This window comes from Canis lupus, chromosome 21 (genome assembly GCF_011100685.1).
Source record: "Canis lupus familiaris isolate Mischka breed German Shepherd chromosome 21, alternate assembly UU_Cfam_GSD_1.0, whole genome shotgun sequence".
Taxonomy (NCBI): domain Eukaryota; kingdom Metazoa; phylum Chordata; class Mammalia; order Carnivora; family Canidae; genus Canis; species Canis lupus.
The window spans coordinates 16,637,138-16,781,316 of NC_049242.1; the positions used below are offsets into that span (position 1 = coordinate 16,637,138).

The 144,179-nt window shown below is 38.0% G+C and overlaps 1 long non-coding RNA gene and 1 pseudogene across 1 annotated transcript; both read left to right on the forward strand.

The window, feature by feature from the left end:
- The first annotated feature begins 10,534 nt into the window (after positions 1-10,534).
- Positions 10,535-115,030, forward strand: LOC111091603. Its single transcript, XR_005375356.1, has 3 exons — positions 10,535-10,616; positions 48,216-48,347; positions 114,909-115,030. It is a non-coding gene; the product is annotated as an uncharacterized LOC111091603 (long non-coding RNA).
- Positions 115,031-132,855: 17,825 nt separating this feature from the next.
- On the forward strand, positions 132,856-135,247 carry LOC100685849 (annotated as a pseudogene).
- The last annotated feature ends 8,932 nt before the right edge of the window (positions 135,248-144,179 follow it).

Here is a 144,179-nt window from a genome sequence, read left to right on the forward strand (position 1 = left end):
TTAGGAATACTAGGACCTACTTGGTAGCAAAGAGTACTCTCCTTCCTCTGTTATTAAGACAGCATCCTAGGAAGGAGCCACAGTCCATGAGGGTTAGCTCTTTCTCATATATCAAAGTCTTTTAACAAACCCTGACAAAAATCCCAGAAAGCCTCAATTCAGAAATATTAAACTAGCAGTGCAGATCCGTGGAGTGAGTGTTCATTTATTTTTCTTTAAAAAATTGTGATCCCAATACAAGCATTTCTTTCTTGAAAAACCTTTCCATTTTAATCAGAGAACTTGCCCCTAAATGTTATATCCAATTTGTGATGCAGATAGAATGAAAACAAATGGGGAAGAAAAGAACTGCCACACTGACGATGGATTTGTTCTTCAGATAGTTGCTCAGTTCCTCTTGAATCACTGAAGAGAAAACATTTTAGCTGTCATCTTGATTTAGGAAATCATGCTGTGATTCTGAAACCCCTTTAACTCTAGTCACAGTCTGAAATAGGAAGTTTTCTTTTCAGTATCTCTTATAGACTTTGGAAAATATCAGAATTTCATTTTTTTATTAATTAAAAACATGTATTTCTTGAATAAAACTTGCTCAGACTTATCAGAGTCAGTAAATGGTGCATGCTGCTAAAAGCAAATCAAAACAAAACAAAATACATTTTTCATCTCAGGCCACATTAATTTTGATAATGTTCAAAGTAGAGGTGGTTATGGCGCTTTTCAATTCATTTTAAACTGACCACAACTTGGACAATTGCATTCATATCTGGGGGCTATGATTTTTTAAAGGTTTTATTTATTTATTCATGAGAGACACAGAGAGAGGCAGAGACATAGAGAGAGAAGCAGGTTTCCTGTGGGGAGCCTAATGTGGGTCTCGATCCCAGGACTCCAGGATCATGACCTGAGCCAAAGGCTGGTGCTCAACCACTGAGCCACCAGGTGCTCCTGGGAGCTATGATTTTAAGAAGGATATAGCCTGTTCTTGAGGCAGCATATTCAGATGTAGATCAGAATGGGGGAGGGCTCAGAAGTGGCCATCTGGAAGCATTGGAAGAATCTAGACTCATACAGTAGTGCCTCCTTGTCTGCAGCTTATCTTTCAGTGGTTTCAGTTCCCTGTGGTCAACCCTGGTCTGAAAGAAGATGATTCTCCTTCCAATGTATCATCAGAAGGTAATTAGTAGCCTAATGCTATATCACAATGCCTATCATTCACTTCACTTCACCTCATCATGTAGGCATTTTATCATTTCACATCATCACAAGAAAGGTGAGTTACAGTAATAAGATTTTTTTTTAAATAAATCTTTTTTTTAATGTTTATTTATTTATGATAGTCACACACACACACACACAGAGAGAGAGAGAGAGAGAGGCAGAGACATAGGCAGAGGGAGAAGCAGGCTCCATGCACCAGGAGCCCGATGTGGGATTCGATCCCAGGTCTCCAGGATCGCGCCCTGGGCCAAAGGCAGGCGCTAAACCACTGCGCCATCCAGGGATCCCCAGTAAATAAGATATTTTGAGGGAGAGAGAGAAACCACATTCACATAACTTTTATTATAGTATATTGTTAAAATTGTACTATTTTGTATTATTTTTAAAAATCTCTTAATTTATAAATTAAACTATATACTATATATATATATATATATATATATACACACACTGTGTTTTTCCCTATTGTAAAAACACTATGTTTACAGTATGTGTGTGTGTATATATATATATATATATATATAGGGTTTGGTACTATCTTCTATTTCAGGCATTTCCTGGGGGGTGCTGGAACATATCTCCCCTGTGAATAAGGGGTGACTTATACTAAAAAAGGCACAAAGGGGTGCCTTTGAAAGAGGTTTTCTGGAAGCATCAATTGACTAATGTTCCAAAGGTAACTTGGAGATGGGTGGGTTTCATTCGTATCCATCCAGTCCTTTATGACTCCATCCCTTCCTTATCCCAAAGATCTCCAAATCTTGCTGAAATCAACAACCTCTCTAGCAAGACAGCTTTGCTGTACTCCTTTTGCATCCACCTCACTCCTTCAACACCACTCAGATCAGCAAATGTTCCTGGAACACCTTCTACAAGAACCTTTTTGTGTAGGCATGTCCAGATAGTCTGGGAGGTGGCACAAGGGATGCAAGGCACAGAGTACATAGAACTTTAGATTCTAGTTCTGCTACTTGTTTGCTGTGTGATCCTGGAGATTATTTAATTTCTTTGAGTCTGTTTCCTTATAATACATCCTTATGGGGTTGTGGTTAGGTTTAAATACATGTGATAATGTGGTTGGTTTGATAAATGTTTAGTTTCCTTTGTTAGTTGGGGTATCTGCTTTCTAACAATATCTATTGGATCAGTCAAGAAAACTTAAATTTATACCTACTTATTATCTTAAAAATATCTTTTAGAATAAAAAAACCTTTCAGAAAGAATAAAAGCATCATGACTCTGCTTCTCTATAACATAACTTTTCTATTACAGGGTTATTTGTCATAGTTGTTTGTAAACTAGTCTTATCTACTAAGGCTAATAGCTAACATTTATTGGGATTTACCTACTTGTTACTCATTCGTATAGCAATTGTAGTATATATTACTTTGACTGTTTTAAAGGGGATGAAGTGGGGGCTTGGAAGTTTGAATCATTTGCCTTACATGCACCACTGCAAGGCAGAGCCAAGATTCGAAGCCAGGTCAGTGTGGCTGCTAAAAACACGTTCTTTCTGCAGCAAGATAGATTTCTGAGTCCTAGGGGAGAGAAACTTTACCTTAAGTTGCCTTGTAATCCTATTACCTAGTGGAGTGCCCTGCATGAAGTAGTTAGTGTTCAGTAACAGTTTATTTAATTGGATTGAATCGAACCAAATGATTAATTTATCAAAATCCTTTGCTTTGCTGTTTATACTTCTAGTTGTATATGTTTTGACTTCATTAATAACTACGAAGGCTCATTTCCTAGGACTTATCTGAAATCAAGTCATCTATCTGTTAAAGATATTTTCTACTTTTCCAAAGTGATTACAAGAATTTTACAAAAACTTTCTTTTTTAAAAAAAGATTTTATTTATTTATTCATGTCAGACACACACACACATACAGAGAGAGAGAGAGAGACAGAGACAGAGACAGAGACACAGGCAGAGGGAGAAGCAGGCTCCATGCAGGGAGCCTGACGTGGGACTCGATCCTGGGACTCCAGGATCACACCCTGGGCTGAAGGAGGCACTAAACCGCTGGGCCACCCGGGCTGTCCCCAAAACTTTCAATGAAATTCATGAACTGTGTTAAATGGGACTTTCAAGTTTTAAAGTTTAAAAGTAATTGAGGTAATACCATTTCTCATGCTGAGAAAATATTAATCAAGGTATATATTACAATGATGATGGTGCTCTTTTCAAGTATCAAGAGGTTTGGAAATCATTTTTGGAATTTAGAGAATCCTGTTTATTTTCAGAGAAATTGATTTTTTTTCAAGATTTTATTTATTTATTCATGAGAGACACAGAGAGAGGCAGAGACACAGGCAGAGGGAGAAGCAGGCTCCATGCAGGGAGCCTGATGTGGGACTCGATCCTGGGACCGCAGGATCACACCCTGAGCCAAAGGCAGATGCTCAACCACTGAGCCACGTAGGCATCCCTCAAAGAGATTGATATTATGGAAGACACATATCAAAAAAGGAATTTTAACATTTTCTTTCTATACTGACATGCCTCCCATCACTCAATGTATATCACTATACTTGCTTTCCTTATGTTCCCAAATTTGGAGGTCATCTTTGTGAGGGAGATTGGTCCAGAGGAAAAATCATTGACTTTTACATCAAATAGGCCTGAAGTTTTAATTCTCACTCTACTTTTTGTAAACCTCTTTGCTAGACTTCATACATTAGTCTCTACCTGTTTAGTCTCTTCATATATTGTCATGAGACTGATTCTTCTAAACTTCAAATATAATTTCCCTTCTGGTTGTAAATTTTTTTTGTATATTTTTTTATTGGAGTTCAATTTGCTGACACATAGTATAACACCCAGTGCTCATCCCATCAAGTGTCCCCCCTCAGTACCCATCACCCAGTCACCCCAACCCCTCGTCCACCTCCCTTTCCACCACCCCTTGTTCGTTTCCCAGAGTTAGGAGTCTCTCATGTTCTGTCTCCCTCACTGATATTTCCCACTCATTTTCTCTCCTTCCCCCTTTAATCCCTTTCACTATTTTTTATATTCGCCAAATGAATAAAACCATATAATGATTGTCCTTCTCCGATTGACTTACTTCACTCAGCATAACACCCTCCAGTTCTATCGATGTCGAAGCAAATGGTGGATATTTGTCGTTTCTAATGGATGAATAATATTCCATTGTATATATAGACCACATCTTCTTTATCCAAATTCATCTTTTGATGGACATCGAGGCTCCTTCCACAGTTTGTAAATTTTTTTCTTTCTTACTATTTCTATCAAGTGAAACTTGGAGTCCATATTTTGATAGTCAATATCTTTCTCAATTGGATTTTAACCTTAAGTTTGGTATAGTGGCTAAAAAGATAACTTTGGCATCAGATATAGGATGGAGCCCAGGCTACTGACTTTGGGCAACTAAGCCTCATGAAGCTTCAATTTACTCATATGTAAAATAGGAATAGTAATTGTGTCTATCTCATAAACCTATTATAAAGAATAGATGAGATATTGCAGGTATTCTGGGGTCATGATTGCATTCTCACTATTACTCAGAGAATATATGATTTTATTTTTTATAACTGATTTAATCCTCAAAAGCCCTATGTTGTTGGGAAGTTGTAAAGAAGGGTGAGTGGTAGGGAGGGGGACTCAAAATTACTGATATATCTCTTAGTCCTTTCCAGTTTTAAACCATGGCTTTTGAATGATTAGGCCCTTTGGATAATGATCTTCTTTTAAATCCAGCTTCCTCCTTGCTTTTCACAAAGATGTTCATGAAGTGTGAGATTGGGGCTCATGCTGCTATTGCAGCAGCTGGAAGGGACGTGCAGGCCCTTTTATTGCTCTCTGGCCCTTTTATTGCTCTCTGGCCCTTTTATTGCTCTCTGGCTCTTATCTCCATGGCAGTGTTTTGGGGTTTTTGCCTGGCCATTGGCATAGAGGACAAAATTTGTGACTGGTAAACTTGTGGTCTATTCTCTGGCCTCCAGTAGGGTCTGGTGGTTCTTCTGACCCTTTGCTAACTCCACCCCTTTTCACTGGTACTGAGTATGCTCCTGGTTAACTCCTGCTTGGAGCAGCCCTTTCTGTAGCTATCATTTACAGTGTTGCCCTGCTCCAGCCACAGCATATTCTATGGTCCAAGGGGGAAACTTTTGGATTCCTCCGACACTGGAGTTGAGGGAAATTTGGAAATGCTAATTCAGGCTCTCTTGCACCTAGTTGTGTGACTTTTTACCCCATGTTGCTAAGGGACTATCTTGTGTGTTGCTCCTCACTGCTGTCTTTAAGTTCCGAGTGGAGAACAGAGTACAATCCTTATTTTCTGCTCCCAAGATGTTGGCTTTTTGCCTTGCTATCGCCCTTTCTTTTAAATAGAAATCCCTACTCTCTCTCTTTCTATACTAGGAGAAGCAGGTTTTTTTTTTTTTTTTTTTTTTTTTTTTTTTCTGTGGGTTTAAGGAAGCTACCCTGAAGTTCAGGCTTCCTCTTTCCCCAACTGTTATAAGAAGGGATAGTTTCTCTATATAATGGGAAAACGTCTGTGATTTGAGTTGATTCAGTTTGGTTCTAGATTTGGGGATATGGGGCAACTAAGAACTAGGAATTATCTGGGTTTGTCATGCAATTCAAGGTAACATGAATCAGAAACTATGTTTTTAAAGCTTTTCACCATTATTACTTTCAATGTACTTCCCTCTCCTCCTTTGTACACTAAATACAGTATTTTCTACATGAGTATGGATTCAATTTTATTTAAACTTTTGATAAAGATAGTTTATTAAATAGACTACAGAAAGAATTTAATCTTTGTACTCTATCAAGTATATGAAACAAACTTAAAACCAGAAAAAATTTTCTAGACAATGATAATATTAAAAATATCCAACTTTTAAAAAGAATTTATATGTTGCAGAAGCTTCAACTTATCTCATTTAATCCTTGCAAGAGCCCTCTGAGGCAGGTATTACTACCATTTCAATTTTGTATGTCCTTACATTAATTTATGTAACAAGGTCACAGGAGTAGGAAATAATAGAGCCAGAATTGGAACCCAGATACTCTGATGGCAAAGTTCATGCTCATGACTGTTATGTTTTATCAGTTCCTATGTGTCCCGACCTTGTTTGGAGTATATGCTCACTCTGTAATCCATGCACTGTCCTGAGCTTCTCCCACCTTGTGTACCCTGAGCTCTAGGCATAGATCACTACTATTTGTTCTTGAAAGCTCCTTGTATTCCTTCATAAATGTGGCTTTGTTTAATTTGTAACTCTGTTTGTGATGCCATCCTCCTTGTCCTCACCACTATCTTACATCTAGCTCAATCCTCCTTTCCTTCAGACTCCGTCTTCCTCAAGAGTTGCAATTAGACATCCACATGCAGAAGAATGAAACTAGACCACTCTCTTTCACCATACACAAAGATAAACTCAAAATGGATGAAAGATCTAAATGTGAGACAAGATTCCATCAAAATCCTAGAGAAGAACACAGGCAACACCCTTTTTGAACTCGGCCATAGTAACTTCTTGCAAGATACATCCACGAAGGCAAAAGAAACAAAAGCAAAAATGAACTATTGGGACTTCATCAAGATAAGAAGCTTTTGCACAGCAAAGGATACAGTCAACAAAACTCAAAGACAACCTACAGAATGGGAGAAGATATTTGCAAATGACCTATCAGATAAAGGGCTAGTTTCCAAGATCTATAAAGAACTTCTTAAACTCAACACCAAAGAAACAAACAATCCAATCATGAAATGGGCAAAAGACATGAAGAGAAATCTCACAGAGGAAGACATAGACATGGCCAACATGCACATGAGAAAATGCTCTGCATCACTTGCCATCAGGGAAATACAAATCAAAACCACAATGAGATACCACCTCACACCAGTGAGAATGGGGCAAATTAACAAGGCAGGAAACAACAAATGTTGGAGAGGATGTGGAGAAAAGGGAACCCTCTTACACTGTTGGTGGGAATGTGAACTGGTGCAGCCACTCTGGAAAACTGTGTGGAGGTTCCTCAAACAGTTAAAAATATACCTGCCCTACGACCCAGCAATTGCACTGTTGGGGATTTACCCCAAAGATACAAATGCAATGAAACGCCGGGACACTTGCACCCCGATGTTTATAGCAGCAATGGCCACGATAGCCAAACTGTGGAAGGAGCCTCGGTGTCCAACGAAAGACGAATGGATAAAGAAGATGTGGTTTATGTATACAATGGAATATTACTCAGCTATTAGAAATGACAAATACCCACCATTTGCTTCAACGTGGATGGAACTGGAGGGTATTATGCTGAGTGAAGTAAGCCAGTCGGAGAAGGACAAACATTATATGTTCTCATTCATTTGGGGAATATAAATAATAGTGAAAGGGAATATAAGGGAAGGGAGAAGAAATGTGTGGGAAATATCAGAAAGGGAGACAGAACGTAAAGACTGCTAACTCTGGGAAACGAACCAGGGGTGGTGGAAGGGGAGGAGGGCGGGGGGTGGGAGTGAATGGGTGACGGGCACTGGGGGTTATTCTGTATGTTAGTAAATTGAACACCAATAAAAAATAAATTAAAAAAAAGAGTTGCAATTAATATTTGCAATTATACTCTAATTATGGTTTTTTAAAAAATCTCTGTCAGACTTTCAGTCTGCCTTCCATAAGGGGTATCTAGGTATGTCTATCTCTCTAAATTGAATTCTAGAATTCAAGGGTAGCTTCTTCCTTCATTGTTAAAATGAATGGAATCAAAGTTATGCCTCTTCTTAATGTGAATTACATTAACCTCCGAGAGAAAAGAGAGATACTGAGCCCCTGATGATTGTAGACACAACTGGCCAAACCAGCAAATTGCTTATGTCATTGTGGATGGAATCAGTTTGAAAACTAGCAGTATGGAAGAAAGTATCTGCTACTTGGAGGCTGTCAGAAGCTAGTAGGTGAAGATATTTATTTGTGATTTTATTGTATGCCAGCTATAGTTCTAGATACTGAGTAATAGAGTAATGAAACAACAGTTCTAGATACTGAGTAATAGAGTAATGAAACAACAACCAAGTTCCCTGCTTTCATTGAACTTGCATCTCCTGGGAGAAAATAGACTATATACAAGAACAGTATTTGATAATAACAAGTGCTGTTCATAGAGATGGGGAAGACTTGGGAGAACAGATTTTGGGGAGAAGATAGAATCAGAATTTCTATTTTAACCACATTAAATTTAAGATGTTTATTTATTTATTTTTATTTTTATTTTTTTATTGGAGTTCAATTTGCCAACATATGTTTATTTAGACATCTGGTTGGAAGTATAAGGGAGGAAACAGGAGATATCAAGTTTTCAGCTGAGTATACAAGCATGGAGTCTAGGAATAAGTCAGAGGAAGACATGAATTTTGAGTTACTGGTGTATAATTTACCTGAAAGCCATGGGGGGAAGACAATGGGGAGAGATGAGTGAAGAATAGGAGGTTCATAACAGAGTATGACATTCATGACAGAGTATGAGCTTTTGAGCTAGATGGTCATATTTTGTTTCACCATGTAAATACTCATTTTTCTTTTATTATGGTAAAATTTTAGTTAAATGCTGCTGAAGTATCTTCCATTCCCAGTTAGGCCAGAACATTAAATGGGAAATGGTACCTGTTGACAGTTGCCATTAGGGAGAAATTGAGAAGGTCAGAGTGATTTGGCCAATTAAGATAGGAAAAGGAGAAAGACAAATAAAATGTGATTTCACTCATGTAGAATCTAATAAAACCCCAAATGGAGAATCAAAAAATAAGTTTCAGACCTGTAAATACAGAGAACAAATAGATGGTTGCCAGAGGGGAGTGTGTGGGTGGATGGGCAAAATGGGTGAAGGAGAGTGGGAGATACAGGTTTCCAGTTATGGAATGAATAAGTCACAGAAATATAAAAGGCACAGCAGAGAGAATATAGTCAGTGGTAGTGTAACAGCACTGTATGATGACAGATGGTAGCTATACTTGTGGTAAATATAACATAATGTACAAACTTGTTGAATCACTATGTTTTGTACCTGAGACTAATATAACATTGTATTACATTACATTAACATTTGTAAATGTTACATTTGGGTCAACTACGTCTAACTAAGAAAAATCAAAGAGCATTTCACAACTTGACCTATACTTTTAAAAGTCCTATCTCTTAAAACTTTCAGGACCTAGATACTATATTAAAGGAGACCTGGGATTTCTTTTTAGCTACTCTCAAAATGTAGCATGTCCCTTTCCTGATTAATATCTGTCAATAGTTTTCCCCATTGCCCTTATGTTAAAACCCAAATTCCTTAACTTGATTTATAAGCCTTTTAATTTATTTTTATTTTTAAAATATTTTATTTATTTATTCATGAGAGGCACAGAGAGAGAGGCAGAGACATAGGCAGATTCCCTACAGGGGGCCTGATGTGGGACTCGATGCTGGGACACCGGGATCACAGCCTGAGCCAAAGGCAGTTGGTCAACTGCTGAGCCACCTAGGCATCCTGGTTTATGAGCCTTTTAAGATCTCATTCCTGTCACCCTTTTCAGCCTCATATACTTTATGCTCCAGCCATATTGGACTGTTTTTCATTTCCTGAGATGTCTGTACTATGCTACTCATCTCTTGACTCAGGTTTTTACATGCTATTCCATGCACTCCAATTCTCCTTCCATTCCCCTCTTGGTTGATTTCACTCATGCATCAGGTTTCAGCTTAAACATAGGGAAAGAGGGGAAGACCACTTCTGCTTAATCAAGGAGACCTTATCTGATTCCCTGAAAGAGGTCAGGTCTACCTGTGAATAGTTCAAGATACCCTATAAATTCCCAATGAAAACACATCACACATTTTAATGTTAAATGTTTGTTAAATCCTTGTCTTCCCATTAGGTTTTTTCTTATGTTTTATTTTTTAAAAAATTATAATTCTAGTATAATTAACATACCATATTATATTAGTTTCAGGTATATAACAGTGATTCAAAATTCTATACATTACTCAGCTCTGACTATAATAAGTATAGTCTTAATCCCTATCATCTATTTCATCTATCCCCTCACTTACCTCCATTCTGGTAACCATCTGATTGTTCTCTATTGTTTCTTTTTTTCTTTCTTCATTTATTTTGTTTCTAAATTCCACATGAGTAAAACCATACACTATTTATCTTTCTCTGACTGACTTATTTCACTTAGTTGAAATGCCTCCCCTCTCTTTTCAGACCCTGCTTCTTGGTATCCTCACAGCATCCTTTTCTTGCCTTCAAATCACACCATGCTTACCAAATGGCATTGTATTTGTCACTTTCAGGTTTTTCCCTCACCAATTGAGCAGTTGGCTAAATGAAGATACATCTTGACCTTAAGGATTCAGTCAGTTCAAGGCTCTTTGTAAGTATGACATACTAATAATTAATTTAGTGCAATGTGATAAATGATATAATAGAAATGTACTAGTAGTTTAGCGCCTGCCTTTGGCCCAGGGCTCAATCCTGGAGACCCGGGATCGAATCCCACGTCGGGCTCCCGGTGCATGGAGCCTGCTTCTCCCTCTGCCTATGTCTCTGCCTCTCTCTCTCTCTCTGTGTGACTATCATAAATAAAAAAAATTGAAAAAAAAAGAAATGTACTAGTAGTGCACTGTGGTATATTGGGTATTAAGCACATGAGTTCTGGAGTCTGATTGTCCAGGATTCCAATTTTACTTTTACTACTAATTACCTCTATGATTTCAAGAAGTTAAATAATATTACTAAATTTTATTTTCTCCATTTGTAGAAGAGAAATAAAAATGATATATGCTTTATAGTGTTAGAGAAGATAAAATGAGATTAGCCTATGTAAGGCATTTGGTGTTCTGGCCAGAGCACTGTAAGCATTCTATATATGTTAGCTATGGTGATTATATAAGTGGAAAGTTGAACTCCAAAAGGCTAGAGAGGAGAAATGATGTTTCCAGGAAAAGCTTCATAGGGAGGATGCTGCCTTCACTTCATTCTCTGAATAGTCTGAAAATTTCCAGATAAAGGAGGTATGGTTGAGAAGGGTATGAGGAGTTCCACGCACAAAAAACATCAAGTATGTTGGCAGGAATAAACTGGAGCAGCTACTCTGGAAAACAGTATGGAGTTTCCTCAAAAAGTTAAAAATAGAACTACCCTATGACTCAGCAATTACACTACTAGGTATTTACCCAAAGCAAACAAAAATACTCATTCAAAGAGGCACATGCACCCTGATGTTTACAGAAGCATTATCAATAATAACCAATTATGGAAAGAGCCCAAATATCCATCAACTGATGAATGGCTAAAGAAGCAGTAGTATATACATACAATGGAATATTACTCAGCCATCAAAAGAATGAAATCTTGCCATTTTCAACAATGTGGATGGAGCTAGAGTGTATTATGCTATATAAAATAAGTCAGTCAAAGAAAAACAAATACCATATGATTTCACTCATATGTGGAATTTAAGAAACAAAACAGATGAACATAGGGGAAGAGGGGGAAAAAGAGAGCGAGGAAAACTAAAAGAGATTCTTAACTATAGTGAACAAACAGAATTGATAGAGGGGAGGTAGATGGGAGGATGGGCTAAATGGGTGATGGGTATTAAGGACGGCACTTATTGTGATGAGCAGTGGGTGTTATATGCAAGTGGTGGAATCCCTAAATTCTACTCCTGAAACCAATATTACACTATATGTTAACTAACTAGAATTTAAATAAAAATTAGAAGAAAGAAGGAAGCATCAAGTGCAAGGGCATAGAGATATGAAAGAGCAAAGTTTGGGAAGTTTGAAGTAATATTTTGACATGGCTAGACCATAAGGTGCATGTGGGGTAGAAAAAAGAAAAAGGTGGAGAGATAAAGGTGAGTGCAAACTCAGGAAGAGTCTTGTTAATATACTAAAAGATTAATCCTTGATTTTATAAAGAGTAGGGAGTTATTCAAGAGTTTTTAGCTGGGGAATATCATGGTCAGATACTTTTTTAGAAACAAATCATCTTGTGTTGGGGCTGTGAGGTGATGAAGGACTGAATTCAGGTATTGGCAGTGCTAATGGGATAGGACGGATGAGGTGGAATTGGCAAGGCTGACAGTTTGATGAGATAAGGGGTTGAGGGAAAGACAATGATACCCAGGTTACAGATCTCAGTAACCTGGGATTTCAAAGAAGCAGAGTCTAACAGAACTCATGAATTTTGCAGTACCCTAAAAAGCCACTAGACATGCTGTCAGGAGCATTTGCATTCGAGGATGAAATAGTATATGTAGAATTGTGTTTTGTATTGAACAGTCCAGACAGCTTTAACTCTAAGTCTGTCATAGTCCATTATTGTTTTTCTGCTATGATGCTTGGTGGGGAAATCACCCAGGAATCATCACTGCAAACCAACAAACACCTCAAAGTACTTACTCCATCAAAGCTAGAGTGACAAGAGGGCGTAATCATTGAAATGCTACTTCATTCTGTATTTACACCCATACAACTGTCATCTGTGTAGACACACATCTACACTTTAGCAAAGGGTGAGTAGTCCATCAGGGTCTATAGCTGCAGTAATGAATCCTTTGCTTCTAAACAGTATTTTTTAGTTTATGTAGCACCTTCACATCTTTTCCCTAATAATTTTCACAACTAGTGTGTGAGAGAGGCAGGCACATGTTCTATTTTGCAGATGAGGAGATGGGCCCTCTGAGATGTTGAAAGATTTGGTCATTGTGGCTGAGCTGGTAAGTGATTGAGTTGGCTTTTGCATCAAGTTTTCTGTTATGGAGCTGCAGTTGGAATCCCATCTTTGGAGGCCACTTACTATTGTGCTGTGTCAGTATAATTTCTCAGTATGTTATTTACCATGTAGCTCAAAGAAATGATTCTTTTAAAACATTTCTTTATACTTACTGGAATCTATTGTTATATTGATATTATATCCATAGATAAATATATAGACACATCTGAAAGTTATATAGTATAGCATTTGCAAAAAAGTCTTTTGGTTAGAAGTGACAGGAAGAGAATGTGTTGCTTCACATAACTAGGTAGTCTGAGGTGGCCAGTGCTCCCTTCAGCAGTGGCTAGATCCAGGCTATTGCAATAATTCTACCTCCTGCACCCTCTCTCTTCTCCTGTCTTCTGCCATCCTTTCATCCCTCCCTCCTTCTATCTCTCACTCCTTGATCTCTGTTTTCTTTTGTGTTGGCTTCTTTCCAGGCAAAGTCTCTCTTTCTCTGCTTGGAAAGGTAATTTTGGAAGCTAGAAATTTAGGTAGCTTTTAGTGTTTATGATCTTGGCAATAAGGAAACCCTTTCTTTTAGCATCTATGTCAATATTTTCCAAAACATTGATTGATCTTTCTTGGGTCACATAAGGGTCGTGCCCTTATGTGAGAAAACCTGGTTTGGATAAAGTACCCCAATTTGGCAACTGGGATCAGGAGCCCAATGTTGTGGTGGTATGGTGTGGTCTCACCATGGCTGGAGAGTGTTGTTCCTCAAAGAGAAATTAGATTAAGAAGTAGGAGATAAAGATAGGAAAAGAGATGTTGATCACCCTGTACTCCGGGATTTCATAGGTAAGACAATCTTCAAGAAGGGTAAGACAATGCAGGGCTTCCCCTCCTAGCTCTTCTAGTCTTTACTGTGTAACTTTGAGAAGTTATCCTTTTTCAGACTTGGTTTTCTCAATTGTAAAATGAGGAAAAAGTTCTTCACTCAACTACTACTGTGGCTTCTGTGAAGATCTCAGGGAACCCCCAAGAGCTTTGCATATGTACAATGTCCTCTGAGGGGCTTGAGTCCTGCTAGGGTATGTCTAATTCCTGCTTTAACCTTCCTTGGCACAAAGTGTGTATTCAGGAAATGTCTGTGGTGCTGGACACAGCATTTCAATACAGGACCTGTGGAGAAGCAGTACTTACCCAAAAGAATGTACTCCTAATTGTGGATTTATAAACATTTAAAGGAGGAAATATTTGGTGGCAAGGATGCCTTCAAGTACCCCTATGTGATGCCATTCCTCTGTTTTGCTCCAGAAAACAGCCCAATGTGGAGAAAAGAGAAGGCAATGTGGAGTCAGCCACCTATCAGCTGTATGACCTTGGGTGGCTACTTAATCTGAGAGTCATTTTTCTTGTTAAATAATGACAGTAGTAAATGCTATCCTTTTCCTGAAAGTGGCTGTCAAGAACAAATGAAGACAGACCTGGGTTGAGCTCTCCATTATCCATTTATGAGGTGTCCTGTTAGGGCCCTGTCCAGGCCCTCTTTGAATGGATTCTTTCTGTCATTTCCATGCTCTTTCCTTGCTTTGGTCGGCTTCTGCTGCTAATGGCCTGTAGTGGGTTGCCACTTTACTAAGTGCTGGTAATGTCCTTAACTAACCTTCGGAGGCCCTTAATCAATGACTGGTATGTCAGCCCAGCTCCCTTGCTCTGGTTGGTGTGACTCTGAGACAAAAATCAACCCTGTAGTACTCCCGTCTTGGATCAGGACTTGGTCTTAAAATCCTATCCTTGCTTGTCTCCTTCCTTTTTCCTCTCCTGTTTCTCCCACTCAGCTACTGGTTTCTCTTGGGAGCTCCTCCTTCATAAATTACTTGCACATAATGTTCACCTCAAGATGAGAGAAATTCATCTAGGATAATTTAGTAATTTCTAACCTTGGGCAAAGTAACTTATTAAAGGAACCTTATTTTCTTCATCTGGAAAAGGAATATGGTAATATCTACCACACATAGGTTATTGAATCATAGTAGTTATTCAGTAAATGGTAACAGTTATTTCTAAGCACATTGTGAGAATTTCTGCAAGTAGCAAGTTGTGAGGGTAACTTTTCATTTTATGATTGATATATTAGGGTAGCCCAGACTGATCAGTTCAAACTGGTGCTGGTGTCCAGCTCTCTGTGTAGCTGAATTTCTTTACTTTAAAATTCCAGGATCCATTTTTTCTTGTTTGTTACATAGTTCCACCACCTGCCTTTGTCCTGCCCCTGGGCTTGTGCCTCTGGGCTCTCTCTGCAGGTCCCTTGAGGAAGGCCCTTTTTGAGCCATTTGTGGAAATAGCCTTTGCTTCAGTGAGCAGGGATCTCCCTTCCCTCATTTCCAGATTAAGTGCCTGCTGCAGCTTTGCAAGTGAGCATTGACCAGGCACATTTATTGCTGTAGATGAACTGTGGCAGGCCAGCTGGGGATTGCCAGGCAGTGAAGGCTCCCACGTGCACAAAGCACTCAGACCCTTTGGCTCCAATTTGCTTCTGGCTCATGGGGAAATTGTAACGAGAATGTGAGTGACTGGTTGAACACAGAGGGAGTTCCAGGCGGAAGGGCTGGAAAAAGCTTTGTCTGATCAAAGAGTGTGCGTTGCCACCCTGTTCAAGGCAGGAAGGTTAGACAATTTGCCCTGTTCACTCAGCTCTGCACCTTGGCTGCCAAACACCCATGCTTGCTTGGGGCTATGACAAGCCCTTTCTGTAGCTCTGTGTAGGAAGTGACAGCTGCCTGAGAAATATCAGGGGAAAGAGCGGAGGATTTCTCTCAAGGAAGTGAGCAGGGTTTGAAAGCAGTGTGCTTGGTATGATTAAAAAAAGAAAGAAACCAAAAGAATAGAGCACATTAAGGCAGAAAGGAGTCTAAGATCGTGCAATCTGATTACACACTTTACAGACAAAGAAACTGGTGCCCATAGAGGAAAAGGTTTTGTCCCAAAGTCACACAGCTAGTTAGTGTCAGAAAAAGGTTTAGAACCCAAATCTAGATAAATGAGCAAATAATTTTTCCTTCACACCCTTCTACTTGATTATTTCTTTCACCTTAGTTCTCCTTCTGATGGGCAGTTATTTAAGTCATACTTTACTATTCAGTATATACAATTTAAGTCACCGCTATGTGCCAGCAGGTCAGAGACAATCTTCTGTAATTTTTATAGTGATTTTATGAGCAGACATTGTTACCCTTGGTGATATTGTGAGAGGTGACAAAGCTTGCCGAGGTCACACAACTAAGCCCAACCTCTTCCTCTTTAATTAGACAATACCCCACAGTTTCCAAGCTTATAGTATTACCATGTGGTACTACTCTTAGGATTGCCTCCTGGGGTCTACCAGAACTATGGATAAAGATTTGGGAGAGAGGGGAGGGATTAAATGGGGCTAGACAGGAGAAGGCTAGCTTAAAGCAGTTGAGAAAATGTTGGCTGTAGGTAGCCTTTGAATTCCCCTTTAGCCGGAACAAATATGTCAATGGGATTCTTAAGGATGATGCCATGAAAGTATGATCCTTTGTTTCAGGTTTAAAATAGACTCATAAAACTTAAAATCTTGCCTTTGGCTTCTGCAAGAGAAAGGACAGGCCGAGTGGTACATGGGAAACATTTAATACATCGACTTGTATTCTTACAGATCATGAGGCCATGAGAGTTTTGAGCTTTGGAATGAGGAAAGGAAACCAATTTAGCCTCTTCTAACAAAAAAGCTTGTCTCATTCAAAGGAAAGTTGGCAAATCTTACTTTCAGAATGTAATTTTATTTCCAGAATGTATTAAGTATGACAGCAGACAAAATGCTTTTCTCCATGTGATCACTATTCAAAGCCAGTATGCATAAACAGTGCCTGCATCTCATGCAGTCCCCTGATGAGATATAAAACAGGCATTGTAGAAGTGAAATAGTTCTTAGAAAACATGGATCCTTGATATACCAAATTGCCCTGAAAACGAGGAAGAAAATGAATACAGGTAGTCAGAATAAAGATGAAAGTGTTTTCAACACATTTTTAATAGTTATAATGAGAAGACTCTTATTTATATTAGGTTATATTTTTCATTTTAAAATATTAGAACTAAAATCTTAAAAAGAAGAAAAAACACCCATAATGCTTGCACATTATATCACATTTAGAATTTTGGTTTGTGTGTTTTCAATCTTTTCTTATATGCTTGTTTTCTTATATAATTGTAATCTTATGTACAATTTCATTCACTAGTTTGTCCAATGCATAATTTCCTATGTTATTATATAGTTTCCAAAAAGATGTCATTAATGGTTCCCTAACTTATTGAGTGGATGGAGCATAATTTAACCTCTTCCCTAACATAGAACATTAGGTTGTTAGTGTGAATGCTATTAAATTTCATTAAAACTTTAGCATCCCTTGCATTGGCATATCTCTTAATCAGATAATATATTAATTACATTAATAAATGTCTAAATTTAAAAACTATCCTTGCATTCCTGATGTAGATTCTACTTTGTTATGATGTATTCTGAATTCCATTTGCCACAGTTTTATTTAGAATTTTTATATCCATTTTCATAAATATGATTGATTTAAGCAGAAACACCAAGTCAGCCTGTTCTCTTTGAAATCTCATGGTTCCCTTGTCAGAAAGATCTGGTTTTGGCTCATACTTTGTAATTTTATAAACTTTAACAAATTACTTAGCCTTTTAAAAATCTGTTATCTGGGTATTTTAAGTAAATAGTGAATCACTAACTTCAACTTCTGAAACCAATATTACACTATGTGTTAACTAGCTAGAATTTAAATAAAAACTTGAAACAAGACAAAAGAAAAAATAAATAAATAATTGGTAGAATTCTACAAAAACATCTGTTATTGTGTTTTTATTTGGTTGTATTTTTTAAAAATAGGACTCAAGGGATATGATACTTAGCAGTGATTAAGTACTCGGCTCTGAAAGGTAATTTTTTTTATTGGTGTTCAATTTGCCAACATATAGAATAACACCCAGTGCTCATCCCATCAAGTGCCCCCCTCAGTGCCTGACTAAGTGACCACCCCCCCCCCCCCCCGCCCACCTCCCTTTCCACCACCCTTTGTTCATTTCCCAGAGTTAGGAGTCTCTCATGTTCTGTCTCCCTTTCTGATATTTCCCACTCATTTTTTTCTCCTTTCCCCTTTATTCCCTTTCACTAATTTTTATATTCCCCAAATGAATGAGACCATATAATGTTTGTCCTTCTCCGATTGACTTACTTCACTCAGCATAATACCCTCCAGTTCCATCCACGTCGAAGCAAATGGTGGGTATTTGTCCTTTCTGATGGCTAATATTCCCTTGTATACATAGACCACATCTTCTTTATCCATTCATCTTTCGATGGACACCGAGGCTCCTTCCACAGTTTGGCTATTGTGGACATTGCTGCTAGAAACATCGGGGTGCAGGTGTCCTGGCATTTCTGAAAGGTAATTTGAATGTTACAAGCACTGGATAGGTTAGGGTCATTGTAAATCCAGATAGATCCACACCACATTTAAAATTGTGACATTTTTCTTTATTACCCTATGTTTTAAATAAGCAACCTTTCAAGATTGGCAGAATGAATCATGTGGATTAGTGCAAATGTGTGAGAAGGTATAAGCAAACTACTGTATAGGTACAATCTGGTGGATCCGACAGCTGGATCTGATGTTTGCTGGCTGAATAGGAAGGATTCTCAGGCCTGCCCACCTGGACAAGACCCACAACCACAGGTGATTCTCATGTGCATCTCAGACAAACACAGTTGTAGGGGAAAGAGAATCTGACATTTTGGTCACACTGGGTTTCCTACTATTGGTCTCAGGAAAACTCCCTAAACCTTTCTGGACCTCAGTTTTATCATCTCTAGTAAAGGTTTAATACTTCTATTATAGGGTTACAAGTCTTTCATGTAGGTAGTGCTCAATAAATAAATAAATAGTGCCACACTATTATGTTATTCCCTTGACAGTGAGGTACTTCTCCTTACATGTTAATGTTTCTGTGGTTGAGATGCATCTCGAAACTCAGACAAACAGTGGTCAGTTGCCGGGCAGAAGAGTTTGTTACTGGATTTTTACATTGCCTTAGATGTGTGAACTTTTCCATACATGGAGGTTATTTAAACACATGATTGGGGATCCCTGGGTGGCGCAGCGGTTTAGCGCCTGCCTTTGGCCCAGGGCGCAATCCTGGAGACCTGGGATCAAATCCCACGTCGGGCTCCAGTGCATGGAGCCTGCTTCTCCCTCTGCCTATGTCTCTGCCTCTCTTTCTCTCTCTCTGTGACTATCATAAATAAATAAAAATTAAAAAAAAAAAAAACTTTAAAAAAAAAAAAAAACACATGATTGTTAACTCAGTTGAATTATTTGTATCACTGTTGTAACTTGGGGGCTTGGTAGCTTAACTTCCGGATCTCTGACTATTGATTTAAATGCATTAAAAAATACCCCATTGTAATGCAGCATTAAAATGAAAAAATTTTATTGTTTCCACAAGAATGACTGACATATGCCAGGCAATGCAATGAAAAGAAATAGAAACTGCCAAATATCTTAGAATAGATCATAAAAATGCTAACGTGGGAAGTTGGGGTAACCAATTTATGTGTCTGAACTACTGTCATTTAGGTGCCAAACAGCCTCTCTCTCAAAAGCAGTTGGCTGACTTTCAAGAGAGGCTGGCTAACTTTCAGGACATTCCTTCAGTTAAGAAAAAGGATAGAGCTCCAAGGGCATGCCAATGAAACGCCAATATTCTTCTCGATGCCTGAAAATAGCACTGTTAATCCTAGAGGTATGAAAAGGCCACTATCATGAGCATAGTTTATGCAAATCTGAAACTTAAGCTCCAAACTTGATTAGGACACTGAAGAAAAAGTATGGACAAATATAGATTATTGTTAAATCTATAAAGGTGAATATTTATGTGGTTCTTTCCCCTACTCCAAAGCTGTAATAAAATGGTGTGATTTACAGTGAATAACATTAGAACTCAGTATAATGTGACAGTGTGTGATGCTGTAATTTATAAAATATATATATATTATTTATAAAATAAATAATATATATATATATATTTGAACTTCCTCTCCTTTCTGTCACAGGTCTTCTAAAACCCCTGACATTTTTTGAGTGATGAGAATGCTAAAGGTGTTTTTGTGATGTTGATCAGGTGACTTTCAAAATGCCTGCTCATCACCTGAGGATGGCTGGTCACCAGAGGAACCAGTATTGTGATTAAAAGTTTGGAACTTTCATTCCTATTCCTATTTCTCTCTCCTCAAGGGAAGGGGGAGGAGCTAAAAGTTGAACCACTGGCCAGTGAGTTAATGAGTCAAGCCTGTGTAATGAAGCCTCCATAAAACCCCCAAAAAACAGTGGTTGGAGGACCTCTGTGTTGATGAACACATGAAGATTTAGGGGGAGTAGCCCATATGAAAGTGTATGCCCTTCCCCCATATTTTGCCCTATTCTTGAGTTACAGCCTTTTAAAATAAACAGGTGATCTAGTGTATAAACAGGCTTTTTGAGTTCTGTGAGCTGCTCAAGCAAGTTAATTGAACCCAAGGAGGGGATTGTGGGAATCACTGGGCTTGCAATGGGCATTCTGAGTTGTTGGAACCTCCATTTGTTGGTCAGAAGTACAGGTAACAACCTGAGTTTGTGACTGGCATCTGACGTGGAGAGAGGGCAGTTCTGTGGAACTGAGATTTCACCTTGTGGAATCTGATGCTATCTCCAGCCAGATAGTTCCAGAATGGAGTTGATTATAGGACACCCAGCTGGTGTGCTGACCATTGCTTGTTTCTGTGGGCACCCTCCCTCTCCACTCGCCACACATACTGGAATTGGTGATCAGAGTATCTATTTACAGGGTAAGTGGCTGATTACCTTAGCATCTGTACCTGGACCTCTCTAGCAGGCTAGACCAATTCTGCTGTGTAGCACAGTTTGCTGTTTTGTGTTTTCTTATAAATCTGGGCTTTGTCCACCTAGGAAGGCTTGGTATTTTTTTGCTGCTTTAAAGAGATAACAGAAGTAGGGAGTTATTCATCCTAGTAAGCACTACAAATTCAAGTGGGCTTTTTGATCTGAGTTTTAGTACAATTGCAGAGATGTAAGTGACGTTAACATGAAGCTTAAATAGTAATAAATGTTCACATTGTTTGATGCCTTCCTCTTCTGAAATGCTAGTCACACATTCAGTCCCTTGTGTAATCCTATTTAGAAACCACAAGCACTTTGTGATGGTAGGAGAGCCCTTAAAATTGAGTTAGGTTTTTTATCCCCCCATATGCCATCTTCACGTCGGTTCTACATTTCCAACTTATGTATATTAGTGATGTATTTGCCAGTACCAGGCAACTGTGATATACTTACATCTTAGGCAGTGATACCAGTAGTAAAGGATGTTTTGTCTCACTGACAATCATGGCTGAATGGGGCAAAGAGTACAAAATGTATCAGAGGTGTAATCAATCCTGTATTTTAATCTCCGCTTCTTTCATATATTCCATGTGGGATACTGGAAAAATACCCAATCTTCAAAAACCTTAGTTTCCTTATTCGTGAAATGGCATTAATAATACATACTTTTTGAATTTGCTGTGACTATAAATTTATTTAAAAGCACATTGCCTGGCACATAGTACATGGCACAAATAAATGCTAGCTTCCCACCCATTACATCATTTTTTTCTTCTTAGTCAATAATAGATCAAAGTTCATTCTCCAGAGCAAGAGTTCTCAAAGTGGTCCCCAGACCAGCAGCATCAGCATTAGCTGGGGGTTGTTAGAAATTCAGATTCTTGGGCCCCATCACAGATGTCTGAATCAGAAATTCTGCAGATGGAACTAAGAAATCTGTGAACTCCTCCAGGTGATTCTGGTACATAGTAAAGTTTGAGAACTACTGCCCTAAAGTTTAGGCTTCCTGTTTAAACTAGAGTCCAGCATTTTGTTTACACTGTTCTTGTTACTCCTGAACAAATCTGAATGTTGCACAAGTTACAAGAGCCCAGTTCCCTAGTCTAATGCCCAGTAATGTCCTTGTGTTCTTGTGTGCTTGCTCTTATCCTGGAGGGAGATGGGATTTCAAAAGCAAGGAGTAATAGTAGTGATTCATTCCAAGATGGAGAATCAGCGCTCAGTGAAAATTCTCTTTGTTCTATTTTTTCAGCCTAAACCATGCTGGCTTTCTTGGCATTGTCAATCTTTAAAATTTCTGCCAATATAATGCATGTGAGATTGCTTATATTTTTGGGTTTAACTCATGTTTTACTGATTCTAATGCTTATTATCTGTTCAATTGTTGGTCAGTTGTTTGCACTTTTATGAAATGCTGGCTATGTCTGTTAGTCATTTTTCTATAAGAGTGCTTACTTAGCTTTTTCTTTTTTTTTCCTTTTTATTGGGATATAATTGACATGGCATTGTTTAAGGTGTACAATATGTTGATTTGAGTACTTATATATTGCAAAATGATTACCACCAGAGTATTCTCTGACATCTTCATCACATCATGTAATTGCCATTTCCTTTTTTCAGGGAGAACATTTAAGATCTGTTCTCTGAGCAACTTTCAAATATATACACTATTTAAAAATTTTTTTTGTTTACTTATTTATTTTAGAGAAGGAGAGAGCACAAGCAGAGGGAGGAGAAGAGTGGGAGGGAGAAAGAATCTCAAGCAGACTGAATGGTGGTTGCAGAGCCTGACATGGGGCTTGATATTATGACCCTGAGATTATGACCTGAGCTTAACCAACTGAGCTACTCAGGCATCCCTCAGTATATAATACAGTATTATTGACTATAGTCACCATCCTTTACATTAGATGCTCAGAACTTTTTCATCTTTTAATAAAGTTTGTTTCTTTTGACCAGTATTTTCTCATTTCCCTCATCCTCCAATTCCTGATAACCACCACTATTCTCCTAGTTTCTATGAGTTTGGCTTTTTTAGATTCCACGTATAAGTCATACTACTTGTCTTTCTCTGATTTATCTCACTTAGCTTAATACCCTCAGGGTTCATCTATGTTGGCATGAATTGCAGAATTTCCTTCTTTCTAATGGCTGAATAATATTCTATTGTGTGTGTGTGTGCATATACCACATACATGCCTTATTTCAATGAATTGTCTTTCTGTGTATTCTTGTAGCTCACTGAGTTTTCCTAAAGCAGCTGTTTTGAAAATTTTATTAGGTAAATTGTAGGTTTCCTTGTCTTTGGGTTTGGCTACTGGAATATTTTTATGGTCCTTTAGATGTTTTCTTGATTTTTCATATTCCTTTGAGTTTCACATTGCTGTCTTTACATTGGAAGTAGCAGTCACCTCGTCCAGTTTTTAGTGACTTCTTGGAAGAAATATCCTCCATTTGCCCTGCTAGAGATTTTTGTTTTTAAGGATTTTATTTATTTATTCATGAGAGACGAAAGAGAGAGAGAGAGAGAGAGAGAGAGAGATAGGCAGAGACACAGGCAGAGCAAGAAGCAGGCTCCATGCAGGGAGTCCGATGTGGGATTCAATCCCGGGACTCCAGGATCATGCCCTGGGCTGAAGGCAGGCACCAAACCTCTGAGCCACCCAGGGACCGCCCCCCCCCCCTCCCCCCCCTTGCTAGAGATTTTGAGGCTTTTTTGGTCCTCCTGTGGTTACACCTGCTCCAGGCTTCTTGCTCCCTCTTGTGGCAGAAATTTTAAAGCTTGATGCCTCTGGATCCTGAAACAATCCATGTAAAGCCAGACAGCCTCTCATTTGTTTTCCCAAAGATGGTGCTATGTTCAAGTGTATGTTCTCTCCCTGGACCACAGGTTAGGGCCTGCATTCCCATGCGCTCACTTGCCATCTTCCAAAGCTCACCTTCGCTGTAACCTACAGGAGGGTGAATAGGTAGACAGCCACAGAGGTGTGTGTGGTTGAGGCACTGGAAGTGCTGGGGATGTCCGGTCTTTTGGAGAATCCATGGATGGGATTCTTCCAGCAGCTCATGGGTAGGCTTCTAGACAGAGCCTACCATACAGTTATTCCCTTTAATGCTGAGAGTCCTTGGTACTTTCCCTAGTACATGTCTACCCCTCTAGTCATGGAGTTCTTGATTCAGTACTGGATGGAGCAGGAGAAAAATGAACCCCTTCGGTGAGACCACTTGGGGAAGCCAGGTGCTCACTCACCTTCTCTCCCTTTCTCCCAGGGGGTGGGGTAATCTCTCTGGGCCCTAAGCTGCCCACCTTGGGGGAGAGGTGACATGGGTAAAGTCAGACTGTTCTCTTACTCCAGTATATTGGATTTTTTTTTTTTTTTTTTTTTTTACTTCGAGTGCTGGATCTTCTTTGGAAACCTGGACTTTGACAAAAGCTCTTTCATGTGTTGGTAATTGTAGGAGTCTATGTTCTGTAGGGATGCCTGGACCTCAGTGGTGGAGAGGTGCTAGAGCTGGTTTATAGGTCATGTTAGGGTCAATAGCCCTACCGAGGGCTCTTTGCCCGTTACCTAGGCACAGGTGGGTGAGACTGCTCCCAGATCCTTTGGTGCTAAATTCTACACCTCCCAAAAAGGTACTTTTAAAATCTTTTTTTTTTTAAATTTTTTATTTATTTATGATAGTCACAGAGAGAGAGAGAGAGAGAGAGAGAGGCAGAGACATAGGCAGAGGGAGAAGCAGGCTCCATGCACCGGGAGCCCGATGTGGGATTCAATCCTGGGTCTCCAGGATCGCGCCCTGGGCCAAAGGCAGGCGCTAAACTGCTGCGCCACCCAGGGATCCCCCAAAAAGGTACTTTTATTTGTAGTTGGATGGGGAATATCAAGGGAGGCAAAAATGAGGGAGACCTTATGCTGCCATGATGCTCATGTCATTTCCTGCTTAGTTTTTAAAAAAGTGATTCATAAGAATTTTTTACATTAAATTCAACCAAATGAGTTGTCAATATTTACTCTTTTGCCACTAAAAATAATGGTTTTGTATTGTTCAACTTCATCTACTTTGGATAAATAATTCTGTTTTGTTTTATAAATATTTTCCTCCAGCTTATGGTTTATCTTTTCATTTTCTTCATGGCTTCGTTTGATACAAAGATGTTTTAAATTATGATGTAGTCAAATTTATTAATACTATTCCATAAGATTTTGTAGTTATGTCTTAAAGAATTCCCCCCTGTACTTTCCTCACTGATCTGTAATGTTAACTTTATTATATATGTTTCCACATAGTGTACTTGGATAATTATTCTTAGTTTTTGTTCTTCCAAATATATTTTAGAATTGGCTTGTCAAATTAGGTGAAAAGCCTGTTGAGATTTGATTAGAATTTGTCATTTTAATTTTGGAGAAAATTGACTTTACGATATTGAATCTAATTAAAAGTTTAGCTAAGTTCTGTTTTTCTAGAATTAGTAGATCTTTATTCTGCTAATTGGTCTGAAGGTTCTTTTGGGTTTTCTAAGTAGATATTCATATTGACTACCAAGTATGATAGTTTCTTTTCTTTCATTTCAATGCAGTACTCATCTTTTTTTTCTCCTTGTGTCATTATTTTAGGTAGTAGCTTAAGTGCAATGTTAAAGAGAAACAACAATGGGCATCATTGTTATGTCCTTGATTTTGAAGGAGAGTTCATTTAACATTTTCCCTTTGAGTATGTTTGCTGCAGTTTTTGTTTTTGTAAATATCAATTTAAGACAATTTTGTTAATTTCTTAATTTGCTGAGAGTTTTAATCAAAAAAGAATATTGAGTTTAATTTAAATTGTGTTCTGTATATATTTAGATGAGCATATTTATTTTTCCTTCTGGAGTATTGTATTTGGTGAATTACATTAAGAGATTTTCGCATTCCTAGAACAAAGACAACTTAGTCATGCTGTTATTTTTAGACCATTTAGTAAATTGATGCATTAGGCTTGTTAATATTTTGATTTTTTTGGTTTCCTTTTCCATGTTCCCTAATGTTCTCTTTTTTAAAAAATGAGGTATAATTGACATATAACATTAGTTTCAGGTGTACATCACAATGCTTTAACATTTGTGTATATCATAAAATGGTCACCACAATAAGCATAGTTAACACCCATCAACAAACAGTTACAAATTTTTTTCTTGTGATGAGAACTTTTAAGATTCACTCTTTTAGCAACTTTCAAATAAATATGCAATACAGTAGCATTAACCATAGTCACAATGATGTACATTATTTCACTAGGACTCATTTATTTAATAACTGGAAGTTTGTGGTTTTTTAATCCCTTCACCCATCTTTCTCACCACTAACTCTCCACCTCTGACAACCACCAATCTGTTCTCTGTATTTATGGGCTTTTTTTTGTTTGTTTGTTTTTTTAAATATTTAGCACGTAAGTAGGATCTTTGTATTTCTCTATCTCACTTATTTCACTTAGCATAATACCCTCAAGATGCATCCATCCATTTTGTCACAAATGGCAAGATATCATTCTTTTTATGGTTGAATAATATTCTTTTGTATGGATATGTATACATATGTACATACACATACACATACCACATTTCCTTTATTAATGGACACAGGCTATTTCTCTTTTTTGACTACTGTAAATGCTGCAGTTAACATCGGGGTGCATATATCTTTTTGAATTAGTGTTTTCATTTTCTTTGTATAAATAATGAGAAGTGGAATTGCTATATTATATAGTAGTTCTAATTTTAATTTTTTGAGGAACTTCCATACTGGTTTCCATAGTGGCTGTTATAAATTTACATTCCCCCCCGCCCAATAATGCACAAGCATTCCCTTTTCTCTACATCCTCTCTTGTCTTTTTTTTTGATTTTTAAATTTTTTAATTTTTCTCTCTTGTCTTTTTATTAAAGTTTATTTATTTGAGGGCAGGGGGGAGAGGGGCAGAAGGAGAGAGAATCTTAAGCAGACTCCTGGCTGAATGTGGAGTCTGACATGGGCTCGATCCCACAATCCTGAAATCATGACTTGAGCTAAAATCAAGAGTCGGATGTTTACCTGACTGAGTCACCCAGGTGCCTCTTGTCTTTTTTTTTTTTTTTTAATTTATTTTTTATTGGTGTTCAATTTACTAACATACAGAACCATACCACCCTGAACGCGCCCGATCTCGTCTGATCTCGGAAGCTAAGCAGGGTCGGGCCTGGTTAGTACTTGGATGGGAGGCCTCTTGTCTTTTTGATAGTAACCATTCTAACAGATGTGAGGTGACATCTCATTGGTTTTGATTTGCAGCGGTTTTCTTTTTCTTAGTTTCAGTACATTGCTTTATATTTTAAACACAATAGATATGTTTCTCTAGATGTTTATCTGATGACTCCACTATCTAGAATTGATTCTGAGATTTCTGTTGGACTCAGGTTTGTCTGACAGCCCAGTCCCAGCTCCTAATTCCAGTGGTGGCTGTCACTTAGTGGTCTTCTCTAGTCCACCATCAATAAAAATCTTCTTCAATCATAATAATCCATGTCAAATTTTTCTCCTTTGTTAGGCCTTCCAGATTCTTATGACTAGAAGTAATTACTATTTTTTTTAAATGCTTCTACTACATCTTATTGGTATTGCAATTTGGGCCTTAATTATTTTTTCTTTGTTTACCTGTCACCTTCTACATATCTTGTGAGGCTCTTGAGAGCAGGGATGACATTTTCCTCACTTTTGTACTTCCAATACCAATCTGGTTCTTGTCCTAGAGAGACAGAATTGAGTAATGGGGAAAGGAAAAAAAAAAACTAGCTAGCCAGTGTTTGAAACTAGTCTTTACCAACTGTGTGACCTTGGCCTAATTACTTAATATCCTTGATCTTGGACTTCATCTGATGTTTAAAACAGGCATTAAAATGAACCTTTTTCTCATGAACATTAAGACAGGATTAAATGAAGTAGTGTGTATAAAATGGCTGGCACATAGTAGGTATTTACTACATGTTTGATGAATACACATGAATTGACCTAGTAGAGGAATCTGTTTTTAGAGATAATTCTGCTAGATCATTTAGAAATCATGCTAAAAGTTACAGAGTTTTTTAGAGCCACAAATAAAGGAAGCTGATCTCAGCCTACACTTGTCAAAGAAACATCTTCAGATTATTTGAGAAGGATTCTTTGCCAAGTAGTGTCTAGGTGATGCTGGAGCTAATAATTCTGCTACTTGTCTCTGGATGATAATCTTCTTATCGCATTAGTTTTGCTGCAGGAGATACAGGAAGCCTGGCTGGTGATTCTATAAAGAGTTCCACTGTGGGATTTGGAACATCAAGAACTTATCATAAGGTGTCAATTACCTCTAGGCACACCCTTAGGTTCTCAGAGAAGGTCAGGGAATTAGCACTTGTTCTAACAGTTTTGGACCATGATTTTGACCAGGAATCTTAACATCATTGACTATTAGATATGGAAAAGGTATGTTCAAACATTTACAGAAGACATGATTAATTTGATCAACACTTATGTCAGAAACAAATAGTTTAAAATTAGGAAGTGTAGCTTAGGGAAAACACTAAGCCAACACCTCTTTTCTTTTTTTTTATAATAAATTTATTTTTTATTGGTGTTCAATTTGCCAACATACAGAATAACACCCAGTGCTCATCCCGTCAAGTGCCCCCCTCAGTGCCCACCACCCAGTCACCCACACCCCCCTGCCCTCCTCCCCTTCCACCACCCCTAGTTCGTTTCCCAGAGTTAGGAGTCTTTATGTTCTGTCTCCCTTTCTGATGTTTCCCACACATTTCTTCTCCCTTCCCTTATATTCCCTTTCACTATTATTTATATTCCCCAAATGAATGAGAACATATAATGTTTGTCCTTCACCGACTGACTTACTTCACTCAGCATAATACCCTCCAGTTCCATCCACGTTGAAGCAAATGGAGGGTATTTGTCGTTTCTAATGGCTGAGGAATATTCCATTGTATACATAAACCACATCTTCTTTATCCATTCATCTTTCTTTTTTTAATAATAAATTTATTTTTTATTGGTGTTCAATTTGCCAACATACAGAATAACACCCAGTGCTCATCCCGTCAAGTGCCCCCCTCAGTGCCCATCATCCATTCACCCCCATCCCCCGCCCCCCTCCCCTTCCACCACCCCTAGTTCGTTTCCCAGAGTTAGGAGTCTTTATGTTCTGTCTCCCTTTCTGATATTTCCCACACATTTCTTCTCCCTTCCCTTATATTCCCTTTCACTATTATTTATATTCCCCAAATGAATGAGAACATACAATGTTTGTCCTTCTCTGATTGACTTACTTCACTCAGCATAATACCCTCCAGTTTCATCCACGTTGAAGCAAATGGAGGGTATTTGTCGTTTCTAATGGCTGAGTAATATTCCATTGTATACTAAACCACATCTTCTTTATCCATTCATCTTTCGATGGACACTGAGGCGCCTTCCACAGTTTGGCTATTGTGGACATTGCTGCTATAAACATCGGGCAACACCTCTTTTCTTAGAACTTTTCACTATCTCCCAATGGCTAACAAATAAAGTTGAAATTTAAATTACTACATGACTCATCATACCCTACTCACTAAACTCTTCCTTCACTATTTCTTCTTGTATAATACATATACTTCTCCATATATTTTGCTGCTTTCCCCCTCACACCCCCACAAATTGCCATCATTTTGCTGTCTTTGAATATTTATTCAAACAGAATCCCTACTTGGAATGTTCCAGTTCAATCCATTATCTTATACCCAGATCAAATATAACCTTTTCCAGGTAGCCTTCCTGATCAATAACCAAGAATTAATATTTCATTTAGTTACTAAATTAAAAATTGTAGACTACTATACACCAGGCATTGAGCTGGGGTCCAAATCTGATTACTTTCAACAAACTTATCCCATGGAGAGATAAGAAAGACAATAATATTACCCTGTCAGCTGTTACAGTAGTTAGATGAAGTACCATGAGAGTGTAGAGGACAGAAAACCATTCTGGCTGATTTCTTGAGCAGAACATCTACCTGTGACTTCCTTAGTATGGCCTTCCCCTGAGGGCTAGTTTAGGTTTATTTAAGGGTGGTGTCTGAATTCTAAAAGGGGTTGTCTTAAGAATGCAAGGAGAAAGGTTATGGCATTTTTTTAAAAATGGGAAGTTGCTTGGGATCATTTCCACCATTCTCTATTGTCAGGCAGTCACAGAGATCCACTCACATTCAAAGAAGTACATGCAGAACTTTCTACTTAATGAAAAGAGTGCCAAAGTCAGTTTAACAAGAGCATAGAACATAGTTTTTGTTTTGGAAAACAAAAACTGCCATATTACCCTACGTTATCTTCTGTTTACTTACTCATTGTACTCTAGAAGGAAATCCTTAAAACACAAAGGATGTATGAATTTGTATCAAATTTACAAGTACTGCAGTTGCTAGAGGGATTGTATGCTATTTTGGTGGTGGGGGAGAAGCCTCTTGAGGGATGAGGTGGGTGGTAGCAGCCTAGAGGGAAGGAGGAAAGTGGGGTGCTTGGGGCTTGGGGCAGAGAGAAGGAAGGAGAACCAGGGCTAGCTCAGACTTGACTGGGGTTTTCTATCAGGACCTGATATACTAAGCCTTATTTATCTTAATTTTAATGTGAATAATTAATTGCATAGTAAAGAAATAATGAATTTTTGCTTAAGCTTTGTTTATTAAGCTTAATAATCAATTTGAATAAATAAATAATTAAAGCTTAAGCCTTATTGATTAAGCTTTATTTACGCTTGAGTGTGAGTGGCCTTAAGTCAGATTACTTGTGGCAGGATGTATTAGTTTCTAGTGAGAGCAGTAGCATAAAGGGGAACAAAACATCTGGGTTGGAGAATTTTGTGGGGTATGAGCTAGAGATGGAAGATAATGTTTTGACTTCTAAGCCCAAGATTCAATCTTTTAGTACTTCTATTGCTAAAGATGCAGTAATACCACTTAGGAGCCCAAAATTTGTTCATGAAAACCTGAGTTTTAATTTCCTCTTCAATGCTTAATTGTTGAGTGATATCAGAAAAATTATTGGTTTGAAGCCTCAGTTACCTTATCAACAAAATGGGAAGAATAATAGTATCTCTCTCAAGAGGTTGTTACTGAGGATTAAATACGATTGGGTCATAAAATTCACACATAGCTCAATTTCTTGAACATTTTTCTGCATTAAACCTTATATAGTATATTTGTTTCACAATTTAACAGAGTGGTCCAGGGATTCTCTCTCATCCTCCAGGTGGAACTCTTACTCTGGGAAATAGTTTTCATGCAGATGAAAAAAAAAGAAAGATGTATGAGCAGAAGCTTTTCTGAGAAGAATTGCTTTGGTCAATGAGTGGTTAGAAGGATTCCAATCCTAATTACCCAAATGTGTACAAGGACCCTCCAGTGTACTCAAGTGCTCACAGGCACTTTGCATAATTTGGAGTGTCAGACAGTTATGCTGCTTGCATTGTGATGAGAATGGAGACAGTGGGTGTATATACAGTCTTTCTTTAAATTTTTGCTCTCAGCTGAAACTTTAAATCTCCGGAATTTCTTGTGGGCTAAGCACAAACCAATTTCAATTGGCACAGGTATCCCTGAAGTTAGACTGGGGAGCAAGGTTGGGTCAAGCAAGTGCAGTGATTTCCTTCCCTTTACTAGAATGGCTATCTATACTTCTGTGAGTCTGTTTTCTCCTTTGTAAAATGAAGATAACAATGCTTCCCACAGGATTGCTGTGGGATGAAAAGATAAAGGACTGGCACTGGGCTTGGTGCATGGTAGGGCTTAATGTCCTTTTCCCTTGGTTTCCTAATCTCTTGTACGACAGTCATCACAATTATGCATCAGATAGAAACTTTCTAACCTTAGACACATCTGGCATTGGAAGTTATCAAGTCAGATTTACCTCTTCCTGCTGTTTTTAAATTGTCCTCTCGTCTTCTGCTGGCTGTAGAAATGTATAAAATGCAACTCTTCCTGCATGCTCAGTGGAGAGGAAGGAGAGCATAAATATTAAATACAGGGGAAGATTATGGGAGAATCTTCTCAAATTTCTTGGGAATTTGATTTAGATAGTGAATTCTATTGGTGGAAGGAAGAGTTTTTACTTGAAACCATTTATAGTTTGGGGGGGTGGGAATGGGACAAGCTAAGTGCTTCTTCTCACCTTGAGATGCACTTTTCAGGAGTTGCATCTTCCTTGCTGGCCACTTTGTCAGCCTAAGAACCAATTTTTTGATTAAATCCTCAAAGCCATTCATTCACTCCATTCTTCTCCTCCTGCTTGCCTTCCTGACTTCCAGCTTTTACTAATGGTCCCCTATGTTTCAGCTGCTATGTTAGACATGGGACACATTGTATAACTAAGGCAATGTGAGGCCATGTGATTTGTATTAGTTATTTTTTAGTTAATTGAAAAAAAATTGCTTAATGTACCATTAGAATGATATATACATTCTTTAAACATTTTACTTTAACCTGTAACAGTCAAGGGAATATTTAGTCATCAATCTTTTAATGTATGGTCATGTTTTCAATTTGATTATGAATTTGCGGATAGGAGCACACAGTCATTTTACTTGTGAAAACCCCACCCATGATTACAGTTTACAATCTCCACATTCCATTTCTTGGAAGTGGAGCTAAAACTCAGGTTATTTGCCAAGTAAACCAAATGCAAAATCTTTTTAAAATTTTATAGTTTTTTCCTCCCAATTCTTAAAAAGATTTTTATTTTATTTTTTAAAAAAGATTTTATTTATTTTTTTGACATACAGAGAGAGAACACGAGAGCACACAAGTGGGGGGAAGGGGCAGAGGGAGAAGACTACTCCCCACTGAGTAGGGAGCAGGACAGGGGCTCATCCCAGGACCCAGGGATCATGACCTGAAGTAAAGATCTTAATCTACTGAGCCACCCAGGTGCCACTCCTCCCAATTTTTAGAAATATTTTCTCTCATTGCTAATTTAATAGCATTTAAAAATGACTCAACTTCACTGAATCTTTTCAAAACATTCTATTTAATTTTATTGGTATAACAGCTCTCTTTTTGTACCCGTACTTAATGGCTTTATATCAAAGTAAATTAAATAACATGATCACAATATCTCCTACAATAAGCAGACAAAGATTTGTGAATAAACACCACTGGCTCTTGGCGGATTCACAACCTGGCTGTTGGGTATGGAAAATGTATGAACATGTTTCAAGTAGCCTATCACTCCTAAAGGGTTAGCTTCAGTGGTCCTCAGTCATCAGGCTATAGAGGCATATACTTAAGTCAGAGAATTGATTGAGTAGATTAGTCAAAAGAGCATATTAGGTATGGCAAAGCATCTTGCACTGAATGGTCAATCCTTTAATATCTGTCAAAGGAAATATTTGAGAATAACAGTCCTTGGAATTAGGGGTTTAGGTTGATGGAAAGAGAATATGACTCGTTCTCCCTAAGATTCACAAAGAATTCAAGACCTTTTATTCTCTGTAAGATAAGGGATTTTATGAAAGTTAATCTCATTTGCTAAGACAGCAAAAGTGTAGCCCATACCATGTTGAGTTTTAAGTACTTCTACGGTTAGGATTGGGGGCTGTATTTAATAATATCAGAGTAGGAATATCAAATGTTCTCTGCCTGGGGGAGGCTGTTTCTGGTTCATATGCAAATTAAAAAGTGGTTTTGCTGCTTAATTCATCCTATCAAAACAGCAAAAAGGGATTCAGCACCACGGTCTGTAACTCAGAATGTTCAGATGAGAAAATAATGTGGAAAAATGGTAATAAAAATAAGTACAACTTAAAAGATTTTATTTATTTATTTTTGTGAGTGAGCGAGAGCGAGAGCGAGATAGTGAGTGTGCACCAGCAGGCAGGAGGGGCAGAGGGAGAAGCAGACTCTGCTGAGCAGGGACTCCCTGCCCCCCACCCTCTCCCCCCCAACAGGACCCAGAGATCATGACCTGAGCTGAAAGCAGATGCCCAACTGATTTACTGCAGTAACACTTCTAAGAGTTTATTATGTGCCAAACACTGTATTAAGTAACTGGAAACACATTGGACATAAGTTCTTGACTGTATGTTTTCCAAGGCCCTGTTCCTTCCAATTCATTATTTAGCCCCCCAAAGCAGAGAAACTGGCACCCACACAGCCCCAGGGCAGTTCTTCTTGAGGTAACAAGTTAGGTTGAAAAGTATCATTTTGCAGAGTGAACTGGGAAGAGGGTGGGACAGTCCTTAGCAGTGTTGAAAATGGAAATGTTAAACAAATTTGGGGGCAGTTCTGGTACAGAACAGTCTTTAATAAGAGAAAGATTTACAATGAATGAGCAAAGATAGTTTGGGCTGACCCTCAAATAGACTTAATCATTCTGGTGATACCAGAACCCACTGAATAGACTTTCTCATATACACACACATATATGCAAACCTATATATGTACATACATGATCCATAATACCCATATACATATATAATAGAAAACTATACACTGTCATCCCAATAAGTCATCCTTAGCTCATTCTCCCCTCTGGCTTCTAAATGTCATCAGCAACCCACATAAAAAATGTCTGAGTTGGGTGAACCCCACCCCAACAAGCTTTCATTGGCTATCTGCTCTGTGCTAGATACTGAGGCAACAGAGATGAAGGGCTCTCTCCTTCTAACTGAAGAGACAGCCTCTTAAATAGATCATTTCAATTTATTCTTCTAAGCAATAGAAGATCCTGGGGGATCATGGACGTACCTACTAAGCCTCTTCATGCCTTTCATTCAGTGAATTCTACATTACAAAAGCACCGCACTGGGGCTGCTCCGATATGGTCCGTCCAGCCGGTGTGAGACATGAAATTGTTGGACTGAAGCTTTTGCAGAAATGACATCTGGGTAACTGCCCTCAGCAGCATTTCACAGGCGAGATTGTTCCTGCTGCTGTATGTCACCCTTGAGTCCTCTGACCCCGTGATCATTCATAAAACAATGTTACTTTGCTTTTCATCATTTAATAAGTCATGCAAATTGCCTTAAACTGCTATAAAGTGCAGTATGATGCTCCCAAACATTAAAAAAAGAAGTTCCTGATTTGGCCAAGGATTTCTTCCCCCCACAACTCTTTCTTGACAGAATAAAATAGAAACTCATCCCGACTACAAGCAAAGAGAGTTGGCTTTGTTGAATTGTTAGTTTTTAATGCTGCAAGGGAATGAGTTAAGGATGTGTTGCCAAGAAATAAAACAGCAGAACATCACAATTAGAGGTGTGAATTTCAGGCATGAAATGTAATTGTTTTACCAATTTTCACAGGGTTTACCACCTGGCATTCACCAAAGCTATTTTGAAACTGTCCCTCATCATCCATAGGTTGTAAAACAATCAGCAAGCAGTTGCATTTTGTTAGTATATGGTCCACAAATACTTATTGAATAGGGGATGCCAAATGCAGGATCAAGAATTAGAATAAGTTAGGTATCACACCGTTTCTATGACACAGCTCTTATTTCAGGAGGCATCTTGGAAATATCCCAGTTATCCTGAAAGTGGATTTTATATTAACTTGGTTCCATTTATGCGTAAATACAAAGTCTTCTATGATTCAAAAGTTCCCTATTCCAATGGATACAGTTTAGGTATGGTGTTTTGTTGTGCTGATTACTCTGAAATTTGTGAAACGAGCAATCCTGTATAATAAGTACCATCTCTGGTGCAGTAATCAATTCTCTGTTTAATGTAACAAGCCCTTTCTGGAATGAAAATGCCTGAGGAAAGAGATGTTTTGGAGAGGAATCTGTTGTGCTGACTGCCTGCCAAGCTCACAGTCTGCTGTGGACAGAAGCAGCTCTTGGGGGCAGGGGGAAGGGGTCATCCTGTGCCTAGGCGGAATTTGGATTCTGAGGTCCTGACCATAACTCACTGGACAAGGGGTAGGTGTCTGAATTGAGGCAGAGAGAGATCTGAGTTGTGGTAGCCTGTTGTAAGAGCTATTCCCTACTTGGGTGTCGGTGATTATTTTTGACAGTGATAAACCGAACTGTAAAGTTCTCCACTGGGGAGTTTGAATATGAGATGTAGAGTTAGTGGCTGTCCGTGGAGGCAGAGAACAAAGAGGACATCATGAGACATGTTGACAGGCTTCATGAAACAGGAGAAGCCATGAGCATTAGGAACCCTGAATAAGTAGAAGTTATGTATAAGCAAAAATCTTGAAAAAGCCAAAAAGCAGGACATTGTGTCACTTACAACAGTAGGAGCAGAAGTGGTTTAGGAGAGTGTTGAATTACTTGATGGCAGAGCAGTGGTGACCATGGAAGTGGCTGCTGAGGGAATGACAGAAAAACTTGGTTGCTAGGGCTCTGTTGAATCTTGAATGATCTTCCAGGCTTTTAGCAACGTTCTTATCTAGGTGAGGTCTGGTTCTACTGCTGAAGTTCCTATTTCCCTTATTTCTATTTGTAGATAAGGTAATCAGAATGAACTAAAGGGACCTAGCTACCATAGGAGAAAGGCTGTTTGAGTAATAGTTGATGGTGATTCTTAGTTTTATTGTATTGTACAAAGTGGATATTACTTTTCTCATCCTCCTTACCTCATTTTGGAAAAATCTTCCATACTTCTTTTTTTATAATAAATTTATTTTTATTGGTGTTCAATTTGCCAACATACAGAATAACACCCAGTGCTCATCCCGTCAAGTGCCCCCCTCAGTGCCCGTCACCCATTCACCCCCACACCCCGCCCTCCTCCCCTTCCACCACCCCTAGTTCATTTCCCAGAGTTAGCAGTCTTTATGTTCTGTCTCCCTTTCTGATGTTTCCCACACATTTCTTCTCCCTTCCCTTATATTCCCTTTCACTATTATTTATATTCCCCAAATGAATGAGACCATATAATGTTTGTCCTCCAACTGACTTACTTCACTCAGCATAATACCCTCCAGTTCTATCCACATTAAGCAAATGGTGGGTATTTGTCATTTCTAATGGCTGAGGAATATTCCATTGTATACATAAACCACATCTTCTTCATCCATTCATCTTTCGATGGACACCGAGGCTCCTTCCACAGTTTGGCTATTGTGGACATTGCTGCTAGAAACATCGGGGTGCAGGTGTCCTGGCGTTTCTTTGCATCTGTATCTTTGGGGTAAATCCCCAGCAGTGCAATTGCTAGGTCGTAGGGCAGGTAAAAATCTTCCATACTTCTAAATAATCTACTAAAATGGTTAAAAATAACAACAACAATAAGACAAGTATCAATTTTTAGTGGAGGCTGACACAGATGATTGCTTATGTCTGGCCACTGAATACTGTTTATGGGGGCCAACAGCAAGCCAGGTGCTTTATATACTTTATTTCTAATCCCACAAGAACCTTTAAAGGCAGTATTGCAATATTACATTTTGAGAAAGGTGAGGCTTGGAGAAACCTAGTGAATAATCTGAGTGTACTCTACTATTAGGAACTGTGGAGATCTTTACTCAAGTCTGCCTGGCCCAGAGTGAGTGCTCTTCTCATTGCACTTCACTGCCTGGCTGAGGACAGTCTCTCTACATGATTTTGCAGCCCCACAACATTCATACTCCAAAGAAAATGGATGGATAGGACAGAGAGAAAAATAGACACTCCATGGGCTACTGAGATCAGCTTCAAGTTAGGAGCAGGCAGGCAGCAGGGCCTGCCATCCCTGATAGATTACTGCCACTCCATCTTGTGCAGACGTAGTTATCCTGAACAGGCTGCATTTATTAACTCGCACAACTCGGTCAGGTGTTTTATTACTGGTATCAATTTAATTTATATGTAAAAACACAATCAGTTTCCTTTGCCTTGTGAAAAATCTGACGGAAAAAAAGTGACAGATGGCAGGTAGAATGTTCCCCAATTGTGGTGTGGATCATGGAAAATTGGACAGTTGGTCTATATTGGTATTTCTGACAGAAATCGTGGGGAAGAGGGAGCTACACGCTGAAGGCTCATTCGTCCTGTTCTTCAAAATAGGCTGTCTCAGGTGGAATGAAGTGGTGGAGACTGATGGACGATGAAATATACTGGCTTGTTAGTCAGGTTTTGACAAGGCTCCAGGTGACAGAGGATGCGCTTGGATGGGTCTGTTGAATTGGTTGAAGCTCCTAAGTTCCAATTAAAGGTCATAAGTCTTTCTCTCTTCTGGTCAGAGGGTGCTAGAATTTGGTAATACGGGGCTAGTCCTAATGATAATACAGTGTTGAGCAGGGGAGGAAGACTAAGGTGTGGAGTAGTCTCACAACCAGGATCAATACATTGTTGCTGTCCTTAGGACTGGCAGTTGGGTAACTGAATGAAGGGAAAAGAATACTATGACTGATCATGATTCTCCATGAGGAACTGATCTTAAGAAAATGCAGTGGTCCAGATTTCAATTAAAGATGTGTATTCTCAAGCCTTTTGCACCCCAAACCAACAATTTGGGGTAGAGACTTTATACTTATTGTGGGCATTGAGGCATAAAGAACTAAGCAGTCTTTGCCCTAGAGGAATTCACAGTCTAGTAGGGTTGATAGACAATTAAGCATGTGAGTCTAATCAAGTATGATAAGCACTGTAATAGAACTACTGAAGAGCTTTCCCTTGGGGTGTCCCCAGCAGGCTGGAGTCCCCGATGAAACCCTTGCTGTTCCTCACCATTCTATCCTGTCTTTGTCTCCTACATGTCTGCTGGCTAGCTTGCCAGACCTCTGCAAGAAGCTTCTATTCGCCTGCCTCCTATTCCAGCTAAATGCTCTAATGAGCCTGTGTTATCTCTAATATTCCTACTAAGGCACTAGGTTCCTCTGAATTAGATAATTAAAGTTTATCAGAATTAAAGGCAAAGTGTTAAATATCTCTGATATTGAAAGGATGGGATTGGAAATCTCTCTTCTTAACCCTTTGTTCCATGGATTTGGGAGGTATACAAAATCGGCAGATTTTTTATGTTGTTTTTTTGTGAAAGCTTTTCTCTTTGAGTTGGGTTTGGACTGTGACCTTGCCGAGCTCCTATGTATTATGTGTGTTTGTTAGTGCAATTAATGATTTCTTCTATCTTCTGCTTGCCTTTTGGTAAGTTGTTTCAGGACTCCTAAATGCAGGGGAAGAATAGGTTCTTTTAGTGGTCTCCAAACACTGGAGACCTAAAGGAGTGAGATGATAGTTTCTTTAAAGTGTTCACCCAAGTGATAATGTGGTTGAAGGCCTGAGGTAGAATAGATTGATTTGAAATTGGGAGAATAGGCCATCAGAATTACTCCTCCTACTTCTAATTTTGCCTGTACAAGTCCACTCATGGGCACTGAGAAAGTGGAAGAAAGATGAGAGAAAGTGGGTGAGTCTTTGAATTTCCCTGAGATTTGAATGGATGCATGTTATTTTATAAATACCATGGATTGAGCATTCTGGCTGGGACCAGAAAATAGAGCTTGCAGACTATTTCCTTAAGAAAAAGTAGGAAAAAGAAAGAAAGAAAGCCTTTTAGCTGCTTAGTCTATAAAATGGACTAATCCCCAGCAGACCTTCCTGTCAGTGCTATCAGAACAGAGCTGTAGCATATAAGAGTCAGTAAGGACAAGGGAAAATATTAGAGTTATCCCAACTGGCCCATTTCCCCCCGCCTTAGTTTTTAAAATAGAAATACCATATGGTTCCATATGATAGGACATCTTTAGTGTAGTGTTATATATAGTCTCTTTTTTGATACAATTGAATTTTTGTTTGTTTGCACTTTCATGCCAAAATAAATATGAGGCCAGAGCGCTAATGCCAGCAGACAGAGGATTTAACAGGAGAAAGTTAAAAGCATGAGTTCAAATAATAGCAGCTTATTAGCATTTATTTCTCAATATTAAAATATACATATATTTTTCTTTAAGGACAAGGTCAGCTACATAATAATTTCCTGGGGCTCAAGTGCAAAATAGAAATGTGAGGCTCTAGCAGGGTGGAGTGGTCAATTTCCTCTTGCTGTGGGTTCCCTGTCCTAATCTTCCAAGGCAAAGAGCAACCTGCAGCAATTTGCACCCTCTGTGTAGAGATGTGCCTCATGCTGGGATTGGGGGTAGATGAGAGGCCCCCATTGAATTGCCCACTGTTATCCTGTGGTAGGGATGGACACTGCCTTGCCCTATTCTCAGATCATCCCCTACTTGTGTCCACTGCTCACCGCCCCCCCCCCCCCCCCGCCTGCTCCCAGGCCCTTTGAGGAAACTAGAGGGAGGAGATAGAAGAACAGGGCCTTGAGACCTCTTGTTTTTTGCCTTGAGTGGAGTCTGCTGGCAGCCAGCTGGGGAGGGAAATTGGGGAAGATGGCTAGGGTGCTGAATTGGCAATGAGAGGACATGACAGAGGAGGCTGAGAATCCAGTGGGGGAGATGAGGAGGTTGCAAGAAGTAAGATCAATTGTGAGCTGAAGCTCCAAGTCCCTCCCCTCCCTCATGCGTCCCATCAGACCTCACTTACAGAGCAAGAATTCAAAGACAAGATTATTAATTTCAAGATGATGACTACAGAGCATCAAACCGCAAGTGCAGGGACTCTTCTGGGCACAGATCCCTGCATAGCTGCACAGGTTGCAAGCTCATGAAGCTGGCTCTCTTTAAGGACCAGCTATCCTCAGTGTTGATGGTGGGTCAGGCAGGATAGGTTTTTTAGTGAAGAGAAGGGAAACTAATGAAACAGTTGCTAGGCTTGGGAAGCCAAACATGGTTAGAGCTCTGGCTCCAGCACTCCCTGGTATCTGACCTGTGGCAAGTCATTTCCTTTCTCCCAGGTACAATTAATCTGCATCTCTAAAATGGGGAAATCAAGGCAGAGAACTTAAATGTGTCTGTGTGTACATGTTCAGGGTCATGCAGCTGAACAGCGGCAGAAGGGACTTACGCTTACCCTATATAACTCCAAAACTCATACTCTTGGCTGACAAGATTTTGTCTTCTGAGGTAACTGCGCCAGTGGTTTTCAAGCCTTTAGTGTGTGGAAACTTTGATTAAACGAGCGAACTCTATAAATCTGCCATGAAGAAAAGCACATGAAAGCCATTTTGCATCAAATTTCAGAGGGCCCCTGAAGTTCCTCTAGGGACCAGGTTGAGAGCCCTGAAGATGTGAAAACTCCTCACATACTCAGGCTTTCCATCGGGATTTAACTAGTTTGTGCTGGCTGCACTGCAGAACGCTGCATTCTTGTTCCTCTCTTATTAATTTCATGGGCTGTTTCAGCCAAAGTATTCCTTTCTGGCTCATAGTTTTATCACATCTCCATTGTGCTTGTCCTCAATGGGGGAGGTCTTCTTCCCATCTTCCAGCCACTCTGTTAGGAAAAAGCCATCCTTTTTGAAGAAAAACAAGAGCATCCTTTTGAAATGAATCCTTTTAAAGGACATCTTTTGTAACATTAAGCTTCATTCTCTTCTGGTCCAGAGAGCCACAGACACACCCGTCCAGGCAGTGTTGGGACGTTCAGTGCATGCTGTTCCCAACTGCGGGCACCGCTGCAGGCAGCACAGGCCGATAGATGGCGTCAGTAGCCCGAAGATGAAGTCCGGAGGCAGAGGCCTGTGTACTTTTGGCTGAGGCATGTGTTATTTATGAGGGGAAATTAACTCTGAAATCTTCTTAGTTCGCCCCCAGCAATATACACAGTAAACATGATTTTCTCAGCACAAGGTAACAAATAGTCTTTCTAACAAATTAGATGAATTCTAATGTCTGCTTTTTGGTGCTTTGGAGTTATGTGTATTTTGGTTTTTATATTATTAATATTCAAAATGCCTCTGCTTCATGGAGAAGAATGTCCAAGTGGTCCTGTGAGGTCATGGTGGGGAGGGGGGTTGAGGAATGCAAATACTGATGAAAGGCAAAAGGCTTAGTCTGGAAATTTTTTTTTTTAATTTTTTTTATTTATTTATGATAGTTACAGAGAGAGAGAGAGGGAGGCAGAGACACAGGCAGAGGGAGAAGCAGGCTCCATGTACCGGGAGCCCGATGTGGGATTCGATCCCGGGTCTCCGGGATCACGCCCTGGGCCAAAGGCAGGCGCCAAACCGCTGCGCCACCCAGGGATCCCTGGAAATTTTGTATTATTGCTTAAAAAGGTAATTCTCTGCTCTCTCTCCACAGTATATTGTGTATTAGCTTGCATGCAAGTGGTGGGGAAAAGTATTCTACTTTGGAATAAGGCAGATCTGAAAATGAATTCTTTGCCACTTGGAGGTTGTGTGATGCTGAGGAAGTTACCTTTTTTTGAATCTTATTTCTTCATCTGTAAAACGGGTTTATGATACCTATTGGTAGAGAGTTGTTGCTTATACTCCAGGAGGTACATATAATGGGTGATACAAGGTGAACATTCAACAAATACTAGTTCCTTTCCTCTTTTTCACATGTTACTGACTGAAGATATGGAGAATGGCCTATGTTTCTGGTGTCTGTAAGAGAATTTTCAAGGAAGAGTTTGTCTGAAATAAATGTGTCAAAATTACTTGAGAAAACACAGATGAATAGAGGAGTAAATGTGTTTTTATAAATTTATAAAATTTTATAAAATGGCAGGTGAGCACAGGTGACAGGTACCACATGAATCATGGTGGCTCTGGACAGTGTATCCTGTGGACATAATGTCACAAATAAAACCAACAAATAGGAATGACTTCTGTTAGAATAACAGCTAAATTTTGCAGCACGGTGGAGCCATCACTTAGGATTGAGTCACATCTCAGCTCCACCGTACCCTGCTTGTGTGATGAGACTGCATATTGCATACAACCTCTCAACCTCAGTTCCTTTGAGTTCAATGTGGATAGTATCATTTACCTCTTCCATGAAAATAGGATTGTCTTAAGGGCCACGTGAGCTAGTGTGTGGTAGCAGCTTAGGCCACTGTTTAGCACATAACAAGCAGGTTTAAAAAAAAAAAAACAAGCAGGTTTTATGGCTGTTGATGTTGCAATTTATGTCAAGATGGTACAGTGGCCGGGCCAAAAGATTTGGAGCTAGAAAATCTAGAATCAGGTCCTCGTTCCATCACTTAATGAAATTGTGAATTTGGGTAAATCACTGACTTAGTTTTCTCTTTGCTCAAATGCTGATCAGCATGGTAATAATCCCTGTACCAACCACTTTGGAGGATATTACTGAGCACTGAATGTAGTTTACCATGGCTGTAACTCAGAGTTATGGGTGGAGAGGCTGAAAATCTTATTAGGAAATGCCATGTCAAAGGAAGCCTGAGATGACTATCTAGAGAAGAGGAACAGCTGTGGAAGAAGATGCTTCTAATGAGCTACCAACAGGGTGGCCTCAGAAGGGAGAAAGCCTGCAGTTACTTCCTGTTTCTTTTACAAGGAGGATGCAAAGGAGGAACAGCAGATTTTAAAATGACCCAGGGAGCCCTGTGTACAGCTGAGGCCATGTCACAGACACTAAGCAAGCAGATGTGTGGGAGGAGGAATCTAGATGGTACCTTAAACTGAGGCTCTGGGGAGAATGACCCAGGATGCTCCTATCTCAGCCTTCTGAGTGAAGTGATGGGCCACTATGGATGGAGATTCAGGCAGCGTGGGGAATTTTGGGGTCTCTGTGACACTACCAACTTGATTATTGTTGTTTATGATTTCTGAATTTAATTATATTTGTCTTAAAGTAAATTTGTGGTTAGAAGAGCTTTCTGACAGGTCAGATATTTCTAGGAAGGGTAGATGTGGCTACAGTGACAACAAAGGTCATATGTGAGGTAATTGATGTTATTAAGTATTGACTTAGCTGTGAAATATCAGTTCTTTGTAAACTGTAAAGTGGCATACAAATATTTGTTGTAAGCATAGCTGTAATTGCCATGTTTTCAATGGCAGCATGGTTAAGTGGGCAGAATATAATTTTGAAATCAAATGTCTTTGGGTCTGAATTTTGTCTCAGTCATGTACTGGAGGTGGGTGTAAGTTTGGGAAGAAATCAATTCTAGGTGATGAAGTAGAGTACAGGCAAGAAGGAAAAGAAGGTAATTGGAGAGAAGGGTACCAACTTTAGGTTCAGGCAAGTGTCAGCAGTGGGGAGATCAAAAAGGAAATAATGAAAGTTCTACAAGCAGTGGGAATCCAGGAACCAGGCAGTGTTCAGAGACCTGCACAGGAGTCTGTTAGGAGCACATCTCATCTGCTTCTGGGGCTCAGGGGCAACGGTCCAGCCTTAGGAGTACCTGGAAAGAGCAAGGAAGACTCGGAATTCTCTTTGTTTACTCAGGAAATATTCACTAAGCCCAGGTGTGTGCCAAGTACTGTTTTAGGTGTTGGGAATAAAGAAGTATAATGATAGCAAAGAGCCTAGCTTTGGTACCTGAGGGTGAGATCAAAAGCAAAACAAACCAAAACCAAAAGCCAACCCAACCTCCTGAAAAAAAAAATGAATTAAAAAAGAAGCAAAAGAAATGCACAGCAAAGATAGGTCAGATTCTTGAGAAAGAGACTGTGATAGAGATTTGACAATATCACTCCCTACACGGAAGGGAGTGAGAAAGCAGGATTGAGTCACTTAGCAGCTTTTGCGCCCTGCATTATTCAGTCATCCATGTGGGCAGGTGTGTGACCAGGGAGGGAGGGAGGGAGGAGAACAGCCTTGGGTGAGGCAGCTCATTTCTTGGAAGGACTCCCTAGTGAGCTGTCAGCAGTCAAGGCTCCCAGCAACTGGGAAGATGAGTGCCGTGGTCTTGAAGGGATATCTGGGCGGCCCACCAGAGGCTCCACTGCAGGTCACTGCTGCAGTGACCTGAGTGTCCCTCAGAACCCACCTAGTTTGCATAATAAATTAACTGGTATTACAATATCTGGTTCTCTTTTTCCTGCAGATGCTTGTCCAAGATGCTGGTAGTCTCTTTCCTATAGAAAATACATTATATCCTGGAATGCCTGGATGGCTTAGCAGTTGAGCATCTGCCTTTGGTTCAGGTCATGATCCCAGGATCCTGGAATCAAGTCCCCACATCAGGCTCCCCACAGGGAGCCTGCTTCTCCCTCTGCCTATGTCTCTGCCTCTCTCTGTGTCTCTCATGAATAAATAAATAAAATCTTAAAAAAAAAAGAAAATACATTACATCCTATCCTTAGCAACAAACTCTCCTTACTATCCTATGCCTTCAATCACTGGCTTGCTTTTAGGTCCTGAACAAAAAGCAAGAGAATAGCTTTTGTGTGTAGCAGAGAATAGCATGTATCCAATGTGTGCAGCACACACTTGGCAATCAACAAAGCATTTTCAGTGATTGAAAGAAATGACAATAGGAAATGAATGAGTCATTCATTTGGTTATATCTCTAAATATTCAACTAAAATTATTGATAACAATAAGGAGATACAAGATTTACAACAAATCTGCAGAAATCGATTGCATTCCTGCTTATATTCTATTAATGTAGAGCTTGGGGATTGCTGAAAAAAAAATACTTTTCATAAAACTGGTCAATGCTTCCATCCCTCATGTTGCCTATTATTTCTATATTTATACTTAATGTTTTTTTTTTCTAAAACACGTTTTTTTTTCATAAAAAGAAATTATGTAGCCTCAATGGGAAAAACAAAGTTATGAATAAAAGGAGAGCTACGCCTTCTTCCTGACAGGTTATACCGAGTATTATAAAGGTGGTACTATCTCCTAGTTCATTTATATTTTATTTTTCTTAAATTTTAAAAATATTTTTAAAATTCAAGTATAATTAACATAGTGTTATATTATCAAGTGTGCAATATAGTGATTAAACAATTCAATACATTACTCCGTGCTCATCAAGATAAGCATACTCTTGATCCTCTTCACCTATTTTAAACATCTCCTCCCCCACCCCTGCAACCATCAGTCTGTTCTCTGTTCTCTTAACAGAGTTAAGAGTCTGTTTCTTAGTTTGTCTCTTTTTAATTTGTTTTGTTTTTTAAGTTCCACATATGAGTGAAATCATATGATGTTTGTCTTTGACTTATTTCTTTTAGCATTATAGCCTCTATATTCATTCATGTTGTTTTAAATGGCAAGATTTCATTATTTTTTTTATTGCTGAGTAGCATTCCATTTTGTGCGTGCATGTAGGTATCACTTGTTTATCCACTCATCTATTCGTGGACACTTGGATTACTTCTATATGTTCACTATTGTAAATAATGCTGCAATAAACATAGGCGTGGATGTATCTTTCCAAATTAGTGTTTTTCATTCTTTGGGTAAGTTCCCAGAAATGGAATTGCTAGATCATATGGAAATTGTTAATTTTTTGAAGAATCTCAATATTTTTTTTTCCCACAGTGGCTGTACTAGTTTGCATTCCCATGCAGGAGGGTTCCTTCTTCTCCACATCCTTGCCAACATTTGTTGTTTCTTGTGTTTTTAATTTTAGTCGTTAGGACAGATATAAGGTGATAGCTCATCATAGTTTTGATTTGCATTTCCCTGATGATGAGTGATGTTGAGCATCTTTTCAAGAGTGTGTTGGCCATCTGGAAATCTTCTTTGGAGAAATGTCTGCTCATGTCTTCTGCCCATTTTTTTTTTTTTTAATTTTAAGTAAACTGCACCACATACGGGGCTCAAACTCATGACCTCAAGATTAAGAGTTGCATGCTATACTGATTGAGCCAGCTGGGCACCCTTCTGCCCATTTGTAATTGGATTATTTGTGATTTTGGTATCAAAATGTATACATTCTTTGTATATTTTGGATATTAACCCCTCATTGGGTATGTCATTTGCAAATATCTGCTCCTGTTTGGTGAATTGCCTTTTTGTTTTGTTGATGGTTTCCTTTGCTGTGCAAAAGGTTTTATTTTGATGTAGTGTAGTACCAATAGTTTGATTTTTGCTTTTGTTTCCCTTGCCTCAGGAGACATATCTAGAAAAATGTTTCCATGGCCAAAGTCAAAGAAATTACTGCCAATATTTTCTTTGAGGAATTATACAGTTTCAGGTCTCACATTTAGGCCTTTAATCCATTTTGAGTTTATTTTTGTGTAAGAAACTATAATAAAGTTGTCCAGTTTTATTCTTTCTCATGTAGCTGTCCAGATTTCTCAACATCACTTATTGAAAATGCTCTTTTTCCCATTGGATATTTTAATCTCCTTTGTCATAGATCAATTGACCATATAATTGTAGGTTTATTTCTGAGTTTTCTATTCTGTTCTATTGATCTATGTGTCTATTTTTGTGCCAGTATCATACTATTTTGATTCCTACAGTTTTGTGGTATATCTTGAAATCTGGGATTGTAATACTTCCTGTTGTTTTCTTCTTTTTCAATATTCTTGGCTAGTCAGAATCTTTTGTGGTTTCATACAAATTTTAGGATTATTTGTTCTCATTCTGTGAAAAATGTTTGTATTTTGGTAGAGATTGCCTTAAATCTGTAGATTGCTTTGGGTTATGTGGACATTTTAACAATATTCTTGCCGTTCATGAGTATGGAATATTTTTCTCTTTGTGTTGTCTTCAGTTTCTGTCATCACCTTTTTATAGTTTTTGGAGTACAGGTTATTCACCTCCTTAAGTTTGTTCCTAGGTATTTTGTTATTTTTGGTGCAATTGTAAATGGGATTGTTTTCTTAATTCCTCTTTCTGCTACTTCTTCTACTTCATTTTATTTATGGTGTAATTTATACTTTTGCAGAATATTCCAGATCTTAAGATTTTTTTAAATATAAATCTTTATGTAATGGTGGGTAAGAGTACTAAAAGCTTTTTCTTTAAAGGCAATGACAGTGTCATTGCTATATAAGATTTTAAGGCATTTTAGAAAGTGACTGTCAAAGCTACATGATACAGAATTGAAAATTTGATGAATTCAGAAAGAGATTTAAATTAGTTTAGTAGATGTTTAAAAATACTTTTTAAAGAAAGACTGAATACATTTAGGGCCTGAAGATTTAACCAAAGTGTTATAATAATGAGAAAAGAAATGATTATTGGATATACTAGTGGGTAGTTGGATGCCAATATATGAAATATATTAACTTGATTGCATTCCTTATCCTCTACACTAAGATAATTTTCAGAGGGATAAGAGAGTTAAATATTTCGAGCTTGGAAAAATCTGGGAGTGGAATAGTATATTTATGCCAGCTTTGGATGGAAGATATATTTTTGTAAGCCAAAATGTAGTAGAAGAAATATTGAAAAGAAACAAGAAGAAAGCTGGATAAATAAAAACTTACTAAATATATAGATAGCAGTAACTAACTTTTACATAGTGCTTAACAGTGAACACAATGTTTATGTACTTCCTCAGATCTTCTCCTAGGAACAGACAACAGATGTGGCCACTGTTTTAATGGGGAGAAACTGAAAATACAGAAGTAAATAAATAAACCACATAATTTCAGAGACTGCTGAGAGCTGTGAGGACAATGACAAATCCCTGGTGAGTGACTTATATATGAGGAGGAGGGGCTGTTTTAGAGACAGAAGGGTCAGTGAGGAGGCGACATTTGAACTGAGACATGAATTACAAAACAGATTCAGGCTTGAACTGTGCCATGGATAACCTGCCCATGAGCTACAATGATCCCTTCCCAGTTTCTGACATATTTTTTTGTTTGTTCCCAGGTGGTAGATAGCAGTGCCCTGTTGTGGGTCACAGTTTTAGAAACCTTGGCTGAGACACCATAGGAAGTGGGCTCTTAAAGGAGGAAGTCATTTTTGTTGCTTCTGTCCTTGGCTCCAGGCTTCCTCTATTTCCATCCTTATATGCTGCTTCTCTCTCTGATTGCTACAGTCTCAGTGCTCCAGCCCTCCTCATTTGTATTGTTATTTCCAGGATCTGGCTCCACACCTTCTTTTTGCCTTTCAAAGGCCAAGCTCTTCCCTGAGCTGCATGACTTATACTGCCTAATCGGTGACTCTTCCTCATTAGTCTTCTCTGATTGCCCTTTTTGGAATGACTCTCTTCTGAGGAAGATCTGAAGACACATGGAAGCATAGACATGTATTCTAATTCACTCATGATTGGTAAACACCATTGAATGCTTTCTGTGGCTCTTCACTGTGTTCTGATTTCTAGATGATAAACAAGCCCTCCCATGATTTGCTTCCTGCCTGTTTCTCTAGTCTTCCTTCTTGCCCTTCCTCACATGCTGAAGTCATACTAAAGTACAGCATTCTATGTATCTAAAATGCCACTCTTTCTTTGCTTATGGAGTACCCTATGCCAGGAGTGTCTTTCTTTTCCGTGTCTGCATTAAAAACACTACTCATTCTTTTGGGCCAGTTTCCCTTCCTCGGTGAAAAAGTCTGTTTTGGCCTCCCCATGGAGTGTGAAATTCTTTCTTTGTAATTCTATAGCATCTTACAAATCATTCTGTGTAGCCCTTATCAAATAGTCATGTTTATTTACATTTCTTCTTCACCATTGCTGTCCACCGTCCTGCCTCACCACCCCCTTGCCCGTCCCTAAACTATGAACACCAATGTTGGATACTGTGCCCCTTTATTTCTTTATTCTGTGTTCTTGAGCCTTGCCACAGAGCCTGTTACAGACTGCATACTTAATACATGTTTGCTTGGAGTAGTGTATGAATGAAATGTTATAAAAACTTAGGAAGTTCTAGACCTCAATGAGTACAAAGTCAGAGCTTGAATCCCAGGTGTCCAGTCTTGGCATTTTAGCAAATTTGCTAGATACACATCAATCTCATTTTTTCCCTACTATGTTTATTCTTGTATGTATATTTTCAATATATATTTTTTGGGCACTTAACTGTGTCCAGGTAAATTATCAAAATCTGGCCCCCCATAAGATAAGGAAGCAGGAAGACTCTCTACTAGATGGAGGGTGGTCCCTTTGATCAGGTAGTCAGCAGGGGCTTTACAAAGCAGATGTCAGGGAGCTGGCTCTTGAAGGGGAGAGGGGCTTCGGAAAAGGTTGGAAATGAAAATTATATTGCTTTTTAAAACCATTCATATTGTACCTAAGGATATTTCCAGAATTGTGTAATTCTATTTATACTTATTAGCTTGATAAATCAAGTCCACTTTTGAGCAAACATCAAATTTCCTTGACCATATTTCTATAGGGCTACTGATTTCAATGGTGCATAACCTATAAAAGTGGTAGGAAATGCCCAGAGAAGCAGCAAAAATGTGAAAGGGTTTGTTGAAATGCTCATCACTCACTTTTTCTCCTGGGAGGAGGAGAAATGGACTCTGGCTGGATGGTAGGGAAGTGGAAACCCATAAAAAAGGGAACAGGAGGCCAATTATGCTGCTTCTGTCACTGAGCCCTGCTGCTCTCATTAGGCTCATAAATAGGCTTTCTGGTACAAATATAGATGTAAATATTTGAGCAAAATGCTGTTTTTTATGTTTTAGCTCAAAAGTGTTAAAACCCATTTTATTTACTTAAAAGATAATGTAAGCTTTTTGTTTATGATCATTAAAAATAAACCTGCTGAATTAGAATAGCTTTGTCAGGGATCAATGAAATTACTTTTATTGAAAATGACCTAAACCTTTTTTGCCTGGTCAGCACATCAACCTCATTGATGTGAGTCTTATAGAAATGAGCAGCCAGGGAAAGACTTGGGTCTGTAGACAGAAGACTTGGATTGGATTCTCAACTTTCTGAAGGTGTGGCCTTTGATATGTAACAACTTCTCTGAGTCTCTGATTCTTCCTTCCTCTGAAAGGAGGATCATCATGTTCAACTTTCAGTCTTATAACAGCGTTTAAATCAAAGAATTGTGTTGGTTATTATTATTATAATAATTGAATTATTATCTAATAATAATTATCTAATAATTCAAGATGTCAATTTCCTGAGATCCCAGATCCCCTGTTCAGGGCTATGAGGTGCCATAAATGAATGCTTGATGGTGGGGATACTTATAATTATGTGCTGAAGTTTGGTTCCAAGTTGCAATACATATTTCTCCTAGTGAGTTGACCTGAACTATACAGAACCATGAGGAATCTTCATCAGCTGAGTTCAGGTCAAAGGTCTTTTATAGAAGCAGAAGAAGTGACTTCTTGTCCTCTTTCCCTTTACCTAATAGCTTGACCTTTTGGCTATTGAGAATTTGTAAAAATTAAGAAAAATATTCTGAAGTAAAGAAGGGGAGAAGAAGGTCTCCTCTAAGATCTGGAGCAAACCTGTCAGAGCAATAAAATAATATTTGTGAGCATCCCCTCAATGTTAGGCTTTGTGTGAAGCATAATCTTATTTAATCTTCACAGCCATCCTGTAAGATAGTTGTTATTATGTCTATTTTATAACTAAGGAATGAGACTTGGAGAAGTGAGAAGACAAGCTTACTAGCTATCTGTCCAAGGTCTTACAGCTAGCAGGTGACAGAGCCCAGATTTGAAGTCTATAGCCTACGTATGTACCTAGTGTATCTCCTAACTTGGATTGTACAGAAAGGGTCCTCTTGTGCCACCAGTTTTGTGTTTCCATATGTTCGACGTGGGAAAAATGCCTCTAGTCTTTTTTAAAATCAAAGGATGAATAAAAATGCCTAGCATCAACCTTCAGAACTTCAAAAGCCCATAATGCTATATTATTAAAATGACAACAAATCTTTTTATCCAGTAGAGGAAAATCTCACCATGAGAGCATTGGAGCAGAGGGAAGCCTAATCCCTCTTGTCGCCACTGTGATGACAGGCATTATATTCCAGGTGCATGAGAGATAACACGGTTGCCTCACCATGTAATTATCATTGTTTCTGTTGGGTTTTATCATAAGCAGTAATTATCACTAAGTAACATATGGCATTTGGTAGTAACTTGGAAAACAGCCTGTCACTTGGCTTTATAATTTGGGGTGGATGTTGATGGTATTATGTCATGAATCCTGCACTGCCAGTTGTTCCTTCTCCTGTGAGTCTTCCAAGGGGCTCTATACACAGGGGACAATAGCAGATTGAGAAGTAAAGTACCACTTTGTCATTAGCTGTGTAAGTACCTGATTCCCTAATATAAACCTCTGCTAGAGGTTAGGTAGGGAGTTGAGGCTCAGGCATGAGACCTAAGCAAGGCTTTTATTACCTCTCTGGCTAGCTGCATGGCCTTAGGAGTGGTGTAGACTTGGCTAAACTTAGCTAATCTACTGAATATGTGGAGGAAGTGAAAGAAAAAACCAGAATCCTGAGAGGCTAGACCCTGCCTATGCTTTTTAACCATATAAATATAGAAAGCAGTCCAGTGCCAGCTTGCTGCTTTATTAACATACAGTGGCCTTTGATGGTTTCTAGGACTTTGAACAATTACATTAGCTATTCCATCTATGGAGGAGGTACAGGAATATGGCTGGGGTTGGGAGGAAGATGCCTCTACAGTTTGTAGAAGGAATGCTGCCAGGATACCAATTTAACTCCCTTGATCATTTAAAAAATATGTATATTTATTTATTGAAGTTTGATTTGCCAACATATAGTATATCACCCCGTGCTCATTCCGTCAAGTGCCCCACTCAGTGCCCATTACCCAGTCACCCCAACCCCCCACCCACCTCCCTTTCCACCACCCCTTGTTCGTTTCCCAGAGTTAGGAGTCTTTCATGTTCTGTCACCCTCTCTGGTTTTTCCCACTCATTTTCCTTCCTTTCCCCTTTAATCCCTTTCACTATTTTTTATATTCCCCAAATGAATGAGACCATATAATGATCATTTTTGAGGAAATATAGCAGAGTGTATATAGTGCTGTTTTTCACAGCTCTGTAGCCTTGGATAAATTACTTTATATCTCTAAATTTCCTAACTATGATTGTGTCTGCCCTAGATGTGAACACTACTACATGTAACATTGTATATAGTTTAAATTACTTAAAATTTCCATTTTCTGGTAAACTATTACTTAGATATTTTAACTCCTTTTTAATCTTGTCAATAGCATAAATAATTGTCTTCTTTGAGTCTATTTTTTTTCCTTCACAAAGAGCCAAAAGTTGGCAACCCCTCTCACAACTTATTTATTAACCATGATGAGTGAGAATGGCCATTCTCTCCTTGAGAGGGGGCACTGGATGAGATCATGCTCACTCTCACAAGCACAGTGATGTCTCACTTCCAAGACCCTCAGCATATGTGATTAAATTCATGCCTCAGCAACATTAAACATAACCGCATCATTGGACTTGCTTGCGGAATGTTTTTTTTTTTTTGCTTGTGGAATGTTAAAATTGAATTTTTAATCTAAAAATGTTAAAATATGCTGCATTATTCGAAATTAAATGAATAGTGAAAAATTAAGATCTTGTGTTTTGGAGTTAGTCAGACAGGGGTTTGAATCTTTGGCCTGGCCATTTAACAATTGTGTGAACTTGATCAAGTTTCTTTTCTTCTTCTCCTCCTTCTCCTCCTCCTCCTCCCCCTCCTCCTCCTCCTCCTCCTCCTCCTTCTTTTTTCTCCTCCTCCTCCTCCTCCTCCTTCTTCTTCTTCTTCTTCTTCTTCTTCTTCTTCTTCTTCTTCTTCTTCTTCTTCTTCTTCTTCTTCTTCCTTCTTTTCTTCTTCTTCTTCAAAGATTTTATTTATTTATTTGAGAGGGAGAGTGATAGAATGAGCAGAGGGTGCAAGCAGAGGGAGAGGGAGAAGCAGACTCCCTACTGAGCAGGGAGCCCAACATGGGGCTCGATTCCAGGACCCTGGGATTATGATCTGAGCCGAAGGCAGATGCTTAACCCACTGACCCACCTAGGTGCCCTGAACTCGATCATTTTTCTTAAATTCTACTAACCTTGGCTTTCTAATTTGTGAAATGGGAATAGTAACAGGGTCTACTACTTAGTATTATTATAATATTATTATGTTATTAATTAATGTATTAAACATTTATATTGTTTATAAAAATGTAAAACAGCTAAAGCTCTTAGCATCTAATTATTGTTTAATAATGATTTGCTAATATTATCATCTTAATTATAGTCATTTCATTTTCTGGGCCCTGGCAGTGGCTACCAAGAATTGATATGAATGATCCATCCCTGATGCGGGAATAAATGCACACATTGTAAGAATATGCATAAACAATAATAAAACTGATTGAAAATTGTCTGCTTTTTATGATCGCTATGGGCCAGCAATTCTAATTAATGTCAATGATAACCCATTCCTCTCCTTCAGGGCAGACCACTTCTGTCCCTAATTCTTCCTTGGTACTTACTGGAAATGGATACTTCGTGGTCTTGTTAATCTTCAGGTTCTCATGCTTTAGCCTGTAATGTAATCCTTTTTTTCCCCAATGATCTGGAGAGACAGCTACCTCACTGTGATGTGAATCTGCCATTTATATTTCCTCTCCCACTTTTTTTTTTTAAAGCATCAGCACTTTATTTTTTTTTATTATTTATTTATGATAGTCATACAGAGGGAGAGAGAGAGAGGCAGAGACATAGGCAGAGGAGAAGCAGGCTCCATGCACCGGGAGCCCGACATGGGATTCGATCTCGGGTCTCCAGGATCGCGCCCTGGGCCAAAGGCAGGCGCCAGACCGCTGCGCCACCCAGGGATCCCCCTCTCCCACTTTTTTTTTTTCAGTAGGGCTTGATATAGGCAGTTACAGAGCTTCAATCAAAAATGAGAGTTACTTCTTCGGTTTCTCAGTAACCAAAAAATTCTTCCTTTGGCTTTTAGTTTTATGATTATTTTTTAGTCCTAGAACTCTGACTCTTCTCTTTCATTAGAAAGATCTCTTGGCTCTACTATGTGAAGTATATCCCAAATCTGTTCCCTTCTCACCATTTCCACTGATACTAAATTCTCCTTCTAGAATATTGTGTTAACCTCCTGACTAGTCTCCTTCCTTACACTCTTATTTCCCCTCGTAGTCCATTTTCCAATGGACTTTGAACTAAAGTTAAACTGTAAATTGATTTACATCATTTCTTAATACTCCTCCAGTGGATTTTTGTTTCATCTAGATTAAAGTGCAAACTCTATTATGGTTTACAGGGCTCTGTATGACTGGCTCTTGGCAGATTATCTTTGATCTCTACCTCTTAGCACTTTCTTCTTGATCATTTACTCCCATGCTTTCTTGAACTTGTCAAGCTTGCTTCTGGCTTATGGTATTTTAATTTGTAATTTGTTTTCCCTTTGCTTAGAATGCTCTATACCTAGATGTTTGCATGTCTCACTTCCTTACTTTTTTTTGTCTCATCATATTGCTATCTCTCAGAAAGGACCTTGTATACCACCCTATTTTCAATGGCAACCCATTTATAGAAAATGCAGTTGGACCCCACCCATATCTTCTAAGCCTACCTTAGAAATCTGCATCTTTGTGGATAGTTTCCTGTACATGCAGATATAGCTTACTGCTTCAAATGTTTGTGTCCCTCTTTAGAAATCTTTATTCAGACTACAAGTGTTTGCTGGGGTTGTGGGTGGGGTGGGCTGGAAGTACTACAGTTATTGCCCTGAGAAGTAACCCTCAGCCTTTAGGGCTGGATTTGGTAGACCAGCTTTCTCCCCTATTGATGGAACAGCTCAATAATATGTGCTACACTGTCTCTCTGAGGGTTGACAGTGAGATTCAGCTCCAGTTTCCCACATGGTAACCCACTGAGGCATTCGTGGGGGAGGTTGAATCTCACCCACTGTTTTTACTGAAATGTAATTGACAAATAAAAATTGTGTATATTTAAGGTGTACAATATGATGGATTGAAATGTATATACATTGTGAAATGATAATCAAGCTAATTAACACATTCATCACCTCATAGTTACATGGGGTGTGTGTGCATGTGTGTGTGAGGAGATTTAAGATCTGCTCTCATAGCAAATTTCAAGTATACAATATGGTATTATTCAAGGTATTTTTAAAAATGATTTTATTTATTTATTCATGAGAGACACACAGAGAGAGGCAGAGACATAGACAGAAGGGGAGGCAGGCTCCTCATAGGGAGCCTGATGTGGGACTTGATCCCAGGACTGGGATCACACCCTGAGCCAAAGGCAGATGCTCAACCAATGAGCCACCCAGGCGTTCCATCAAGGCATTCTTTATTGGCTTTTCTCACTTCCCCACTCCCTTACCTTAGGTACTAAATATATTACTTGTACTCAAATCCTTATCTTGGGGTCTCTTTGGTGGAAACCCACCTAGATATCCTCAACAATAATTTTCTATAACCTATTTTTTTCTACTTATTATGCATTTATGAGCTTCACAGGGAAATATCTTAGAACTTGCTGCTGTGTCTTCTGTATCTTGCATAATGCCTAGCTTTTTGGAGGTTTTTACTAAATAACTTTTGGATGAATGATGAAAGAATTGAGACAAATCCCCTGATTATTCACTCCCTTCTTTTGAATGATTTGCTTCAAACTTAGAAGAGAGTAATAAAAACTTTCAGCATAGTCTGACACCATGTTTCCAGTTTAGTGAATGTCTTCGGCAGTATGTTAGGTTTTCATTACTATTATTTTATTTCAATATTTCTTAAAGGTATACTATGAATGCATACTAAAAACTAGGTTATTTATGGACTTTATATCCTTTAATAATTGCAGCTTCTCTGTAAGGTAGGCTTTATTATCTATAGTCTAAAAATGTGGAAATTAAAGCTGCTGAAGGTTACAAAGCTTATTATGTGGAGGAACTGGGGCTTAAAACCTCATGTGTCTCACGTGAAAGCCAGTACTTTTCTTTGTACACCCTACCTCCTAGGCAATTATTACACTTGTAGGTTATAACTTTTAGTTTGTGTTAAGCCAATTCTAAAGTTTAAATTTCCCAAAAGGAAGAGAGATGGTATATGTCAGGTCCCAGAAGCTTTCTCCAAGTTGAAGAAAATAACTGTTAGAAGAAAGGACAATTGTATGAACTAGTGTTACAAAGATGCATGTAAAAAGGATGAATTTTTATGTCTGGGTTATGCTCTATTGCTTTGATAAAAAAGTGAAAAGGAAGGAAAATAACCGTTAAACTGGGAATGTTGCAACAGATTCTGGTATATTAATAATCCTAGTTACAATCATATCATGACAGCATCAAATGTGTCTAGTTACTACATTTGTGATGGCAGAATAATGGGGAAAATTTTACATTACTTGTGAAATCAAGACAGAGTGTTCAAAATTCACTTCTAAAGTGAAGTTTGCTTCAAGAAAATAATTTTAAATCCCAGGAATAACATGAAATTGTTCTAACTTTTCTCTTTCTAATTAAAATACAGTATGTACTTAAATCTGAACTTATAGACTAAAAGTGATACATTTAAATGAATAATGTTTCTTTTTTTTTACACATTGAATAATGCTTAGAGAAAATGCTAAACAAATTTAAATAAAAATTTCTGATTTCCAGAGTATCTCATTTTAATTTACTAGAAGACAAAATTATGTCAGAGATTCAGAGCAAATAAGTTTTTAAATAAAGAAGCAAAAGAAATTCGGTGTCATTTTTGTCCTTGTCTAGGAGATCAGTATAAAGAGTGACAATGGCCCAGAATGTAGAGACTATGGTTACCTCTGACGTGACATTAATAAGTATAATCTTGAGTATATCTCTTAACATTTCTTGGTTTGAATTCTTGCCCTGAGATTGGACTAGATGCTTTTTTACAGTTCCTCCATTTTTGATGTTCTGTGACTTTATGACTGTATTAAAGAAATGTATTAAATTGACTGTTTATTTTAGTGGTGTCATATAGGGAAAATTAGCATTCTAAAAATAGTATTAACTAATGTGAGAGGCAGCTATGATCTAATATAATTCATGAAATTACAATTTTGAGATATAATTTTAAGTTGGACTTTGCCATTCCAACTGATTGTGTGAAAAGAACATGGGCCTTGGAGTTGGAAAGACAAGATTCAAATTCCAGCTCTGACACTTACCAGCTGTTTGACCTTGATGAATTAGTTTCTTATCCTCAGTTCCTCATTTCTAGAATGGAGATGGTAATGTACATCCTCATTAAACCGAGGGAGTATTATATGAATAGCGTAAGATGAATTTCTTGAAAGCATTTTTTTTTTTTAGATTTTATTTATTTATTGACACACAGAGAGAGGCAGAAACACAGGCAGAGGGAGAAGCAGGCTCCATGCAGGGAACCCGATGTGGGACTCGATCCCGGGTCTGCAGGATCACACCCCAGGCTACAGGCGGCACCAAACTGCTGCGCCACTGGGGCTGCCCGAAAGCATTTTTTAAAAGTAAAAATTACAATACTGATGTAAGGTATCAGTATTGATTAATAGGAGCAAAGCAAGAGCAATAATAAAGCCTTTCAGATGCTTTTGAGAGATGGCTTAAGTCCTAAAAACCTTGACAAGGTTGTCTTTTCCCTCATTTTGGGAAATGCCAGTTTCTCCTAATCATAGAAAGTTTGACTTACTGTTCTATGGGGGATTAAATGTAAAATAAAAATCTGCAAAAGTCTGAAAAATATGCACTTAGAAAATTATATGGTTTTATAAAATTATTTTTTTGAGCAACTCTAGTATGTTATGCACTGTTCCAGACTCTTTCCAGATATAATCTCATTTTATTTACAGTGACCCTGTGAAGTCCATATTATCCCCTTGTTCTGAAAGGAGGAATATGGCTTAGAGAAATTGAATAACTTGACGAGGGTCCTATGACTGGTAAAGAGAAGAGCCCTAATATTAACTCATGTTTTTTAGATACAAAACTCCTACCCTACCTTCCTCTTTAAGCTGCCTCCATATCAAAAGAAAAAAAAAAGTTATTTGTATAATTATATAGAGCTCCAGCCATATGACACGCATTGAATTAGCCAGATACATGATCCCTTTGAATCATCTTCATAGAACCTCTTTTGATGTAAGTTTTATTTTAATTTTAGAGAATTTTTTTTTTAAGCCTTTACTTTCTAGAATGGTGGTGACACATCAGTAAATTCATTTAAAAATCCAATGAACAAAGCAAATTGAAAATAAACAACAAAATGAGTTTAGGGTAATAGAGGGAAAATTAATTTCCTACCATGATATGCGCACATATTTTAATATATACATATGGGGTAGTGTTATATATGCTAGCATTTATATGCTAATTTTGGAATGAATGATGCAATTGTTAGCCAGAGAGAACTGAAGATTTAGAATTAATACATAGAGAGATAAGGATTAATTGGGGATTGTTAAAAGACAACTGGATGGGCAATAATTGGTGGAATATTTGGCTCCACAAAACCCATTTCAAGTCACTGGCCTTCTGTAGGATTAAAATGAAGTGTAGAGAGAACAGTTATATATAAAAATATATGTTACACATTATCAGATTCAAGAATCTGCAACCTGTTTAGCATCATGCTAAGAATTTTTATACATATTATCTCATCTAATTCTCCAAACAGTTTTGCCATATATAAAATGTACATTTTATAATTTTCATTTTACCAGTAAGGAAAATGAGCCCCTGAATTGGTCCTAGCTGCTGCTACACCATCTCAATTATCATGAAAGTAACCCGCAGTAAGTGCCATAAAACTACAATCTCTTGAACTTCAGATTCTTAAGGACTTTTGTGCCTGGTCATAATTTTCATTTTTGTCCCACTTCCTGCTGTCATTCTGGATAGCTTCACACCCAAGATAGTGAATGTCTGCCAGTGTGTTAACAGTTGTCTTTTACAACCAGTCTTGCTACTCTATCCTCCCTGCTTCCTACCTCATTGCTCAAGCAAGGTAGCATGCACATGAATAATTCTTTTTTTAAAAAAGAGAGGATTGTAAAAGATTCGGTAGAGAACACTTGGAATTGCTAAGAAAGGGTAGCAGAAACCAGATGAGGGCAGGATTCCTGAAATCCATCAGTATGATAACATCATTCTACCATGTAAGCAGGTATTTGCTTCTCAGACTGTCTCTGCTCCTTCCCTGTGGGCTCCTCAGAGATCAGAGAGCATGCACTCTTTGTTACCACAGGTTCCTTTTAAGAGCCTCAACAACCAATTCATGTAAGATGAAGACAACCACCTCATCAGGCTTCTGGTATCCCATGCCCATTGTGAAGAATGGCCCCATAATTTCTCAGGTGAGCCTCATCTTATCATGTGAGTAAAAGGCAAGAGCCTCCATCTTTAGCTTACTTTTAAAAATATTGCCATCCTCATTCTGCAGAGTGCTTGCCCTCTACTGGTTCTATCTCCACATTCTTTCCATGGGACCTTTACTCTTGAACTCTCAGCAGAACTCTGGCTCTTCTGCCTGGAATTTGCTTCTCTAAACCTGGCTGTTCTCTTCTATCATGTGCCTGAAAGGTCCTTGAAGTTCTGTCGACATTATTTACTTTTCCCACTGTCACATGCAAACCATTGCTCTATCCTCCTGCCTTTTATAAAACAGCTCTACCTAAGAGGCTCATGATGTTTGACTAGGTCATACATATAGCTTTGCATGGCTCCCATTTCCTGAACTCCTGGCTACTCCCTCATTTTCATCAAAGACTTTTACTCCTGGCCATTATTTTTACTTCTCTTTCAACCCTTGTTCTTTTAAATAATTTCCATAGCCAAGTGGTTGATCCATATTAGCCTGGAATCTTCCTGACCTCACGGGCTCCAGTAATTTTTTCCTTTATTCCAGCTATTTCACTACCAAAGTCATATGGTAGTTATTGCACGTACCACTCTAACTCTTGAAATGTTAAACTACATTTTCATGTAGAAAATTTAGAAAACTAAATTTTCTCTTAGCCCAACAGCTCTTCATTCCTTCTTTGAAGGAGTGGTTTCTTTCCTTTGACTTTTTTTCCAGTGTTCTTCCCTTCATGACTTCAATTCTTTATTCAACTTAGACCGCTAGTGTATATCTCTAGCCACTCACTTTCTTTTCAGCAGGATCTATGTCTTTTTCTCTTTTTCTTTTTTAAATAAACTTCTGTGGACTCTACCCTGGATATACCACAGTCATTTAAAACACAAATTTTTTTTTTTTGATCATCAGACTCATTCCTTCTGTGTTATTTCCTTTTAGTGAGGTGTGTCGCATAATCTAGAGACTTTGGTGAGGTAATCTCTTCGTAGCCCTCCTACCCAATATGTATGAACACAAATCATGACTTTTTTTAAAAAAAGATTTTATTTACTTATGGAGAGAAAGAAAGCACTCTTGCACAAGTGGGGGGAGAGGCAGAGCAAGAGAGTGAAGCAGATTCTTTGCTGAGCAGAAAGTCCCACACAGGACTGTAACCCAGGACCTAGAGATCATGACCTGAGCTGAAGGCAGCTGCTTAACTGACTGAGCCTCCCAGGCACCCCCAAATTATGACTTTTTTAAAAAAGATTTTATTTATTTATTCATGAAAGACCCAGAGAGAGAGGGGTGCAGACAAAGGCAGAGGGAGAAGCAGACTCCATGCAGGTAGCCCGATGCAGGACTCGATCCAGGGTCTCCAGGATCACACCCTGGGCTGAAGGCAGCACCAAACCACTGAGCCACCCGGGCGGCCCAAATTATGGCTTCTTAATGCCTCTTACATTCCTTGCATTTTCATCATTCCCTCATTCTTATTTTAATGTTAATTCTCTTCATCTTTTGTCTCTCTATTAAGTGATATTTTAAGTGGTATTTTATTTTTTATTTCTTAAAGATTTTATTTATTAGAGAAAGAGAGCAAGAGAGTGTGAGAGAGCAGGGGCAGGGGGAGAGGTAGGGGGAGAAGCAGACTCCCTGCTGAGGAGGGAGCCTGATGATAGACTTGATACCAGGACCCTGGGATCATGACCTGAGCCGAAGGTAGACACTTAACCAACTGAGCCACTCAGGAGCCCTTAAAAGGTATTTTAAATTCTCTTTGCAGAAGCCTTGCTTTTCTTCCTGTCTCTTTTCTTCCTTGAGCTCACTGTGCATTTGAGTGGCTGACTACCCTTCTTATTCTCTAAACTCTTTTCTTTTGGTTCTTAAAAGGAAACCAGGATAAAGTGACTTCTTATCTATGTGACTTTTAGTCTTTATCTTCTGATGTCTTTCCTTCTTTCTGACCATTATAGCATATCTTAATGTCAGTACTTAGTACTCAGTCGGCCTTTTTCTCTTCTCATTCTGTCTACCCTCTCTGTACAAAGCTATCCATTCATATAATTTTATCTACCATCAACCAAATATGATTGATCCTTACTCTGTAATATCTCTTGGCTGGACCTTTCTTCTGAGATACTGTCTTACTTATATGCCTGCCTACTTCCCTTCTTCATATGGATGTTACATAGACTCTCAAGCCCATCAGCAAAGACAGAATTTGATGTCCTTTCCCATGATATGCTCCTCTTTTATTCCCTATTTCTGTTATTGATTTCCAAGGTATCAAAGCAAAAAACTTTCTCTTTCTTATCTTTCCTATATAGACAGGTTGAAAACTCTATATCCTTGACATCTGTGAAATCATCTGCCCATCTTCACTGCTACTACCAGAGATTAGACTCTTATATGACTTCATCTTTAGTCTTATTTCTGCTTCCGCTGTCCCCTAAACTTTAGTTCATAGTACTACTTGAAGTGCTCAGGACTAAAGAACCCAAATGCCCTTTGATCTACATACAACTACCTGTAGTCCCTTGTCCCTCTGGTAATACCACTTATCTATTTCTGAGATTTAATATGTTACTTATTTTCTGAAGTCTTTTTGTATCTTTGCATAAAACTGACTGTTCCTTGCACTGTGTAACTCTTTCAAGCATTACAATGGAAGCGAAATAAACATAATTTATTAACCTCATTTGTTGATAGCTCAGTTTCCCTTATTGGACCAGAAATCCCTTAGGATGTAGCCATACCTTATATCTCTGAATCTCATTGTCTAGAAACATAGGCAGCTCAATAAATGCCTGATAGACCATTTTTCTTATTGGAGTGCAATTTGCCCCATATACCATATCACCCAGTGCTCATACTGTCAAGTGCCCCCCTCAGTGCCTGTCATCCAGTCACCCCAACCCCCCCAGCCCCCTCCCTTTCCACTACCCCTTGTTCATTTCCCAGAATTAGGAATATCTCATGTTCTGTCACCCTCACTGATATTTACACTCATTTCCTCTCCTTTCCCCTTTATTCCCTTTCACTATTTTTTATATTCCCCAAATGAATGAGACCATATATATAATGTTTGTCCTTCTCTGATTGACTTATTTCACTCAGCATAATACCCTCCAGTTCTATCCACGTTGAAGCAAGTGGTGGGTATTTTTCGTTTCTAATGGCTGAGTAATATTCCTTTGTATACATAGACACAGCTTCTCATCTGTTGATGGACACCAAGGCTCCTTCCACAGTTTGGCTATTGTAGACATTGCTGCTATAAACATTGGAGTGCAGGTGTCCTGGCATTTCACTGCATCTGTATCTTTGAGGTAAATCCCCAGCAGTGAAATTGCTGGGTCATAGGGCAGTTCTATTTGTAACTCTTTGAGGAACCTCCACACAGTTTTCCAGAGTGGCTGCACCAGTTCACATTCCCACCAACAGTGTAAGAGGGTTCCCCTTTCTCCGCATCCTCTCCAACATTTGTGGTTTCCTGCCTTGTTAATTTTCCCCATTCTCACTGGTGTGAGGTGGTATCTCATTGTGGTTTTGATTTGTATTTTCCTAATGGCCAGTGATGCAGAGCATTTTCTCATGTGCTTGTTGGCCATGTCTATGTCTCCCTCTGTGAGATCTCTGTTCCTGTCTTTTGTCCATTTCATGATTGGATTGTTTGTTTCTTTGCTGTTAAGTTTAATAAGTTCTTTATAGATCTTGGAAACTAGCCCTTTATCTGATAGGTCTTTGCAAATATCTTCTCCCATTCTGTAGGTTGTCTTTTAGTTTTGTTGACTGTTTCTTTGGCTGTGCAGAAGATTTTTATCTTGAGGAACTCCCAATAATTCATTTTTGATTTTGTTTCCCTTGCCTTCATAGATGTATCTTGCAAGAAGTTGCTGTGGCCAAGTTCGAAAAGGGTGTTGCCTGTGTTCTCCTCTAGGATTTTGATGGATTCTTGTCTTACATCAAGATCTTTCATCCGTTTGAGTTTATCTTTGTGTATGGTGTAAGAGAATGGTCTAGTTTCATTCTTCTGCATGTGGATGTCCAATTTTCCCAGCACCATTTATTGAAGGGACTGTCTTTTTTCCAGTGGATAGTCTTTCCTGCTTTGTCAAATATTAGTTGACCATAGAGTTGAGGAGCCATTTCTGGATTCTGTATTATGTCCATTGATCTACGTGTCTGTTTTTGTGCCAGTACCACACTGTCTTGATGATGACAGCTTTGTAGTACAACCTGAAATCTGGCATTGTGATGCCCCCAGATATGGTTTTCTTTTTTAAAATTCCCCGGGCTATTCGGGGTCTTTTCTGATTCCACACGAATCCTAAGATGATTTGTTCCAACTCTCTGAAGAAAGTCCATGGAATTTTGATAGGGATTGCATTAATTGTGTAAATTGCCCTGAGTAACATTGACATTTTCACAATATTAATTCTTCCAATCCATGAGCATGGAATATTTTTCCATCTCTTTGTGTCTTCCTCAATTTCTTTCAGAAGTGTTCTGTAGTTTCGAGGGTATAGATCCTTTACCTCTTTGGTTAGGTGTATTCCTACGTATCTTATGCTTTTGGGTGCAATTGTAAATGGGATTGACTCCTTAATTTCTCTTTCTTCAGTCTCTTGTTAGTGTATAGAAATGCCATTGATTTCTGGGCATTGATTTTGTTTCCTGAAACACTGCCGAATTGCCGTATGAGTTCTAGCAATCTTGGGGTGGAGTCTTTGGGTTTTCTATGTACAGCATCATGTCATCGGCGAAGAGGGAGAGTTTGACTTCTTCTTTGCCAATTGGAATGCCTTTGATTTCTTTTTGTTGTCTGATTGCTGAGGCTAGGGCTTCTAGTACTATGTTGAATAGCAGTGGTGAGAGTGGACATCCCTGTCTTGTTCCTGATCTTAGGGGAAAGGCTCCCAGTGCTTCCCCATTGAGAATGATATTTGCTGTGGGCTTTTCGTAGATTGCTTTTAAGATGCTGAGGAATGTTCCCTCTATCCCTACACTCTGAAGAGTTTTGATCAGGAATGGATGCTGTATTTTGTCAAATGCTTTTTCTGCATCTACTGAGAAGATTATATGGTTCTTGTTTATTCTCTTGCTGGTATGATGAATCACATTGATTGCTTTACGAGTGTTGAACCAGCCTTGTGTCCCGGGGATAAATCCCACTTGGTCTTGGTGAATAATCTTAATGTACTGTTGGATCCTATTTGCTAGTATCTTGTTGAGAATTTCTGCATCTGTGTTCATCAGGGATATTGGTCTATAATTCTCCTTTTTGGTGGAGTTTTTGGTTTTGGAATTAAGGTGATGCTGACCTCATAGAACGAGTTTGGAAGTATTCCATCTCTTTCTATCTTTCTGAACAGCTTTCTTGGAATAGGTATTGTTTCTTCTATAAACATTTGATAGAATTCCCCTGGGAAGCCATCTGGCCCTGGACTTTTGTGTCTTGGGAGGTTTTTTTTTCTAAAGTATTTATTTATTTATTTGTGAGAAACAGGCAGAGACACAGGCAGAGGGAGAAGCAGGCTCCATGCAGGGAGCCTGACGTGGGACTCGATCCTGGGTCTCCAGGATCATGCCCGAGGCTGTAGATGGCGCTAAACCGCTGAGGCACCAGGGCTGCCGTCTTGTGAGGTTTTTGTTGACTGCTTCAATTTCCTCCCTGGTTATTGGCCTGTTCAGGTTTTCTATTTCTTCATGTTCCAGTTTTGGTAGTTTGTGGTTTTCCAGAAATGGGTCCATTTCTTCCAGATTGCCTAATTTATTGGCATATAGCTGCTCATAGTAAGTTTTAAAAATCGTCTGTGTTTCCTTGGTATTGATGATGATCTCTCCTTTGTCATTCATGATTTTATCAATTTGAGTCTTTTCTCTCTTCTTCTAATAAGGCTGGCTAATGGTTTAAATATCTTATTAATTCTTTCAAAGAACCAACTCCTGGTTCTGTTGATCTGTTCCACAGTCTTCTGGTCTCTATTTCATTGAGTTCTGCTTGAATCTTTATTAACTCTCTTCTTCTGCTGGGTGTAGGATCTATTTGCTGTTTTTTCTCCAGCTCCTTTAGGTGCAAGGTTAGCGTTGTATTTGAGTTCTTTCCAGTTTTTGAATGGATGCTTGTATTGTGATGTATTTCCCCCTCAGGACTGCTTTTGCTGTATCCCAAAGATTTTGAAGGGTGGTATCTTCATTCTCATTAGTTTCCATGAATCTTTTTAATTCTTCCCTAATTTCCTGGTTGGCCCTTTCATCTTTTAGCAGGATGATCCTTAACCTCCACGTGTTTGAAATCCTTACAAACTTCTTGTTGTGATTTAGTTCTAATTTCAAAGCATTATGGTCTGAAAATATGTTGGGGATGATACCAATCTTTTGGTATCCACTGAGATCTGATTTGTGACCCAGTATGTGGTCTATTCTGTAGAAAGTTCCATGCACACTTGAGAAGAAGGTGTATTCAGTTGTGTTTCGATGTAAAGTTCTGTAAATATCTGTGAAATCCATCTGGTCCAGTGTATCATTTAAAGCTCTTGTTTCTTTGGAGATGTTGTGCTTAGAAGACCTATCGATTGTAGAAAGCACTACAGTGAAGTCACCAAGTATAAGTGTATTATTATCTAAGTATGTCTTAACTTTGGTTATTAATTGATTGGTATACTTGGCAGCTCCCACATTCGGGACATAAATATTCATGATTGTTAGGTCCTCTTGTTGGACAGATCCTTTAAGTATGATATAGTGTCCCTCTTCATCTCTTATGACAGTCTTTGGGATAATCTTTAATTTATCTGATATAAGGATGGCTACCCCTGCTTTCTTTTGAGGACCATTTGCATGGTAAATGGTTCTCCAAACTTTTATTTTCAGGCTGGAGGTGTCTTTCTGTCTAAAATGAGTCTCTTGCAGACAACAAATAGATCGGTCTTGCTTTTTTATCCAGTCTGAAGCCTTGCGCCTTTTGATGGGGTCATTAAGCCCATTCATGTTCAGAGTTACTATTGAAAAATATGAATTTAGTGTCATAATATTACCTATTCAGTCCCTGTTTTTGTGGATCATTTCTTTGGACTTCCTCTTTCTTTTACAGAGTCCCCCGTAATATTTCTTGCAGAGCTGGCTTGGTGGCCACACATTCTTTCATTTTCTGCCTATCTTGGAAGCTCTTGATCTCTCCTTCTATTCTGAATGAGAGCCTTGCTGGATAAAGTATTCTTGGCTGCAGGTTCTTCTCATTTAGGACCCTGAATATATCCTGCCAACTCTTTCTGGCCTGCCAGGTCTCTGTGGAGAGGTCTGCTGTTAACCTAATACTTCTCCCCATAAAGGTTAGGGACTCTTTTCTCTTGCTGCTTTAAGGATTTTCTCTTTATCTTTGGAATTTGCAAGTTTCACTATTAAATGTCGAGGTTTTGAATGGTTTTTATTGATTTTAGGGATGGATCTCTCTATCTTCTGGATCTGAATGCCTGTTTCCCTCCTGAAATTAGGGAAGTTCTCAGCTATGATTTGTTGAAATATGCTTTCTGGTCCTCTGTCCTTTTTGGCGCCCTCTGGAGCCCCAATTAAACGTAGATTTTTCCTTCTGAGGCTGTCATTTATTTCCCTTAACCTTTCCTCATGATATTTTAATTGTTTTTCTCTTTTTTCCTCAGCTTCCTTCCTTGCCATCAACTTGTATTCTATGTCACTCACTGATTCTTCTACCTCATTAAGCCTTGTCGTTAGGACCTTCAGTTTTGGATTGCATCTCATTTAATTGATTTTTCACTTTGGCCTGGTTAGATCTAAATTCTCCAGTCATGAAGTCTCTTGAATCCTTTATGCTTTTTTCCAGAGTCACCAGTAGCTTTATAATTGTGCTTCTGAATTGGCTTTCTGACATCGAATTGTTATTCAAATTCTGTAACTCTGTGGCAGAGAGTGCTATTTCCAATTCTTTTGTGGTGAGTTTTTTTTCTTAGTCATTTTGCTCAGTGCAGAGTGGCTAAAAACAAGTTATACTGGAAAAAGGAAGGAAAAAAAAAGACAAAAGGGGGAAAACAAAGAACAAAAGATAAAAACAAAAACAAAACAAAAACCTGAAAACAAACAAAAACCCAAAAACAAACAAAAACAACAAGGAGGGGTTCCCTCTGGTTCTATATACGTTAATCCCTCGACTTTCCCTGAAACTTTCCAGTGCTGCTAGGTCAAGAACTCGCTCAGCTGGTCTTCTGGGGGAGGAGCCTGCTGTGCTGATTCTCAGGTGTGTGCACCTGGGGGAGCTGCCCCGCCCCCTGCCAGGTGCCCGGCTCAGTGGGAGCTGTTGACCCTGTGAGGCCCCTGTCCCCTGACGGCCCTGCTCCATTTCAGGCACAGGGTGACACCAGGAGGAGCAGCAACAGTGTTGGTGGCCAGCTCTCCAGCCCTGGAGTCAGCTCCCGCAGTAACTACTGCAGCTCCCATTTCACAGGGGCCTGGATGCTCTGGGGGCGGGGGGTGCCGATCTGCACAGCTGGTGGGCTGGAGGGGGGGCGCCTGGCGGCAGGAGCGTCCTGGCTGTCCTGGGCCCTCCCAGCCTCCGCTTGTCCCGGGAGGAGCGCCGGATCCTGGGCTGTGTCCCCCGTGCCCTGGGCTGCAGGGCCTGCACCATTGGAATCGGGCTCCTGGGGCCGCACAGCCCCCTCTGCCCGGAGCCGCCCCAAGGTGCTCCCGGGGCCCCGCTGCGCGGCTGCAGCCCCTTAGGGAGCTCGGCCTCCGGGGTGCAGCGCTCTCCCCTGGGGTGCAGGTCCTCTGTTAGTGACCCCGGGAACCTGGGGGCTCCTCTGCCCCTCCTGGGATCCTGCCCGAGTTCCCTCCGAGTGCCTTTTTCTCTGGGAAGAATCCAGTGCGGATTTTTAAAGTTCCTGCTTCTCCGGGCCTGGGCTTTCCTGTCCCGGAGGCTCTCGCTGCCCCCCTTAGCCCGGCTCCTTGCGGGGCCCCTCCACCACTGGATGCTTTTTCATTTTATTTTTTTTCCGTCTTCCTACCTTGATAGTAGTGCTAATTCTTCTCACTGTAGCATTCCAGCTGTTCTCTCTTTAAATCTCAGGCTGAATTCATAGGTTTTCAGGATGATTTGAAAGTTATCTATTAAGTTGGTGGGGACAGGTGACTTGGGGACCCTACTCTTCTGCCATCTTTCCCCACCCCCTCTCAAACCTTTTTTTTTTTAATAAAGATTTTATTTGTTTGACACACACACACACACACACACACACACACAGAGTACAAGTAGGGGGAGTGGTAGAGGGAGAGCAGACTCCCCGCTGAGCAGGGAGCTCTACACAGAGGTCAGTTCCAGGACCCCAGGATCATGACCTGAGCCAAGGGCAAATGCTTAACTGACTGAGACATGCAGGTGCCCCTGCTTGATAAACTTTTAAAACAAATTGAATAGGTACTGTCTTTGAATATTAGATTTTTCAATTTACCTAATACAACATAGATCAGTGAAATTGCTTTTAACACATGTTTACATTTTCATCCAAATCTCTGTAGTTTTTAATAAAACCTCATCTTCTGACTAAATGAAGCTCCATTTAAAAATATTATAGCCTTATGATCTATGAGCAGATTCCTTCAATCCCAAGTGTGCTTTTTGGCAAATGCATGGTTTGGCATATATTACCTAATTTCTTCTCATACTAGGAGGAAGTTGGGAAGAAATTTATATGTAATGGTGTTATAATCTTTTTCTCATGTAAGTATAGCTTGTATAATTACTCCATCAGGAGGAAGTTTTATGTTAATTTATAACACAAGGTTTGAGAAGAAGCAGTTCTCTTTATTATTTCAATACTCTTCATTCTGGCCAGATGTGGTTCTTCCATTGCAGGCAAGTGTAGTGAATGAGTCAGTGTGAGTTCCACATACTTTGGCTGCTGTTTACTGGTTTTGTGACCTTGCACAAGCAACCTAAATGTCCTGAGTCTCGGTTTCTGTGTTTGGTTATTTCATGGGGAGTTGGACCAGGTCAAAGGATATCATGTATATGAAATGCTCTGTGACCCACAGACTGCAGGATAAAGTTCAGTGAAAAAACTGCATGAGTGGAACGTGCATGAGTTTGGGAGCCAACAGACTAGTTTTACATTTTGATTTTGACACTTTTATGTGACTTTGAGCACATTAGATGACATCTTAGAACGTTACTTTCCTCATCTTTAACATGGGGATAATAACATCTACCTTCTCTAATTGTGGAGTAGATTAAAGGCAGCAATGCATTTATGGCATCTGGTATATAGTTATTGCTTCTGTAACTGATGACTAGTAGGAGTGAAAGCATCCAGTATTTGAAATCCTTCATCTTGTGTGCATGTCTTATATCCTCTAGACTGGTCACTAATCAATTAGGATGAATCTCTAATATGGGTTAAGCCTGAGCTAGTATGCTCTGCAGATTTAGGTTTATTAGAACTTAATGCTCCCAGAGTGATCCACATTCTTAAAAAAAAAAAAGCACATGCAAAATATTTTAATGAATCCTCAAATGATAGTAATAATTATTGTAATTTATAATTATAATGCAGAGCCAGCCACTACAATAGGAACTTTATTTGCCCTATGTTATTGAGACTTCATGTCAGTTCTGTAAGGTGGGGAGGATTATCCTCTCCATTTAAAGATGACAAAACTTAGTTACAGAAATGATAAGCTTCATTTACAGAACACAAAGAGGCAGGATCAGAAATGAACTGAGGGGGCAGCCCGGGTGGCTCAGTGGTTTAGTGCCGCCTTCAGCCCAGGGTGTGATCCTGAAGTCCTGGGATTGAGTTCCACATTGGCCTCCCTGCATGGAGCCTCCCTCTGCCTGTGTCTCTGTCTCTCTCTCTCTCTCTCTCTGTCTCTCATGAATAAATAAATAAAATTAAAAAAAAAAGAAATGAACTGAGGGCTTCTGATAATAAGCCCAGTGATTTTTCTACTACACAAGAGTGACAGGTGGGTCAAGCTAACTCCAGCACTTTGGCTATTTTTTCAAAATCAGCAGCACTGCTGAGTTAATAAATTTAGCTTGACAAATGCCAGCTCTAATATGTTTCCAAGTCACTGATCTTAGCAGGAGTCTTTATCTTTGATTAAGGCCTAGCCCTGACTCAGGCATGAACCTGGACTTGGGTCAGGATGTGAACATCTGAGGCTTTATACATTTGACTTGTTTTCCATCTTTCTATTTTGGGAGTGCCATCTCACACAGTCACTGATTTGTTAACTTGTTCAACTTTTATGACATGTCATCTATGTGCCTTGAAATTGTGATAGCACTAAGGAGAATAGGATGAAAATTCAGCTTGTCTTCAAGGAACTGAGTCAAATAAAGTAAAGATAATTATAATTTTTTGTGTTTTGTGAAGTCAGTAGCATCAGTAGCTCTGTGAACACAGGGAAGTACCATTGAGGATTTCTAGCTAAGGATGAGCATTTCCTTGAATACTTAGAGAATAAAGTAGTTTTGAGATGGAAAAAAGAGGGAAAGGGGAAAAGAATGCATGTGCAAAAACATGGAGGTGTTTACACAGCATTAGTTTCTATTCACATTTGTGACAAGTTTGGGGGCAGAGTTAGAACATGGGTGAGGGAGGACTCTGGGGGAACTGGCAGAGGGTCAGCTCACAGTGGATATTATCAGCTATGGTAAGGTAACTGGAATTAATGTGGGCATGAAGGCATCATTGACAAATTTTAAGCATAAAATGAAAGGATCAGAGTAGCAGTTTAGATAGATCCATGTGACAGAGTTGATGGATTGATAGGAAGCATAAGTCTGGAGGAGGGACACTACGTAGGAATAATCTAGGTTGGAAGTATCAAAGGTCTGATTTCAGGTGGTGGCAAGTTGTTAGAAATGGAAGATGCAATCAATCTAAGAGGCTGAATTGGCATAACTTAGTGATCTGGTGGGATGTGGAGTTAGGGACAAGGAGTTATCCAGATGGCTTCCTAGATTTTTGTCCTCTGTGATTGTCCTCTGAGAGGATGCTGCCCTCAGTTACTGAGATACACTCAGTAGGAACAGGAGTCATGGGTAGATGAGGACCCCAGAAGGCATTATTACAAGCCCCATGCCTCTCCCTACTTCCACTGCCAGAGTTCTAGTTATTGTCCTCATCTCTTCCTGCCTAGTGGACTGCAGCAGCCTCTGGGCTGGTCTCTAGACTCTGATCTCCCCGAACACAGTCCTGATCGACCACTCTTCTGTTTATAAGCTTTAAGTATCTCAAGGTGCTTAGAGAAACCTGCAATTCAAGACTTTCTGCAATCTCATTCCAGGGTAACCATTCCAGGCTTGCTCTCTACTCCTTCCTCCAAGGAGCAGACAAATCTGCCATAGTTGGAGAACCAGACACAAAGTGAGGCTACTTAGAAGATGTATGTGTGTGCACAGGCACATGTATTATTTGTGTCACGAAAAGTTAGAAAAGAACAGTACCTATTTGTAAAGCTACAATGGTATTGTGGATAACACAGGATCCATTTGGGACTTAAAGGGATAAATTGCAAAAAAGATAGGTAACAAGGAGGAGAGAAGGCACAGCTAGCTGGCAGGCAGAACAGTGTAAGCACAGACATGGAGTTGGGGTGTGTGGATAGGGAGAGATACAAGGGAGTGGCAGGGAAGGAACTGGCCAATGGGAGTAAAGGTTGGTAGAGCAAGGTTTTAGGGTCACAAAGGGGCCAGTCTTTGCTATGTCATCTGGTAGCATAGTTTTAAAATGTGAATATTTATAGAACGTTCTGTATATAACATGGTGTCTGAAAAATCAGTGAAAAAAAATTGAAAAGATATAATGAAAAAAATATTAAAGTATCTCTAGGATAAAATATTTTCAAATTACTTTTCAGATTACTTTCAGATTACTGGGCCCCTTTCACTGAGGCTCAGAGAGCAGTATCTTGCCAAGTTTGGACTTAATCATGGGTCTTTTGACCCCAATTCCAGGTGTTTTCCAGTACGATATAGCTGCCGTTTGTAGCATGTTTTAGTGTCTAAACAATCATATACTCTGGTTTGGTAAACCAGCCTACATGTATGTCTTAGAAGGATTGTGGTTAATTTCTTGAGGATTTTGTTAAGCATCTCTTTATTGATTTCTTCCAGCTGAGAAGCCAGTAAAGAGGAAATAAAAATCATGCACTAAACTGTAGCTATAAGGGTTCACAAATAAGGGCAGACAGCTTAATACAACTAGAGAGGTAACATGAGACTTCATTATGGTTTTCCTCATAAATTGGAGTGGAATGAAATGACTAAGGGGCACCTTGATGCCAGTGTTGGAAAACTGCTTAAAGTCTCATAAGTGTAGCTTGTTTTGGAATAACTCTATTTCTGAATCCTCTGGTCTCTCAATCCTCTCTGAAGTGAAGGATTCTGTTTCATAATGATTGTGTTGAGAATATGTATTTTCAACACTTCAAACAAGAAGTCAATGCTATGTTTGAAACAGAGTGCCAGGAGGAAATAGCTCATGCCAAATCATTGGGATTTTATTGTGCAACAATGTGGGTTATGTTGAGCTTGATTTTTTGGGTAATTTTGAAAGGGAATTATCTTCTGAAAACATGTTCTTCTCAAATAATGGGTATTTGCATGGAAAAAATCTAAGAGTTTGTGGAATGCCAGGAGTTATGTATCAGCCATAGAAAAGATGATGCCTGAGGGTCCTTTCTGGATACAGAACCACATCAGATCTTTGGCAGTGGAAAAGATGTCCAGGTGTCTGTATGGAGGTTGCCAAGACCAGAGAAGAGAAAGAGAAAACAGAGTCAGAATTGTGGATATGAAGGACAACATTTTCTACATTTAATAACTACTATGGTAACTACCTTGGTAACTATTACAGTGACTATTGGGTTAGGCATAAAACTCTATATACTACCTTTGAGAGCAATTATTTTATTATCCTTATTATCACTTGTTCAATCAATTTTTTATGAAATTCTAACTTTCTCCAGAATAGACCACATACTGGGTCACAAATCGGGTCTGAACCGATACCAAAAGATTGGGATCGTCCCCTGCATATTCTCAGACCATAATGCCTTGAAATTAGAACTAAATCACAATAAGAAGTTTGGAAGGACCTCAAACACGTGGAGGTTAAGGACCATCCTGCTAAAAGATGAAAGGGTCAACCAGGAAATTAAGGAAGAATTAAAAAGATTCATGGAAACTAATGAGAATGAAGATACAACCATTCAAAATCTTTGGGATACAGCAAAAGCAGTCCTAAGGGGGAAATACGTCGCAATACAAGCATCCATTCAAAAACTGGAATGAACTCAAATACAAAAGCTAACCTTACACATAAAGGAGCTAGAGAAAAAATAGCAAATAGATCCTACACCCAGCAGAAGAAGATAGTTAATTAAGATTCGAGCAGAACTCAACAAAATCGAGACCAGAAGATCTGTGGAACAGATCAACAAAACCAGGAGTTGGTTCTTTGAAAGAATTAATAAGATAGATAAACCATTAGCCAACCTTATTAAAAATAAGAGAGAGGAGACTCAAATTAAAATCATGAATGAGAAAGGGGAGATCACTACCAACACCAAGGAAATACAAACGAATTTAAAAACATATTATGAACAGCTAAATGCCAATAAATGAGGCAATCTAGAAGAAATGGATGCATTCCTGGAAAGCCACAAACTACCAAAACTGGAACAGGAAGAAATATAAAACCTGAACAGGCCAATAACCAGGGAGGAAATTGAAGCAGTCATCAAAAACCTCCCAAGACACAAGAGTCCAGGGCCAGATGGCTTCCCAGGGGAATTCTATCAAACATTTACAGAAGAAACCCTACCTATTCTCCTAAAGCTGTTTGGAAAGATAGAAAGAGATGGAGTACTTCCAAATTCGTTCTATGAGGCCAGCATCACCTTAATTCCAAAACCAGACAAAGACCCCACCAAAAAGGAGAATTACAGACCAATATCCCTGATGAACCCGGATGCAAAAATTCTCAAGAAGATACTAGCCAATAGGATCCAACAGTACATTAAGAAAATTATTCACCATGACCAAGTAGGATTTATCCCTGGGACACAAGGCTGGTTCAACACTCGTAAAACAATCAATGTGATTCATCATATCAGCAAGAGAAAAACCAAGAACCATATGATTCTCTCATTAGATGCAGAGAAAGCATTTGACAAAATACAGCATCCATTCCTGATCAAAACTCTTCAGAGTGTAGGGATAGAGGGAACATTCCTCGACATCTTAAAAGCCATCTACGAAAAGCCCACAGCAAATATCATTTTCAATGGGGAAGCACTGGGAGCCTTTCTCCTAAGATCAGGAACAAGACAGGGATGTCCACTGTCACCACTGCTATTCCACATAGTACTGGAAGTCCTAGCCTCAGCAATCAGACAACAAAAAGATATTAAAGGCATTCCAATTGGCAAAGAAGAAGTCAAACTCTCCCTTTTCGCTGATGACATGATGCTGTACATAGAAAACCCAAAAGCCTCCACCCCAAGATTGCTAAAACTCATACAGCAATTTGGCAGCATGGCAGGATACAAAATCAATGCCCAGAAGTCAGTGGCATTTCTGTACACTAACAATGAGACTGAAGAAAGAGAAATTAAGGAGTCAATCCCATTTACAATTGCACCTCAAAGCATAAGATACCTAGGAATAAACCTAACTAAAGAGGTAAAGGATCTATACCCTAAAAACTACAGAACACTTCTGAAAGAAATTGAGGAAGACACAAAGAGATGGAAAAATATTCCATGCTCATGGATTGGCAGAATTAATATTGTGAAAATGTCAATGTTACCCAGGGCAATATACACGTTTAATGCAATCCCTATCAAAATACCATGGACTTTCTTCAGAGAGTTGGAACAAATTATTTTAAGATTTGTGTGGAATCAGAAAAGACCCCGAATAGCCAGGGGAATTTTAAAAAAGAAAACCATATCTGGGGGCATCACAATGCCAGATTTCAGGTTGTACTACAAAGCTGTGGTCATCAAGACAGTGTGGTACTGGCACAAAAACAGACACATAGATCAATGGAACAGAATAGAGAACCCAGGAATGGACCCTGAACTTTATGGTCAACTAATATTCGATAAAGGAGGAAAGACTATCCATTGGAAGAAAGACAGTCTCTTCAATAACTGGTGCTGGGAAAATTGGACATCCACATGCAGAAGAATGAAACTAGACCATTCTCTTGCACCATACACAAAGATCAACTCAAAATGGATGAAAGATCTAAATATGAGACAAGATTCCATCAAAATCCTAGAGGAGAACACAGGCAACACCCTTTTTGAACTCAGCCACAGTAACTTCTTGCAAGATACATCCATGAAGGCAAAAGAAACAAAAGCAAAAATGAACTATTGGAACTTCATCAAGATAAGAAGCTTTTGCACAGCAAAGGATACAGTCAACAAAACTCAAAGACAACCTACAGAATGGGAGAAGATATTTGCAAATGATGTATCAGATAAATAGCTAGTTTCCAAGATCTCTAAAGAACTTATTAAACTCAACACCAAAGAAACAAACAATCCAATCATGAAATGGGCAAAAGACATGAAGAGAAATCTCACAGAGGAAGACATAGACATGGCCAACAAGCACATGAGAAAATGCTCTGCATCACTTGCCATCAGGAAAATACAAATCAAAACCACAATGAGATACCACCTCACACCAGTGAGAATGGGGAAAATTAACAAGGCAGGAAACAACAAATGTTGGAGAGGATGCGGAGAAAAGGGAACCCTCTTACACTGTTGGTGGGAATGTGAACTGGTGCAGCCACTCTGGAAAACTGTGTGGAGGTTCCTCAAAGAGTTAAAAATAGACCTGCCCTACGACCCAGCAATTGCACGGTTGGGGATTTACCCCAAAGATTCAGATGCAATGAAGCACCGGGACACCTGCACCCCAATGTTTATAGCAGCAGTGGCCACAATAGCCAAACTGTGGAAGGAGCCTCGGTGTTCATCAAAAGATGAATGGTCTATGTATACAATGGAATATTACTCAGCCATTAGTAATGACGAATACCCACTATTTGCTTCAACGTGGATGGACCTGGAGGGTATTATGCTGAGTGAAGTAAGTCAATCGGAGAAGGACAAACATTATATGTTCTCATTCATTTGGGGAATATAAATAGTAGTCAAAGGGAATATAAGGGAAGGGAGAAGTAATGTGTGGGAAATATCAAAAAGGGAGACAGAACATAAATACTCCTAACTCTGGGAAACGAACTGGGGGTGGTGGAAGGGGAGGAAGGCGGGGGATGGGGGTGAATGGGTGATGGGCACTGAGGGGGCACTTGACAGGATGAGCACTGGGTGTTATTCTGTATGTTGGTAAATTGAACACCAATAAAAAATAAATTTATTATTAAAAAATTTTTTTTTATGAAATTGTAAGCTACAGAGAAGTGTGGGCCTGATTTCCTTGTTCTTTTTATATCTCTAGTGCCTAGCATGGTATCTGAGAAGTAGCAGCATTCAGTAAATATTTTCTGGATGAACGAAAAAACTGCTTGGGTCCTAAAGATTAGAACAGTAGATGGATACTCTGGGAGGCAAAAATACATGTATATAAATGAGTTTTAAAAATATCTTCATAGTTCACGTGCCATAAGATCCACTCATTTAAAGTATACAATTCAATGAATTTTAGTATATTCACACAGTCATACAACTATTACTGCAATCTAAGTTTAGAACATTTTCATCACTCCCTCAAAAAACTCCATAACTATTTGCAGGCACTCATTATGTCCCATCTCCCCAGTACACACATTCTCCTACCCTATGAAATCACTAATATTTACTTATCTGTCTGCCTGCAAAGTGGACTATTCAGCCATAAAAAAAAAAGAAATCCTGCCATGTTTAATGATGTAGATGGAAGTAGCAGATGTTATGCTAAGTGAAATAAGTCAGTCAGAGAAAGGCAATTATTATATGATCCCATTCATAAATGGAATTTAAGAAACAAAACAGAAAATCATAGAAGAGAGGAAAAAATGAAACAAGATGAAATCAGAGAGAGAGACAAATGATAAGAGACCCTTAATTATAGGAAACAAATGGAGGGTTGCTGGAGGGAAGGGTGCTGGGGGAACAGGGTAACTGGGTGATGGACATTAAGGAGGGCATGTGATGTAATGAGCACTGGGTATTATATAAGATTGATGAATCATGGATCTCTACCTCTGAAACCAATAATATATGCAAATTAATTTAAATTAAAAAAAGTTGTATTCTTCTGAAGCAGTGGACTGTCTTAAAGGAATTCCTCAGTATCTTCATGAAGGATAAGAAGGGTCCGAAGCGGAACCGCTCAGATGCGGTTGAGCATCTGCCTTTGGCTCGGGGTGTGATCCTGGGTCCTGGGATTGAGTTCCACATCAGGCTCCCTGCATGGAGCCTGATTCTCCCTCTGCCTATGTCTCTGCCTCTCTCTCTGTGTCTCTCATGAATAAATAAATTTAAAAATCTTAAAAAAAGAGTCTGAAGCAAGTATTTTATCTAGAGCAGTCTGTTGGTCAGATGGTAAGGGAGAAGCATTCCCAAAGAATCACAAAAGCTCAGAAAGGAGGCAGTTGATGGGCTGAGGGAAATTGGTCACTGTTGAGAAAAATCTAAACCTACCTTAGGCTTTATCAAAAGCACACTGAGTCTGAGAGCTCAAGCAGAATCAACAGGAACTAGAACCGAGAATAGGAGACACCAAAGATGTGCTCTGATTCTATATTAAGACCCTTTCCCCTGCTGTCTGAAGATCTGCTCTAAGTGGCTTATGACTCTTGGGAGTTGTTCTAAGGAAGACCAGAGGATTTGTCTGTTTAGACAAAATTGATAGTGCATCTTGAATATTTTAGGAACATTTGAATTGAGGGGAAATCCAAGAGAAAAAAAATAGAAGAATTTTAATTACATTTTCCTAGTAAATATTTGTCAACTACTATGAGCCAGGTATTAGTCTAGGCACTGGGATACAGCATTGACTAAAACAGAAAACAAACAAAACCCCTATTCTCAAAAACCTACATTCTAAAGGGAAATAAAGACAAAAAGCAAGATAAATAATGAAAATATACATAGTATGTTCATGACAACGTTAAAGGAAGAAATTGAAATAGAAAAGGGAAGAAATTATTTTAGAGGGTGGGGCTGGAAGGAGGTAATTTTGTATAATGACCAGAGGAGGCCTTACTGAGTAGGTGACTTTGAGTGAAGGCCTGAGTAGATGATAAAGTGAGCTCTCTGGATGGTGGGGGAAGAAAATACCATGCTGATCAAAGTTCTGAGCAGAGAGGTATCTAAAGTATTCGAGAACTAGCTCAATGGCTGGCATGATAGGAATGGGCTAAGGAGAGAACAAAAGGAGATAGTATCAGGGAGGTAAATTTAAGATTTTCAGATTTCACTCTGGATGAAATGGATACCCACTATTTTTAATTAATTAAAAAATAGATTTATTAAGGAATACTTCACACATAACAAAATTAAATAATTTTATTTTTTTGCCTATTTTCTTTTTTTAAAAATTTTTTTAAAGATTTTATTTATTTATTCATGAGATATATATATATATAGAGAGAGGCAGAGACACAAGCAGAGGGAGAAGCAGGCTCCATGCAGGGAGCCTGACGTGGGACTCGATCCCAGGTCTCCAGGATCAGACTCTGGACTGAAGGCGGCGCTAAACCACTGAGCCACCTGGGCTGCCCTCTTTTTTTAAAATTTAAATTCAATTTGCCAACATATAATATAACACCCAGCGCTCATCCCATCAAGTGCCCTCCTCAGTGCTCGTCACCCAGTTACCACATTCCCCCCACCAACCTCCCCTTCTGCAACCCTTTGTTTCCCAGAGTTAGGAGTATCTCATGGTTTGTCTCCTTCTCTAATTTTTCCCACTCAGTTCCTCTCTTTTCCCTTATAATCCCTTTCACTATTTTTTATATTCCATATATGAGTGATACCATATAATGATTGTCCTTCTTGATTGACTTATTTCACTCAGCATAATACCCTCCAGTTCCATCCACATGAAGTAAATGGTGGGTATTTGTCTTTTCTGGTGGCTGAGTAATATTCCATTGTATATCATTTTAAAATACACATTTTGATGGGTATAGTACCTCTCCCATCTAAGTTTTTTGGCCTCTAAGTCTCTTTGACTAGGAAGATAGAAATTCTCAGTCCTACTCTCTTCTAGGCAATGCCTTCCTCTTCTTACTCTGTTTCTCTGTATTTAAGCTTGTAGTGACTGGAAGGTGACAAAGAAGGAAGGGTCAAACCATCAGTTAAGCTTAAAAAAATGAAAAAAAAAATCACATAACTGGTCTGATCTTCCCAATCATTTAAATAGCCCTGAGGTTAGATCTACTTCTCATAGATCCCTTTCCTTTTTGCATTTTTGGATGACTTGGTATCACCTCTTCACTCACTCTATCACTTCTCTGTTTTGAAGGATAGAGCTTCTATCCTTTCTTGGTAATAGATAATCTCCCCTCCCCTAGACCTACACACTTTTATTTGCCATCGAATTAGGCAGTCTGTTATTTATCTTGAATTTCTAGTTTTCTGGCTAAGATCTGTTCCCTGCCTAGCCTCCATTTCCATCATCACTCCTACCAGTGGGCTTTCTTTTCAAGGCCAGTTTTTCTGAAGAAGCAGTTCTTACTACTTCAAAGAAGTTACTGTATATGGGAAGATTTGTGAAAGCATTAGGACTCCTACTGAATGGGCACCTGGGTGGCTCAGTTGGTTAAGTATCTGCCTTTGGCTCAGGTCATGATCTCAGAGTCCTGGGATTGAGCCCCTTGTAGGGCTCCCTGCTCAGTGAGGAGCTGGCTTCTCCCTCTTTCTGTCCTTCCTCCCTCTTGTCCTTGCTCTTTCTCTTTATACCTCAAATAAATAAAATCTTAAAAAAAGAACTCCTACTGAGAAGAGGTAAATAATCGGGAGATAATTCATTGGATGAAAGAAGGTGTTGAAATAGCCTCTGTATATGATGTTAGTGGAGAGAAAATTTGAAGCAACTTTTCTGAAAGGTAATTGGTTTATATATCTCTGTATCCTCTGTCACTATCTCTAGTTATGTTTATACTTGATCTGTAACACATGTGATCTTAGGCAAGTCAGTTAACCTCTCTGAGTCTCTGTATTTCATCTGTAGAATAAAGTTGTTTTGAGACAGTAAAACTATAGATATAAATCATTTAGCATAATGCATGTCTCATTTTAATTACTAATATATTTCTAATTATTATTCATATTAATGTTACTATTATGTTGGAGAATTTAGAATGATAAAAGTTGGTCAGCCCAAATGTGCAACAAAGGGGCGTTAGTTTTTGTTTTGTTTTGTTTTGTTTTTAGAGAGAGTGAGCATGCATGCACACATGAGTGGGGGCAGGAGGGCAGAGGGAGCAGGAGAGAGAGAATCTTAAGCAGCCTACTTGCTGAACATGGAGCCCAGTTTGGGGCTTGATCTTATGACCCTGAGATCATGACTGAAACAAAAGCAAAAGTTGGTGGGTGCTGCCCGGCGTCAGCCAACTGAGCATCTGCCTTTGGCTCAGGTCATGATCCTGGAGTCTTGTGATCAAGCCCCACATCGGGCTACCTGCTCAGCGGGAAGCCTGCTTCTCTCTCTCTCTCCCATCTCAGCTTTCAATCTCTCTCTCAAATAAAAAAATAAATCTTAAAAAAAAAAAGAGTCAGATGCTTAACCGAGACTGTACAGCCTCTACTGTAACTTTATAGTAAATTTTGAAGTTGGGTAGCATCAGTCTTCCAACTTTGTTGTTTTTCTTTCTTTTTTCTTTTTAAAGCCTAGGGATCCCATGCTCTTGTTTCTGGGCAGTAACTAGACAAATGGAAAGAAAACCAAATTTAGCTTTGAAAAACAGAGATGAAAATCCAAGCTCTGTTATACACAATTACCTTCTTCTTTTTTTTTTAAGTTTATTCATCTTTAAAATCAGGATAACAGGATATAAAACACAGGACTAGGCCCTTTTAAGTGGTTCAGCATTTGTGAAAATTTTTGGTCCAGTGCCTAATACATTAAATTTATTTTTCCCGTTTTCAATTGAATTATTACAAAGGCATAGGAAAAATGTAAGTTAATCAACTCAAAAACTGAAGATTGAGTAAAGGTCATCATAATTATTTACCCCTACTGACTTTTCCTTTTAAAGATAGTACATTAATTCATGTTTTATGAATTATGTTTTATATTATGTTTCATAATTTCATGTTATAGTTTTATATAGTCACTTAATGATTCAAAATCGTGCACCTATGAGGGGAGGATATGAAATAATGAGATAACCATATCATTAGTTATTTTCAATATAAATGTCCTAACTGTTTCAATTAAAAGATAAGGATTTTTAGACTGAATTTAAAAAACACATTTAAAATATTCAATTTTAGCAGTCTTTGTAAAAAACACAAAGAGGCGAAAACTATGGAAATAAAATGATGGAAAAATATGTACTATGTAAATACTAAATAAAAGTGTGGATTTTAAAAATAAGTTCTTTATTTAAATTCAATTTAGTTAGCATATATTATGTTTCAGGTGTAGAAAAAATACAAATATTGAAGAAGGCCTTAAGCATAAATTGTAACAGATAAATAGGGATGTTCCATAATGATAACTCATCATGATGTTATAGCAATTCTAAATTTGTATACATCCAATGAAATAACCTCAGAATATTTGAGGTAAAATCCAGTAAAACCAAATGAAAAAATAAACATCATAATCATACAGGGAGATTTCCAAATTCTTCTTCTATAATTGATAGAGCAGATAAAAATAATCCATCAAATAGAGATTTTTAATCACGCTTGAATAAATATGAGTTAGTTGACATATATAACACACTGAAGAATGAGTGTGTATATGTATATATATTTATTTCAAGTACCTATAGAACTTTACTAAAATTGAATTTTTGCTGGATTATAAAACCATTTTATTTTTTAAAAAATATTTATTTATTTTAGAGAAAAAGAGAGTGCACAAGCAGAGAGAGGGATAGGGGGAGAGAATCTCAAGCAGGCTCCCTCCTGAGCATAAAGTCCCACTCAGGGCTCCATCCCAGGATCCTGAGATCATAACCTGAGCCAAAATCAAGAGTTGTATGCTCAACCAACTGACCACTGAGGTGCCCCTTTAAAACTATTTAAAACATATTTTCGTTGATTTAAATTATATAGAGCAAGTTTTCTCATCACATATAAAGCTATAAATCAGTAACAAAAGAATATATAGAAAATAATTATATGTTATGGGAATCAAGGAATATTTTTCAGAATAACCTGCAATCAAAGAAGTCACAATGGAAAGGAAAAAAAAATGTGAACTGAGTGATAATAAAAATGTGAGATGTCAAAACTTGTAGACTATAGCTAATGCCATGACAAGAGATATTAATGGCTTTAAATGAGCATAATAGAAAAGAAAGTTGAAAGTTAATGATGTTAGTATTCCTTTTCAGAAGATAGAAAAAGCAGCATCATTCTTGCATGTATATTCAACAAAAACTTGTACACACAATCATCAAAGACCTGATTCAGGAATGTTTATAACAGTTTTTGTAACAACCAAAAACTGGAAATAACTCATCCATCAACAGTAGAATGACTAAATAAATTGTATTTTTTCCCAGTGACATACTATACAATAGTGGATAGAATAAACAAACTAGTGCTACACACAACATGCATGAATTTCATATACTTACTGTGAAGTAAAAGCAGCCGGACACCAAAGAGTTTATACTATATGATTCCACTTGTAGGAATTCTAAATACACACAAAACTCACTGGTGATTTTATAAATCACTGAGGGGGAATGCCTCTGTAACTGCATGTAGTCTGGTAACTGCACAGAACTAAGTATGTATGCTTGTGCACTTCTCCATGTGTAATTCAATATAAGTCTAACTAAAAATAATTATGGGATGCAAATAGTCCCATGATTTGAGGGAAGTGTGTAGCTTTATATAAGATAAAGCAAAGATTTTATTTTTACTTTTTTATTTTTTTAAATTTTTATTTATTCATGATAGTCACAGAGAGAGAGAGAGAGAGAGAGAGGCAGAGACATAGGCAGAGGGAGAAGCAGGCTCCATGCACCAGGAGCCCGATGTGGGATCCGATCCCGGGTCTCCAGGATTGCGCCCCGGGCCAAAGGCAGGTGCCAAACCGCTGCGCTACCCAGGGATCCCTAAAGCAAAGATTTAAAAAAAAATCAACATGGTAATCATTTCAAATAGTAGAGAAATGATCACAAGTTAAACCCAAAATGTGGAGTGTGATAAATTATAAAGATATGAGCAAAAATTAAAAAGGAAGAAAACAAAGGTATACTAGAAAGGATTAATCTAAAATTAGTCTTTCAAATAGTTCTTAAAATTGATAAAATGCTAGTGATACTGATAATGATGAAAGAAGACACACATAGATAATATCATGGATTAAAGAAGAGTGTCATGACCATTTATACAGATTGCCAAGAAATCTGAAAATTTTATGACAGTAAATTTATATAAAGGGGAGAAATTCCTAGTTTGAGTCTAGCTCATCAAAACTGACAAAAGAAGAAATAGAAAATCTGATATAGTTCTAGGATTAATGAAGATACTGACTTTATTAGTAAGTCTTCCCAAAGAAGATACCATACCAGATAACTTTATCCATGAAGAAATTAAAATACTCAAGGAATATATAATAGCAATTTCTGAACATTTTTTCCATGATAGAAAAAGGCTTTTCTGGTCACTGCATAAAGCTGATATGACCTTGACATGAAACCCTGTAATACAATTATGAGAAAGAAAACATAGTTTCCTAAACCCTAAATAGATAATAAACTAAATCCAGTAGTATATAAAAAGATAATACATCAGAATCAAGTTCAGCTTATTTTCGAAATGTAAGCTTCTTTTAGTATTTAAAAAGCTATTCATAATGTCACCAAGGTTGTGGAATAGGAGACCTCAGCTTCTGTCTTCCCACAGAAATCAACAATTAGCTATCCATGAATAAAAGTAACCCTAAGAGAGCTCAGGATTTCACTTAACAAGCAGTGAAATAAAAACTTGAGAATAACGGCAGAAAAAAGGGTAAGACCTTCATTTTGCCTATATCATCTCATCCCCTTGGGGTCAGCCCTGCTCATCACCAAGAAGAAGCTCCCCAGCCCAAAAGAGTTTCCTGCCCTCCAAGAGAACAGGAGCAAGATGAGCAGCCAGCTTCTGTAGCCTTTTAGGGCACTGCGTGAAGGACTGGCTTCAGTTTTACCCAACCCAGAGATTAGCAAAACTGAGATGGCCTATAAAAGTCTAGGAATAAGCAAAAACAAACAAACAAAAAACAAACAAACAAAAAACCACAAAAGGCAGGGATAAAGCAGGAGCTACTGATAGCCATGATGTAGACAGAGCAACTGGGGTTTTCAATGGCTGCTCTGCAGAAGACCCCAATAGCCTTTGTTGCAGAGGATCTCAATAACTTTTCAGGAAACTTCAGAATGTGTCCCTCCCCCCATCCCAGCTTTCATCACTGAGGACCCTTTCATGGATACCAGCTGACTGCTCTGCTATGGACCAGCTTTCACCACTGAAGAAGCCAATATCCAGCACAGCCACTGTAGATTCCTTACAAATATCACTGCTCAGTCTTTCTCACAGGTTGCCACATTTGTACATTCCAGCTGCCTTAGTCCCTTTCTGCTCCTTAATTCTCTCTCCTTCCGAGAGTCTGAAATCTGTACTGGCAGGCCAACATGGCCTCCATGGCTACTCTTGTATAAGATGTCAGCCTAGACCCCCACAGCAGACCTCCTCTGCTGTGCTGTTTATTGGTATGTCCCACATGTCCAGAGCAGTGTGTGGCATGCAATAGGTATTCAATAGATATTTATTGAATGACCTAATGGGTATCACGAAGGGTCTTAACCTCAAGAAGTAGGAGTAGGAACTGGATTCTGCAGGCAGTGGTCAGCTTAAAGGGATTTCTAGGCAAGGGAGTTAGATAGCCTGAATAGTGCTTTAGGAGCACTCATTCTGCTGTGGCTGGAGAGAGATACAAGTGAGGAAGAGAAAGACAAGGGTTTATATGATGGCAAAGAGGTAGAGAATGGAGCGGAGGGAAGTGTCAGAGGCAGATGAGAAGCAGGTATGGAGATGTTAAATTGCAGCTAATATGCATAATGAATTGAAAAAGATTACCTAAAATATCTTTTAACATTTGACATTCACAAGTCCTTTTATTATAGTTTGCTTCCTCCATCAATACCTTCTACAGTTGATTAAATACAGGACAGAAAACAGAATATATCAGCTTGACATTTTTCTGAATTGAGGCTCTTGTCATAGGATGAACGTTGCCATTTGTTATTAAAACACTCCTGCCTACACTTCTTATCAGTGAAATAACTTTTTTCCAGCCCATTGGGGGTTTACTTTGTCCTTCATAACACAGTCTGCAAATTAGCAGTGATCCCATAATTTATCTCTGTGATGCTCTGCTCATTTTATTTATAATCCAGAGGCAATTAAAATCGCTTTTATACAACATTGTCCTGATGACAGATGTGTGGCTGCCACTCCGACACATGACGGCTGACATAAATCATTTGACGATCAAAGTGTCTGTTGACTTGCTAGTCTCTAGTTACAGCAGATGCCACCCCAGACAGAGTGACAGGGACATTCTTCACGCGAGCCTCATTTTAGCTAACTGCTTTACTCCGCTTCAGCTCTGGAATCTTGACAGCTTGGCTAGTTTGTGACAGCTCGGAAATTTTTCATGTGGTTTTCATAAGGGTCACTCTATCCCATATTCCCACTTCTGTAGGTTTCCACTGGCTTCATAGTAGGACATATGAGTGGCTTCACAGTCTGGACCCAATCTATCACTCTGGCCTTGACACCAGGCGTGTATCTCCTATCCTTCCATTTATTTTCCCTAATTCACTGAATCATAATCTATATCCACCAATCTACTTGCTGTTCCCTGAATACAATGATCTCTTTTTTGACCATGTCCTTGAGTATGAGGTTTCATAGCCCTGGAACAATTTCCTCCCTGCATTTTCCACCTGGTATAATCCAACCTACTTCTCCTTGGAGACTCAGTTTAGTTGTCCTTGCCTCTGTGAAGCACTTGCCATCCATTTCCAAAGTTTTTCCTTAACCTATCCTAAAACCATCTAATTTATTTTTTATCAGGTTCATAGGGTTTATTAAATCCTATTCATCCATTCATGGAGTTAGAATCATCATTGGTCTTTGCAAGAACCCTCTTCTTTTATTTCACTTTACTGTTCTACTCTCCATCCCAGTTCTTTATTCCTAACCTCTACCCAACATGGACAGTTACTCTAGTCAGTTTATGTCCTTAGCTGTGCACAAATTCATGAAAGTTATATAGTGTTATTTATACATATGTTATATACATATAAATTTAAATTTACATGTCATAGCATACTAAATATATTTTCCTGTATTTCTCACTGTATAATCAGATTTTAATATCCATCCATATTTTATATACACTCAATCCACTGCTTTAGAAAGAAATATGGAGAAAGATAAAATATTAGCATTTTCTTATTACAAGTATGTTTTGGCTTCTCTTCACATACTTAAAGCCATTTAGGTTTCCTCTTCTGTGAATATTAACTATTTTGATCATTCATTTCGTATCTTTTTCTGCCTTATTCATACCATATTGAAATTTCTTATTTATTGAAGACACTAATCTATAGTTGCTTTTAGATGCTGAAATATCTTTTTTTGGCCTAGGTATTCTATCAGATTCTAAGTGGGTGTGTGCTTAAAATCTACAACTGCAATTTTATTTTATCTTTTATCTACCTATTTCTGTCAGTTTTTTCCTTATATAGATTGAAACAGTAGTATTAATTTATATAAAAAGTATGATTGCTAACAATTTATTGCTCATTTTGCCAGGATGTGACAGCTCTTTGACTATTATGTTTTCTGTCTGAAATTGTTTTGACTGATATAAAAGTGCTCCTATGACTTTTTGTTGGATTATATTTTGCATATTTTTTTCTTTTCTAGCTTTGTGTGTAATTTTGTTTTAGAATTATCTTGTACGGTTAATAAATATCTGGATCTTGCTTTCTTAGCGAATCTGAGTCTCTGCCTTTTGATATAAGACTTTAACTCATTTATATTATTGTAATTCATACAAGATCCTAACTATTTTTTGTTATTCTGTGAAATCATATATTTTTTATTTTTTCCTTCATTATTCTTTTCCTTTGCTCTTGATACTAATTAAAATCTATCTCTGTTATTCCTGATGCCCTTTGGGAGAGTTCTACATCCTGATATTCAAACTTACTAATTAATTCATTGTATCCATTGTGCTGTTCAACCAATCTATTGAGCTCTTTATTTCAACTACTACATTTTTGCTAATGCCCATTGTTCTCGGTCTGTTCTTTCCCTCCCAATATCTTCTATACACTTGAGAGTGTTTATTATGCTTATTTTGAATTATTTTGTTTTATTTATTCATTTATTTATTTATTTTGAATAATTTTGATTAGTTCATTAGTACTCTCAAATAATGGAGATTGTTGTTTTCCTAGTGTTTATATTTTGTTAATGTTTCATGATCTCTTTCTGTGAGTGAATATTTCACTGAAGATATCTGCAAAGAGTAATGAAATCATTGTATATAATCTGCTTTTGCTCTAGACTCATTTCTCTCATCTTTCCCTCCCCCAAAGACACATACACACACACACACACACACACACACACACACACACACTCTATAACAACCCAGACACTGACTACCTAGGAATTTTTTATAGAACTTACATTAGTATCTGGGATCCACCAGGTTTCCTGTCACCTTTATGGTATCTCTAATTGAGGATTCTTAAAAGGGAGTTAGCAGCCCAGGCTATCAGAAGTGGAATGCTTCCAAATACATAGCTGTCTTTTTCAATATGAAATCCTGAAGATCAGAGACCTATATCTTCTTCCTATAGAGCACCCATATATGAACACACTGTAATCATTCAATATAGGTTGTCTATTGAAGGACACCTTTAAAAAAAAGTTCAGTCCTCAGGGAATATAAAAACCAAGCTGACATTTGTAACAGGTCACCATCGTCTTGATTAATTGTAGTATGTCAGAAAGGAGGATTTGATGAATGCCTGTTATCTTTTCAGAACTGTTCAGAATCCTTCTAAAGTAAATAAATCATTTTTATTTGATTTGGTGAAATAAGCATGACTGTTAGATAATTAAAGATTTTCAAGGATTCATGAATGGAGTTATAGAGATATTTCTGGTTATCTGTAGTTATTTTATAAATGATAACTCAAAAATTTGTTTTAGACTCCACAGGCCTACTTACTGGTTAATTAGTGGTTTTGTCTTCCTGGCTACTAATGCGTCTCCCCCTACACTGTTACATTTGTCTATTATAGCAGTATTTCTTAACTGGAGTAAATTTTGTACTCTTTCCCCAAGGGGGTACTTGGCAATGTTGGGAGACTGGGTAGAGGCTAGGGATGCCACTAAATATCTCACAATGGACAAGACAGCCCCCTAAAAAACAAACAATTATTAGTTCAAAATATCAGTAGTGGCACTATTAAGAAAACCTTGACTACAGGGATTGCAATCCTCTAGCCTATTCCTAGCCCTGAACTTTCCATGTAGAGCTGGCTGTGGCATTGGACCAGGTAAATAAAATTCAAGTATCCACTATTATTCAAATCTGTTTGAATTCTGAGTGTGAGTAGAAGTTCATAATTGTAAGACTATCTGCCATTTGCTCTAGTACACAAATGCACACACACAGCTGACAGTCGGTATTGCTAGGATACTAACTTGGGGTGGTTGGATACTTGCGTCAAACCTCTTTATACTCTACTAATTCCCCAGCTTTGACTTTCAGTCCTTCGTAGAATGTGGTTTATTTTCTCTCTCCAGCTTTTATTGCTCCTTGAGCCTGATAACTATCCTAAGATACTCCCTTGGTTGTTCAATTCCATCTAGATGCTGGAATGCTCTTGTTTACTTTCTCAATGCCTTTGCTGAAATATCTCTGCAAAAATACCAAATATCACATTTTCAGATCGTTCCTATGTAAATTAAAGTAATACCACCTCTGTCACTTGTACTCCCTTATCCTCTTCTGGTTTTATTCATAGCAGTTATCATTATCTGGCATATATTTGCTTATTAAAAGTATTTGTACTTTTTTTCTTCTTCTTAGCCTCTATAGAATTAAGTAAGGACATGTTTTACTTAGTACTGTATTCCAGAGCCTAGAGAACATAACGGTATTCACAATATCAGGTAGTATTTCCTGGAGTATATACAAAGGTTAATAAGTCATGGTTCTATAGCACCATTTGGGGAGGGTAGATAATTACAAGGTGACAGAATCAGTGTTTAAATGGCATCACTGCCTACCTAGGAGAATCAAAGAAGAATTCTCAGAGGATGCAACCCCTGAGCTAGATCTTGAGGGATACATAGGATTCACCAAAAAAATCAGGAAAGGGAAAGAGCATGTCAGGATAGGAATAGCATGCAAAATGGTGATATATTTTTGAAAGAGTATAGAATGTTTTAGGAATGAGTGAACTAACACTGCAAATTTAAATCTGGTCTACCTTGTGAAGGATAATACATGACAGACAAGGGAGGTTGGACTTTATCCTATCGAAAACTGAGAGCTCAAATATTTTGAGCAGCTCTGTGTTGGAAAATGATCATTCTGGTAGCAATGTGGAGGTTGGGTTGGATGATCAGAAGGTGGTGATGATGAGCCTTCATGGAGGAATTTAAAAGTGAATTCAGAGACTAATCTATTACCTTCTGCTGAAACCATCTATTCTCTGTGACCTTCCTTTTACCTCCCTAGATGATATAGTTTAGAGCCCAATTTCTTGTAAAAACTGTTTTTCAATTTCTGAAAATTATAGTCAGCAACCCTGTGGTCAAGCATCTGATCAATCATTTGACACATTTCCTATCCATCTCGTGCATTGTCATTGGAATAGATCTAGCTTTGACTCACTTCAGGGAAATTCTTTGAGTTTGTACCAGAAAGCTATAACTCACAGTCAATGTCATTTAGGGCTCAGTCTTAACCATCTATCAAGAGCTTCTCAATTAATTTTGCTGAGGCTAAAAAGTCATTTATAATTACAGTCCTTTTATAAGAATATGTCTTCCTTATCTTTTACTACCTCGTGCTTCATTCCTGGCTTGATTACCATGGATACCATTATTTTATTGGCAAGGCTAGGTCGTGTAGCTTCTAGCTCAAATTGATTAACTACTGCTCTTCTCCCATAGATAAAGAACATGACTAGCTTTTAGATTTTTCAGATAGAGCTTATATACTTACTTTTTTCCCTCTCTGATGTCTCAGGAATAGCTCCTCTAGTGAAGTTTAGAATGATCAAACTTTCAGTGTCACAAAATCTGATAAATGATCATTCTCTTTTCTGACTAATCAACAGATCGAGGCATGTTTACAGAATTGAGAATACTCTTTATCAATCTAAGTGGTTATTTGCAGGTCATAGTGATAAGGAGAAATGTATAGCTATTAAATTTCTGTACCTTATATTCTTATTAATGAACAAGGTTTTAAATTTGGCTTATCTAGAGGATTATGGAATGATCTTTGGGAAGTTTTAATCCCCAGTTTTTTTCAAGTTTAAAATGGTAAACATGATTTCTATTTAATTGGGTTGTTGGGAGGATTAAATGAGACAACATTTTTAAAGCACCTAGTATATTTTCTAATCTATAGTATTTAATAAATGTTCACATTTATTCAGTTCAATAAACATATACCCTAGATTATTTTTGTCTGTGTTGATGTCTATGCTAATAGTTGGTGATAGAAAGATAAGTAGTATGTAGGCATGTATTTCTTTTCCTTTTTTTTTTTTTTAAGATTTTATTCATTTATTCATGAGAGACCTCTGGAAAGAGGCAGAGACACAGGCAGAGGGAGAAACAGGCTCCTCGCAGGGAGCCTGATGTGTGAGACATGATCCCAGGACCCTGGAATCACTACCTAAGCCAAAGGCAAATGCTCAACTGCTGAGCCACCCAGGTGTCCCTAGAAATGTGTTTCAAGTGGATTATAGCTTAGTATGGGAGACAAGCATATAAATAGATAAGTGCCATTCTCTATGAGAAGTACAAAAATAGAGATGGAGTACCACATACAGTGGGGACCTAGTAGAATTGGAGGCTAGGTCTACCTGGGAATTAGTGTTTCTGTTATGGATGGTAGGGGATCTGAGCCTTCATTGGTTTGTAGGAAATCATCAGATGGGCCTAAGGGGTTAGGTGGGGTTGGTGGATTGGAGAGAAGGAAAATCCAAGCTAAGGGAATGGTATTACAAAATGCATTCCTCTTTTTCCTTTCATTTCCCCTTCTTCATAATAAAACACTCTTAATAATAGAGTAATATCTAAAGCTTAGTCATACCCTTTGTCAACTTTTGAAAAGAAATAAGAAACTTGAAGTCTAAAGATTTTGATCAGTTGTATCCAAGGCAGAAAGAAGAGGAGGATGAGTCCTTTCCTCATTAATTCAAAGCATCAATCATAATTACAAAATGTTAGAGTTTTCAAAATATTTGTTCACTTGTATCATTTAATTTAATCATCCCCAAATTATTATGGTGTAGCAATTATTAATGTTGTTTTGCTACAAATGGGGAAAATAAAGATACCCAGAGTTTTACAGGAGGCAAACTACAGGACTAGGCCTTTTCAAGTCTTTTAGAGTCTAAATCCTGTACTCTGTCCTTTACAACCAAGTCTTCCTCAGTCAACAAGTAATTAAAACTAGCTTGTATTTGACAAAAACACTTGTGGGATAATCCTAATCAAGTTTTCTTTGTGTTCTTTGAAGGTCAAGTAAGAGAAAGTCTGCTTAGATTACAGCTGGAGAAATCAATTTAGAAACAGGAATATTATAAATAAAGTTAACATGTAATTTACCATCCAGCCAAGGACACTTTTGAGAATAGAAGAGTGAAACTACAAGGGTCAATAGGGACTATTTTGGGCCCACTTGGACAATATTGTCACCATTAGTATAGACTATTCATTAACTCATTTATTCATTCAATAATTATTGATTACGTACTCTGTGTAAGGCTCTGGCCCAGTGTAGAGATAACTTAAAGTAGCTTCATGAACAACGGTGAGGAGCTATATAGGCCAGATAAGAATAATAGTTATCACTTACTAAATATATATATATGTTCTGGGTACTGTGTTAGAAGTTGAACATATGCTGCCTAACTGTATGCTGAATAAGTCCATTATAAACCACTATTGTTACTCCCATTTTTACAGATAATGAACTGAGGTTGAATTATGTATCCGATTATATTATATAGGAAAGTCAGTTCCTGTACAATACAATTTGAATTAACTGCTCAGTTATATTATACAGGCACTAGTTTTTGTATTATACAGAAACTGGCTTAAAGGTTGAGAATAGTTTGGCCACTTGAAGCCACAATTCTAGAACAACATAGCTTCAAAAGTCATACTCTCAGGTCTCCCTCCTCCAGCATGAATTTCTAGAATGTTGATATTTAGTTAGATAGTAGTCACTGTGTCAAGTAGGAATCATTGGCTGTGATAGAAAAATCTTAAACTGGCATCTGCAATAAATATATTTATCGGTTTACATAATATAAAAGAGGAAGAGTTTGAGTGTATCTGTGTTCAATGTACAAAAGTTGCCACTATGACTTTTTGTTTCCTCTTTGTTTCTCTTTTCATCCTTTGACTCTGACTCCCTCTATATTAACTATATTTTCAGAGTCTCCCATTATGTTTTTAATCCACATCGTTCCAAATCCAAAAGGAATGAAATAATGCCTTTTCTCTGTCAAGTAGAATCCCCAGGATCAGCTCTGATTTATCCTGATTCATTTGACTTTCCCTAAGGTAATGACTAGGTAAAGGGTGGTAGACCAGACCTCATCATCTGACCCTGGGTCCTGGAGCCTTTATCTGAAGCATGTGATCTAATAATAGAAAACGGAAACCCCGGATATGAATCAAGATGAATGAATTCTTGGTCACCAAGAAACAGCAAATATCTACTATATTCTCTGAGTATAGAGGGCTTTGATTGAAATGAACCGTGGTAACTTTCAAACCTCTAGAATCCACAGATTGATGGAAAAGACCTAAAATTCTTTTTTTTTCTCTGTAAGACCATGACCCAGAAAAGTATGGGGCAAGTGCCAGTTTGCTGTGATATTTCACTCACCTTTTTTCTTTTTTCTCTTTTGCCTCTTGGAGATAGTCATCGTAAAAACATCTTTTATGGCTTGAAGACAACTTCTCATTTGTGAAAGATTGATACTTTCAATTTTCAGTCCTGGTGAGGGTATATCAAGTTTTAAAACAGGACTGAAGCTACTCATTTCTTTTTATGGATAATTAACTCTTATAAAATAGGATTTATGCAAAGTAGAAAATCTAATTCCTGGTATAGAATCATTTTCTTCAATGGACCAAGATCAAATTTCTTCTCTTTCAACTTATGGTTTTGAAAATCATCCAATGAAGAATTAAACTCTGTAGTGTGTGATGACAAAGAATAACCAGAAAATTAAGTGGCATTCAAACTTCTATGACATTTACACTGTTTCTGAGAATGTTTCATTGAGGCGTTATCAATTGTAGTAAGGGCCTCAGGAAATATCTGTGCCTAGATTTTTCTAGGACCATGGAGAACGGTCAAGCTTATTAAACTTCATTCATCTCAAAAGACATGTTAAGTCATTCAAATGATGGAACATCAAATTTAGAAGAGACTTCATATTCCTGCTCTCTATGCTTTTTATAAGCATCACACAAAACGTGGGGACCATATTCTTCAATTGTTCAGAGTATAATGTTGAACTGAAGGAGCTAGACATGTACTATCAAGTTTCTAGAGGATATCTAGTTTAGAGACAGATTTGTTTCAGACTATCAGTTCTGCCATTTAGAATGTTTATCATTTGGACAAGTCACCTCCAGTTTTGTCATCTTTAAGATAGATTAATAATGATATTTAAAATTATGTTGTTATCACAGGGTATATGCACACTGAATTTAGAAATCTCAAAATCATATTTTCACTTTTTTCACTGTTAAAACCATTATTTGGGTCATCTTTCAAAATTTAGTAAAATTCAGTAGAAGCAAAACTGTTTCTCTCACAGATATAAACCAGCATTTATTCTGTGGCACAAGCCCACCACTGTCATCAGTGACTTCAGTGTATATGCAGGTGATTTGTCTTCACCTTCACATCTTCAGTAACCTATTCGTTTGCTCTACTTTAGACATTCACTCCCATGGTGACAAGGTGATAATTTGGTCTGTGCTATTACCTGTAATTGCTTACTTCAAACTGTCACTAATTCAAAATTCCCACTTTTGCACTACAAGCTTATAGTCTTCTAGCCTCACCTCTTCACCCTATATCCATTTTCAACTTGAGAAAGACCTCCATTCCATCGGCCCTTCTGTCTTCACCCTCCATAAAGCCTTTCCTTTATTCATTTTTTCTTATTCAGTCTTCGTTCCATGATGTCATTATTTAATTAACACTTTTGATAATGACCTACATTTCCTTGCTGTGCCCCATTTTATCACAACTCTCCAGCAGAATACCATCCTGAGTCCACACAGTTGACCCAATCGTTTGTTTTCTCCATGCCTACACTGGAGTAGCTAATGCTCCTGGAGAAATTCCCACTAGATACAGATTTATTCCTTTATAAATTTAAGTTCACTAGTCTCGCCACATGGGCTACTGGTATTCTAGGACAATTGTATTTTCAAACTCAACTGAATACACATTCTTCTCAAGTGCACATGGAACTTTCTCCAGAATAGACCACATACTGGGTCACAAATCGGGTCTGAACCAATACCAAAAGATTGGGATTGTCCCCCTGCATATTCTCAGACCATAATGCCTTGAAATTAGAACTAAATCACAACAAGAAGTTTGGAAGGACCTCAAACACGTGGAGGTTAAGGACCATCCTGCTAAAAGATGAAAGGGTCAACCAGGAAATTAAGGAAGAATTAAAAAGATTCATGGAAACTAATGAGAATTAAGATACAACCGTTCAAAATCTTTGGGATAAAGCAAAAGCAGTCCTAAGGGGGAAATACATTGCAATACAAGCATCCATTGAAAAACTGGAAAGAACTCAAATACAAAAGCTAACCTTACACATAAAGGAGCTAGAGAAAAAATAGCAAATAGATCCTACACCCAGGAGAAGAAGAGAGTTAATAAAGATTCGAGCAGAACTCAACGAAATCGAGACCAGAAGAACTGTGGAACAGATCAACAGAACCAGGAGTTGGTTCTTTGAAAGAATTAATAAGATAGACAAATCATTAGCCAGCCCTATTAAAAAGAAGAGAGAGGAGACTCAAATTAATAAAATCATGAATGAGAAAGGAGAGATCACTACCAACACCAAGGAAATACAAACGATTTTAAAAACATATTATGTATTTTTTTTCTTTTGTCAACTGGCACTTCTACTCCCCACAATAAATAATTTAAATACCTCTCTCTCCACACTCTCAGCAGATGACCTTAGCTCCCATTTATAACAGAAAAAAATATTTAGATTATCAGACTGGAGCAGTCTTATTTGCCAATACATGGTTTAGACCTTCATATATCTGCATATATCTCATCCTTCTTCATTTCTTTTGTAATATGGGGACTAACAGTATTCATAGTTTAGGCTACTCCTTCTATTCTTTGCATTCAGCCCCTCCCACTTCTCAAAAATCTTAATTTACTATTTCTTTTCTTCCACTTATATTAATCTCACCTACAAATTAGCTTCTTCTCATTAGACATATCATAAACTAGCAGTTACATGATTCATGCTGTGTGAAAGAGACTGCCTTAAATAATTTACATAATTAACTCACTCCATCCTTACAACATCCTCTACAGTAGTATTTTTATTCCCATTTTATAGATTAAAAAACTGAGGTACAGGGAGATTAATGATTTTTCTCAAGGTCCCATAGGTGGTAAATGGTAGAGCTTGGATTTGATACTTGCTGTTCTGGCTTCAGAATCTTTAATTATGTTATGTTGCATTTTCGGTATTGTAAAAAAAATCCCAGTGCACCTTATCCAATCCTCATTTAATTTAAATTCTTGGCAGTTTCAACACTGTTGGCTGCTTCTTCCCTCCTGAAATGCCCTCTCTCTTGCCTTTTTATTTTGACATGTAAGTCTCTTTGTGGTCTCCCTGACTCCTTGACTTCTCACTCTCACTCTGTATTATAATCCTCTGTTTAGTATGCTGGGTTCTCTCAGGTCTCAGCCATAGGCTTATTACTCTCATTCCTCTATACTTTTTCTACAGGTTATTTCATTAACCGCCACAGTTTCAATGGACATCTGTTTTCAGATGATAGATAAATTTATAGTTATAGCCAAAACCATCCATTTGAATTCTAGATCCTTAAATCCATTGTCCATTTGCTTTCGACTCTTCTATATCCTCAAAGTACCCCAAAGTCAATATGTTCAAAAGAAAACTCATGATTCTCTTTCAAACTTGGTCTTTTTCTGTTATTCTCTATGATGCCTAATGGCACTGCTAACCTCAGTTGCAGAAGAAACCAGGATTATCCTTGATAAGTCCATATGCATCAATTTCCACCTCCAGTCCATTTTCCAGTCTTACTGGATTTTCCTCCTGTAACTCTTTCAATTGTATACACATCTCTCTATCTCCACTAACAATGACCCATTCTGACTTCAACTTATCATTCACTGCATAACTGTAATAATTTTGTTACTGGTCTAATGCATAGACTTCTCCTTCATCCTTTCTGTTTTCTGTATTTAGAAAGAGGTGTAAAAGTACAGATCTAATCATGTTCCCCTCTCACTTACAACTTCATTGGCCTCACAATTTTTTTTATAAATTTGTTTTTTATTGGTGTTCTATTTGCCAACATATAGAATAACACCCAGTGGTCATCCCGTCAAGTGCCCACCTTAGTGCCCGCCACAGTCACCCCCACCCCCCGCTCACTTCCCCTTCTACCACCCCTTGTTCGTTTCCCAGAGTTAGGAGTCTCTCATGTTCTGTCTCCCTTTCTGATATTTCCCACTCATTTTTTCTCCTTTCCCCTTTATTCCCTTTCACTATTTTTTATATTCCCCAAATGAATGAGACCATATATTGTTTGTCCTTCTCAGATTGACTTATTTCACTCAGCATAATACCCTCCAGTTCCATCCACGTTGAAGCAAATGGTGGGTATTTGTCATTCCTAATGGCTGAGTAATATTCCATTGTCATGTCTACAAGGCCTTGCAAGGTCTGATCTTTACATCTGCAGGCTCAGTTTGCACTACCTTTACCCTTAACCTCAGCGTAACAGCCATGTTGGCCTTCTTTCAGTTCTTCATATTTGCTATTTTCTCTCTTGCTACATTGTCTTTACTCATTGTGTCCTTTCCATCTGGGATGCTCATTTCTTAACCATTTGCCAATTAACTCATCTTTCTGAGTTCTGTGCACGTCTCTTTCTCAGGGAAGTCACCCTGCCGAAGTCTGATTTTTCAATTAAAAGTCCATAGGATTTGTGTGCTTCTCCTTCACAGACATTGTCATGGTCACATTGTTTATATATATACACACAGTATATATATAAACACACACACACACACACAATTATAATTAATTTTTGATATTATGATTAATATCTCTCTCTTATGTGACTATAAGCTTCATGAAGGCAGAGAATCATGCCTATTTTTGTTCTTCATTTTATTCTTAGCATTCAGCTTAATAACTGAACATATGCTAAGCACTCAATGAGTAATAAAGCGGTGTATAAAGCTTTGAAGATACAAAATGAACAAGATAGGATTCTTTTGCTCAAGAAGATCGTAATCTAGAGTATGAAAACTGCCACATAAACAAAATGAGGCAAGTCCTAGGATATCCACAAAGTTCTTTGCAAATATTAACATTCTGCATATCTTGTATCTGGGAAGGTAAGTATACCTGAGGCAGGACTGGTTATTAAAAAAGTTCAAAGAAGATGTAGTATTTGAGTTATCTTAAAGGAAGAACGGGATTCAAAAGTGAGCATTCATGCTAGGACCAGCTCTGTAATGGGAAGTGTAAGGTAGAGAGATACAATTACCAACCAGAGTTAGAATCCAGAGCCAAATCAAGGAAGGAGAGATACCGTTGAAACTTCATGCCAATGGACATGGGAAGAATCAAGACGTTAGCAGTTGAATAATGCTAGAAACAAATGTGGTCAGAAATGAGGTGGAAAAAATGCAGAATTCCTCAATAATAACTTCTTGCCATTAGGGCTCTTTAAGTAATACACTATTTTTCACATGATCCTTTTTTTCAGCATAACAGCCTTTTCACCCCCCAACCCACTCCAACCATATGCACAGCATAATTTATTAATATGAGCATTTATTAAGGATATACTACTAATTGTTGGAAAAGAAATCTCATGAGAAATATAATTTATTCTCTAGTTCTACTTTAGGATTATATCCTATTTGGTTATTCCACCATTACTGATTTAATTGCTAGTCTCCATAAATAACACAGATGATGCTGGATATGGTTGAACAGTTATATGAGGTTTACTGAGCTCTCCAGGTGGACAGTGATGTTGGGAAGAAGTACTAGTAAGGAAATAAGTAAGGTTGACAAAAATATATTTTTTTTGTTATGGGAGTTCAATTTGTCAACATATAGCATATCACCCAGTGCTCATCCCGTCAAGCACCCCCCTCCATGCCTGCCACCCAGTCACCCCAACCTCCCGCCCACTTCCCTTTCCACTACCCCTTGTTCATTTCCCAGAGTTAGGTGTCTCTCATGTTCTGTCACCCTTACTGATATTTCCCACTCATTTTCTCTGCTTTCCCCTTTATTCCCTTTCACTATTTTATACATTCCCCAAAAGAATGAGACCATATAATGTTTATCCTTCTCCGACTGACTTATTTCACTCAGCATAATACCCTCCAGCTCCATCCACATCAAAGCAATGGTGGGTATTTGTCGTTCCTAATGGCTGAGTAATATTCCATTGTATACATAGACCACAGCTTCTTTATCCGTTCATCTTACAAAGGGCACCGAGGCTCCTTCCACAGTTGGGCTATTGTGGACATTGCTGCTATAAACATCAGGGTGCAGGTGTCCCGGCGTTTCACTGCATCTGTATCTTTGAGGTAAATCCCCAGCAGTGCAATTGCTGGGTCATAGGGCAGGTCTATTTTTAACTCTTTGAGGAACCTCCACACAGTTTTCCAGAGTGGCTGCACCAGTTCACATTCCCACCAACAGTGCAAGACGGTTCCCCTTTCTCCACATCCTCTCCAACATTTGTGGTTTCCTGCCTTGTTAATGTTCCCCATTCTTACTGGTGTGAGGTGGTATCTCATGGTGGTTTTGATTTGTATTTTCCCTGATGGCAAGTGATGCGGAGCATTTTCTCATGTGCTTGTTTGCCATGTCTATGTCTTCCTCTGTGAGATTTCTGTTCATGAAGGCAAGGGAGACAAAAGCAAAAATGAACTATTGGGACTTCATCAAGATAAAAAGCTTCTGCACAACCAAAGAAACAGTCAACAAAACTAAAAGACAACTTACAGGATGGGAGGAGATATTTGCAAATGACCTATCAGATAAAGAGCTAATATCCAAGATCTATAAATCACTTATTAAACTCATCAGCAAAGAAACAAGCAATCCAATCATGAAATGGGCAAAAGACATGAACAGAAATTTCACAAAGGAAGACAAAAATAATTCTAAAAAGAATTTTAAGAAATTATTTTAGAGGGACTTGAAGGGATGACTATAGTCTTTTGATCAACTAATTATGTTCTTAGTTGCTTACAAAATGATAAAAATAAAATACTTTTTTTTTCCAATTCTGACGGATAAATGACTTTCAATTTTTAGGTATGAGTATCCTTTAATCAGAGTAGTTTTAGAATTTAATTGGCAGGTATTACTTTGCACTGACAACCCTATATCACTGGCCTGGGAAGAATTCGGACTGCGCTGTTAGGCTGGGTAATCTGTCACCTGTGACTGGTCATGCACACCCAGAGAGATTTGGTATTTAAAAATTTGGGGGAAGAAAACTTTATTAGTAGAACATGATCAGTGTTGTCTTAGGTTGACATTTTTTTTTTTGCCAATTGCTATTGTTTTTGTAATTAGGATTTTGACTTTGTTTTCCTTAAATTTTTTTCTTACTGCTAAATTCTTTTCCAATAGCAAATTAAGGATGAGTAGACTAAAGATTTTTAATATTTAAAAAATTTCAAAATGTTTTAAGAAGTGTTAGTTTAAACTTGTACATTTAATTCATAAATATTTTACCTTTGTCACTAAGAGAAAGACAGTGATAATTTTTCTCACTGCTCACATATCTCTCTACATAACTTTTTGGGGACTTTTTTTACTCAGTTTTCTTTTATATTGCTTAGGAATTCAAGTGAAGTAGGAAAGAAAAAGTGTGTATAATAATAAGGAAAAGATTTGAGATTTTTCTACAAAACTCTCCCAATTGTATTCTTGTTTAAGTCTTCAAATATTTGACAACTTGGAAGAAATTCTGTAATACTGAATACCAATTTAGGGCAAATGACATTATTCTGGATTCTCTTTCCTTTTAAATTTATCAATACAAAAGAAATCATTTGGCTCTGTTATTTATTTTTCTCTTTCTTTAGAACTAGTTTATCCCAAATCATCTCTTAAAAGCTTTTGCCTGTTCTAAAAGAGAAAGTTGTTATTGAGGAGCTCAATTTGTATGACTTAGAGCTGGCATATTTTTATAAATTATTGTCATTTATGGTATAGTAAAATGGTATGCCTGCTTTCTCAAATGAGGGATTGATTTTGTCTAGAGGATCCTAAGTTTTTTCACTAGAGTTCCATAAATGGCAGGTTATGGTGAGGCTCTTCTCTATTTCCTACCTCCATGACTCAGTGTGATCCTATGAAAGCATGACTTTATTTTGAAGTTTTCAGCTTATCTTCAATATGTATGCAAACTTTGAGTCCTACTCAAATAATATGCCTATTTTGAAATTAACATGCATTTCTAGAGACAGGAAGAATCATCCAATTTATCTTGTGGGTTTTTAAATTCCTTGTGCATATTCATGTTGATATTTGTAGGCAGTCATATTCCAGTTTGAAAGTAGGTATGTGAGAGGGAACCCAAAGACAATTGACCAGAGAACTCTATCCACTCAGCGCTGATAATTTAGCTCAACGTTTGTCAAATTTTTGCTGTTGCATGTTTCCTTTACAGTCTATTGAGGCTACATGTTTAATAATTTTTTAAGACTTTATTTATTCATGAAAGACAGAGAGAGGAGAGAGACAGAGAGACAGAGAGACAGAGACAAGCAGAGGGAGAAGCAGGCTCCACGCAGGGAGCCCGACGTGGGACTCGATCCTGGGTCTCCAGAATCACACCCTGGGCTACAGGCAGCACTAAACCGCTGAGCCACCTGGGCTGCTCTACATGTTTAATCAACATGTATTGAGGTTTGTGGACATTTTGTAGAGCTTGGAACATGATTTTGATGGTTTATAGTCATTGTGTATTTGCTTTTATGACATATCACTAGATGATTAATTTATGCTAAATCTTAAAAAGTTATATGAAATAGGACTCCTGTTCCTGAGAAGCTCACATTAGTTGGAGAGATAGAAATATAAATAGATAATTTCCAAGTGAGAAGCACTGTGTTCATGGGGAAAAATGTTAAGGGAGCCTTGGGAACATAGTGGAGTGGTACTCCGTCAAGTCTGGTATTGCCAAAATGGCATTTCTGAATTAAACCCTGGAGAGTTTCTCCAGAATACATGGAGTATTCATTTTTCATATCAGAAGTTGTTCTTTATGTATAGTTTATCACCTTATTATTTGTAAGTACTTTGTTTCCTGCTCTAGAACACATGCTTCATGAGGTATAATGCCTGGCATACAGTAAGAATTCATTAACATTTTTTGAATATGTCTTGAAGATATTTTTTTCACAGATTGTATTTATTGATTAACAACTACAGGTTTTTTCATTTTTATTGAGGACCTATGTAATAAGGAATGAATTAAAATCACTCTAAATTACTCACTAGTCAGACCTTGATAGCATTAATATCACTACACACAACAGATACTCTTGATTTAAAATTGCCTAGTGCCTCTGTTCTTTTTGGGAGTCCAGGTATCTAAGGGATCCATGAAGCCAAACAAGAGAATGGGTGTATCTTACTCATAACTGAAAGTGAGTAAGGCAAGAGATGAATACCACAGTATATTTAGGAAGGGTCATTGAGTGGCAGAGCTGTGGGAGTAACAAAACCAACAGGATCACAAAGACGAGGAGGGCCTGGATGGAGGAGGTCTCACAATTAGAAATGCTCTTTCTTAAGAACCCTTGATTCTCTTTTTGGAAAAAACCCTAACAGGTAAGTCTCATTCTTATTTCCCATTTTATATGGGAAGGCATCAGAGAGAAATGTCACAGAACAGGTCTTGAATCGTGTGTGTGGAAGTCTGGCACACAGTCAAGGAAGGGCAAGTGTAGGAATTAGCACCTATCAGCATGGTGTGCTCACAGATGACAAGTAGTATAATGTGCCTGGGCTATGGAAGATGCAGAAATGATGTGGGGACAGGAGTGACTTAGATTTAAAGTCAAAGCATAAAGTGTGACTGTTGTTCAAGTGATGTTGCTTCCTGAGTCTCTTAAGTGTTACTGGATAGCTTTTTATGTAGTAAATGTTGACTCTATTATTTCTCTACCAGGAAACTAAAGATTAAATTTTTACCTTTTAATACCCAGGCTGCTGTCAGTTTTGATAAATTAGAGAAAAGTTAGCTCTAGCTTTAGTTATGAAACTTAAGGACCTTAACCATAAACAGCACATAGTTCATTTTGCAATATTAGTATTACATCACTTTCTGATTAGAAATAGAAAACACAATTTGGACACAATCCAAAAAAAAAAAAAAAAAAAAAAGAACAGAGAGAAAAATAATTACCTAAAATCTTATCACCTTGAAATAATGACTCTTATCACTTTTTTTTCTGATTATGAGTAGGATACATATTTGTTGAAAATTGTCTTCCTGACAAATTCATTCTTTAAAATTCCTTGAATGTATTTTTTCTGTGAAATCTTTGATTATCCAAGGGGTCATTAATCTACTTTTCTATTATGCTATACCTTTATTATGTATTCACATTGATTATGCATTTTCATTCAGTACCAAAGCATTTTTTTTCTGTCTTTCTCACTAAATTGTTCTTTTCCAAAGCAAAGACCTTGACACACTTGTGGTCCCTGCATATAGACATAGTGCCTGTTAGTCTCTCAATAATTGCTTGTAAATGAATGAATGGTCATCAGTTTTAATAACAGTATGCTATATCATGGAGGTCAGGGAAATGGGCTTGCATATTTTTCATATTCATTCACTTCATATTTTGCATATCCAAAAAGTTTTTGTGATCATTAGATAACATTGGAATCAAATGGAACTAATATTTACTGCCTGAAGCAAACTTTAAAAACTTGAAACGAAGAGACGTTTACACTTGTAGGACTATGGAAAATTGATATAGAAGGTATTTTCAAATGCTGAACTTGATAGTGCAAGAGGTCAAAATTACCATACATTTTAAATAACGTCTTTTCAGGCCTTGGACCATGCATTTCTATTTTTAAAAGTTTTAATTGCTTTTGTCAGTGTTGTATGTTTCTTTGTTTTGACTCTTCCCATTTCCTATGAGGAAGTTGTGGGTATAGTCAGTATTCAAGTGTTAAATAGCTCTCTGTATTTTTTTCTTTTTTCTTTTTTAAAGATTTTATTTATTCATGAGAAACAGAGAGAGAGGCAGAGACATAGGCAGAGGGAGAAGTAGGCTTCATGCAGGGAGCCCAATGTGGAACTCGATCCTGGGACTCTGGGACCATACCCTGAACCAAAGGCAGAAGCTCAATCAGTGAGTCACCCAGGTGCCCCCCCAATTTTTTTCTTTTTTAAAAATTGAAATACAATTAACATGCAGTGTTATATTAGTTTCAGGTGTACAATATAATATTCAACAATTCTATGACTTATTCAGTGTTCATCAATATAAATGTACTTTAATCCCCTTTATTTCACCCAATCCCCCCATCCACCTTGCCTCTGGCAGCTACCAGTTTGTTCTCTGCATTTAAGAGTCTGTTTCTTTGTCTCTTTTTTTCCTTTGTTCTTTTGTTTTGTTTTTTAAATCCACATATGAGTAAAATCGTGTGGTATTTGTCTTCCTCTGACTTATTTCATTTAGCATTATATCCTCTATATCCATCATGTTGATGCAAATGGTAAGATCTCATTCTTTATTATGTCTGAGTAATATTCCATTGTATGAATATATCACATCTTCTTTATACAATTATCTATTGTTGGCCACTTGGGTTGCATTCATATCTTGACTATTGTAAATAAGGCTACAATTAACATAGAGGTGCTATATATTTTTAAATTAGTGTTTTCATTTTCTTTGTGTAAATATCCAGTGCTGGAGTTACTAGGTGATATGGTAATTCTATTGTTAATTTTTTGAAGAACCACCATACTAGTTTCCATAGTGGCTACACTAGCTTGCATTCCCACCAACAGTACACAAGGGTTCCTTCTTCTCCACATCCTTGCCAAACTGTTTCTTGTGTTTTTGATATTAGCCATTCTGATAGGTGTGAGGTAATATCTCATTGTGGTTTTGATTTGCATTTCCCTGATGATTAGTAATGTTGAGCATCTTGTCATGTGTCTGTTGGCCATCTGTATGTCTTTTTTGGAAAAATGTCTATTCATGTCTTCTGCCCACTTTTAAATGGGAATATTTGGGTTTTTTTGTTGTTGAATTGTATCAATTCTTTTTATATTTTGGGTATTGACCCCTTATCAGATATATTATTTGCAATCTCCCATTCAAGGGTTGCTTTTTTGTTTTGTTGCTGGCTTGCTTTATTGTGCAAAAGCTTTTTATTTTGATGTAGTCCTAATAGTTTAATTTGGCTTTTGTTTCCCTTGCCTAAGGAGACATATCCAGAAATATAGTGCTAAGGCCAGTGTCCAACAGATTACTGTCTGTTTTCTTCTAGAAATTTTCTGGTTTTAGGCCTCACATGTAGGTCTTTAATCCATTTTGAGTTTATTTTTGTGTATAAGAAAGTGGTTCAGTTTCATTCTAACTCCTGTAGCTGTCTGGTTTGCCCAATACCATTTGCTGAAGTGATTATCTTTTCCCTGTTGGATATTTTTTGCCTCTTTTGTCATAGATTAATTGACCATATAAGTGTGGCTCTATTTCTGGACCTTATGTTCTGTTCCATTGATCTATGTGTCTGTTTTTTGTGGCAGCACCATACTGTTTTGATTACTAGAGCTATGCAGAATATCTTGAAATCTGAGAGTGATACCTGCACATTTTTTCTTCTTTCTCAAGATTACTTCGGCTAATTGAAGTCTTGTGTGGCTTCATACAAATTTTAATATTATTTTTTCTTGTTCTGTGAAAAACATTGTTTATATTTTGATAGGTACGGCATTAAATCTATAGATTGCTTTGTGTCATATGGCCATTTTAACGATAATAGTTCTTCCAGTCTATGACCATGGAACATCTTCCCATTTTTTTGTGTTGTCTTCAATTTCTTTTATTAGTGTTTTATATTTTCAGAGTTCAGGTCATTAAACTTCTTGGTTAAGTTTATTACTAGCTATTTTATTATTTTTTATACAATTGTAAATGGGATCATTTTCTTAATTTTTATGTCATTATTCATATATAGAGATGCAACAGATTTCTATATATTATTGTATCCTACATTTTACCAAATTCATTTATCAATTCTAATATTTTTTTTGGTGGAGTCTTTAGCATTTTCTACATATAGTTTCATGTTATCTGCAAATAATGAAAGTTTTACATCTTCCTTATCAATTTGTATGCCTTTTATTTCTTTTTCTTATTTTAATTGCTGTGGCTAGGACTTCCAGTACTATGTTGAGTAAAAGTGGTGAGAGTGGACATCCTGATCTGTTAACTGATCTTAGAGAAAAGTTCGTTTTTCTCCATTGAGGATGATGTGTTTTTTTCATATAAGTCTTTATTATGTTGAGGTATGTTTGTTCTATACCTACTTTGTTGAGAGTTTTTATCATGAATGGATGTTGTATTTTGTCAAATGCTTTTTCAATGTCTATTGAGATGATCATATGATTTTTTGTCCTTTCTCTTGTTAATGTGATGTATCACATTGTTTGATTTGTGAATATTGAACCACACTTGCATCCTTGGAATAAATCCCACTTGATCTTGGTGAATGATTTTTAAAAATATATTTTTGGGTTTAGCTTACTAAAATTTGTTGAAGATTTTTGCAACTATATTCATCAGAGATACTGGTGAATAGTTTTATTTTTTTGTAGTGTCTTTTTCTGGTTTTGGTATCAGAGTCATATTGGACTTGTATAATAAATTTGGAAAATTTCTTTCATCTTCTATTTTTTTGAAATAATTTGAGAAGGATGGGCATTAACTCTTTTTGGTAGAATTTGGTAAGATTCACCTGTGAAGACCTCTGGCCCTGGACTTTTGTTTGTTGGGATTTTTTTGATTATTGATTCAATTTCATTGCTAGTAATTAGTCTGTTTAAATTTTCTATTTCTATCTGAATCAGGAAGGTTTGGGGAGGTTGTATGGTTTTAGGAATCGATCTATGTCTTCTAGGTTGTCCAATTTGTGGGCATATAATTTTTCATAGTGTTCTCTTATAATACTTTTATTTCTGTCATGTTGCTTATTATTTTTCCTCCATTTCATTTTTCTTGTTGAGCCTAGCTAAAGGTTTATTAATTTTATTTATTTTTTCCAAGAACTAGCTCCTGGTTTCATTGAACTGTTCTTTGGCTTATTTTAGTCTCTATTTTTATTATTTCCTTCCTTCTACTGGCTTTGGGCTTTGTTTGTTCTTCTTCTATCTTCTTCAGGTATATGTTAAGGTTGTGTTTTTGAGATTATTTTTCTTATTTCTTAAGCTAAGCCCATACTGGTATAATCTTGAAGATTTTGGACTATTGTATTTTCATTTTCATTTGTCTTTAAGTATTTTTTTGATTTCCTCTTTTATTTCTTGGTTGGCCCATTCATGATTTAGTAGCATGTTGTTTAGCCTCCATATATTTCTGTTCTTTCCCAACTCTTCTTGGATTGATTTCTAGTTTCATACTCTCGTGATTTGAAAAGATGCATGATATTATTTCAATCTTTTTGAATTTATTGAGACTTGTTTTGTGGCTTAACATGTGGTCTTTTCTGAAGAATGTTTCTTGCTTTTTTTTTAAGATTTTATTTATTTGTTCATGAGGGGCACAGAGAGAGTGGCAAGACATTGGCAGAGGGAGAAGCAGGTTCCACATGGAGAGCCTGATGTGGGACTCAATCTCAGGACCCTGGGATCAGGGCCTGAGCCGAAGGCAGACACTCAACCCCTGAGCCACCCAAGTGTCCCTGTTTCTTGCTGTATTTAAGACAGATAATACCTTCATGTCTTAGAATAAATAATTTTCACTCCTTTATTTAGGTGTGGTAAAGCCCCAAAAATAAATTTTGGACCTTATTGAAACATATAGTAATAGACTTGAAGAAGGTATAGTAATTATTTAGTATACCTTGATCTTTTTAAATGATGAGGAACTTAAAAGTACTAGATGAATCACCCAAAGTCACATTAATTTTTAATTAATGTAAATGTTTAAATATAGGACACAAATCACAAGTCTGCCTACCTTATGGAATGTGTGGCTAGGTGCTCCAGTTAAGTGGTGGCCAAGTAGTAAGGTGGATTCTCTGGTCCTAGATATCTGTCATCTCTCTAGTTACACATGTGGCCTTCTTAAGCTATCCTGCCCTGTCCTGTCTTCTCCTATCTTATCCTATCCTATCTAATCCTATCCTAATTTACCATATCCTCTTGTCAATCTGCCCATCTCTCTATTAATATATTATCTATCTATTTAAATAACATTGAGCTGCTATGCAGTAACTGGTGTTTTATGTATATTATCTCATTGCAAGCTCAAAAGTCATTTGATATATTTATAGTTGAAAACATTGAGGCTTAGAAAAAATAAGTAGTAAGTAATATGTTGGTATTTTCTTAAATACAAGTGATAGAGCCACTTGACTCTATCATGTTCTCCATGACTCTCCCATCTGGCAGGTTACTCTTACCTGATGCAACTCAACTAGCAGCCTTCTCCTTCACTTCATCTAGGTCTTTGTTAAAATACCACTTCCAAAGTGAGGCCTTCTTTGATTACCATGTTTGCAGTTGAGTTATACTTCCCCATCTACTTTATTGCTTTAGTTGTTCTCTTTAGCATCCATCACTTTATATAACTTAGTTTTTCATTTGGTTTATTATCTGCTCCACCCTGCATATAAGCTCCATGAAATAAATATTTCCTGTTCTGTTCTTTGTCATTCTTTGCACCTAGAATAATGTTGGCACATATAAGTATTCAATAAATGTTTTGTTAAATGAATTGGATAAGCCAAATTTACACAGTCCTTAGGTGAACCCGAGTTTCCACTGGGAGAGATAAGAGAGCAAAGCAAAGTTCACATTCTGTGAGCCACAGATAAATCTTGAGGTCTAGTGGTAGCTGAAGTAGAAAAGGATCAGAAGAGAGCAGCTCAGGAATGAATGCATGGAAAAAAAGGCTCATTGTAATTGGCAGAGTAGATATTTTGACTTGCCTTTGTTCATTCTTAAAAGCATGATGTATAGTTGGATAAAATTCTGTTAAAGAACTAGAGCAATATGACAGAATGGCAAAACCTGATTGTTGGCCATGTGTTGGCTTTGGAGCAACTAAGCATTACCCAATGGTGGCCCCAGAAAAGGCTGTTAGGATCCCATAGGATTGTACTCTTCTTGGGGGAGGCAATATAAATTTCATGGTTCTCTAGAATATTGTCTGCCCAGGGACAGCATACTTAAGGGTTGGTGAAATATTCCTGTCCTCTCTGTGCTCAGTGATTAGAGAAGCAGAATTGCAGAATGGAACATGAACAAACTAGAACTAATCTTGTAGATTTTGGTGGTTGGTTTGCAGCTTATTGAGGTCAGGGTGCTGGAATGGATTTTTTTTCTTCTTTTGATGTGGAAGCCAGTAGACTAGATGATGAGGGTTTGAGCAGTAGGGTTGCAAGTTGTGTAGCAGATTATACATTTGATATTCCAGAGACAAGTTCATTAAAGATGTTATTCCAGTTGACAGAACAGCACTTGTGTAGAGCTGCCAGATTTGATGCTATGAAGGAAACACAGCACTTTGGAAATGAATTACAGTTTGTATTAACTGAATGATATATTAATCTTTTCCATCATTGAAGCAGGAGGGAGAATGAGCAGTGAATGCTAACAGAGCATTATATGGATACCACTTGCAGTTCTTATTTCTTTGGTATCCATAGACATGCACTTGAGAAACTTTCTTAAAAGAAAGTTTAACTTGCTGCAATATTTATAACAGTTTTTCTTTTGTGATCTATTTAGTTACAAGAGCTTGAGAAGCTTGCAAGTTCAAAAAGGGTGTTGCCTGTGTTCTTCTCTAGGATTTTGATGGAATCTTGTCTCACATTTAGATCTTTCATCCATTTTGAGTTTATCTTTGTGTATGGTGCAAGAGAGTGGTCTAGTTTCATTCTTCTGCATGTGGATGTCCAATTTTCCCAGCACCAGTTATTGAAGAGACTGTCTTTCTTCCAATGGATAGTCTTTCCTCCTTTATCGAATATTAGTTGACCATAAAGTTCAGGGTCCACTTCTGGGTTCTCTCTTCTGTTCCATTGATCTATGTGTCTGTTTTTGTGCCAGTACCACACTGTCTTGATGACCACAGCTTTGTAGTACAACCTGAAATCTGGCATTGTGATGCCCCCAGCTATGGTTTTCTTTTTTAAAATTCCCCTGGCTATTCAGGGTCTTTTCTGATTCCACACAAATCTTAAAATAATTTGTTCTACCCTTGGGATTCTGACCTCCAGACATATAGAAAAATTTCAGAACAAAAGTTTACAAAAATCCAGAGACATTGACTTTCTCATGTAGGATATTCTACCTCCTAATTATTACTTGTGACTCCAATTAGCAGATTCAGAGATAATAACATATTGAAAGAAACAGGAGAAAGCTTCCAAATATCTTAAAATAAAAGGAAGCTGAGATTTATTGAGTGCCTTTACATGTGAGGGCTATCACATGTTAGAACTAGTTATTGCACTTATGTAACACATGTAACATTAATGTTTTAATTTGGAACCCTGAAGGTGGATGCTCTTGTGCTCACTTCCCAGCCCATACTTCCAGTTTACTTCTACGTATCACTTGAGTGCATGTTCGCTTCTTCTACCTGAGGTGAAACTCCTTTATAAAGTAGCACTTGTGTATCACACTCCCAATGCCAAGCCCGGGGCTTGACACCTAGTAGGAGTTTACTAAATGGTAGTTAAATAAACAGAAAGGAAGCATCAGGTGGTGGGGGGAGGAACCCTTCCCACTTTCATGCAGAATGATGGAGTAGTGGGAGGAATGGTATTAATGCGTACAGAGTAATATTAGCAGCTACATTTATTAAGCACCACTTTGCCAGGCACTATGTCAGACATTTTCATTTATTATTATATTGAGCATCCATGATGACCCTATGGAATAAGCACTCTCATTCCCAGTAACTAGGTGAAGAAAGATCAGAGGTTTTATACATTTCCCCAGATTTCATAGCTAGTGCAGAGCTAGGGATTCAAAGGTCTCTAATGTGCCTAGCTACAAAGCCCATGTTCTTGACCATTGTATTTGAGGATTTGTGACCTGCAGGGTGTACTTGATATACTACATCCCTCAGATATTATTTGGGAAAATTGTTGATCATACAGAGCTAAATTTATAAACGGGTTGAGTATGAGAGAGTACCATCTCAATAGTCTCAGTAGTAGTTGCAAAGAAGCAGGTCACAAAAAGGGGTTAGGAGGTATTGTTTTAAAGTTTTAATTGTGGAATAGAAAATCCAGAAATGTGCCCTCAACTCTATGGTCAACTAATATTTGACAAAGCAGGAAAGACAATCCATTGGAAAAAAGACAGTCTCTTCAATAAATGGTGCTGGGAAAATTGGACAGCTGCATGCAGAAGAATGAAACTAGACCATTCTCTTACACCATACACAAAGAGGGTGTATGATAAACCCAAAATGGATAAAAGATCTCAAAGTGAGACAAGATTCCATCAAAATCCTAGAGGAGAACACAGGCAACACCCTTTTTGAACTTGGCCACAGCAACTTATTGCAAGATACATCTATGAAGGCAAAAGAAACAAAAGCAAAAATGAACTATTGGGACTTCATCAAGATAAAAAGCTTCTGCACAGCCAAAGAAACAATCAACAAAACTAAAAGACAACCTACAGAATGGGAGAAGATATTTGCAAATGATGTATCAGATAAATAGCTAGTTTCCAAGATCTATAAAGAACTTATTAAACTCAACAGCAAAGAAACAAACAATCCAATCATGAAATGGGCAAAAGACATGGAGAGAAATCTCACAGAGGAAGACATAGACATGGCCAACATGCATATGAGAAAATGCTCCGCATCACTTGCCATCAGGGAAATACAAATCAAAACCACCATGAGATACCACCTCACACCAGTGAGAATGGGGAAAATTAACAAGGCAGGAAACCTCAAATGTTGGAGAGGATGAGGAGAAAGGGGAACCCTCTTACACTGTTGGTGGGAATGTGAACTGGTGCAGCCACTCTGGAAAACTGTGTGGAGGTTCCTCAAAGAGTTAAAAATAGACCTGCCCTATGACCCAGCAATTGCACTGTTGGGGATTTACCCCAAAGATACAGATGCATCGACACACCAGAACACCTGCACCCCAATGTTTATAGCAGCAATGTCCACAATAGCCAAACTGTGGAAAGAGCCTTGGTGTCCATTGTAAGATGAACGGATAAAGAAGCTGTGGTCTATGTATATAATGAAATATTACTCAGCCATTAGAAATGACGAATACCCACCATTTGCTTCAACGTGGATGGAACTGGAGGGTATTATGCTGAGTGAAGTAAGTCAGTTGGAGAAGGACAAACATTATATGGTCTCATTCATTTGGGGAATATAAAAAATAATGGTAGGGGATAAAGGGGAAAGGAGAGAAAATGAGTGGGAAACATCAGTGAGGATGACAGAACATGAGAGACTCCTGACTCTGGGAAACAAACATGAGGTAGTGGAAAGGGAGGTGGGCAGGGGGTTGGGGTGACTGGGTGATGGGCACTGAGGGGGACACTTGACAGGATGAGCGCTGTGTGATATGCTATATGTTGGCAAATTGAACTTCAGTAAAGTGAAAGGAAAATAAAACCCTACTTATTATAAAAAAATAAAAATAAAAAAATAAAGAGGTTGAGAGGAGAAAAAAATAGTTTTAGTTGTGAACAGAACACATAATATTAAATTTAGCATTTCAGCCATTTTAAAATGCACAGTTTAGTAATGTTAAGCATATTCACACTGATATGCAACAGAGCTCTATAACTTTTTCATACCACAAAACTGAAACATTCTTCCTGTGAAACAACTCCCTGCTCTTCCCCTCCCACGGAGTCACTGGTAACCACTACTCCACTTTCTGCTTCTATGAATTTGACTACTTTAGATTCCTCATATAAGTGGAATCATAACATACTTGTCTTTTAATGTCTGGCTTATTTCAATGTTATAGCGTGTGCCAGAGTTTCTTTCCTTTTTAAAGCTGAATGGCATTCTATTATACACATACACCACGTTTTGTTTATCTATTCGTCTGTAGATGGACAGTTGGGTTGCTTCCACTTTTGGCTGTTTTGAAAAATGGTGCTATGAAAATATGTGTATGTTTATCTCTTTAAGACCTCACTTTCAGTTTATTTTACTTGTATATTCAGAGTTGGGATCTCTGGATCATATGATAATTCTATTTTTTTGTTTTTTGAGGAGCCATCATACTATTTTCTGTAGTGGTTGCACCATTTTACATTCTCACCAATAGTACATAAGGGTTCCAGTTTCTCCACATCATCACCAATACTTGCTATTCTTTTTTTTTTTTAAAGATTTTATCTATCTATTCATGAGAGACACACAGAGAGAGGCAGAGACACAGGCAAGGGAGAAGCAGGTTCCCTGTGGGGAGCCTGTTTAGTGAGTTGATCCCAGGACCCCAGGATCATGACCTGAGCCAATGGCAGGTGCTCAACCACTGAGCCACCCTTGTGCCCCTGTTTGTTTTGATAGGTTTTCCTAATAGGTATGTGGTGATATAGTAATTTAGACTTCAATTTCTCTAATGATTAGTGATGAGACTTAGAGGTTATTAGTAGCTAGAGTTAATCAAGGAGTGATTTCAGAATGTAAATTAATAAGTATGTTCTGGGCTGGGTTAGAATTTGTAAGCTAGGTGAGTTGCTGGAAGAACCAAACTCTTATCTTTGGAATGCATGCGTCTTGGGATTTACTGACAAAACAGTTTATGATCATTTTGGAGAACATTTGGATCTGAATGAGTCAGTGTTGAAATAATGTGAGTGTAGTAGTTTCTGTTGCATATAATGGCTTAGTGTGTAAGCCATGTCGGTCTGCAAACTGTGGTTTCTGTTTCATTCTTCTTTTTGCCAGGGTCACTTTGCCATGCTTCACGATGCTCTATACAGTGATTGGCAGCCAGATGCCTATCTTCCAGGGTTACTGTAATAGGTAATTAAGATAACATCGTTTTGGACACAGTGCCTGGTACACAGTAAGTGCTGATTAAATAGTAGCAGTTAAATTATGGTGATAGCAATAGTGTAGTTTTAATAAATGTGTCAGTAGTGGAGATAATGATAGCTGTAGAACCTATTTTTTTCTGTATCATGTACTTCCAACCAATCCCATTACCACTGCCCTAGTGTAGGAACTCATCATTAGGGATCATTGGTTTCCTCCTCCTTTGCCCTATTTAGTCACATTACCACTGATGAAATGACCTAAGACCCAAGTTTAAGCCAGTCACTCTCGTACTTAAAACTCCCCTAGTGACTCTTCTTTGACCTTAGAACAAAGTCTAGGGTCCTTTATACTTGCATTTATGCCAGCCTCTACCCAGCTCTCTGGCTTCATCTCCTACAATCCCTGCCACAGTATTTATTCTTCAGAGCTCTCGTGCTTTAGTATCTCATAAAATTACTGCTATATTATTTCCCTTAAAATTTTGATTCATACACATTTATATAAAAGCTTATATAAAAAAATAAAAGGTATCCTATCACTCATACTTTCTATTTTTAGTTCTTTTTTTTCTTTTCTTTAGCTCCCGTCTACCCTTTCCCATCTTACTTTCCCTCTACCTCGCTTGCATTTATTGCTATAATAACATCATATTAACAACTTTGAGGTATTCTTTTGAGTTTTTTCTGGGCTCATACAATGTTATGTAAACAGACGTGCATATGTGAGTGTATATGTGGATTCGCATACATATTCCTATTTATACACGTTACTGGATGTATACAATCCCCACTGTCAGTTCCTGCTAAACCTAAGACTTCTTTAACACTACTGAGCCTTTATTTTAGGGGAGAAATTTGGTGAAAATGTTACTGTTTCCCCACAAGTCACCACCATCCTCTGATTCAGTTACTTAACTGAGGGCCCAATATCTGCAAGAGCTTGATGTTTTTAATTTGAAAGTCCTATTGTCATTTCTGTCACCTTAGACGGGAGTGTTAAGAAGAGGTCATTGGCAAATTACTGATTCTAGATGAACAATTTGCTCTTAATTAAAAAGGCTGATGAAACTCTCTTTGGGAAATGAACTCATTCAAATGGGAGATAATTTAAGCTCATCCACTCAGGACCTTTTTTCCCTCTATTTTTCCTTCACCCAGTACATAAAATTTTTATTTAGTCTTGTGGTGTAAGTTGAATTTGACAGGAGCAATTTTTTTTTCATTCAAACCATAAAATTATTATGTTGTCTGAGTTACATTGTGTTTTCCCCTCAGAAAAAATAATGAGTATCGCTTTCCCTAGAGAGATGGTCTGGCAGTAATGGAGAATGGAGTAAAATTACTCCCTGCTGGGGTTTCAGAATGGGAAGGAAACACAGGATGGTTAAATACACATGAGACTGCAGTCAGAAGGCCAGAGTTCATGCCCAGTTCTGTCACTGAACAGCTGAGTGACCTTGGACAAAGATTTGAAACTGGGTTTCCTTTTCTGTAAAAAAAAAAAAAAAAAAAAAAAGTAATTCCTGCTGTGTATCATTGGCTAGTCTAAGGATCAAATGAAGTAACTGTTGTGAAAAGACTGAATGACAGCAGGGTGCAATGTAAACATTGTCAATATTGATGTCTCCTGCTGCTCTGAGAAATAATTTCTTAACAGTCTGCTGGATAGATCCATCAACCAATGACAGTGGTCACTAGACAGAGTGCCATTAGAATAAGAAAGGTAAGTCCAGCCTCTTCCTTGTTTATTCTGCAGTCCCCAATATAAAATTAGGAAGCTGAGGCCCAGAGAGATGAAGTGCTTTAACCAAAGACACACAACTAGTTAGTGGGACACCAGCACTGGACCCTCCACTTCCTGCCCAGTATTCTTTCCCAAACACCCTGCTCCTAACCTCATCAAATAATAATACTCTAGCTTGACATGACCAGTTAGAAATGGAGAAGCAAAAGGGGTTGGGAGTTTGTTTAATGCTCTCCATCCCCATTTATCCCTGGGGGTTCACATTTGCATTTTGTTTGAGGTGGTGTAAAGGAGAATTTAAACTGAATTGAAATGAAATGCCAGATTCTCAGGCACAGAGTCAAGCAACTCTCACACCCTGTCTGTGTTAATGATTAAGTGAACAATAACAACAGGCCAATATTACATAGCTTACTGGAACGGTGTTTCCCAAATAGTATTCTAGGGATCACTTGTTCCAGGGGAGCTGCTCAAATAAAATAACACTTGCTGTATTGATAGAGTCCCTGTTGGAGATTCATAGTACATATTAGCATCCCAAGCTCCTAAGCAATGTCATAACAAGGAAAATTTATTTAATTTTGTTTAAAGGTTAAACTGACAAATTTGTGTGAAGAAAATGTTTTTCCCCCTTAAACATTTAATATTGATCCCTGGCTTGTTGTTTCTTTTATGTCTAAGAAGAAAAAATATCAGTAGATGCCAGCATCTGTCTCCAGGAAGGGGCCCTGCACACTGCTTCCCCTGCCACCTTGCTCCCTAACTTGTGCAGTCCTAGGAAGAGCAGACATGGGCTGCTAAGATTTGCTGGGCCTTAGGAGTTCTCTGTTGGGATGAGGAGAAGAGTTCAGTGCCAGGGTAAACTTAATAACCACTAACCAGATGCAAAATGCACACATCTCAGCAGATGCCAGAGTGAGTAGATGACAACAGCCAAAACCCAGATTAAATTATCTGCATCTCAGGGCACATCCATGTAGACAAAATATGTCCAGGCCCACATACTGTTTGCCCCCAAAGCTTTGATATTTAGTTGTCCTCACTTATTCTTCCCACTACTTAAACACAACTTAGAGGAAATTGGGTAAAGGAAATGTTGAATTTCTATTTAAATCTTGAATTCAGGGGCACTTGGGTGGTTCAGTTGGTTAAGCGTCTGTTTTTAGCTCAGGTTATGATTCTGAGGTCCTGGGATGGAGCCTCATTTCAGGTTCCCTGCTCAGTGGGGAGCCTGCTTCTCCTTCTCCTTTTGCCCCTTCTCCCCATTCCTGCTTGCTCTCTCTCTCTCTCTTACTCATAAGTTTTTTTGTTTTGTTTTGTTTTGTTTTGTTTTTAAATCTTGAATTCATTGGGTGAAGGTGGGTGGGAAACAAGAACTAGACCAAGGGTCATTCTTTACCTTTGTCAAGTGGGGACTTGAGGTAGAAATCAAGTTCAGAAATGGAAAAGTAAAATTTATTTTTTTGCATTCCTGAGTTTGTGGACTGGGAAAAGATTGTACCTACTATAAATTTCACATTGGGATCTTTTCCTACTGTTCCACCCATTTCTATGGTTCTAGAAAATTGGTCATTTAACTAATTAACGCATTAAAATATTTTTGAACATCTGTTTCAACCATTCAGTTTATATAAAAAAGAATAAGGCATGATCCTTATTTTAAAGTTGTTCTTAGACCAGTAACGCATATTGTAACAAATGGTCAATTGGGAATAGAAGTTGACTGTACTGATCAGTGAGGAAACACAGGAAATTATTTTTGTAGTAGTAAAGAAGGACATTGAATTTATCTAGTAGAAATAAAATGGATCAGGTCAATAAGTTAAAAAAATGAAAAGGTAGAGAAAACCTAGTAGAAAGACATATAAAAACAAAATTGACAGGATGTCTTACATTTTTTTAGGCTGTATGAATAAAGGGAACAAGATTACAGTTTCACCAGCTAGAGTTAGGAATCCCATAATCCTCAAATTGCTGTACACCATTCTCTTGCCCTGAGCCCTCCAAGTTATAATAATAATATTATAATAAAATGAACTAGCAAATGAAGAATACAAGAGAGTAGGATAATATATACTCAAGGTAGCTCTCCTTTGGGAAAAGTCTGAGGCAGATTTAGGTAAGACTTGCTATAAACTATTGACAGGGAAAAATTTAAATTATATATTAAAAGGGTACATTTTATTTGACCACTGGAGGGCTTCTATGAATAATGCCTCACTGTTATTTCTCCTCCTGGTTGGCATTGGAGAGTCAATAAGTTAGGTAAAATATATATTTATGTGCTTTGCCTATGCTCCCCATTGAGGTTGGTATTTGGAATGGACTTGGAAATACAGTACAAAAGCAGTGAACAATTCTAGGTTGTTATTCCATATAATTTGTTTGAGAAATCATTGATTTTAGTAACCTGTTATTTATATTGATCCTTTTCTCCCTTACTTGGTCCTACAAGGCTGAAATAATCTGGATAGGGGTATTTAATTAGAACCTGGAATAAATGACTTGGTGTTTGAGGAGGGTACGAGTTGATCACTAAGGGAACCCTGTTACCGGGTCTAATAATTTGAGCTGCCGCAGATGCAATTGAATCAAATGCAGATACTTTTGGAATGAACCCATGTGGAATTCTCACAGGAATACTCTCTCTCTGGCCATATATATTTTATTTAATAGAGATTTGGTTTTGGAAATACATGTGGCTTTTCATGTCCATACAGAAGACTGCAGGGAGCTAATTCAGTTAATAGATTTGGAATTATTTTTGAGGGAGTGGAAAAATCTTCCTTACATGGCTAGAGGTAGGGATGGGTAGTAGCAGGGTAGTACGATCTATCTGCAAGGTTTGGATATGATGGAAACTAAAATGAATAAAAAATTAGTGTAAGACAAGAAGGCCAGGGATGAGTACACTGCTCATGGCTTCTTTGTCAGCCTAAGAGCCACCCAACTAGTTTTCAGAGGATCTTATACTGCATTGAAGATCAATTGAGAAAGGAATGTCCCCTTTAGGGGACAGTGACTACAAGTTTTATAGAAGCTCAGATGGCCAGGAAGTATATATTCTGTTAGATCTATCCTAGACCTTAGCCAAAGGGTGCAGTCATAAACCCAGGATGAAAAATCAGCTATCCCAGGCAGTGTCCATGAAAGCAGGAAAATAGTTAAACAAACCATAAAGTTGATGTTCTGGTGGATTGTTTGAAGCTCTGCTTCCCAGACTCAAGACCACTGGTTCCTCATGGAGGAGGTCAGAATGGAAGAGGTTAGAGGCTAAAAGGTAGGCAGTGTCACAGTCTGACTACAAAACTCTAAAATGACTCAAAAGAGGGGTGTCTGATTCACTCAGTGGGTAGAGAATGTGACTCTTGATCTTGGAGTTGTGAGTTTGAGCCTCATGTTGGGCATAGACATTACTTAAACAGAATGAATAAAATAACTTAAAAAATTAAAATTTACATTTCAAAATTTAAGTTTAGAGAGAACCTTTGATAATTACTGTTCCAGATGTATTGATCTTGCCTACCCACTCCTAATCTCTGTTAACACTAATTCAGCAAATTTGTCATTCACAATAAAAATGTGTGCTTGAGGGATGCCTGGCAAGCTCAGCTGGTTAGATGTTCAACCCTTGATTTGAGTTCAGTTCATGATCTCAGAGTCTTGGGATCAAGCTCCAAATTCAGCTCCATGCTCAGCAGGGAGTCTACTTGAGATTCTCTCTCCCGCCCTCTCTCTGCCTCTCTGACCCAACACGCATGCTCTCTCTTCCTCTAAAATAAATGAATAAATCTTTTAAAAAAGTGTGCTTGACACATAAAATATTGTGATATTAAATGGAGCTTAATATATGATAATATTATCAGTAAATTGTCCTAAGGACATCTCCAATTCAGTAATGTAGGGAACTACATGAGCCTTTTAGAAAAGTGTTGAATCTCTCAATTTTTTAATCTCACACATGGAACCACCTAGCCAGACCACATTTCATAAAGTTCATTGAGATGATATTTCACATCACAGCCAGACCACATTTCATAAAGTTCATTGAGATGATATTTCACATCAGTGAAAATGCTATGTCTTCACTTAAGTCAGCAATTAAACCACTAAACAATAATATTTAACCCAAGTAGTTGCCACTGTTTGTACAAATATTTAACCCAAGTAGTTGCCACTGTCTTCCTGTTGCCTGTAAGGAAAGATACTTCAAATGGACATATTTTACAACAAAATATTAATAGTTAAAAGTCTTGACTTAAAAGCAGCTTTTTAAAAAATCATCTTTTGGGAAATAATGTTGTAAGAATCTTTCTCAACTTACCACCACTTCTAAACATTTTTTAGATTCCTCTTGTTTTATAGTTTCAGTTTTATTGAAAATTCATACTCCACTAAGGAAATTATTTTGAAACATTGTGGATATAGATATCATGGTTCTCAATGCCTCTAAAATATTGGGAATCAATGTTAAAATATAACTGTGCTAAGGGAGCAGACAATGATGTAATATAATGTATAATAAAATATATTAGGCTAATATATTTCATATAAAAAGGAGCTAGAGGAGAAATTCAGATTAAATCTCAAAATACAGTATTTATTCTTTACAAGGTGCATGACAACATTATTTGAGGTGCTAGATGATCTATGTGTTTAGAGCACCTGGTATTTATCTGGGAGAGGGTAATATTAGAGTTGGAATTTTCTGTTCTCAGGTAGTTGAGTCTGTGCTCCAGCAAAATTTTATCTATCCACTCTGGAGATAGGCTGAGAGACAGGAAGGAAGAAGTAAAAGAAAGGTAAGAATTTTCAACCACATAATTTTATTTGATTATCCCTATAGATGTGTTGTCCAGGATAGTGTACGCTAATCATAAGTAGCTAATTAAATTGGAATTAAAATTACATAAAATAAAAAATTCACTTACTCATTTCATTTACATTAGTCATATTTCATATGCCTCATAGCCATATGTGGTTAGTGGTTACTGTCTTGCATGATAGTCTTCTAGAAGATAGACCCTGTCTATCATCCTAGAAAATTTTTTCAAACTTTATTTAAAATGTATACTTTATTAAGGTATGATTTAATTTATATAACTTGATGAATTTAGGTATATCTATATATCCATGAAACCATCACCACAGCTTTGTAGGACTGAACCCCTGTATTAGTGGACAAAACTGAAGGCTTCTAAAAGGATAAAATGGATTTTACACACTCTTGCTTTGGAATAAATTAAAAACAGGGATCAGTTTGAAACAACATGAATTTATGAACTCCCTCCCTTTTAAAAAAAATCTCTCCTTTGTCACGAAGTTTAGAGCGTGTTCTCCTATATTATTTTAGCTGTCTGCCAGAAATATTAGAATGGTGGAACAGTGTCATGAGCATCTCTGGCCCATGAATTTTGGCTGTATCATTTTTCTACAGAAAAGAACTACATTTCATGAATTAATTTCACTTCTTGCATAGAAAGTTTTTTTTAAAAGATTTTATTTATTTATTCATAAGAGACAGAAAGAGAGAGGCAGAGACACAGAAAGAGGGAGAAGCAGGCTCTATGCAGGAAGCCCGATGTGGGACTCAATCCCGGGACCGCGGGATCACCCCCTGAGCCAAAGGTAGACACACTCAAACGCTGAGCCACCCAGGCATCTCAAGCAGAAAGTTTTAAGATGAATCTGAGTCATCTTTGTTTTGGAGGAACAGTCTGAAAAGAGGACTTGTAGTGGCCAAATAATAATTTGAGAATAAGAAACAATGACTACAGTCAATAGAGCTAAATTGCATCTTTTGAATGGTTCATGAATTCATGATAACACGAATAGAGGAAAGATAACACAAGGTGGGCTGAAGTTGAGTTTTTCCGTATTGTTCATAAAATGCTATGTATGGAACAACCTCAGTTCTGTGAGCAATAAGCTGGAGTTTAGACCAATAGTTAGGTTACCCATTACAAATGATGGGCAACTGAGAAATGAGAGGAGGTCTATTAAGAACATATAATTGTGGATAGTTATGAGGAGGGGCTTTTGTTAAAGGAAGATGAAAAATTTTGAAATACATATGTAAACCAGAAGAATCTTAAATGTGTGGTATTGATCAAAGGATGCATCCGTTAGGAAAATCTATTTTATAGGAGGAGGAATAAGTAGTTGTCAGAGTTATTTAGAAATAAAATAAATTGTTAGTAAATTTGGTTAAAAAAAAAAAAAGGAATGTAGATCTTAATAAAACTTTGTAGAGAAAAGACACCAAACAAGGATGCATATTGTTCGAACAGTAGACTTTATGAATGAAGGGATCACAAATGTACTTAGCTGGACCAAATAGTATAATCCTTAAGTGTATTTTTCTCTAAAACCAAAAATGAACGTGTTTTGCTTAAGGAGAAGGTGGCAACCTTCTTAGACTTCTCTCCCTGCCTCTTTTTATTGGCCACGAGTGTTCAGACAATCCATAGTGTTAAGTAGAGGAGAACTAGGAGTCAATAATATGTGTAGTATACACTGAGGGCACAAACTAGGGAATATTGAATATTCAAAGAAGGCTCATGTTGTTGACTAACATTGGCATGTCACGTTTGGGCCCGAAAGAATGAGTAGGCATTCTCTATTCTATTCGTGAGGGACTGAAGGAGAAAATAGAAAAATTTTAAGGTGGAAACATAGTATTTGAAAGATATGGAAGCAAGAAATGCAAAGTGCATTTGAGGAACTGCAACTATTCAGAGATCTAGGAAATAGGACACCAAGCAGAGTGAGATGAAATATATTTCAGATCATGGCAGGCCTTGAATGTTGATATAAAGCAGCTGGTTCTTATAAGACATTCTATTGAGGAAAAGTGAATAGATTTAACTAGCTTTTAATATTAGCACATGCAAGCCGTGTTTTAACCTCAAGCTATAAAATCCCAAAATCATTTTCTGTACCTTTCATTGCAAACAGATAAAAGAACAATATTCATCTCAAAAAACCTGGAGGGTACACAGGAGGTACATTTAAATTTTAAAGAAATCACTATGAGCTCTTCTTTTGATGTACACAATTCAAATTAAGCTCCAGCTAAAACAAATGAAATCAATTATATATCACAGGCTAACTTTAGAGAACGTCCTTTCCTGTCTTAAGTTAATGTGGGACCCATCAGGGCCTGGGACTCAGCACTTGACTGCTGGTCAGGAGGTTTTCTCCTTCTTTTCTGAGAACTCTACATGATAAAGCCAGAGTTCATGATCTCTTAAGGCCTCTAAAGTCTATCTCCAATCACTACTGCTTTGTTTTGCCTGTTGGACTTTGTTTCATTGTGTTAGAACTATGTTTCAAAAAGAGAGGTTTCTGTTTCTACTGTCACAAATACTTAGTGGTAAAACTACACAAATGTATTCTCTTAGTTCTGGAGGTCAGGAATCAGAAATCAGTTTCAGGGGACTAAAAGGCAAGCTGTAGGCAGGACTGGAGGCTTTGCAGGGGAGAATGTGTTTTATTGCATCATTTTTTAGCTTTTAGTGTTTATTTGACTTGTGCTTCCTCTCAGAGCACATCACTCCAGTCTCTGCTTCTATCATCAGATCACCATCTCCCCTTGTGTAATCAAATATCTCCTTAACTCCTTATAACAACATTTAAGATTACATTTAGGGTCCGTCTGGACAATCCAGATTAATCTCCTTATCTCAAGATCCTTAATTTAATCACATCTACACGTTCTCTTGCCAGCACATTCACAGGTTCCAGGGATTAGAACGTGGATATATTTGGAAATATTACTTAGGTATTATTATAGGAAGGGACACAAAATCATCAAATTCTTATATTGCAAATTTGCTTAAATGGCTACCACCATATTGGAAAACCATACCATTGCTAACCAGATGAGCAATTTTTTTTTGTCTTGTTTGCTTGTATCCTGTTCTTATGATTTTATGACCTCAGGAACTCAATCTAATCACCTCTTTTTTCCCCCTGCAACCTTGAGGATAATCATTCAGCACCCTTTTTTTTTCATCTGCCTGAAAACAAAGCAAAATATTGGAAGGTCCTCTGATTTTCATTAATACAGGAAAAAATAAGGAATATTGAACATAACCATGCTATTGATTCTTTAATGTTCATGGAATCCTAGTGGGATAGTTATTATTATCATCAGCTTGCAAGTGAGGAAACCAAGGCTCAGAAAAGTTACATACCCAAGGTCACATGGTAAGGAACAGGTCTGTCAAACTTGAAAGTATGTTGTTTTTTCACTGTACTGTGCTACTGAATACTACAAGGACAGGATAGAATGCTACATTCTAAGAAAAGTTATGAAGTTGTAGAGAAGTTGCCAAGCTCTTAGGGTTACTATGCCTGGCTAATAGTTTTTTTGGTCTTTTTCCCTGAGTCCCCATAGGCTGTTAGTGTCCTACTGTTACCTTCTTTTATTTCTGACAGTAATATCATGACCTCATTTCAAAAGGAAGGAAACAGAGGTACAGAGATGTTCAGTGACTAGCCCAGGGTCATGGAAGAAAGTGCTGGGACATACATCCAGTTGTTTTAATTGATGACAACTAAGGATCCAAGATTAAAAAAGAAAACAAACAAACACTTTTCTAATTCTCAAGTAGAAACTGTAGACAAGAAAAGCTTCAACACTTAGGTGTCAAGGTATGGGCTTTTACTACCATTGTGGTCTATTAATATAGATGGAAAAGAACCAATATCATATTTTAATGAGGAAATTTCAAATTGATACTCCTTAGCTATGGGGAAATCTGGAGTCAAGAAAATTCCTCTGAAGAGAATTTGAATTATCTATAAAATATGAATCAAAAGGAAAAGGAAGGTGTATTAAGGTTGATTTAATACTATCTGGGATGCCTGTGTGGCTCAGTGATTTGACGCCTGCCTTCAGCCAAGGGCCTGATCTGGAAACCAGAGATCAACCCCTGCATCAGCCTCCCTGCATGGAGCTTGCTTCTCCTTGTGTCTGTGTCTCTGCCTCTCTCTGTCTCTCATGAATAAATAAATAAAATCTTTAAAAAAATAAAAAAAAATCTTTCATACCCACATTTAGTGGGCGGCTATGATGTGCCAGCAAGACTCTGCACATGAAAAAAAAAAAAAAAGACTCTGCACACGATACTTTGTGGGTGTTAGATCTAATTTTCATAGCAACCTAAAAAGTAGTCTTAGCATAATTAAAAAAAACATTTTTAAAAGTCTTTTTAAAAAGATTCTATTTATATATTCATGAGGGAGAGAAGGAGAGAGAGAGAGAGAGGCAGGCAGAGACACAGGCAGAGGGAGAAGCAGACTCCATGCAGGGAGACTGACATGGGACTCAATCCTGCGACTCCAGGATTAGGCCCTGGGCTGAAGGTGGTGCTAAACCGCTGAGCCAGCGGGCTGCCCCAAAAAAGCCATTTTTTAAAGAATAGTTTTAGGTTCAGGGCAAAATTGAAAAGGCACAGAGATTTGCTCCATGCATGCAACCTTCTCTACTGTCAACATCCTGCACTACAGAGAAACATTTGTTGCAATCAATGAACCTACATTGACACATCATTAGCACTCAAAGTCCTTACTTTACCTTAGGAGTCACTTGTTGTTGTATATTCTATGGGGTTTGTATAGTCTTTTGATGTTGTAAATTCTATGGGCTTTGACAAATGAATGGTATGTATCCACCATTATAATATCATACAAATTAGCTTCACTGGCCTAAGAATCCCCTGCACTCAGCCTATTCAACTTTCTGCTCTCTCTACTCCCAGGCCCTATTTCCATATTTTCACCTGTTCCAAAATGTCATTTAGTTGGAATCATATAGTATGTAGCTTTTTCAGATAGGCTTCCTTCACTTAGTAGTATGCATTTAAGGTTTCTCTAAGTCTTTTCATGGCTTGATAGTTCATCTCAATTTATCACTGAATGATATTGTGTTGTCTGGATGTACCACATTTAAAAAAAATCTATACAAGTACTGAAGGATATCTTGGTTGTTTCCATGTTTTGGTAATCATGTATAAAATAGCTATAAACAGGGACAGCTGGGTGGCTGAGTGGTTTAGCACCTGCCTTCAGCCCAGGGGGTGATCCTGAGGTCCTGGGATCGAGTCCTGCATTGGGCTCCCTGCATGGAGCTTGCTTTTCCTTCTGCCTGTGTCTCTGCCTCTTTCTCTGTGTCTCTCATGAATAAATGAATAATAAAATGTTTAAAAAAACATAGTTATAAACATCCATGTGTAGGTTTTTGTGTTGATGTAAGTTTTCAGCTCCTTTGGGTAAATAACAAGGGATACAGTTGCTGTATCATATGGTAAAAGCTTTTTAAGAAATTGCCAAACTGTATTCCAATGTGGCTATACCATTTTATATTCCTACCAGCAATGAATGACAGTTCCTGCTGCTTCACATCCTTATCAGCATTTGGTGTTATCAGTGTTTTGGATTTTAGCCATCCCAATAGATACATAGTGGTATCTTACTGTTATTTTAATTTGCAATTTCCTAATGATAATGCTGTTGAACATCTTTTACATAAAAACTTCATATCTATGCATCTCCTTTGCAAGGTGTCAGGTCTTTTGCCCATTTAAATCTGGAGGTTCATTTCCTTGTTGCATTTAGAAAGTTTTTTTGTATATTTTAGGTAACATATGTGTCTTTTGCAAATAGTTTCACCTAGTCTGTGGTACATCTTCTCATTCTCTTAACATGGTCTTTTTTGGAGCAGAATTTTTTAGTTTTAATCAAGTCCAGTTTATCAGTTCTTTCTTTTATGGATTATGCCTTTGGTGTTGTATCTAAAAAGTCATCGCCTTATCCAAGGTCAACTAGATTTTCTTCTATGCTCTCTCTCAGGAGTTTTGATATGTTGCATTTCATATTTAGGTCTATGGTCCATTTCAAATTAATTTTTGTGGAAAGGGTAAGGCCTGTGTCCGGATTCTGATTTTGTTTTGTCATGTGGCTTTCCAGTTATTCTAGTAGTACTTGTTGAAAAGACTGTCTTTGCTTCTTGTATTGAGTTTGATGCTTTGTTAAAGATCTGTATACTATATTTACCTGAGTCTATGAGTTTATTTTTGGTGGATTCTCTATTCTGATCTGTTGTGAGGTTTTCATTGGTTGGTTCATTTTGTAGTTTTACCATCACTACATTGTTTTGATGACTGTAGTTATCTAGTAATTCTTGAAGTTGGGTAGTGTCAATTCTCCAACTTTGAACTTCTCCTTCAAAATTGTGTTGACTCTTCTGGGTCTTCTGTTTTTCCATATAAACTTCGGAATAAGTTTATTGATATCACAAAAATAACTTATTGAGATTTGATTTGGATTGTATTAAATCTATAGATCAGAGGGGCGGGGCAAGGTGGTGGAGGAGTAGGGTCCCTAAGTCACCTGTCCCCACCAACTTACCTAGATAACTTTCAAATCATCCTGAAAACCTACGAATTCGGCCTGAGATTTAAAGAGAGAACAGCTGGAATGCTACAGTGTGAAGAGTTCGGCTTCTAACAAGGTAGGAAGACAGAAAAAAAAATAAAGAATCCAGTGGCGGAGGCTCCGCACCCCCCTCCCCGCCCCCCCGCCAGGAGCCGGGCTAAGGCCCAGCCCCAGAGCCCCCAGGACAGGAAAGCCCAGTCCTGGAGAAGCAGGAACTTTAAAAATCTTCCTGGATGGAAAGGCACTCCAGGGAACTCGGGCAGGATCCCGGGATGGGCTCGGGGTCACTAACATAGGAGGTGCCCCCAGGGGAGGGCACGCCACACACCACCAGCCGAGCTCCCTAAAGGGCTGGGGCCCCGGGAGCAGCTCAGCGGCGGCTCCGCGCGGAGGGGGCTGCGCGGCCCCGGGAGTGTGATGCCAGCAGTGCAGGCCCCAGAGCCCAGGACGTTGGGGACACAGCCCAGGACCCTGCGCTCCCCCTGGGACAGGTGGAGGTGGGGAGGACACAGGACAGCAAGGACGCTCCTGCCGCCGGGGCCCCGAGCTGTGCAGATCGGCGCCTACACCCCCGGAGCATCCAGGCCCCTGCGGACTGGGAGCTGCGGTAGTTACTGCGGGAGCTGACTCCAGGGCTGGGGAGCTGGCCGAGCCAGTCTTGTTCCTCCTGGTGTACCCTGTGCCTGGGACGGAGCTGGGTCACCAGGGAACAGGGGCCTCAGAGGAAAAACAGCTCCCACCGAGCCCTGCACCTGGCGGGGCAGCCCTGCTCCTGGCGGGGCAGCTCCCCCAGGAGCACACACCTGAGAATCAGCACAGCAGGCCCCTCCCCCAGAAGACCAGCTGGAAGGATGAGGGAAGAGAAAGTTCTTGACCTAGCAGTGCTAGAAAGCTCCAGGGGAGTAGATGGATTTACAGTATATAGAACCAGAGGATACCCCTCTTGTTTTTGTTTTTGTTTTTTGTTGTTTTTTCCTTTCTTTTCTCTTTTTTTTCTTCCTTTTTCCAGTACAAGTTGTTTTTAGCCTCTCTGTACTGAGCAAAAAGGCTAGAAAAAAGAACTCACCACAAAAGAAAGAATCAGAAACAGTCCTCTCTCCCACAGAATTACAGAATTTGGATTACAATTCGATGTCAGAGGCCAATTCAGAAGCACAATTATAAACCTACTGGTAGCTCTAGAAAAAAGCATAAAGGATTCAAGAGACTTCACGACTGCAGAATTTAGATATAATCAGGTAGAAATTAAAAATCAATTAAATGAGATGTTCCAAACTGGAGGTCCTAACGATGACGGTTAATGAGGTAGAAGAACGGGTGAGTGACATAGAAGACAAGTTGATGGCAAGGAAGGAAGCTGAGGAAAAAAGAGAAAAACAATTAAAAGACCATGAGGATAGGTTAAGGGAAATAAATGACAGCCTCAGAAGGAAAAATCTACGTTTAATTGAGGTTCCAGAGGGCACCGAAAAGGGCAGAGGACCAGAAAGCATATTTCAACAAATCATAGCTGAGAACTTCCCTAATTTGGGGAGGGAAATAGGCATTCAGATCCAGAAGATAGAGAGATCCCCCGAAAATCAATAAAAAACATTCAAAACCTTGAAATTTAATAGTGAAACTTGCAAATTCCAAAGATAAAGAGAAAATCCTTAAAGTATCAAGAGAAAAGAGATCCCTAACTATATGGGGAGAAGTATTAGGTTAACAGCAGACCTCTCCACAGAGACCTGGCAGGCCAGAAAGGGCTGGCAGGATATATCAGGGTCCTAAGTGAGAAGAACCTGCAGCCAAGAATACTTTATCCAGCAAGACTTTCATTCAGAATAGAAGGAGAGATCAAGAGCTTCCAAGATAGGCAGAAACTGAAAGAATATGTGGCCACCAAGCCAGCTCTGCAAGAAATATTACGGGGGACTCTGTAAAAGAAAGAGGAAGTCCAAAGAAATGATCACAAAAACAGGGACAGAAAAGGTAATATTATGACACTAAATTCATATTTTTCAATAGTAACTCTGAACATGAATGGGCTTAATGATCCCATCAAAAGGCACAAGGTTTCAGACTGGATAAGAAAGCAAGACCGATCTATTTGTTTGCAAGAGACTCGTTTTAGACATAAAGACACCTCCAGCCTAAAAATAAAAGGTTGGAGAACCATTTATCATTCAAATTGTCCTCAAAAGAAAGCAGGGGTAGCCATCCTCATATCAGATAAATTAAAGTTTGTCCCAAAGACTGTAGTAAGAGATGAAGAGGGACACTATATCATACTCCAAGGACCTATCCAACAAGAGGACCTAACAATAATGAATATTTATGCCCCTAATGTGGGAGCTGCCAAGTATATCAATCAATTAATAACCAAAGTTAAGCCATACTTAGATAATAATACACTAATAGTGGGAGACTTTAACATGGCGCTTTCTGTAAAGGACAGATCTTCTAAACACAACATCTCCAAAGAAACAAGAGCTTTAAATGATACACTGGACCAGATGGATTTCACAGATATTTACAGAACTTTACATCCAAATGCAACTGAATACACATTCTTCTCATGTGCACATGGAACTTTCTCCAGAATAGTCCATATACTGGATCACAAATCAGATCTTAACCAATACCAAGAGATTGGGATTGTCCCCTGCATATTTTCAGACCATAATACTTTGAAACTAGAACTAAACAAGAAGAGGTTTGGAAAAAATTCAAACACATGGAGGTTAAAGAGCATCCTGCTAAAATTGAAAGGGTCAACCAGGAAATTAGAGAAGAATTAAAAAGATTCATGGAAACTAATGAGAATGAATATACAACCGTTCAAAATCTTTGGGATACAGCAAAAGCAGTCCTGAGAGGGAAATGCATCACAATACAAGCATCCATCCAAAAACTGGAAAAAACTCAAATATACAATCTAGCCTTGCACCTAAAGGAACTGGAGAAAGAACAGCAAATAAAACCTACACCCTCAGAAGAAGAGAGTTAATAAAGATTTCTTGCAGAACTCAATGAAATAGAAACCAGAAGAACTGTGGAACAGATCAACAAAACCAGGAGTTGGTTCTTTGAAAGAATTAATAAGATAGACAAATCATTAGCCAGCCTTATTAAAAACAAAAGAGAAACAAATATTATTAATAAAGTCATGAATGAAAAAGGAGAGATCACCACCAATACCAAGGAAATACAATTTTAAAAACTTATTATGAGCAGCTATATGCCAATAAATTAGGCAATCTAGAAGAAATGGACGCATTTCTGGAAAACCACAAACTATCAAAACTGGAACAGGAAGAAATAGAAAACCTGGACAGGCTGATAACCAGGGAGGAAATTGAAGCAGTCATCAGGAACCTCCCAAGACACAAAAGTCCAGGGCCAGATGGCTTCCCTGGGGAATTCTATCAAACGTTTATAGAAGAAACAATACCTATTCTACTAAAGCTATTCCGAAAGATAGAAAGGGATAGAATACTTCCAAACTTTTTCTATGAGGCCAGCATCATCTTAATTCCAAAACCAAAGACTCCACTAAAAAGGAGAATAGACCAATATCCCTGATGAACACAGATGCAAAAATTCTCAAAAAGATACTAGCCAATAGGATCCAACAGTGCATTAAGAAGATTATTCACCATGACCAAGTAGGATTTATCCCTGGGACACAAAGCTGGTTCAACACTCATAAAGCAATCAATGTGATTGATCATATCAGCAAGAGAAAAAACAAGAACCAAATGATCTCTCAATAGATGATGAGAAAACATTTGACAAAATACAGCATCCATTCCTGATCAAAACTCTTGAGACTGTAGGGATAGAGGGAACATTCCTCAGCATTTTAAAAGCCATCTACAAAAATCCCACAGCAAATATCATTCTCAATGGGGAAGCACTGGGAGCCTTTCCCCTAAGATCAAGAACAAGACAGGGATGTCCACTCTCACCACTGGTATTCAACATAGTACTGGAAGTCCTAGCCTCAGCAATCAGACAACAAAAAGACATTAAAGGCATTCAAATTGGCAGAGAAGAAGTCAAAATCTCCCTCTTCACAGAAGACATGACACTGTACATAGAAAACCCAAAAGACTCCACCCCAAGATTGCTAGAACTCACACAGCAATTCGGCAGTGTGGCAGGATACAAAATCAATGCCCAGAAATCAGTGGCATTTCTATACACTAACAATGAGACTGAAGAAAGAGAAATTGAGGAGTCAATGCCATTTACAATTGCACCCAAAAGCATAAGGTACGTAGGAATAAGCCTAACCAAAGAGCTAAAGGATCTATATCCTAAAAGACACAGAACACGTCTGAAAGAAATTGAGGAAGACACAAAGAGATGGAAAACTATTCCATGCTCACGGATTGGAAGAATTAAAATTGTGAAAATGTCAATGCTACTCAAGGCAATTTACACGTTTACTGCAATCCCTATCAAAATACCATGGACTTTCTTCAGAGAGTTGGAACAAATCATCCTAAGATTTGTGTGGAATAAGAAAAGACCCCGAATAGCCCAGGGAGTATTGAAAAAAGAAAACCATAGCTGGGGGCATCACAATGCCAGATTTCACGTTGTACTACAAAGCTGTGGTCATCAAGACACTGTGGTACTGGCACAAAAACAGACACACAGATATTGATTTTGAACATAAATGGGGATGCCTCACCCTTGGAGACTGGAAAGAAGAAATAAAAAACAGATCCTAAGCTTTTGGAAGTTTCTAAAGACTAGTAAAGTCAGACTTGAAAACAAGTTGAAAAATAAGCAATTTAAACCACAAAGCACTGTCTAGAAGTACTGAAAAGAACAGAGGAAACTAAGGCAGCTGTAAAGGATGCTGTGTCTAAGAAACCGATCCCACTGGAGGACCTGAAGGAGAAAAGACCAGGTAAAAGAATTGAGAGGGAAGAGGAGGAAGAAGAGGAAGCACTTCCTTTGGATATGATGAATGAAGATGACTTGCAGTTAATGATAGAGTTAGGACAAAGAGCCTCTTTTCTAACGAGAGATCTTTCTTCTAGCGAACCTGTTCACTCCAAGAAACGAAAGCATGAGCATGTTATAGATAAATATGAAAAAATACCAAGAACTCTGCAAACTGCACCAGAGAAGGAACTGATTCACTTGCTTCCCATCAAGGATAAAAGTGGTATAATCCCACAGACCAGGGAGAAGCAAGTTACTGACAATAACCAAGATGAAGAGGATCAAGAAGAGGTGGAACTTGAGGAAGAGATTGTTGAAGATCCCATTCGAGAACTGACATTAGAAGAACATGTAATTGAAAGAAGGAAGAAGCTATAGGATAAGAAAATGCATATTGCAGCTTTGGCATCTGCCATATTATCAGATCCAGAAACTAATATTAAAAAATTGAAAGAACTACGTTCTATGCTGATGGAACAGGATCCTGATGTGGCTGTTACTGTTCAAAAGCTGGTGATAGTTTCCCTGATGGAGTTATTTAAAGACATTACTCCTTCATATAAAATACAACCCCTCAGAAGAAGAAAAATCCACCAAGATCCTCAAAGAAACCCCCAAATTAAGAGAATTTGAAGAAGGCCTGGTTAGCCAATGTAAATTTTATTTGGAAAATATGGAGCAAATGATTAAAGACTAGAAGCAAAGGAAACTGAAGAAAAGTAATGTATTTTCCTTAAAGGCCTACAAAGGACTGGCGGAAGTGGCTGTGAAGAGCCTGTGTGAGCTGTTGGTGTCACTACCTCATTTCAACTTTCACAACAACATCATTGTATTGATTGTCCCTCTCATGAATGATGTATCAAAGTCGATCTCTGGAATGTGTTGTGAGGCAGTAAAGAAATGGTTTAAGCAAGATAAATTAGGCCAAGCTTCCCATGGTGTGATTAAAGTGATTTCTGGTTTTGTGAAGGGCAGAAATTATGAAGTTAGGTCAGAGATGTTAAAGACATTATTGTGCTTAAGAATCAAGGAAGTAGAAGTGAAAAAAGATACAGAGGACATTAATAAACCAAAAAAGTTCATGACTTTCAAGGAAAAGAGAAAAACTATCAAGAATGCAGAAAAAGTGGAATAAAGCAGAAGAGAAACTAGAGCGAGAGCTTCTGGAGGCAGAAGCTTCAGAGAACACAGAGAGAAAACTTAAACTGCACATGGAGACTCTGAATATTGTGTTTGTAACCTACTTCAGAATATTGAAGAAGGCCCAGAGTGTAACCTCTCCTGCCAGCAGTTCTAGAAGGCCTTGCCAAGTTGGCTTATCTTATAAAAGTGGAGTTTTTTGATGATTTATTAGTAGTACTTCATACTCTCATTGAGTCTGGTGATCTAAGCTATGGAGAAAAGCCTGTGTCCAGACTGCTTTTCATATGCTTTCTGGGCAAGGTGATGTTCTGAATGTTGATCCGAGGAAATTCTATACACATCTATATAAAATACTATTTAAGTTACATGCAGGTGCTACCAATGAAGTTGTCACGATTGTACTCCAGTGCCTTGATGTCATGCTAACTAAGTGCAGAAAGCAGGTTTCTCAGCAGAGAGCCCTTGCCTTCATCAAGCGTCTTTGTGACCTTGTTCTTCATGTTCTTCCAAATTCAAGCATTGGCATTTTAGCAACTAACAGAATATTAATGTACACTTTCCCAAAAACAGATCTGTTACTTGACAGTGAATCTCAGGGCAGTGGGGTTTTCCTTCCTGAGTTGGATGAGCCCGAGTACTGTAATGCTCAGAACACTGCGCTTTGGGAATTGCATCCCATCATGCGGAGATTTGCGGCCCACCTGATGGCCGGAGCCCCCTCTGAAGGCTCAGCAGCGCTCAAGCCAGAGTTGAGCCAGAGATCTGCTGCAGAACTCTTTGAGACCTACAGCATGGCTGCAATGACATTCAATCCTCCCGTTGAATCTTCAAGTTCCCAAAGAAAGAATGAAGTTTTACAAGGGGATTCATTTTTGAGTGAAGATTTAAATTAACTAATCAAAAGACATTGCCGTGAAGCAGCTACTCAATTGCTTCTGGATTCCACCAAATATTTGAAAACATCACTATGGTAGAAGAGAGAAATGTCACTGGACTTTATTGTATATTTGTGTTTGTTTAGATGCATACAGAGACATATTAGTTTATTTAGGAAATTCTCTTTTTATACAAGGGAAGCTTCCTGAGAAAATGCATAAAGGAGGGAGAATTTCCCTTTTCATGGCACAGGGTTCTGCCCCAATTCTGAAATTGTAATTAAGAAAGGAGAATTGAAAGTCTTGCACTCCCATATTTTGAAGTTTCTTAAAGACACTGCTTTTTAAAAACTTAATATACATCTAAGGGTGCCTGGGTGGCTCAGTTGGTTGAGTATCTGACTCTGGATTTAAGCTCAGGTCATGATCTCAGGGTCATGAGATTGAGCCCCACATTGGGCTCCGTGCTGGGGGTGGAGTCTGCTTAAGATTCCCTCTCTCCCTCTATCCGAATTTCCTGCTCTCTCTCTTCCTCTCTAAAAACCCCCCCCCCCCAAAAAACAATATACATCTTAATTTATAGTTTAAAAAAGATTTTTGGAGAGAACTTAATTGGATGATAGTTGCTAGATTAAAATGAGGGCATAGAGTGCAGAAAAATGAAGACCACGAGATTGGTTTTTACCATTCAGCTACTCTTTATAACCAAACTCTCTCAAATGAAATAAGTACATTTTTATTACAACACTATAGATGGAAATGAGACAAGTTCTATATTTGAGTGTATTTTCAGGAAGATTTTTGAGAAAAGAAAAAAATAGCTTGAAATTGGACACCAAGTTCATTGGATCTTGCTGAATGACACACTTTAAGAAGTAACCTAGTTTGATATTTTTTAAAAAAAATGAGAATGTTCATTATGGTTACTTTCAAAAAAAGTTTGAATGTGATCCTAGTCTCTACAGAGTTTGTCGCATTTTCTGATGTGCTCTGGAGGGTGATGGGGGATGAATTCTGGGTGGGAAAACCAAGTTGAAGACTTGACTCTGTTTTAAGGATATGGTGCTGTTGAAGGGCTTTTCTTCTTTTCCTTCTCCTCTTTCTCCTATTCCTCTTCCTTCTCATTTTTGTATAGATAAAGTCCTATTCTTATGAATATAATTAAAAAGCAATATTTTACCTAAGCTATTGTCATATTCTGGGAATGGCCTATGAAGTAACTTTTTGTAACAACAGATTATATTCTCTCCTGTGAATAATTGAATAAAAAAGCTACTTTTTTTTTTTGAAAAAAAAAAAAAAAAGCAGACACAGATCAATGGAACAGAATAGAGAATCCAGAGATGGGCACTCGACTCTATGGTCAACTAATATTTGACAAAGCAGGAAAGACTACCCACTGGAAAAAGGACATCTCTTCAATAAATGGTGCTGGGAAAATTGGACAGCCACATACAGAAGAATGAAACTAGACCATTCTCTTACACCATACACAAAGATAAATTCAAAATGGATAAAAGATCTAAATGTGAGACAAGAATCCATCAAAATCCTAGAGGAGAACACAAGCAACACCCTTTTTGAACTTGGCCACAGCAACTTATTGCAAGATACATCCATGAAGGCAAGAGAAACAAAAGCAAGAATGAACTATTGGGACTTCATCAAGATAAGAAGCTTTTGCACAGCAAAGGATACAGTCAACAAAACTAAAAGACAACCTACAGAATGGGAGAAGATATTTGCAAATGACCTATCAGATAAAGGGCTAGTTTCCAAGATCTATAAAGAACTCCTTAAACTCAACACCAAAGAAACAAACAATCCAATCATGAAATGGGCAAAAGACATGAAGAGAAATCTCACAGAGGAAGACATAGACATGGCCAATATGCACATGAGAAAATGCTCTGCATCACTGGCCATCAGGGAAATACAAATCCAAACCACAATGAAATCCCACCTCACACCAGTTAGAATGGGGAAAATTAACAATATGGGAAACAACGGCTGCAGAGGATGTGGAGAAAGGGGGAACACTTTTGCACTGTTGGTGGGAATGTGAACTGGTGCAGCCACTGAAAAACTGTGTGGAGGTTCCTCAAAGAGTTACAAATAGAACTGTCCTATGACACAGCAATTGCACTGCTGGGTATTTACCCCCAAAGATACAGATGCAGTGAAACGCCGGGACACCTGCACCCCGATGTGGATGGAACTGGAGGGTATTATGCTGAGTGATATAAGTCAATCAGAGAAGGACAAACATTATATAGTCTCATTCATTTGGGGAATATGAAAAATAGTGAAAGAAATTATAGGGGAAAGGAGAGAAAATGAGTGAAAACATCAGTGAGGATGACAGAACATGAGATACTCCCAACTCTGGGAAATGAACAAGGGGTAGTGGAAAGGGAGGGGGGCGGGGGGTTGGGGTGACTGGGTGATGCGCACTGAGGGGGGAACTTGATGGGATGAGAACTGGGTGTTATGCTATATGTTGGCAAATTGAACTCCAATAAAAAATATACAAAAAATATTTATTCTCTTGAGACAGAGAAAGACAGAGAGAGAGAAAGAGAAGAAGAAGAAGAAGAAGGAGGAGGAGGAGGGGGAGGGGGAGGGGGAGGGGGAGGGGGAGGGGGAGGAGGAGGAGGAGGAGGAGGAGGAGGAGGAGGAGGAGGAGAGCAAGAAAGGAGAATCTTCAGACACCCTGCCGAGCTTAGAGCCTGACATGGGATTTGATTCCATGACCCATGAAAATGATATATGAATACATCATTTTTAGGATGGCTGTAATTAAAAAGACTCACACTATCAAGTGAGGGCAAAAATATGAAGTAAATGAACTATCATCCATTATATGTACATTGATACAACTCTTTGAAACCTGTTTCACAGTACCCATTCACGTAACATATGCTTACTCTATGATCCTACATTTCTATTTTTAAAATGATTTATTTATTTGAGAGAGAGAGAATGAGTGAGAGTGAAAGAGTGAGAAATAGAAAGAGTGTGTGTGTGTGTGTGTAAGAGAGAGAGAGAGAGAGAGAGAGAGAGAAAGGGAGAGAGAGAGCCAGGGATGGGGCAGAGGGAGAGAGAATCCTAAGCAGATCCTGTGCTGAGCCTGGAGCCCAACACAGGGCTCCACCTCATGATGGTGAGATCACGACCTGAGCTGAAATCAAGAGTCAGATGCTCAACCAACTGAACTACCAGGTGCCCACATTCTTTCTTTTTAATTGATACTTAGTTTAGTTTCAGGTATATAACATTGTGATTAAACCAGTCTCTACATCATGGTATGCTCACAAGTGTAACTATCATCTCTTACCAAACAACACTATTACTATACTGTTTTTTTTTACAATGGTTTTGTAAAGATTTATTTCTTTAAAAAATTTTTTATTTATTTATTTATTCATTAGAGACACACACAGAGAAATAGAAACATAGGCAGAGGGAGAAGCAGACTCCCTGTGAGGAGCCCAATGCAGGACTTGATCCCAGAACCTCGGGATCATGCCCTGAGCCAAAGGCTCACTCAACCACTGAGCCACTCAGGTACCCTATTACTATACTATTGACTATATTCCCTCTGCTGTACATTTTATCCCCTTAATTCACTCATTCCATAACTGAAGCCTGTATCTCTACTCCTCTTTTACCCATTTTTCCCATTCCTCCATTCCTCTCCTTTCTGGCAACCATCAGTTCTATTTATGGGTCTGTTTCTGCTTTTTGTTTATGCATTTGTTTTGTCTTTTAATTCCACATATAAGTGAAATCAGTATTTGTCTTGTCTGATTTATTTCATTTAGCATAATGCCCTCTAGGTCCAACCATGTTGCTGCAAATGGCAAGATTTCATCTTTTTGATGGCTGAGTAACATTCCATTGTGTGTATATACCACATCTTCTTTATCTGCTCTATTGATGGGCACTTAGGTTGCCTCCTTATCTTCATTATTATAAATAATGCTGTTCAGATCTTGGATCTAGTTTTGGTGCTTCTTCTATATATTATATGGGACAAGGTACTATGAAATTAAGATATTTTAAGGACTTAATCTGTGCTTTATCACCAGACTCGTTCACATTATTCAGCCTGAAAACCAGAGGCTTGAAACTATTTAAGTATGGGAGCAGGTTGAAATGACTTTCCAAATTCATGTTGTCCTATTTGATCACAATGCTCCAACACGATGGTCATCTTCTGTTTCAAAAGCATTGTGAAACAGCTGTAAGTCTCATTTTTCAGGCTAGCTCTTTTAGTCACTATGAACCTCATCTTCTGAAAGTTCAACTGCCAACATTTCCTACCAGTGCTGTGAGATGCCAGAGTCACTTTTTATCATTTTAATGGTTGCCCTGGAGTTTGCAGTATATATTTACAACCAACCCAAGTTCACTTTCAAATCAAGCAACACTATACTGATTGACAGATAGTGCATGTACATTATAATAACAAAATATTCTTAATTTTTCCCTCCTGTCCTTTACATCATTGCTGTCACTCATTTCATTTATACATAAGCATATTAGTCAAATATATTGTTACTATTGTTATTGTTATCTGTTACATCAATTAAGAGTAAGAAAAATAAAAACTTTTATTTTATCTTCAGTTATTCCTTCTTTAATGAGCTTCATTTTCTTTTGTACATTTGAATTCTGAATTTCTGAACTTTATGTACATCATTGTTCTTCACTCTGAAGAACTTCTTTTAATATTTTCTGCAGTACAGGTTTACTGGTGACAAATTCCTTCACATTTTATTTGAGAAAGACTTTATTTTTCTTTCATGTTTGAAGGACGATTTCACAGTATATATAATTCTACATGTGTTTTTTTACTTATAAAAAATTTCACTCTGGTCTTCATGCTTACATGGTTTCTGAAGAGAAATCAGATATCATTGTTATCTTTGCGCTTTTATAGACATTTTTTCCTCTGGCTTTGCCCAAGATTTTTTCTTTCTCTTTGTTTTTCTGTAGTTTGAATCTGATATGCTTAGGTGTAGTGTTTTGTTTTGTTCTGTTTTCATTTATTTTACTTGGTGTTCTCTGAGGTTCTTCATATGTAGTTTGGTGTTTCACATTAATTTGGGGGGATTTTTCGTCATTATTCCTTCAAATATTTCTTCTGTTTCTTTCTCTCTTTCCCATTATGCATATGTTACACTTTTTGTATTTGTTCCACAGTTCTCAGATGTTCTAGCCTTTTCCCCCCCAATCTTTTACTTTGCTTTTCTGTTTCAGAAGTTTCTCTTGACATATTCTCAAGGTAAAGATTCTTTCCTCTGCTATGCTTAGTGTACTAATGAGCCCATCAAAGTCATTTTTCATTTCTGTTACAGTGTTTTTAATCTCTAGCAGTTCTTTTTACTTCACCTTAAAATTTGTATTTCTCTGCTTGCATTTCCCATCTGTTATTGCATGTTGTTTACTTTGTCCATTAGAGCCATTGGTATATCGATCATAGTTGTTTTACATTCCTGGTCAGATAATCCAGCATTCCTGCTTTATGTTGTGTCTCATTCTAATGCTTGCTCTTTCTCTTCTTTTTGCCTTTTAGTATACCTTGTAACCTTTTGTGGAAAGCTGAGCATAAGGTACTGGTTAAAAGGAACTCTAGTAATTTTCCTTTAGTAATGTGATGGTAAGATGTGAAGGAAGGGGAAGCAGTCTATAGTCTTATGATTAAGTCTCAGTCTGATAATGAACCTGCGCTCCTGAGCTGTAATCTGCACAAATGTTTTCCAGTTTCCCTCTCCCACCTCTTTGGGTTAGGAGAGCCAGAGTTGGCTAGGGTGAGGGGAGGGAGTGACAATTTCCCTTCCCTCTTAAGTAAGGCTAGACTGGCTGGAGTTGAGTATTTCTCTTGCCTCAGTTCAGTTAGGCTCTGATAAAACCACAGTAGTTGAAAATCTGGTAAAAGTTTATTTTCAAGGATAGGCCTTGTAAAGAAGAACTGAATGCTCTGGCATGTTGCAAAATGGTAACTCTCTCCTTTCCCCTTCCTGAAGCAGAAGAGGAATTTTCTGATTTTTATTGTGAGAACCTGGTAAAACTCACAAAAGTTTGCCCCCACCAGGACTCACTCCTGCTCTGGTCTGAATGTTTATGTCTCCCCTGCCCCCATTCATACGCTGGAATCCCAGTGCCCAATGTGATGGTGGTAGGAGATGAGGCCTTTGAGAGGTTAAGGGTTAAGTAGGTCAAGAGGGTGGATCCCTCATGAATGATTAGTGCTCTTCTAATACCACAGATTGCTTTTTAGCTCCTTCCTTCATGTGAAAGCATAGCAAGAAGTTGGCAGTCTGAAACAAAACAGGGTTCTCACCAGAATCTAATCATGCTGGCAACCTATTCTTGGATTTCTAGACTCCAGAACTATGAGAAATAGATTTCTTTTGCTTATCAACTACCAAGTCTATAGTGCTTTATTATAGCAGCCTGAATGAATTGAAGGACCCCCACCCAAGTTTATACATGGAGTCTCCACCAGTTCAGGTCTTCTTACCAGTGGAGGTTCCTGCTTAAGGGTTTCTACTACAGTAAGTTGTGATAATCCATCAACCTTACTATCTTTCTAAGTCTGGGGGCAATATTTTGCCCTGTAACCTCACTTTTCTGATTATCTAAAGTGAGTTGATGATTTTTCAGTTTGTGCAGCTTTTTATTTGTTGTTAGAATGGAGGGATGACTTCTAAGCTTCTTCTATTCTGGACTAGAGACTAAAAGTCTTAGATTCATTTTTTAGATGAGAAAATTAAGGCTCAGTGAGGCTAATATCACATGGTTAGTTAGGGACAAAGCCAGAATTCAAAAGTGCAGTGTCTCTGTTCCATGGGTTAACCATTCTGCCTTTCAATTTATTTGACAAGTATTGTTATCCTGTAAGAATATCTGAGGAAGATAAAATTGGGACATACTGTGAATGTCCTGAGTATAGAATCTACTTGATTCATCCTTGACCTTTCTAGAAACAGAAAAATGCTGGTTAATATGTAATACAGTGGAAAGATCCTAAGTCCTGGAATCAGACAAATCTGAATTAAAATCCAAGTACTGCATTTACTTGCTCCATGACCTTGAGTAAATTGCTTAATAGCCAGCCTCCATAAGCTTCAGATCCCTCATCTATGAAGGGAGAATAATAAAACTGGACTTACATTGTGTTGTGAGAATTAGGAGAAAATGAACACAGAGGCAAAAATTCTAAACTAAATAACAAATTGAGGGCAGCCTGGGTGGCTCAGCGGTTTAGCGCCGCCTTCAGCCCAGGGCCTGATCCTGGAGACCCAGAATCGAGTCCCACATCGGGCTCCCTGCATGGAGCCTGCTTCTCCCTCTGCCTGTGTCTCTGCTGTGCTCTCTCTGTCTCTCATTAATAAATAAATATAATCTTTAAAAAAATAACAAATTGAGATTTGTAGTACATAAGAAAGATAATACATCATGGTCACCTGGAATATATTTCAGGAATGTAAAGTTGGCTTAGCATCTCAAAAATCACTTAATGTAATTTACCTTGTTTATGTAAAGGACAAAAGCCCTTATGATCACTTTAATATATGTAGAAGCAAACATTTGATAGAATTCAACCCCTTTCCATAATATAAATATTTATTCAGTATTTCTAGTAATGCCTACTTTCTACTTTCATATTGTTGTTTACCCACTCATTCAATATAATTCATTGGTTTACTGCAAAGATAGAACACAGTTGAGTGAAGTGAGTCATTGCTTGGACTTGAGTTTTAAAAATCTTCAATGGGAAGATAGACTAAAGACAAAATTTAAAATACATGAATTTGTTTTCACTTGTCTGCTTTATTTTTCTTTTAGGAGCCAGGTTTTGTTGATAGAAAAAATTCTCCCCTCTTTCAGTTTTCTGAAGTTGAGGTTTATATATGAAAAGCCAAGCTAGGAATTCTGTAGTACAGAGGTTTCTTTTGTTTGTTTTTAGCAAATAAGATCATAATTTTAAAAAGGAAAAGATTTGACATAAACAAGTTCTTGTCACACAGAAAGTAGAAAATTTTTCTAGTATGTGGAGGGTGGAGCCAGTGTGGAGTGGGGAGAAAAATGTATATTTTAGGGGATTCAGTTTCAAGACCTTGACAAAGGGTTTGGAAGGTGGGTAAAAATTCTCTGATAGATTTAAAGGGAATCTAAAAGACAGGCTGATATCTTGCTTCCTTGAGTATAATCCTGGCCAGACTGAAAGCCTCTTGGGGAAGTTTTGAGTCCAATATGATCTAGGAGGCTTTGAGAAACAATGGGATGAGGAAAATGTATTTATGCATGAACCTGAGAATAGGCTAGCTAAATCTCACACCTGTAAGAAAAACTGCCTACACTTCCTTTGCCTGCCAAGTAGTAGTACTGAGAATCTGGAATGTTAGAATAGGCTTGTGAATGGGGTGAGGAAGCTCCAGAATACATGGACTTCCTGCCTGCCTGCAGAAAGGGTTTATTCTGGACTGCTCTCCAATGTGGGATCAGTTTAGTAGGGTGGGCCCTTGTGTGGCAAACCAGGGAGTGTACAGATGTGTTGATGCCTAGAAATTCACTACCTCTGGAAAGAATTCATTGAAATGTGTTCCTTGCTTTTGCTAGTTGATGCATGGTCCATACGAAGTAGTTCCTTTCAAGGTTTCTCTGTATAAGATGCTTTATTCTTAAAATTTACTGTTGCACAAAAAAGTGAGATGTCCAAATTTCACTTCATATTTTAAATCTAGCCTGCTCTCTGCCACAGGGTATTTTGGCTCCACATAGCAGTCTTTCTAATATGATAGCTTTTGTATTTTTCTTAGGCATTCTTCAATTATTTGTCCTTTGATATTATTTCTATGTGATGTTTTCAATGTGCCTCATTTAATCTTTTGTCCATAAGTGAAAATAATACTGGGCATGGATTAGCACAAAGCACAGGGGAACTATTATCTCTTTTTCTGGATACTGCACTTCTAGTATTGTGGTCTAAGATTAAATTAGGTGTTTTGATGTCACAATA